Raw genomic sequence first — 144179 nt, 5'->3', positions numbered from 1 at the left:
TATGGCAAGCCTAAATAAGTTCAGGACTAAAAATGTGCTTAACAAGTCACATAATAAGTTGCATGGACTCACTCTATGTGCAGTAGTTATTTTGAATGACTCTGTACCCCACACATACAATTATCTGTAAGGTCCCTCAGTCGAGCAGTGAATTTCAAACACAGATTCAACCACAAAGACCAGGGCGATTTTCATTGGTAAAAGTGTAAAAAACGAAAAAAGAAGCAGACACTGAATATCCCTTTGAGTATGGTGAAGTTATTAATTACACTTTGGATGGTGTATCAATACACCCAGTCACTACAAAGATGCAGGCATCCTTCCTAACTAAGCTGCCGGAGAGGAAGGAAACCACTCAGGGATTTCATCATGAGGCCAATGTTGACTTTAAAACAGTTACCGAGTTTAATGGCTGTGATAGGAGAAAACTAAGGATGGATCAACAACATTGTAGTTATTCCACAATACTAAACCTAACTGACAGAGTGAAAAGAAGGAAGCCTGTACAGAATAAAAAATATTCCAAAACATGTATCCTGTTTGCAACAAGGCACTAAAGTAATACTGCAAAAGAATGTGGCAAAGCAATTAGCTTTTTTTCCTAAATACAAAGTGTTATGTTTGGGGCAAATCCAATACAACACATTACTTAGTACCTCTCCATATTTTCAAGCATAGTGGTGGCTGCATCATGTTATTGGTATGCTTGTAAACGTTAAGGACTGGGGAGTATTTCAGGATAAAAAATAAACAGAATGGAGGTAAGCACAGGCAAAATCATAGAGGAAAACCTGGTTCAGTCTGCTTTCCACCAGACACTTGTAGATTAATTCACCTTTCAGCAGGACAATAACCTAAAACACAAGGCCAAATCTACACTGGAGCTGCTTACCAAGAAGATAGTGAATGTTCCTGTGTGGCCGAGTTACAGTTTTGACTTAAATCTACTTGAAAATCTATGGCAACACCTGAAAATGGTTGTCTAGCAATGATCAACAACCACTTTCACAGAGCTTGAAGAATAATAATAGGCAAATGTTGGAAAGTTCTTAAAATCTTACCCAGAAAGACTTACAGCTGTAATCACTGCCAAAGGAGCTTCTACAAAGTATTGACTCGGGTGTGAATACTTCTGTAAATGTGATATTTCTGTATTTAATTTTCAATACATTTGCAAAAATGTCTAAAGACATGTTTTCACTTTGTCATTATGGGGTATTGTGTGTAGATGAGTGAGCTTTTTTTTTTATTTAATCCATTTTGAATTCAGGCTGTAACACAGCAAAATGTGGAATAAGTCAACGGTCATGAATACTTTCTGAAGGCACTGTATATCACGCTATTCCTCTAAGCCTTTACTGACTCCCATTTAGTCTTGGGGTACTGTACTGTACACCTATTCACATAACAAAGGTTCCCTTTCATAAACGAGCAATGGGTCAATGAACTAGCATCATATTTCGAGGTGTGCAACGAGGCTACTTTCATTTCCTGTTTCTATTTCACTCCTAATGACCTCAGCGCATTGCGAAGGCTAGAAGATGTGACCCCAGGTCTGCTGTGGCCTCCGAAGTCCGACCACGTATTCACCAGGGAGCCAGGGGCCCTTCACGCTTGATGAATATGTGGAGCATATATACATGTACTATGTGTGGCAGACTAAACAGTTCCCCCATTGCTATTTTTACTGATTAGCGGTCATTAATAAGACTATTAATTCTAGCCCCTAAAAATAACAGCACTTTCTTTAACCAAGCCACACGACTCCAGTCCACAGGAGGAGAAGGAGGTAATTTCTACCACAGTCACATTGATATATACCAGGTAATTCCTAATAATATTTTACTGACTTCCATGGTGTTTGTGTTCCATATTTTAATTGACAAGTGTGTTAAGTTATTGATGTGCTTCCGACGCTCTTCCTCGAGCTCAGTTTCATGCCTTGAAATCAGGGACACAATGAGGCAGAGCGAGCGGGTTTAATTTTATTCTCATGTATGGCATTCATTATGCATGAATTTGTGTTTTGCATGGCTGTAACTTCATGGTGAGTGGGTAAATTGGAATGGAGTGCCACTCGCTCTTTCTTTCTTTCTCTCGCTCTGTATTTATCTCACTCCCCTCCCCCTCTGTCTCTCTCTTGGAGGGTAATCTGTTAGCAAACCTGAGAGGGACAAACAAAAATGATTCATTATCCTCTCAAATCGCTTTTATCTCCCAGGCAGAACCATTTGATTATTTTCTATCAATGAGCTTTGCTATCGGCACGGCATCTTTGTGGATGCAAAAGAAGTCTTATTGTGCCATTAAAAATCCACTGTGTTGGAAAGCAATCACTTAACTTAAAACAACTCCCTCTCTCAGGCAGAAACCAATAGGAGGCAAGAGCTTTCAATGTCTAGAAATAGGAAAATAGTGACATTTATATGCAGGATTAATTAGCTATATTTATAGAGATAATCCACAATCAGTAGGAGTTTGGTTTATTTATTCATAGTGATTTAATTAAGATCGCGGCCTGCGGCAACTGACAAAGGGCTTGGGGTTCCTGCCTCTGTGCATGACTGTGTCTGATAAGTCACTAACAGCCAGCTCAACCTTTTTTTCCCCAAGCTTTTGGGGACATTCACAGAAATATCAGCTCTCTTGATGTTTCTGTTTGTGTTTTTTCTCTATTGTGGTGTCTCATGTGGCATATAATAAACAAAAACATTAGCCCTTTGCCTTGAGTCAAATGTAGAAAGGGTTAAAGTGTGTCATCGGCTTAGGGCTAGGCAAAGCATTACAGCTTATAAATCCATACATCCAAAAATCCACTTAAGAGGCACACATTTCCTCTTCAATTACCAGGGTCCAAAAAAGTTAATTTTTCCGGGAAATATTGTTTAGACAATGTAGGCTACAATGCTAAATTGGATCAAAATCCGACACAAATCATTTCCCCGTTATCAGTCTTTGGATGTCCCCTCTAATAACAGGCTTAAAAGTATTTTCTACGGACACCGTGGATGATCCCAACCTTCTATAAACAACAAGGGAATCCATCCTGGTCAAATTACTCCCCCGAACACGCCAGATATGCCAGCTGCTGTTGTGTCGCTATAGGATCAAAGAGCTCTCCAAACCTAACTTTTCCATCTAGTTTATAAAAAAGCGTATAGCAAAGTGAATCAGGACTTGACTGAAGTGTTTCATTTGAAATCAAAGAAAATACTTTGTACTTTGAAATACTGCCATTTTCAGCCTCAGTTTAGCCTATATATTGTCGAGGTTCAGAGGCTGCCCTGTGTGGGCTACAGTAGGGTACAGGATAATAATATGTAGAGGTAGAAGAGCAGTGCAATGAAGCTTGTAGATATTGAGATGAGGTGACGTAAATGGATGTTCATCACTGCTGTGAGCGGGGGCCAGGGATTTGTGCGTAAGTATGTGAGAGGGGGAGGGAGGAGGGAGATTGAGGGTAACCCCCCTCTCACTCTTCCCTTCCAGATGGAGTCCTCTTTACTCTGTGTTTTGGATGACTAGGCCACTAAATTGGGTTTTAAAGCTGAAGAAAACAAACTGTAGCGACCCTTTCAATATTGATTCACTCGTCTTTAATAGTCTGATAATCCCATTGCTTGTTATATCATCCTTGCATGAGTGGCCATCATTTCAATTTTACAAGCCATTTCAAAGCAGATGGAATCAAACAAAATAACTTTGTCAATAAAATGTTAAGGAACTCTATGTAAATAATTTGCACTATTGAATATTTACATTGAATATGAACGAGATTGGAGAGGTGATGATCTGATTTTGAAATGTCTGATTGATTAACTGCCAAGCCACTTCATTTTGCCAGGTAATAATAAGACACGTACTTGTGGGAGACTTTGGCATTGGACAAAGGGATTCAAACAGATTGTAATGTAGAGGTAACTTTTGACCAGCAGTGGAGGAATGTTGTTGCTGTGCTAGGTCAATCCCACTTCCTCCTATTGAAACAGTAGCTACACCCCCCCCCTTAAAAAAACCTTGATCTTCCTGTTGAGAAAATGGAAATCCCTTGGATGGCGCACAGCTGTCCAGCTGAGAACTTTTGTTCCCTCAGATACAGAGCTGATTATTCCAGTGACAGAGAGAGTGTGACACAGTATGTGTCAGTCTGTGTTTGTCCGTGATGGATACATTTCGGCTTACGTGTTTTTGTCTGCATTTGTCTGTGACCGAGTCTGTGTGAGGGTGCACGTGTGTGCGTGCCTGAGTGTACGCATCAGTGTGCAGTTAGACAGCAAACGAGCTAAATGCATATTCTTTAAAGCAAACCACTTCCCACAACAGACAAACATAGCCTACGCTGATAAGCAAAGAGTTGCATCTTTGTTTCTTTTCCCAATCAGAAAGAAAAGGCCGGCTTTGTGGGCTTCCCAGCCCATTGGCCATAGAGGTTATGTTGTAGTAATCAACTGCTAGAGCGCAAATCTGCTCCGTGATTAAACATAGAGAGCAGATAAACCGTTCCCCGTTGTGGCCGCTTCCAGAAGGTTGAAACACAGGACATGAGCTCCCGATTAGTTTGGGTTTGGGAGGAAGCCGAGGCTTGACACTACGGAAATGACTGTCAGGACTGGAGCTCCTTGATTAGGACTGAGCAGATGAGATTACCAGAACTACTGATTTTCAAAATGTGTAATAAGACAACGAGAGGCCTTTGTAGTAAAGCTAGCGAAAACCTCTGATGTAAGGACAGGAAGTGAGTCAGGGCATACATTTTAACAGTACGGCCCTTCACATCATGAAAGTTTGGACATTATGAGTTAAAGGCAGATGTGTGACTAACTACTCTATACTGACAATTCCCTTCTTTACAAAGTCTTCATCTACGGTAGATACAAAGTCCTAAAGGCACACTCCGTATAATGTATGATTTCTGCATCTGATTTCTGATTTAAATGAGCTATGTTGGGAGTAACATATCAATTGAAATATGACAATTATAATATCTGTTGGTTTTATTGGTCCTGTAAATTAAAAATTACAGCATTTGTTTTACAAATGAAGAGCTTTCTCTTGTAGTTACCCATAATGCAGTGCCTGTGCAGTTTGTTTTTGAGAGAAGGTATGAAGGGCAAAGTGCAACACCATGATGAAATCCTATGGCAATTTTAACTCTCTCAAGTCTAAAAACCTGAAGGGAATATATTCTGGGAATTAATGGTTTCCACATGTGAGTCTAAGGAAAGCAACATGAAAGCGTTGCCTAAGTCTATTTTCTCAAACAACTAAGTGGCTTTCTCTTTCATTTTTCCCGAGCATCACTTCAGGTTTCTTCAACTCCACACATCTCGCTATCATAAAAAAACAAGCCAGTGTCTTATTCGTTTGGATTGCTGTTGGTGTTAACAGTGGAGCGCCAGCTTGTTCTTCGTGTTAGAGAAATTGTACCAAAATATAGTGAATTTGTGAATTATATCCTGGTCAAAACACTGAAATAAAATGTTTTATTATAGTACTAGATCGTTAAAGTTGAACTGTCAAGGTAACATGACCTAGATGCCCTTTTTATTTTACACAATTAGACATTTGATGTAATCAATTTCAGTGTTTAAAAACATGGCACTGTACATTGTATTCCTTACTGAATATATCCAATTCCCTATTTCCACTTGACTGTATCTTGTACTTCGCTTTATTTAGAGTGAGCATCCAGCCACCACAGTCTAGCTGAGCTGAATTAACACTGACTGTGTTAGAAGCATTAACATTTTCCAACTTGAATACTTAACCATAATGCAGTGAAGGGGTACGCTTCCACCATGTTGCATAATTTACCATGATCCCCCCCCCCCAAACACCAGATCTAGAGTGCATTGTAGACGCCATCTGTAAGCACTGGAAAGTGAGAGGGGCACAACCCTCTGCACCAGGTTGGTGTCATTTAAATAACCTCTCGCTGGCTGAATTGACCGAGAAGCTTGAATAGTGATGAAAGCCGGGGGCAATCACAGAGTCAAGGTAAAATCAGGGGGAGAGAAAAGAAATCACCCTCTACAAATATCAGCGCAAAAAATAATTCAGAGGGATGTCGGTTCATTGCTTAAAATGTTGAAGTGTGAAAAGTGTTAGAGATGGGAGGGGGAGATGTTTTGATTTGGGATGGGAGGGGGGTTATAAAGTCGGTTCCCTCCCAATCCTAGCCCCAGGCACATTCACATTGAGATCAGTCAGATGAGTTCTTGTAAACTCGACGTCTCCACTCTCTAAGGGGCTATACAGCGTACTGCTGGCCCAAAGCAAATGAACCATGACAAGAACCCTGCTATTTTTAAAGAGCACACTTCACAAGGCATTGACTCTCCTTCACTAGCTGTGATGAACATCAAGGATCACATACCAAGTACTGGACAGGGTTAAACACTGCCTCAACGGTCAAGACAGTCAGTGCGACACAAGCAATAGCTGACCGCTTGAAACAAAAATGACTGCCAAAATGGAAAATGAGAAGAGCATCCAGTAATATCATTAGGTCAAGGCACCGCTACATTCCACTGAGTGTCCTCTGAGTCCTACAGAGTGACTTTTAGTACATTTCCCAGACACCCCTTTTAAGGACAGTTATGAAGAGTATCTGAGTCTCTGCATAGGCTACATGGAAAATCAAGCTTCCTTTCCAAGAACCACCCCTGGTCTGCAAAATGAAGCGTCTCAGTCACACAGCACACCTCTCACTCTGTCACATGCAAGGCCAGTTCAGATCGATGTAAAGTAACACATAGTGTAACATAGTTATAATATGCATGATTAAATATCTACTGCTCTGAGAAGTATGAATATCTGTAATTATGTCTACGGTCTGCATGGCATTTAGGGGGATTTCATTTATTCATTTTGAATTCTTAAGCACAGTTCCTCTCAAGGGAACCCTGTAGACTCCCATGACTATAGCTAATATCTAAACAGCTAAATAGCTATGTGCATAATATCATATCTCTCTCTTTAAGTGCACAGCTCTATATAGTACATATCTACAGAAGAAGCAGATCCCCTCCCTCGCACCAATTACAGCTAGAACCATGACCCCTGCTGTGACAAAGGATGGTGACAAATCTCTCTCTCTCTCTCTCTCTCTCTCTCTCTCTCTCTCTCTCTCTCTCTCTCTCTCTCTCTCTCTCTCTCTCTCTCTCTCTCTCTCTCTCTGCCCTAAGGTATTATCTTAGTTCTTCTGTCAAATAGGCTTGCCCTCTCTTTAAGACTAATCTCACTAAACTGACTGCCTCCCTTCAGATCTACAGGGTGTGTTGCTGAGGGGCTTTGATTTAAAAAAAAATAGCCATACAGCTCCAGTCCAATTCCCCAAATTACTAATGATGCTCAAGGGACAAGCGAGAGAGTACTGGAGAAAGCCCACTCATCTCACTTACCAGCTTAGACAAGATCTCAGAGGCAGATACGCCGCCGTAGCCCTGCAAAAATGTAATACCACCATGTGGGAAATCTCATGGGATTAACGTCTATAACGCGTTTATCATAATCTTTGTCCCATAGGTACGAATAATGAATCTCGTTGCTTTCTCTCCTTCTTTTTGTGTTTTTATCATGGAGGCGAGAGCAGAAATGTAATGCTTCTCACGCCGCTCTGCCCCTCCACGCGCCACAGTCTGCCTGCCTCTTAACATGTGGCTGGTGCTCTCACCGCCGCCTCCAGTCACTTCAGCAGCGACGTGAGGCGCTGTGATACGCGCATCGCATGCCTCCCTCTCCCCCCTCAGCCCAGGCTCTGCTGTTCAGGCTGCAATTAGGAGCTGCTGTTTGTTCTATCTGATTCTCTGTGTCACTCTCCACATCAGGGGCCACAGAGCAGACTCCAACAACAGGAGAGGAAAGGGACTATAACAGGAAACGTGACCAGGGGAACTGGGCTGATCTCTGTGGCCACTGGGCTGGCCTGGAAGTCCTGAGTGCTCCCCTTTGAGAAGAGAATCAGACAGGTCCACAGCCAACAGCTAACAATACTACTGCTCTTACACCTAGGATCTACTTGTGACTTATACGCATTGGACGAGCTAAAAAGGAAGAGATCTGAAAATAATTCATCTCTGGTAAGTCATTCCAGTCATTTATACTGTATGAATAGGTTTGTTTCTATTTGTAAGTTTGGTTATGAATAACTCATTACATTTTATCATGTGTGTGGCTCCGTACAAAATGTATGATTTAAATAGCACATCGATACAATATGGTGTATCTCGTTGCGTCTCAAACTGATATAACCTCTTACCACAATGGACAACAGCGACTGATTTGATAACATTAGCCCTGAGCGCCAGGCTGAACCCTCGAGACAATTTGATACCAGATTGATTATGTTGATGTGCGCTACGCTTATACTCTGTAGCCACGAGGGAGAAATGCATCTGAAGAAAGCCTGAAACCATCTGTGCGTCTCGAGTTACACAATACTGTACAACATATTGAGTCTTGTACTCTGTGATGTAAGTTTAAGGAAACTCATCCTCAGATATCCTTTTCCTTTCAAAAGTAGACAAGAAAATAGCATCGTATTCGTTTACCTATACCGGATTTGTGACAACGTTGAATTGTTTCGATACTGTACACAGATAGAGACACGCAGCTGCTCTAGGACTAATTGTTGACGCTTGAAATGATGACAATGAAGCCGAACATACAGCCAAACACTAGGATAGCAGTTCAACTAGTCAAATAACATCTAATGCCACTGAACTAATCCGTTTGGAGAATCTCATGTAAAAGAACGATGGTAAAAGAGCTCAGGGAAGAGGTGTGATAGATAGACACTGTCTGTCAGACTCAGAGAACAAGTGGCGCCAGAGAGAGAGCAAGTGAGTCCAGTGTGATGGTGTGCGGGTGAAGCAGGGCTGAGGAGACGGCTCAGCCGTGACAGTTTCATAGAAGAGTGAGTAGGCAGACAGATTGTTGAAAGCTGCTCTGTGATTAAAGCTGTTTTAATCTACAGTGGGCAAACACACACACCCACACACACATATTGTACGTCGCTTAATTCTACAGTGTCATCACAGTATTGAGGCTTGCTTGTTCGTTGATCTTGAATAGTCAGAATTCAACATAATGAGTGCTTGCCTTGATAGTACCAAATATTGCTTATTTTTCCACTTATGTTACAGTACAGTATATGATTAGAGATTGCAGGTGCATCAGGTCAGGTTGTAGGAATATATTCATAAACTGATTAATTGATTTGGATATTCCATATAACTTGTGTGCTACTTGGGATTGGAACACAGCACCAATTGTCTCAGGCATACCAACCAGCCTGTGAACTGCGTGAGTCATAGCCTACTAAGATGAATTCAAGCGGGAATAATGTACAGCATATTTCAAAATACAGTACCGTATTCCTCTTTTTTTTTCTACAAGATAAGCTGCCTTATTGAGAACTTCTGAAAAATGTCTATATGGTCATCAAATCTGACATTTGCATAGACAGCATTTAAAATGACACAGACAGAGAAATGGACTTTCAGTTATCATTCAATGGCATTCAAATGAAAGGTCAATGGACTCGCTTTGAGGAGAACAAGAAGCTGACATTCTGGATAGAAGTTGGCCCATCATTTGAAACTTTAAATGGGTTTGCTCCATCTGAACTAGGTATAGCTGAGGCCCTGAACGAAATACTTTACCATTGTCCGATAGCATCCTTCCCAAACCAACTCATTTAACACATTGTTTAAAAATCCCATTGTTGTCTCCTTAACTCTCGCTACTGCTCAAGAAAATTGTCAGAGAAAGAGAGTGCCAGAGAGACTGAGAGAGAGGGAGAGAAAGAGTGAGGGGGAGAAGACTGGGGGGGGGGCAGAAATTGAATTGCAGGAAGGGTGTGAGGCCACAGTAGCATTAGCGTAATGATGACCCTTTATTAGAAAGGGGAATGCTATTTTCCCAAGGGCATTGTGTTTACGCTTCCTCTCCTTGATAAAAGGCCAGACTTCACATCATGACCTCATGTAACAGAACAAGGAGACATCTAAAAACATGTATTTTTGACGGAGTGGGACATCCATGATTACGGAGACGGCTACCAACAGTGACGATTGAGGATGTCTATCTCTAAAGTACCTGGAGTTTTTAAAAAGGTCTCTCTCCTTTACGGGACAAACTTCAGGGCGTGGCAGGAAGGACATCAAATGACGCATAGTTAACACATACGATTAGGAGTAACAAGACAACCATACATTGGAAAGTTTGTTCGACTCTTTACGTTATAGCACAGAGTAAATGTTTTCCAACAAACAATATTTAACTGTTCCGATAAATAGCTGAACACACGATTCAATAAGATATGGAACATCAAAACGTGATGAGATATTTACCTGGTGCCAAGTGCATTACCTCATAGGCCCAGATAAGCCTATTGTCAGTGTGGAGAAGATAAGAGACGTTCTTATCTGTGCTGTATGGGATTGTAACAAAAGTCATTCGATTATAGTCGTTCTTGGACTTTAGAATATGATATTAAGCTATTTGGGAACATTTACGAACCATAATCCACTTCATCTTAATATCCAATGCTAAGGGCTGGCAACAATAAGAGTGGAATAATCCAGACAAAGTATATTATCTGGGGTGGACTGCTTTAATGCTTAGCTATCCTCTAGGCCACAAAGAAAGCGTCCATTTAAAGAAAGTGTCCATTCAACTTTTCTAGTGGAAAACTCCCAAAAGTGCCAAACCTACCCACTGGGCATGACAGCCAAGCTTAATTAAACGTACCTAAAATAATAGCTAAGCAATTGAAAGAAGACAAATAATTTTTGAGCCAGATGTGTTGCCTGAGGGGTGAGTGGTCTCAATGGCCCAAATTTAATTCTCTGCTATTCCTCTGCTTCTCCCTTCCTTCCTTCCTTCAGATGATGAGACAGTCTGCATGGAGGCAGATGACTGGGCCAGAGATGTGGATGGGTCTCTTTGCCTTGGCCCTGACCCTCAGTCTAACCATGGCTGAACATATGGACCAGAGGCCAGCACTCCAAACCAGCCCAGTTCTCCACAGGCACAAGAGAGAGTGGTTGTGGAACAACCTTTACGTAGAGGAGGAAAGGCCAACTGACAAACAATACTATCTTGGAAAGGTATGTCGTTGTTTTACCATGTAGCGGAATACGGTACCTTGGAGGCTCTGGTAGAATGCCAGAGAGTTGAATGAGAATATACAGTAACAATGTATCTGATAGATAGGATGTCTTATCTTAACATTGTCTTCTGTTTTTCTATTTGTAGTTAAAGTCAACTAAATCTGGTGACAGGACACACTATGTCATTGAAGGAGATGGTGCCAACACAATCTTCAAAGTGGATGAAAAAGGACACATCTATGTCGCTGAACGATTGGATCGAGAGGTGAAAAGCAAATACCATCTAAGGGCCAAGTTGTTTGATACCAGCAACAACCTGGTGGAGAAAGTGGAAGAGTTTGTGATCCTGGTTACTGACATCAATGACAACGACCCAGTGTTTACTAAATCGTTCAACGCTTCTATCAAAGAGAGATCCAAAAGAGGTACAGGAGGTCAAATCCTAGACACAAGGATGATTATGCTGGATATTAAAAAGTGCTTTTGCTAAATCACATCTCTTTATTTCTTCCCTGTGTAGGAACTAAAGTGATAGAAGTCACTGCCACTGATGCAGATGATCCAACGACTGCAAATGGAGAACTTGCTTACACATTATTAGAGGGGGGAGATTTCTTCAATATAGACAGCACAACAGGTAGGAGATGTTCATTCATTTGAACTCACACGGCATAAAGTCCATTGTACAGTATCTACATCTCTTTTCAATATTCTTTCCTAATAACCCAATATTCATTTATTGTTGTGTTGAATCAAAGTCATGAATCAAAGACTAAATGAATGTTCTTCATTTCAGGGATTATCACCACCAAGTATGAGAACCTGGACCGTGAGACCCAGAGTAGCTATGTGGTTGTGGTTCAAGCCCAGGATCTGAGAGGACTTAAACAAGGGGGCACTGCCACCACCTCTGTCACCATCGCAGTCAGCGACATCAATGATAACATAGCCACGTTTACCAAAAGTAAGGGCAAAATAGAACATCCCTGACAGCTATATAGAGCACATTGACAATTATTGGTCTTACAGGAGCTAAACCTAAATATGAATGATTGTTATGGAATTTCTAGCAGCAAATGAGGGATTTTTCCATGTTGTCCCTCAAAGTGTTTCTCTTACTAACTTGCAGAGTGTCTTTTTCCCTAGGTTCCTATGTATTTAGTGTAAAAGAGGACATGAAGCGGGGACAGAGAATAGACACCATAGTCCTGGAGGACAGAGATGAGATCCAGAATAAAGACCCAATCGTCACCATAGAACCTCCATCTGACATCTTTGAAATGGAGCGCAGTCAGATCAAAGATGGCAACCTCATGCTGAAAAAGGTATTTCACTCATCCTAAACTGTTACTTTTGTTTATCACAAAAAAATGATCCACATTTGTCTCTATAGTGCAACCAGGTGTAATGCTTTCCTAATGTGTCCTCTACCGTAGATATGAGCATCACAGAGTGATGCATAACACTAAACTATACAGTAGCAGAGACTAAAGAAATAAGACCATGCATTCTTTGAAGCACATATGAAAATGAATGTCCTTGAAAGACTCCTTGAAGGGCATTATATTAAGTTCTGAAAATTAAACTACCTAAAGTATTCTGGGGAAAGAAAAGATCAGTACAGTCTGTATATTATAGATAACGATGTAGGGAACATATATGAGAGGGACACATTTGCTGAAGATTATACGTATAGTCCATGTACTGAGTTTTTTCCTTAACATTCCTTAACTTATTTTCAGGGACTGGATTATGAAACCAAGAGCAGCTACACGTTCTTTGTGCATGTGAAGGAGAACCACTTGCAGTCCCCTGCGGATAATAAGGACAATCCAGTGATCAAGGCCCAGGTGACCATCCAGGTGATAGACGTTGATGAGCAGCCAGAATTCAGCAAGAGCATCTACAACTTTAATGTGATAGAGGAAATGATGGTCAATAATATTGGAGTCGTTTCAGCCAGAGATCCTGATAAAGCCAACAAGGCCATAAGGTATTCAACACGTTCACTAATTGACACATGCTACTGAAGCTAGAATGAACGTAAAACTATTTTCTGAGAGGTGATTTCCACAATGTTTCAATGCCCCCCTCTACAGGTATTCCATTGAGGACAAGAACAGTCCCATTGGTATCAACCCTGTAACTGGACAACTTTTCACAGTGAGGAAGCTGGATCGGGAGCTTGTAGCCAATCACATGTTCCAGGTTAAAGCTAAGGAGGAACCAAACGGTACGACATTAGCCATCATCTTTAATCTTATTAATACACGTTTATTGCGTGAAATGTAATTCATGTCCAAAACATTTCTTATCTTAATAACTAGTAGGGTTTAGGTGTTTCCCAATAATAAAATCATGTTTCCCATCTCCTCTTCAGGACTGGAATCTTTTGTGAATGTCAACATACTGGTCATTGATATCAATGACAACAAACCAGAGCTGTCCATTGAAGAGATATTCGTTTGTGAAAATGATATGGCTGGCATGGTAGGATTTTTTCCAGAGTTCGATGTCATCTAAGCCATCAATCCGTAAACTTTTCTGAAAATTGCATTAAGTCTTTCTTAAAATGTGTTCCCCTCACACAGGTGATTGGGACCATAAGTGCGACAGACAAAGATGATAATTTGCCCGCATTCAGCTTCACATTGGTGAAGCCGAACGGCAACTTTTCAGTCATCGATAACAACGGTGAGAGAGCTGATCATTTCTATGCATGAACATGTGACAAGTGCCACCTTTATTATGTCAGCTTGAGCTGTGCAGGCAGACACATTCTACTAATGCTAAGCTGTTGGTTGGTGTGAGGGGCGGTGAGGTGGGTATAACAGAGACAATGTGGGGGTGAATGGCTGGTTCACATATTGGCTCAGGACAGCACCGTGCTCCCCAGTGGCAGAGGAATCAGCCTGGACAATGCTCCGTTCTAAAGCAATCTGACGTCTGAACGTTCTCCATCTAGTCGGGCGGAAACGAGAACAGCAACAAACCGCCGAGAGCCCCTGAAATATTCATGACGTACAAGCTCTTTAAAACCAGCAGCCCTTCATTACATATTTGGAGAGCAACAGTGACGACCTCAGAGGCACTCTGGCTGGGGAACATTTTCAGCGTAGCACTGGGGTGGCCTGGTCCAGTCTGTGCTGCCTCGTTGGCTGCACTGCATAATGAACTGATGTGACATTTCACCATGTAATGATCAGCCAGGAACACGGAACACTGGGAGTAGGCTGCACATTAGCCCAGTGCAACTAGAGAGAAGGTTATAGCGCCGGAAGACCAGAAGAACAGTGAGAAGTTGTTCTTACTTTAGTGATGACGTGCATGTTAAGGCCATATCTCTAGCTTTGATGTACTGTACGCACTGCAGTACGTCCTTCATAGCTTCTATTTCTGAATGTTTGTATACTGTAATTCTACTTAAATTAGGCCAACCAAATTGAACATATAAAATGAGTATGCCACGTTTCTAGCCACATGTACTGGCACCGAAAGCTCATGGAGATAATCATATCCAATCCACATGGGACTAACCATGTGGAAAAACCTAATTCCTAGATCTAGTTTCAGAGCACATTCAATTATCCTGCTTTAAGGATTCACACCTACTGAGATTTTAGGGATTTTGTTAGTGCGGAAAAGTGTCCCTTACACATAAACAGATTCAACAGTCGGCGTATTATGTAGATGCAAAAGTCTACACCTAAGTAAATTGTAGCTAAGAGCATTCCACCATTGGAACCAATGCACTATCTATGAAGACCCATTTAATGTATAAACATGTCCTCCAAATCTAACCATGGCAAACCTCTGATAACTAACATTGTTTTATGTCCCCCTCTCCTAGACAACACATCTAACATAGTCCTGAAACATGGAGGCTTCAGCCTGGAGGACTCCAGGGATTATGTAATAGAGATTGGGATCAGCGATGGAGGCAGGCCTCCCATGAGCAGTATCACCTCTCTGCCTATCAAAGTGTGCAGGTGTGACAACAAGAGGATCCACACCCAGTGCAAAGCAGCCCAACTCAAAATGGGTGTGGGTGTCTACACCCTGATTCCTATACTGTGCATCCTGACTATTCTGGGTGAGTCAATCTCTCCTCTACTGTAGCCAGTCCTCTCCATTTTAAAACTTCTTAGGGATTTCCCCCTTTATTTCAATTTCCGTCTAAAATGACATACCCTAATCTAATTGCCTGTAGCTCAGGCCCTGTAGCAAGGATATGCATATTCTTAGTACAATTTGAAAGGAAACACTTTGAAGTTTGTGGAAATGTGAATTGAATGTAGGAGAATATAACACAATAAATCTGGTAGAAGAAAATACTAAGAAAAAAACAACGTTTTTTTCCCCCACCATCTTTGAAATGCAACAGAAACTAGCCATCACTTTGGTTGTAATTCCGATGGTGTCCATAAGATGGCAGCAGTATATGTGCAAAGTTTCAGACGGATAACTTGAAGTATGAGCACACTACATGATATTTAGTGTGAAGTCACCCAGGTACATTTGGGCAAATCGTGAAGGAGACATTCACATTCACATTACATTTTTCTGCAAGAATATTGTCAAATCTGTATACTTGGACTTTGATTTAGCTTTTCCGGTATTAGTAGCCATATTATAAGTTCAACATTTGCAAAACACCCAGTTTTCATAACCTTCCATATTCTTATAATTTTTGTCCCAAAGGAAAAGGCTTGCTGTCGCACAAGGATAGCAGCTACATTTTGCGACAGATACGGGTTTCCCGACACTGCCGTAAAGCCCAGCTCATTGGCTATCTAGCTAGCTTGGTTTGACCCCGATTGGTGCTTAGTTGACAAAGTTACAGTCAAATAAGTGAAAACCCGCCTGCGTCATCGGCGTGCCATGAAGGCGTTCTCTGACCAAATATGGTGTCCTATAGGATATATTACACCCCTAATGATATAGTGGAGTCTGGTTACGTTCTAGGATCTCTGAGGAATAAATACAAATGTGATTTGACTGGTGGAAACAACGTTTAGGGTTAGATTTTTACAGATTGCTTTCTTTGCAAATTGAACAAGTGGAAATACAAAATCGATCGTGCATGCTATATGGACATTTTTAGGATATGAAAAATGATTTTATCTAACAAAACAACACTTCATGTTATCTCTGGGACCCTTTGGATGATAAATCAGAGCAGGATTTTAGAATGTAAGTACACATTTCATCTTCAGAGGTGAATTTATCAAACCTATCACGGGTGAAAAAAGTATTTTGTTGTTAGGAGCTCTCCTCAAACAATAGCATGGCACTTTTTCACAGTAATAGCTACTGTAAAATGGACAGTGCAGTTATATTAACAAGAATTTAAGCTTTCAGCCGATATAAGACACTTATATGTACCGACATTTGTTGTTTTTCTAAAATCTGCGATATTGACATAAGGCGCTGCATGATTTACAACTGTCCCGTTAACGGGACGCCTATCTTAACTGGCATTCTACCACACCACTGTCCCTTATTAAGACATATTATAAAATAGAGCAATCATCTAAGAAATAAACAACAGAGATCATTAAACAAGGTACTTCAGCTCAAGGTGTTCTTGGGTAAGATCATGAAGTATTTACGACACAAGTAGAAGGATAGGTTTTTATTAACGATAAATGTGAATAATTCCGATGATGGGGGATGGGCAACTAATTTCAATCTTTTGTTTGTTTATTTTTTTGGGACATAGTTGAAGAGTTTTACCTCAGTATCTGATTGGATAAATAACACTCAAGATTGCAGGACAAGCAAAGTAAATAGTGGAAGGAACGGGAAGCATTGAGCTGAATATTCTCTTTGATACTTTCTCTGCTCTGCTGTCTTGGGAGAAAACCATTTGTCATATTAGAAGAGCCATGTGCCAGAGATGTTTTGTCAAAAGCTCATATCTGAAGCAGAGAGCAATTGCACTGCTGCAGTAGGCTTCTACAAAAGCAGATATGTGGGAAAAACATGAGAAGAATGGGAAGGCTAATGAGAAGATGATCAGTTATTCAGCTGTCTTATTAAGACACAGAATGAAGTGGTGATTAACTATTAAACATTGAAGTCATTATCGTATGAATCCCCCAAAAATATACTGGAGACCCATTCGACAAAGTATTTTCTCACAGCCGATTTCATTTGCCTCATGAAATATATTTATATTTTCCCGCTTCTCTCTTCTTCAGTCCTTATTAAAACCCCAAACTGTGTGACATGGATATTAAACATGTTTTCTTCCTCGTTCCAGTCATAGTGATCCTGATCGCTATGAGAAAGCGTCACCAAAAGGACGCCCTGGTCACTCTGGGTAAGAGTGAGATCCACGAGCAGCTAGTGACGTACGACGAGGAGGGTGGTGGGGAGATGGACACCAACGGCTACGACGTGTCCATCCTGACCTCAGCTCGGAATGACGGCAGCATGAGCGTGAGGCAGGGCCCCAGCCTTTACGCCATGGTGAAGAAACCACCAACTGCGTGCAAGGGAGACATGGCTGTGATGATCGAGGTGAAGAAAGATGAAGCTGACCATGACAGGGACGGGATTCCCTACGATACCCTGCACATCTACGGCTACGAGGGGCCAGAGTCCCTGGCTGGTAGCCTCAGTTCCCTGGATAGTTCATCCACTGGCTCTAGCCTTGACTATGACTTCTTAAACGACTGGGGCCCTCGCTTCAGAACCCTGGCTGAGCTCTACGGGGTAGATGGGTCTGAGGGAAGTGACTCCCTATATTGAGCACACTGAGCCTAAAGACCAGCAGGCAGGACGTCTCTCAGCTCTCTCAACTCTTCCTTTGACTAAAAGCACATCAGGATTAACTTCTTCCACTAATCCGTCCAATCACAGCACACTATGATAGGGTCCACTCAAGCGTGTGGACCCTCAATAATTCTCTCTTCTTCTCGTTCTTTTTCCTCTTCTTCTACCCCCTGTTCCGCCTCCTCTTAGCCTTTTACCTCTCTTTTCTTTTCTTCTTCTTATTATTATATTATTATTTTTAAGAAACTGTATTTTTATTTCCTTTTCTTTCATTTGATTAGTTATTCGTTTTTATCAGATTACACACACAGAAATCTGTATACCTTCATTTTGATTGATTGTGGGTTTTTTTTATGGTTGACTAAACCAACTGTAGCTATGTAGTGAGAGGTGGGTCCTTCAGTGAGTCATAGTGGCATACTGAGTTGTCTTTCAGACAGAATGACCCTTCTCATCAGCAGCTACTATTGCCCAGGGAGCCCGGCAGGAAGCAATGATAACAGAAGCTCTGAAAGAATTAAAGTCTATTCCCAGTTTATTTGACAGGACTCATCAACACATCAATTGTTGTGGATAAAGCCCAAGTCTCTGAGGTCCTCTGTAACAAAAGTAATACAACCAACTCAGGAAATGTGAAGTAGCTCAATAGTCCTTTGGATGACAACAAAGTTATCTGAATTACTTTAACCTTTTATCCTAGAGCTACTGCTTCAACATACTGCTTCAACATACTCCTTCAACATAGTGCTTCAACATACTGCTTCAATATTCTTCTTCAACATACAGCATGTGCTTCTGCTCCATTTACTGAAACAGCTTAATATAATGAGGGCAATCTACACAAGTTCAAGTTTATCATTATCGCTATTGTCCTTCTTGACTGAAGACATAGCAAAAAGAGAGCAAAGGTTTTCTTCTGTTTGAATTATATTTAGAATGTGGACTGTTTGTTGTATACATTTACATTTTTGTCATTTAGCAGACGCTCTTATCCAGAGCGACTTACAGTAGTGAATACATAGATTTCATTTTTTTTTTGTACTGGCCCCCTGTGGGAATTGAACCCACAACCCTGGCGTTGCACACACCATGCTCTACCAACAGAGGCACAGCAAGCTTTGCCTACTTGGGACCACTTCTCATAAACCATGGATACAATGTGTGGAAGCCATCTTACCACTTCCTTGTCTGGATCATATACATGGAGAGCTGGACCCCCATCCTTTTTCAAACACCATAGTCCGCCCCTACACATTGCCCAAACAAAACACTGGAATCAGCTTCCTGCACATATGTGTGTGAGGAAGCCCTCTTCCTGTCCTGTTATCTTTTAAAGTAAAACAACACATTGTGGCTCGCTTCCTGTTTTCCTGCCTGGGAAAAACCTTTGGAAAGGGACAAATAGATGGAGAACAATGTAAGAGCTATGATGACTTTAACAACAGGCAACATTTCATTTCTGTGTCGACCATCTACCAAAGATCAGTATGGTGAAACCTCGGTTTACAATAGTTGCCACTGGTAAACTGTGCTGTAATGTTATGTCTCCAGGTCTTTCTATATAACATACCTGATCTACTTCGTTCCATGCTATTAATGATCTATTCTATTTCACAAGCTCTTACTGTTAGTGGTGCTCTGTATAATTATCTGTAAACCTTATGAACTATTTTTCAATGGCAATAAGTAACTTGGCAATACGGTATTCATGTTATCGAGATTGTGAGTACTGGAAATATAGTTGTCTACACTGTATATAGAAAATGTGCCTGAATATGGACATTGGCCTCACTTCCTTTTGCGTTATTTCAAAATGATTTTACTTGACACTGGTCTTTGTCTGCTGAAAGTGTAAAATATGTAGTTTTTTTTAGACTTGTAGTGTAATTGATGTGTAATTGTGCATTGATTGATACTGTATGTATGTGTGAGTCTACCTGTGTAAATTCACTCCATTGGTTGTCAGTATTGGGCACCAAAATGAGAAGAGAAAACATTCAAATGCATTCCTTTCGTATGCAGCTAGATCATTCTGTAGGGGAGCACTATGTGCCTTGGTTTATGATCATTCTCTCGATGGTGAACACAATATTTTCTATGGTTTGTATCGTGTAAAACAACAACATTTTTATTAAGTACCAATTTTGTATGTGTAAAATAAACGTAGCACTCAAATGAGAAGTACAAAAAGTGAGCTTTATTGTTTCAAAAAAATGCAAGAAGGAACAGAGTAATATTATGCTGAATTGAATTGAACTAACTTCATTAGGATAATATAGCTTTGATACTTGCTTTAAGCCATGGTCCGTTCTAAGTTTTGGTTTCTGTGTTTTGCTGTAAAATAAAGAACAGTATCGTAATGCCTTTATAGCCATCGAAATTGGCCTCTTGTAATTGTAAAGTCATTATTGTATGAGAGGGTCATCTTCAGGTGAGGCTCAGTCTTCAGATCCAACAGCAGCTACAGTCCCTGAGGTCTAGAAAGTATATGGGAGGACTGGGTGTGTGTGTGAGATTGCAAAGATAACACAGAGACTAGGGGAAATGCCTCAGTGATGTCACGCCTCAAACTCCCGGGACTAAAAGCAAACAGCCAGTAGGGAACTTCCTGAAGCTTCATATGTCCTCACATTTTTTTTAAATGACCAGGAAATTTTGGGGCCTCTCAGGACCTCTGATATATGGTGAGTGCCACTGTGAATTTGGGCCTTATGAGTCATTGTTTTAATACTGAGAAAGCTATGTGCTGAAAATACTTTGATTCGTTAGGGTATAGAAGAACAGTTGGGATTTGTATCATGGACCGGAAGAAATATTGCATCACATTTTCCAATGTTCAGCAGCCAAGTGTCCCTTTACTATCCTCATTTGCACTGTGAACTGAGGCCTGAGGACTGTGAACCTTGACTAAAAATCTCTTCATCACAGCACAGGAAAGTGTGTCATTTTGAATGTTTTAAGTGGCCACAATTTGGAACAAAAAACTATTACAATTCAGTTATAACTCAGCTATGGGTCAGTTACACTCTGTGATATGTTTCAACAGAGTGCTGATCTAATAACTGTCAGACAGGTGTAGTTTGCGCAAGTGAACACTAGGGGACAGTAAAACGTTATGAATGCAAGAGGTAACATTTTAGATCAACGCCAATGCTTTCACCGAGAATAGATTCACTCTCTCTATTGTCAGTGGAGAAACAATGTGGCTTTTTTAGCCTGACCACTTGTTGGTTTGCCATCATGTCAGTGTTTGTCATCCCGCATCAAAACATACACAACTCAAATTCAAACAAACAAATTCCCGAGACATACTGCGACGATGTCATGGCTAAATCATAGAACAATGATGAGCCAACTGCCTTCAAACAGTCAATAATAACAAAAGCCAGGAGAATGTGATAAACAATCTCAGGGGATATGCCTTTTTCCTGTCCAGTCCATACTGCTACGGAATGCAACAATACAGAGTTAGTTAGGGTACATCTCCTATTCCTGGCCACCCTGCCCATTCATACCCACGGACTATCTGACCGCTCCACCTGTTTCCTACGTCTCAGACAACCTTTCTGTGGTCGCTGCCTGGCAGACACAAAGATAAATACAACAGCTGTGAAGAAATAGCCTGTTACTGCGGGAAGCAGCCAGGGCACCGATATACACACACACACGCAAGCGCGCACACACACACAGTGACGCTGAGATAAAAACATTGTCTATCCCTATATTCATGGTTTTAATAGTTAGAATGTGTTTATTTGTATTTTTTTGTGCAACGGAGGAATGAGGATAAAGGAACCCAGGTCCTCTTCTCGTTGTCACTACAACTACATAGATAAACATGGTTGAAGATATATCCAATATGGCAGTCCCATTTGTACATGTCTGCATTGTTTTAAAGAGACAGCTGGGTTGCTTAAATTATCCTTCTTCTAATTACCCCTGCAAGTTAAATTCCTCACTTAGAAGCGCGTGCAACATAAACACAGTGACACTGCTGTGGTTCCCGTCAGATTAACGAGACAGGGGTATCAATTATTAAATATCAGGCCCTGACAACATCAGCGCCTCTAAATTTGTTGTCATGTCAGCAACACCCCGGGGGCAATGCCCATACGCCCGACCTGCACCCCAGCCCTTTGGATTGACAGATCAAACAGACGCAGTGTGAACTCAGATGACACCAGCATCTGATCTGAAGATGTGGAGACAAATACCTGAGGGAAGAAGCCCTAGTGCTGCCATACTTGGTTGTTTCAGCCTCAGTGGACTAAAGGAGTTCTAATGTCTGAGATGAGGAACTAGGAGTCTTGGAGAAGTCCCATCACCCATTAAACACCAGCAGGGGGCAATGGACTAGCTAGACCACGCGACCATAACCCATTCCCTCATATTGTACTGTCTAGACCAGTGGTTCCCATACTTTTTATAGTCCCGTACCCCTTAAAACATTCAACCTCCAGCTGAGTACCCCCTCTAGCACCAGGGTCAGCGCACTCTCAAATGTCATTTTTTGCCATCATTGTAAGCCAGCCACACACACTATACGATACATTTATTAAACATAAGAATGAGTGTGAGTTTGTGTCACAACCTGGCTCGTGGGAAGTGACAAAGAGCTCTCATAGGACCAGGGCACAAATAATAACATAATAATAATAATCAATCATTTTGCTCTTTATTTAGCCATCTTACATATAAAACCTTATTTGTTCATCAAAAATTGTGAATAACTCACCACAGGTAAATGAGAAGGGTGTGCTTGAAAGGATGCATATAACTCTGCAATGTTAGGTGTTATTGGAGAATCTCAGTCTTAAATCACTTTCCACACACAGTCTGTGCCTGTATTTAGTTTTCATGCTAGTGAGGGCCGAGAATCCACTCTCACATAGGTACGTGGTCGCAAAGGGCATCAGTGTCTTAACAGCGCAATTTGCCAAGGCAGGATACTCTGAGCGCAGCCCTATCCAGAAATCTGGAAGTGGCTTCTGATTAAATTCCATTTTCACAGAACTGCTTGTTGCAATTTCGGTGAGGCTCACGTGTTCAGATACTGGTAAGTGGAATAGAGGCAGGGCATGAAAGGGATAACCAAATCCAGTTGTTTGTGTCGTCCGTTTCGGGAAAGTACCTGCGTAATTGCGCACCCAGCTCACTCAGGTGCTTCGTTTTATCACATTTGACATTGTCCATAAGCTTGAGTTCATTTGCATACAAAAAATCATACAATGATGGAAAGACCTGTGTTGTCCTTGTTAATGCAGACAGAGAAGAGCTCCAACTTCTTAATCATAGCCTCAATTTTGTCCCGCACATTGAATATAGTTGCGGAAAGTCCCTGTAATCCTAGATTTAGATCATTCAGGCGAGAAAAAACATCACCCAGATAGGCCAGTCTTGTGAGAAACTCATCCTCATACATGCAGTCAGACAAGTGAAAATGATGGTCAGTAAAGAAAACTTTAAGTCCGTCTCTCAATTAAAAAAAAAACGTGTCAATACTTTGCCCCTTGATAACCAGCGCACTTCTGTATGTTGTAAAAGCGTTACATGGTCGCTGCCCATATCATTGCATAATGAAGAACATGTACAAGAGTTCAGGGGCCTTGCTTTAGCAAAGTTAACCATTTTCACTATAGTGTCCAAAACGTCTTGCAAGCTGTCAGGCATTCCCTTGGCAGCAAGAGCCTCTCGATGGATACTGCAGTGTACCCAAGTGGCGTCGGGAGCAACTGCTTGCATGCGCGTTATCACTCCACTACGTCTCCCTGTCATGGCTTTTGCGCCATCAGTACAGATACCAACACATCTTGACCACCAAAGTCCATTTGATGTCACAAAGCTGTCCAGTGTTTAAAAATACCCTCACCTGTTGTCCTGGTTTCCAGTGGTTTGCAGAAGAGGATGTTGACCCCCCCATGAATGTAATGGACATATACCAGGAGCTGTGCCAGGCCCGCCACGTCTGTTGACTCATCCAACTGTAATGCAGAGAATTCACTGGCTTGTATGCGAAGCAGTAATTGTTTCAAAACATCTCCTGCCATGTCACTGATGCGTTGTGAAACAGTGTTGTTTGATGAAGGCATTGTCTAGTTGCAACTAGTTCCACAATACTAATGTGCTCCAATGGTGCCCCAATGTAATAATAATAATTAATTTGTAGAGTGCATTGACCCACGGTCAATGTGCAAATTTCATCACCTATTGGGATTGAGGTTGGTGGAGATACCTTGACAAAGTTACAATTGTTCTCCCTCTGTTTTTAGACAACTAGAATCTGTGGGTTCATTCAAATGTGAGCATAAATGCATCATTAACATATACATGTCATGAGATCAAATATTAATACCATGCACCATGATTGCTGAACAAATTAGCTCAATAAGATAGATAATCAATGCAGATCTCCAGTCCATGTGCAGCATGTTACATTTCCTGCTGGGTGTAACATAATGAAGCTGGACTGAATGGGATCTGAAATGACTGTGCATACACACAGTGCATTTGGAAAGTATTAAGGGTTCCCTTGGCTTTTTCCACATTTTGTTACATTACAGCCTTATTCTAAAATGTTTTTTTTTTATTCCCTCATCAATCTACGTACAATGCCCCATAATGACAAAGCAACATTTTTGCAAATGTATAAAAATATCACATTTACCTAAGTATTCAGACCCTTTACTCAGTACTTTGTTGAAGCACCTTTGGCAGCAATTACAGCCTCGAGTCTTCTTGGGTATGACGCTACAAGCTCGGCACACCTGTATTTGGGGAGTTTCTTCTGTTCTTCTCTCCAGATCCTCTCAAGCTGTCAGGTTGGATGGGGAGCATCACTGCACAGCTATTTTCAGGTCTCTCCATAGATGTTTGATCGTGTTCAAGTTTGGGCTCTAGCTGGGCCACTCAAGGACATTCAGAGACTTGTCCTGAAGCCACTCCTGCGTTGTCTTGGCTGTGTACTTAGGGTCGTTGTCCTGTTGGAAGGTGAACCTATGCCCCAGTCTGAGGTCCTGAGTGCTCTGGAGCAGCTTTTCATCAAGGATATCTCTGTACTTTGCTCTGTTCCTCTTTCCCTCAACCCTGACTAGTCTCCCAGTCCCTGCTGCTGAAAAACATCCCCACAGCATGATGCTGCCACCACCATGCTTCACCATAGGGATGGTGCCAGGTTTATTCGAGACGTGACACTTGGGATTCAGGCCAAAGAGTTCAATCTTGGTTACATCAGACCAGAGAATCTTGTTTCTCATGGTCTAAGAGTCCTTTAGGTGACTTTTGGCAAACTTCAAGCGGGCTGTCATGTGGCTTTTACTGAGGAGTGGCTTCCGTCTGGTCACTCTACCATAAAGGCCTGATTGGTGGAGTGCTGCAGAGATGGTTTTCCTTCTGGAAGGTTCTCCCGTATCCACAGAGGAACTCTGGAGCTCTGTCAGAGTGACCATCAATGACCAAGGCCCTTCTCCCCCAATTTCTCAGTTTGGCCGGGCGGCCAGCTCTAGGAAGAGTCTTGGTGGTTCCAAACTTCTCCCATTTAAGAATGATGGAGGCCACTGTGTTCTTGTGGACCTTCAATGCAGCAGAATTTTTTGGGTACCGTTACCCTGATCTGTGTTTCTACACAATCCTGTCTCAGAGCTCTACGGACAATTCCTACAACCTCATGGCTTGGTTTCTTCTCTGACATGCACTGTCAACTGTGGAACTTTAAATAGACAGATGTATGCCTTTGTAAATCATGTCCAATCAATTGAATGTACCACAGGCTGACTCCAATCAAGTTGTAGAAACATCTTAAGGATGATCAATGGAAACAGGATGCACCTGAGCTCAATTTCGAGTCACATAGCAAAGGGTCTGAATACTTGTGTAAATAAGCTATTTCAGATTTTTGCAAAAATGTAAAAAAAAAAAAATACTGTTTTCTCTTTGTCATTATGGGGTATTGTGTGTAGACTGATGAGGAAAAGACTGTATTTAATCAATTTTAGAATAAGGTTGTAAACACAACAAAATGTGGAAAAGGTCAAGGGGTCTGAATACTTTCCGAATGCACTGTACATGCTGAAGCCATCCCATGTGCATGCATGTGTCATCTGTCTCGATTTATTTAAGGGCTAGCGCTTCCTTACAGAATATGACATGCTTGCAAATGGCTCCTGATGAGAATTGATTTGATTTCATCTCTCCAAGGAGGAGGACTGAAGCAAAATGAAAAGTGAAGGTCATGCAAGCCAAGGAATTTTGTCCCCTTGTTACATCCTCTCTTTGTTTCAGATTTGATCTCCTCAGTACATCTACCTCCTTATCACACATCCTCTCACTCGAAACATGTCATGCTCACCTTTAATCCACAACACAACGGTATTACTTGGAAGATGCTATTTATCTTTCAAATGATGATAGAGCTTTTCCATAGTGGATGGCAGTCCTACATGGGAAGGAGTGTAACATAAACCTTCCCCCCTCTCGCCAACCGGAATGTGTCTTCCACCTCAATGCCTTCCCAGAGTGCAATCAGATAGACTCCTGTTTTCTAGTCTTTCACCTTCTCCTTACTCACAGAGACTCTCATATAGTGTACACGCACAGTGCTAAGACACACACACTCAGTCACTAACTCATCCAAATGTACCAAATCTCCCATGTTACAACTAAGAAATAAATCCTCTGCCTCAAAAATCGTATTTTTTATCTCTCTCACACACACAGTAAAAGCCCTCCTGTACTTTGTGTCATTTTCCAAACATTCTTAATCCATACAAAGTCAACAATGTGATGTTATGACTAAACATAGATTACAGATCAGATGGCCTGTGTGTGCCCTGAGCGGTCTGTGACCTACCTGTCTCTCTCACGTGTCACTCCACAAGGCGTCTGTCCACAGCAGCAGCAGCAGTCCAGCTCCAGGGAGGGCAGGGCATGTCATCGATGGCTGTACTCCTCCGAACATATGGCGCCAGCTCTGAGTCTCTGGGGAGGAAAGAGAGAGTGTGTCTAAGTCCTAAAGCTAAATTCGCATTTTTCGGTATTATGTCAACTGTAGTTGTGGAAAGGTCCCATGGTACGGACCCCTGTAGAACACAGTCTTCATAGTGGGATTAATAAATATGAAGACTGTATGTTATAGGTTATTCGCTGTCCTGGTTTAGGGAATAACAATGTCCTGATATGAGCACAGGCAGCTGAGTTTATTGTGCTGAAATCTGACTAATCCTCCACTTTGTCTGATTTAAAGGGACCTGGTGAATTCTTGTTAAAGCAATAGCTTTTGTTTACGTATATATCCCTGCCTGACACCTCAGTGAATAAATTCTGCCTGCACACATCTACAGTGTACAGCAACACACCATCTGGGTATCTGCTTTGTTCTATATCCCCATCGGTGTGAACGTTCATTGTTGACGTGAAGCAAAGATTCACACGCTCCTCTTTTTCTGCTGACGAAGAACAAAGGAGAGAAAATACACTTTAAAAACACAGATGGGTTGATGATGACTATGACCAGTTGACGTCAACAACTAACTACACAATAGCACATTTCTATGTCAATATAGTAGTCCCATTCCTTTCTTAAAGTACCCTCACTCCTTCTTTCACTTCAGTATACCTCCGTTCTCCTTACTTTTCAAATCTACAACGACATGGCATAATCTCTGATGACATATTCAATGCCAAGTGCACATAGCGCACCTTTTTTGCCTTTACATTGGCATGCTTTGGTGAAAGTATCCTTTCAGTACTAAGTAGGGAGACTTTGCCGGCCTCTAGCAGTAGTTTTACAGGCTGAAATATTTATAGCTGTGTGTGCTTGCTGATGCTGCAGTGCAGATGAAAAAGGACTGGCAATGACTGACCGGCATGGCCATCAAGCCCCCAGTCACCACCTTACAATTCCCTTATCACAGCCCGCTGTTTAGGCTACTGCCTGTCTGTCGCAGCCAAAACTTTGAACAAGGTGACAGTAGTCCCCAGCTAAATGCGAGATCATTACCTTGACCTCCGCCATTGATCCTATCTCCCTGCTCAGAATGTGTCAGCGTTAATTAAAGCTAGTGCAGGCTGTGACACTGTGGCATCCAACACAAAGACGCCGGACCGTTACCTGAACACCACAGGAGGTTGGTGACACCTTAATTGGGGAGGACGGGCTCGTGGCAATGGCTGGAGCGGAATCAGTGGAATGGTATCAAATACATTAAACACATGGTTTCTATTTGTTTGATGCCATTCCATTAACTCTGTTCCAGACATTACTATGAGCTGTCCTCCCCTCACCAGCCTCCACTGCTCAGGAAAAGATGGAAAGAGGCATAGGATATCTATCACTTTAAAGGAAAACTCCACCCAAAAACGTTATTTTGGTATTTGTTTCAGTAGTCCATTGTTGATATAATCCTAAAATGTTTTGCATGTCAGCAATCAGGTTTTCAAGATATATAACTTTCAAAATACAGAAATACATTTTGCATCATATGATGTTATGGGTGGAATTTTCCTTTAAGGTGGCAATCAGCAGTAGAAACAATATTATATGTTCCTATAATGGCTATGTTTGACAATGTTCCGCTGCAGTAGCCTATTGTCACGTCGAAGTCCTAGAATTGACCAGTGGTTCCCAACCTGGGGTAAGGACCCCTGGGGGTACTTGGCCTATCCACAGGGGGCACTTGAGGAGACTCATGATACCATAGGCTTAGGCCTACTAGTAAAATGTACATGAGGGGGTACTTCAGGGATACTCTGGGTAGAGCAAAATTCAGTTGGTGGTAGGCGACAGTAACCAAAAAAAGTTTGGAACCACTGGCCTAGCCCTAGACTCCACCACCCAAACGTGAAACTCCACAACAAATTTGTAACGCTCACAGAGTGCACGCATATTATTGTTTATGCTACTAGTGACATCACAACATCTACACAAAAAAAAACGTATTGGAAGATTGAAACCATTTATTGTATAATATAATTGTTACATTACATTGCCAACCTGTGTTTGATGTTTGCCATCTCCTGTGTTGGCACGTTTTTTAGGGGGTGCGCGCATCATTACTTACTACTTCATCATTAGGCCTATAGGCTATCACGTCAGTGACAGCGGTAATTATTCCATTATGGATAAATGTTGTTACATTGCAATGAATTCCTTTCTGCATAAGTCAGTGACTGCAGTAATTATTATTCATGTCTGATTTGTAAATGTTTGTTTGTCAGTAGCTAGGTTTCTATCCAATTGGTGGCAGATTTGCATGCAAATATTCTAAAATCTGTATAAAAATAATATACACATTTTTCCACCAGAGATGTGTTTCCATCAAGTGGACTTGTTGCGGATACAAGGCTGTGAGGGATGACATAGATGATATAAAAATAACTTTTTGCAGTCAAATTCCCATGTTTCCATCGCATTTTCAACACTACTTATGTTTTATACAAGATTTTTTTTTTTTGGGGGGGGTTATTTAGAGAATATGCCCATTCTGGTCTTGGCACGTGCACTCTGGCCAACAACTCGCAGATACACTGCAGTGGGTATGCCACCTACATGATGAGATTATTATGGACATCGATCATCATGTCACCAGAATAAGACCTTCGATAGGAATTGGAAAGGAGGATCAAGCTCATCAGGTGCACTTTCACCACCCTGTGAAGTTACTCATAATTGGTTTAATTATAGATTAATAAACCAACAGTGTGCAACTGCAAACCACAATTTGGAGCATTCCTGCATGTGGGCATGACTGCATCCCCTCGAACATCCCATTGGTTCTTTCATCAACACCCCCCCATCAAGCATCCCATTGGTTCCTTTATGAACACCCCCCCTCCCCCCTTGAGCACATCATCTTCATGCTTGTGTGACACTTTTGAATGTCAGTCAAAAGGGAAATAAATGTATTATCTGAGTTTTTTAGCCCTCTCCTCCAGTGTCCAGGAGTCCTCCTTGCTAGCCAGTATGGTAGACAGTGTCCTGCTAGTACAGCAGGCGGGAGGCTCGGGCAACATATTGTGCTAGCTAACTTGCTAGTTAGTCGCACCGTGTGCTTGCTTGCTAGTTAGGTAGCTAGCATGGGTGTTGCTCCCACCTCCTGTGTACTCGAGAAAACTGTGCACGACAATCTTTGCTACCGGTGTGTAATAGCTATAGCTAGCTACCGTTTTTCGCCCCGCCTCTTCTTCTTCTGTGGGGTTTATCGGCGGTTGGCATCCAACGTTATGTTCCATTACCACCATCTACTGTACTGAAGCGCCCCTGCCCCCAGCCTATGTACCGGAGTCATAGCTTAAAAATGCACCAATAGAAGTATAAAGAGGGTTCCTGTAGATGCAGGAATTCCCACATGCAGAAACGCCCCGAATTGTGGGCTGCAGTTGCACCCATCTCTAATAAACTGCATGCTTTCCTGAGTCATAGTGGGAGGACCACACAACATATCATCGCGTGACTCCAAGTTTACTTTAATATGATGGTTATTATATTAATATTTGCGGATAAAGGCGTTTCCACCACCGTTTCTCGCATTATTAATTTTACAGACACAAAAAGATCCCACCTTGTCTAGCATATTTTGTTCTGTCGACATTTGGAAAGTTTACCAACCTGTCATGCCATTTTTCATTCGGCATGTACTTTACTTGCATAAAAAAGTTGTATGGAAGCCTGGTTTATTTAGGCTTCTTTATTGTGCCCATTTTGACCAGTCTTTGAAAAACCTAACTGTTTCTGTGTTTATTGTTTAGCCCGTGTTAGGAATGTCTGTTCAGGCTATATACCATCCTCTCGTCATTGTTTACATTTTAGTCATTTAGCAGACGCTCTTATCCAGAGTGACTTAAAGGAGCAAACGGGGTTAAGTGCCTTGCTTAAGGGCACATCAACAGATTGTTCACCCTAGTTGGCTTGGGGATTCAAACCAGAGACCTTTTGGTTACTGGTCCAACACTCTTAACTACTATAGCGCTTGTTATACTCATTGCTCAGGTGTAATACTCATTGCCTTTTTGAGTTCAGTAGATTGGTTTGTATTGTATTTAGCTTCTTGTAAATATCATTGAACATTTTGGACAATCACTTTTTGCACTAGGCCTTTCATCACCGGGCTGCACTCTAAATGAAACCGGCTATATTTGCACCATATTTGTGTTCTCTGGCTTCCCTGTGTTCGCGAACCATCCTAACTGGACTGGCAGATCCCGTTATATGGTAAAACAACGGATATGTTGTCCTCTATCAGACTAACTCTGCCCAGTGTTGGAAAAACTACCCAATTGTAATACTTGAGTAAAAGTACAGAAAATTACTCAAGTAAAAGTGAAAGTCACCCAGTAAAATACTACTTGAGTAAAAGTCGAAAAGTATTTGGTTTTAAATATACTTAAGTATCAAAAGTAAATGTAATAGCTAAAATATACGTAAGTATCAAAAGTAGAAGTATAAATCATTTCACAATCATTATGAATTGGACCATTTTCCTGTCCTGCTAAGCATTCAAAATGTAACGGTGTTTTGGGGGTCAGGGGAAATGTATGGAGTAAAAAGTACATTAATTTCTTTAAGAATGTAGTGGAGTAAAAGTAAAAGTTGTCAAAAATATAAATAGTAATGTTAACTACAGATACCCCAAAAAACGACTTAAGTAGTACTTAAAAATATTTTTACATAAGTACTTTACACCACTGCCTCTGCCAAACTAGCCAAATGGAGACTATGTATTTGACGGTGCTGAACCTGCTACTTTGAATTTGCTTCATCTTCAAGATCACATCCAAGCATCACTTTGTCACAGAGGTTATTGATCCTAACAGATAGGATTTGCTGAAACGTTGACAGGCTCCTGTAGTTATTGATTAAACATGTTTCTGATAGGGCTTGAATTATTGTATAATTTCCAAACATGACTGTTTTTGTTAGTGAATTCATCCTGAGGCCTTCACCAAGTGAGTTCCTAGGCAAATGTTATCATTATAATTCAACTCTTTAACAATACATTACATATTTCATAAGGCCTTATTTTGAGACCTAGCTTTACAGTGGCCTGCCTGAAAGTAGTTTTGCAAAATTCTGGTAACTTTCCCAAAATTAACAGATTTTTTTTAATATCCTGGTTGAAGGATTTCCAGGAATCTTCCAAATGGGATTTCTGGAAAAACCTGGGTAATTTACTAGAATTTTACAACCCTACTTGCAAGTCACATTATTCTGTTTGGCAAAGAGTTGCGTAATTCCTATTGGAATCCAGGCACAGTTACAGTGCCTTGCAAAAGTATTCACCCCTTGGTGTTTTTCCTATTTTGTTGCATTACAACCTGTAATTTAAATAGATTTTTATTTGGATTTCATGTAATGGACATACACAAAATAGTCAAAATTGGTAAAGTGAAATGAAAAAAATGACTTGCTTCAAAAACTTAAACAAAAAAACCCCGGAAAAGTGGTGCGTGCATATGTATTCACCCCCTTTGCTATGAAGCCCCTAAATAAGATTTGGTGCAACCAATTACCTTCAGAAGTCACATAATTTGTTAAATAAAGTCCACCTGTGTGCAATCTAAGTGTCACATGATCTGTCACATGATCTCAGTATATATACACCTGTTCTGAAAGGCCCCAAAGTCTGCGACACCAGTAAGCAAGGGGCACCACCAAGCAAGTGCCACAATGAAAACCAAGGAGCTCTCCAAACAGGTCAGGGACAAAGTTGCGGAGAAGTACAGATCAGGGTTGGGTTATAAAAAAATATCAGAAACTTTGAACATCCCACAGAGCACAATTAAATACATTATCAAAAAATGTAAAGAATATGGCACCACAACAAACCTGCCGAGAGGGCCGCCCACCAAAACTCACAGACCAGGCAAGGAGGGCATCAATCAGAGAGGCAACAAAGAGACCAAAGATAACCCTGAAGGAGCTGCAAAGCTCCACAGCGGAGATTGGAGTATCTGTCCGTAGGACCTTTTTAAGCTGTACACTCCACAGAGCTGGAATTTACAGAAGAGTGGACAGAAAAAAAGCCATTGCTTAAAGAAAAAAATAAGCAAGCACATTTGGTGTTCACCAAAAGGCATGTGGGAGATTCCCCAAACATAGGGAAGAAGGTACTCTGGTCAGATGAGACTAAAATGTAGCTTTTGGGCCATCAAGGAAAACGCTATGTCTGGCGCAACCCTAACACCTCACATCACCCCAAGAATCCCATCCCCACAGTGAAGCATGGTGGTGGCAGCATCATGCTGTGGGGATGTTTTTCTTCGGCAGGGACTGGGAAACTGGTCAGAATTGAAGGAATAATGGATGGCACTGAATACAGGGAAATTCGTGAGGGAAACCTGTTTCAGTCTTCCATAGATTTGAGACTGGGACAGAGGTTCACCTTCCAGCAGGGCAATGACCCTAAGCATACTGCTAAAGCAGTATGAGTGGTTTAAGGGGAAACATTTAAATGTCTTGGAATGGCCTTGTCAAAGCCCAGACCTCAATCCAATTGAGAATCTGCGGTATGACTTAAAGATTGCTGTACACCAGCGTAACCCATCCAACTTGAAGGAGCTGAAGTAGTTTTGCCTTGAAGAATGGGCAGAAATCCCAGTGGCTAGATGTGCCAAGCTTATAGAGACATACCCTAAGAGACTTGCAGCTGTAATTGCTGCAAAAGGTGGCTCTACAAAGTATTGACTTTGGGGGGGGTGAATAGTTATACACGCTCAAGTTTTCAATTTTTTTGTCTTACTTGTTTGTTTCGCAATAATAAATATTTTGCATCTTCAAAGTGGTAGGCATGTTGTGTAAATCAAATGATACAAACCCCCCAAAAATCAATTTTAATTCCAGGTTGTAAAGCAACAAAATAGGAAAAATGCCAAGGGGGTGAATACTTTCGCAAGCCACTGTATATTCAACAGTTGACATTTTAATTCACCCGCAACCTGCATTCATAATGACTGCCAGGATCAGAAACATCAGAGACTACCAAAGCCATTTCATCTGGAAAAACCATTTCGTAACGTTTGCAAAAAAAATCGAACTAAATGATTGGATGAATCAATGTACTTGCAAAAACACAGATATTCAAAACAATTCTAAAGAATCTACCTGCAGTAGAGCATGCTGGGGGGAAAAAAGATAATTTGTTTTCATATCTTAAAAATATATATATATTTGACTTCTCATTTACCTTTGAGTCAATACCACATTTTCATTGACAGTTTCGCTTACAATAAATATTTGGTTAAAAATGCCTTTGGATTTACAGTGCATTCATTTACAAATCCAAATGCTATCAAGTTTATGGTTATGGATACATTGTCCTTATGATGTACACAGAACTAACATTTCCTTCAGCAAACAGACATAAATGGGAAGAATGTTTCATAATATATACCACCAGCAAGCCTTTTTGGCAATGCATTATATCACCAGTAGGGGTAGCCAACACACTTAGCATGGCATATTTGTAATACCCCACATCAACTTCATTAATTGTAATTCATTCAAAAATGGAACACATTCCTAATATTTTGTGTCTTTCCCATTCACCCTCTGAATGGCACACATACACAATCCATGTCTCAATTGTCTCAAGGCTCAAAAACCCTTCTTTATCCTGCCTCCTCCTCTTCATCGACACTGATTGAAGTGGATTTAATAAGTGACATCAATAAGGGATCATAGCATTCACTTGGGTTCACTTTGTCAGTCTATGTCATGGAAAGAGCAAGTGCTCTTGATGTTTTGTATACTCAGTGTATGCCTATTGTCTTTTCGCAAGTTATTATTTCACGTAAAAATGAAAAATGTCCATTATAGTCAATGAAAATTCTTGAATTGGAATTTCCCAATTTGATTCAACTGAAATGGTGTTGACTCCAATCTCCTCTTTTTCAGTATCCTCCTATTTAGTAATACATGAATAAACAGTGAATAAAGTGGATAACAGTCGAAATGTGTGGATGTCTGAAGACAGTTCACATCATAATAGCCTTCGTCTGCTTGAGAAAACGGAAAAAATTAAATAAATAAAAATACTGTAAACTTAACATTAAAAAGACAATTTTGGTGCTCTTGCATCCTGGGACATTGATATTGTATTTCCCCGTTTGTCTGCGATATGGTAACCGTCCAACTGCCCTTATGTCATTTGTAAACAAACGACAGTGTTGGCACATGACTGCCGCTGGCCGCTTGTCATCTAAATTAAATATGGCATTATAATACTGTATGTTGGATAACTGAGCGCTGCAAACGACCTACCTCGTTCGCAGCCACGGTGGGACATAGAAGACGCTCCTTGCTGCAGAATGTTTGATTTCGGCTTTTGAAGGCATTTGGTTTACATGCTCGATGGTTACACCAGGGATATTAGAAAAACTCTAGTATTATCTAGTATCTACTGTGCTAACGGAAGTTTAATGAGTGATATACTTGCTATTTTGGCCAGGTGGGCCATGTCTCGGGTCGGCAGCGCTCGTGTTTGAGTTGGAATTTGGACCAGGGAATGTGTTATGGGGGTTTTCGCACCAGATATAATGTGGCACCGTAAGATATCGTAACCCTTTTAACCACGATGTTTTCTTCGAATTAAACGAGTAATATTTCTGCGGGCATTGGGTAGGTAGGCTATCCGAAATCGAAGGACAAGAAAACACCTGCATCACATGGGGATATTTTTATACCGGTTGGTGGGTACGTACTCTATCACTCTGTCCTCTTGTCCGATAAACTGTTGAATTTTGGTTTATTGACCTGTGATCTGCGTAGACTATTCCAGGTTGAGCAGTTTAGCTTTTTTAGTTATGTTGTGTTGTGGGTACACCTTTAAAAATGTTTTCACCATTGAGATCATGGCATCCATGTACCATGCTTGGGCTTTCATAGAATGTTTCCCAAAAAATAATTGAAGTCATTAATACTTTCTCATTATTACGTTATGAGTTGGTTCTTGTCCAAGGAAGGCCATGAATTGATGACTGACCCAAAATAGGCTAAATTGGGCTGTCAAATAGGGCTAGCCCAAGATTGATGAGCATAGTGTATACAGGCACCAAGTGCTATGCACCTGCCCCTGAGGAGTATGTAGAATTTAGCTAGAGAGCATTGCATTTATCTTCCAAACATCCCCAGAATCTATATGGCATAGTACATGGAGACAGAGCTCTGTGTGGAACTATACTTGTCCCATTTAAAGGGACTAAATGCATTTGAAATGTCCATGTTACTGTACAGTAGGACAGCCAGTTTAGAGGCCCATCTGGTTTCATATCAAATCTAAGTATCTATCCTAGTGCTCTATTAGTAGCTGTAGAGGATGCCAACCCACTGACTATGTTACATAATGTTCATGATAAGTTATTACAATTCCATTGATTGTCCTCATTCCCATCCTCCTTTTTAGGCTCTTTTTCTACATATTGATCTGGGTATCCAGAAACTGTCCGATACCGGGTTGGTTACACAACTAATCAACTTCATTTCTGCCTTTGATAAATACAAAAAAGACGGAGCTCACAGAGCAAAAAGAACTATCGATTTTTCTGTGGGGGATATTAAAGTCTTATCTTGATCTTCACATTTTAGCTTGTCAATAATACGGTCACATCACCATAAAATTTGGGCTTTGATGTTGTGAGATAACTGGCGTGACTGTCCGAATATCTGATCTGCAGTCAGCTCTTGCAGTAGTTTTGCCTCAGATGGTAATGGTCATGGCAGCCTGTTGACCAAAGCCAATATGCATATGTTATTACTGTCTGGCCTAGTCCCACATTCTGCCTTGGACCTGAAATACCAAGCCAAGCCATGGCTTGTCCAATCTCTGCATTAGCCTCATCGGGCCTGGGCAGAAATGCCAAAGAGGCATGATGTGATGTCAGAGCTAGCCAAGAGGGAATAACACCCCAGTCACCATAAAACAAAGTTGACAGGACTACAAAATGAGATTAATGCTTCCTCTCTCTCTGTTTCGCTCCTGCCCTGTACCTCTCCAGCTCTAGCACTGCACGTTCCCCTTGTCCGTGGCACCTCAAACGCAATTGAAGTTGTCAGGAACTACTCCAAAGCCTGTGAGTTTTCTCTGTGTTTTACATGATGTTCCAATGCTCAGTACTGTACTTAACTCTGGCTTCTTATACAAGGAATGCACAGGTTATATCATACATGGATGCGGGTATATGAATGTATGGTGTGCCTAATGTATAATACAGGACTCATGGTCCGTGAACGGAGTGTACTAGATCCTAAGAGATTTTAGCTGCTGCCTGGAAGATGCAGCGTTATGTAAGAGCACTATGCACCTTTGGTTAGTATGACATTACATACTCTGCTTTAAACAGGACTTGAAGCCTAATTCACAATGACAGGGCTTTGTGATGGCAGGCAGTGCAGTCGTCCTTCATCCAGTGTGCACAGAGTAAACGTCTTCATATATGACTCGCCTAATTTGAATATAAAAACACACGTGCACAATACTCAAAGTAATAACACACGTATAATATAGTGCTTGATTCATTTACATATGGATTTTTTTCTAAACTAGAAAAGTAATCATTTCCACCTAGTTACAAATCCAGTCTCCGGACGCCTTAACAGGATACTTCGGGATTTTGACAATGAGGCAATTTATCTACTTCCCCAGAGTCAGATTAACTTGTGGATACCGTTTTTATGCCTCTGTTTCTAGAATGAAGAAAGTTAAAGTCATTTCGTGAGGCAATGCTAACTAGCATTAGCGCAATGACTGGAAGTCTATGGGTATCTGCTAGATGCCCATAGACTTCCAGTCATTGCACTAATTCTAGTTAGCAATTGCGTTAACTGCACGCAGAGCAATAGAAATGGTATCCACGAGTATCATCTGACTCTGGGGAAGTAGATAGATTCATTGCCAAAATCCCAAAGTATCCCTTTAATATTGTTTGCAGAGGGGTCCTGGGATTGATCGGAACACTCAGACCCTGTGGTCATGTACCGGATTGACTAATGAACACAGGGCAGCGTGGGTGGCCCCTTGGCTGCACACCACACACAAATCTGCACACGTACACACATGCATGTGCCTCAGGCTTTATAAACAACAGGGAGCCTGTCACTCACATCACTCTCCTCCCTCTCTCTCTCTCTCTCTCTCTCTGTCTCCTTCTCCCCCCTCACAATCTCCCTCCCTTCTGCCTGCCCTTGCAGATGAGGACATCGCCCTTCTGTGCAGAAGAGAGAAGCTCAAGTTCGGCACCTGCCTCATTAACCGGCTGAAATGTTACTATAAGAAGGACTGCGGAAGGGAGTACATGTTGATGAAATTAATCTGCTCAGGTAAGGGACACATCCTTGCATGTTTACTGCACATTTTCATATTAATTGTCTTAGTTGTTCTTGTCATGGTGTATACTAGACTGATTATCCACACAATATTTAAGCAATACGGCCTGAGGGGGTATGGTATACGGCCAGTATACCACGGCTAAGGGCTGAATCCAGGCACTCCACATCGCGTCGTGCCGAAGAACAGCCCTTAGCCGTCGCATATTGGGATATACCACAAACCCCTGAGGTGCCTTATTGCTATTATAAACTGGTTACCAACATAATTAGAACAGTCAAAATAAATGTTTTGTCGTACCCGTGGTATACGGTCTGATATACCACAGCTTTCAGACAATCAGCATTCAGGGCTCGAACCACCCAGTTTGTAATATATGTATAATGACTAAGAACATGTAACTCTTCTTTTTAGAGAAACAATAATAACCATGGCAATATATGTCTGGGATGTGATTGAGAACATCTGTTTCTGTCTTTAGTTGATTAAATAGTGTAGTTGTAAGCTCCCTCTGGCACTCTTCAGATGATCAGTTTACCTGACAGAAATGCAGACCCCCAGAGCCAATATGCAGAGAACTGAACCACTTAAATAACGACCTAAGGTGTCTTAAATCTATGGTGACTTTCCAAAGTCGTAGCCGTTAGCATTAGTAGTGTTGATTGACATGACTTCATTATATCACTGAACGTTCAGCGTTATGGGAATAGACATGCCATGCTGTCAAAATGACACCCAAAAAATTTTCCTGCTAAAAAATAAACGGATAAAGAAATTGATATTGCGAACACGGGTTGTCATCCATCCTCAAAATGTGATGTTCCAGTCCTAAAACATGGCTTGGAGGCACAAACTGCCGGTGAAAAAACCAGTTACCTCTCTGCCTGGTTGATTTTTAATCAGGGTCTTTTTTTTCATTGACACAAACATGGTTTGTACGTCAGTAGTGACCACGTGTCGCCTTATTGTGTTAAAAATGTGCCTCAGGGAAAGACTGTGCCGTTTTGCCTTTTATATAACACCTCCATCTCTGATATATGATCTATCGGCTGCTAGGTAGCCTCGGTCCTTTATAAGTACCTTTCCAGTGAACAGCTTGTCCCCTCGGCCACGGTGTGTTTACACCCGCCGCTAATGCAGCCTGACCTTTCGCTAAACTGTTTGCAGAGAGAGAAAATTGTGCCCACAAACGGCTGCAGTCAGTCAGTGGAACCTCGGTACGTCATGTGGTCCCTGGCACTCTTCAGAAGAGCTCTAACGAGCCACAGAGGGCTCCTCCACCAGCCACAATATCTATCTCCTGACTGACTATTGGGAGAGGGCTGGGATCAGGGAGGAAATTTGTACCCCGTTAAAGCTGTCCCTTGTGTGATTTTATGGCATCCGTATTCTACATACATAACCATTGAAATCTGAATGAAGTAATATCAAGATGAGAGGAAATGTTTAAACTCTTTTCAAAGTATTTCACATGTTTAGACTGCACACAGACTTTTGTGTTGGTATTCATAAACTAAGCTGTAATGGGAGTTTTCCCAGTGATGAAGGGTGGCTAAACCTATACAGGCTTGGTGGCTGCTCTGCCAATCATAGCTCCTCTCAAAGTAAAACTCACCAATCCCTTCTCTCCCTCTAATCTATAATTCACAGCTCATACCCCCCTCACACCTGAAATGTCACCAGCCCCCTAGGCTGTGGAATGACTTTCGGTGGACGGACTCTCCGCTCTCGGCCAAGCTGTAAAAAATGAATAAGAGAAAATAAATAGATAAAGAGAATGGAAAGGCAGGATCTTTTTAGGTACCTCTATGGACGTGCCACTATGCCCAGCACAGTCCTTTATGTTGACTCTGTAGCTGAAGACTTTCTTTGATATTTTGTTGGGGGATCACCCATCAACATGTGGCTGGCCAAGTGAGTTGCTACTATTTCAGTACCTCAGTGTTAGGTGTAGAACCTCACTGTCCACAAACAGATCACTGAGAATGTCTTCGAGAAATGAATTTGCCATGTTAAAAATGTCTTTGTAATCTGAATGTCGTGATAGCAGATGTTATCTAAGCGATCTTTATTTCCTAATGCCTTTCCTTTTGAGGACCTATAATATAATACACGTGTTAATATTACAATTTGATATACTTTTACATTTAAATACATTCAATTGATGGATCCTCTCATCTTGATAAAATATGTGTGTATTAATTGAATAATGTATTAATTCAGATATTACCTGCTTCATACTGTATGCCCAAGCATACTATTTGCACTGTTTGCAGTGAATAGATAACCTCCAACATCCTGAATCTCCTGTTAACCTTCCATTGGTCACAGTGCAGATATCGGCTTCAGCTCTCAAATGGAGGCACTGGCTCTGTGCTCCCATGTCAAATTAAATAGTAGAGTGGTTTTCATGGATACAGCGCTATCCTCTTCACTTTGGTCTTGTATTAATCTTTGTCATAGTAATTCACTTCCAAGAAATATCGTCACCCCATACTAGTGTGGCAGCGACACTGTATTAAGTTGGTGTTTTGTTTCATCGTTCTGATTGAGAACGGGGCTTCACTGAAGGACAGCTCGCCGAAGGATAAAGGCTACAGATGGGACATCGGCGCTCTATCCTTGAAAAGGACACTTAGCCCAAATTGTTTGTCTAAATATCCAGCTGTAGGAGTGGATGATATGTAAATCTGTCCATCTCCCGGTGGATCAGGGCATCTGCTGAGTGGGTAAATAAATAATGTAAAGAGCAGCAAGTGGCTGACTAATGCTGCCACTTTGTCATCATGCCCCTCTCCCGATTTGACCTTCTCCTCACCGCTGCCAACGCAGACCTAGGGACTGTGACGGTGGCTCTGGATCCCCTGGAGTGGTCCTGCTGTGGCCCTACTCATGCCCTGCTGGCTGTCTGTCAGAGTAGGGTAATACAGGAACAGACAGGCTGTAATCCCCAGACAGGATGCACTCCCCAGACCACATCCATCACCACTGTGTAATGTACCGTTCCTCAACATCCACAACAACCGGCGCTCCTCTACGCCACGAAAACACCAGATCGTGTAATCTGTGTTATCTGGTCTGTGTGTACTGTCATTTGTTTGTGTGTGAATACCTGTTTGCAACTTGTACAATTTCAGAGATGTGCAAACTGGGATGATGATTCTATGGCGAGGGAAGGTTTTAACACAATCAGTTTGAGTTTGTTTGGAAATCCAATGCATGTAAATGTCAATGTACATCACCCAAACTTCAACGTGCAATCACACCAATCATATCATACCTACAATGGGTTTGCCCACAGTATGTAATGCTATGTAAATATACATTTTAGCAACAGCTATTATGAAGCACAGAAAAAGCACAGAAAAAGCACAGAAAAAAAAACATGTATGAAATGTATGCATTCACTACTGTAAGTCGCTCTGGATAAGAGCGTCTGCTAAATGACTAAAATGTAAAATGTAAATGTAAAATGAAGCCTTTTCACAGACAAAAGTTGAGGCATGTCGTCTTTCCAAACCTTATTTTGGTGACTTAATATTTGACAGGGAGATCTATGGCCACTTTAGTTGTTCTCTCCTTAAACACTTAAACATCTGAACGTCAGAATGTATTCAATGATATACAGTACACTGAGTATACAAAATATTAAGAACACCTGCTCTTTCCTTGACATAGACTGACCAGGTGAATCCAGGTGAAATCTAAGATCCCTTATTGATGTCACTTGTTATATCCACTTCAATCAGTGTAGATGAAGGGGAGGAGACAGGTTAAAGAAGGATTTTTAAGAATTAACACAGTTGAGACATGGATTGTGGTGTGCCATTCAGAGGGTGAATTGGAAAAACAAAAAATTTAAGTGCCTTTGAACGGGGTACTGTAGTAGGTGCCAGGTGCTCCGGTTTGTGTCAAGAACTGCAACGCTGCTGGGTTTTTCATGCTCAACAGTTTCACATGTGTATCAAGAATGGGGGGTTCCTAATATTTGGTATACTCAGTGTATTTCCTTTTTGTCTTTTCATCAAAGAGCCAATCCTATTGCATCTTAATGAGTATGATTGTTTACTCCTAGCGAATCATGTCGTCAGAAAAAAGCACCTGTCAGTAAAAAAATGGGACCGGAATTTAAACGGTCTGTTCCAGTTCAGTGCACATGATCTACGAGTACAGTGGTACCCATGATCCTTTCCTTATCCATCAGAAATTAGCGCATTTGCAATTTTTTTTTTGCATTTTCACTTGGTCCAAGTATGACCATCTAAATGCATATTAGGATGTGTGAGATTTTAGAATATGGAGGCTGGGGATAAAATACCAAGATGGTTCCGCTTCAGTTCCCTTGTCACAGTAGAAAAAAAAACTATTAAAAGCGTTGCAGGTGGCCAGATAGTGGTGGCAGATGTCAGGTGAATTCTCCCTGTGCCTTTTGGAAGAAAAGCTTTGTAATTAGTGGCCAAGCTTTCTTAATAGCATCTAATAATTGCAATGGCAAACTGCTGTGGGGTGGAGTGAGTGAGACATGAGGAGGATGGAGATAATTGGTGCTTCATGAGTGCCTTTATCCACATGAATTGCTTTAGACATATTCCTTTAATCTATCACTTTGTCTATTCCTTAGTCTATTGATCCCTCTGTTCACCATTTACAGCAAATGGTTCCATTAACTTAGCTTCACAACTCCAATCCAATATGTCGGAAATTTCGGTCGAAGCATGATGAGACATGATGAGAATGAATGTGTCTGTGTGCACGATGCCTGGAAAATGGCTCCAGAACACTGTCGGCAGAAGATACATGAGGAAGGTTTATTGTGTTCTGGACTTAACACCCCAAGCATACGTTCCTCCACACATTGCAAAAGCAATGGGATTTCTCAAAGCAGGAAATGTGCTTACACATGCCATACCCAATTCACAGCTGTGGATACAATACGCAAAGGTCAGTAGTGCTCTGTGGCAAGCATGCTTCTCCCTATACCCAGCTGTACCTTAGGGCCCAGCTTATAAGTTACCCTTGTATTGTGTCACCCCTGTATGTTTTAAGTTCCCCAGGGTTTCAGATGAAGGCCTGTAGTGTACAGTATGTTAGGTATGGACATCTGTCTCCCCGCCAGTTGAGAAGTCAGGACAGATACAGTAGGAGGGATCGGGGGTTATTACATCAACTAGAAGCAGGGGTTATTGGAGCCGCTATAACCAGATTAAGAGGCTGCACTGTGGCCTCATCCCGTGGGCTCAGTGTGCCAGCCGTGACAGTGAGAGTGGGATCAAAGCAGCCAAATCCCGCTGAAATGGGCCCTGCTATTGGCCCTCCTCACCCACTAAACCTCAGAGGTCTGGATAATGCAGGGCCGGGCCTCGTACCCTCTGTTTGTTTGGGAGGTGTAGCAGCCATGGCCCATACATGCAGGTTTATCCCCGGTACTCCTCTAATCTGGGTTAAATGATATGGGGAGAGCTCTCTTTAAATGGCCCCCCCTCCTCCCAAAGTGTCTAATTATCTTAGAGGGATAAAGTGCAGTGAAGTCATGGGCTGCTTACTGACCTTGACGGTGTTTTAGGACGCTGGGTAAAAGCTGACTATACACACAGACTTTAATAACAGTGAATTTAAAAGATGCTGTAGTCCTAATCAAGAAGCCATGTTGTATCTAATGGACTAATGCAATGTTGAACGTCGTATGACCTTGAGCACTAGCATTGGAGGTCCTTCACTCTGTGAAAGCCTTTCAAAGGGGCCTTTGTGTACCTGGAGTAATCAACTGTTCTTCAGAGCTCACTTGAATCACATGGATAATCATGATAACCAAAACCTGTCCCCCGCCCTGCCCGCTCTGTCTCTAGCATGGCATCACAGTAAACCTGGTCCCCTGAGGAACTCTGTAGAAGTGTAGCTGGCTGGCCGCCACGGGCAATCCAAACTGGTTTGATCCAGAATGAGTGTAGCTCAATTATTCACTCACTCCCTTTCGGGGTTCGGTTGTCTAATTTGTCTTTCCACGGATCCCCCTCAGAAGGATCTCCGTATGAAGTTTCCCACCGGCTGGAGCCTCTGGCAGAGCCTGGATAAGGACAGGATGCCTGTGCTCTCAGACACCTCAAAGTCTAGGCCAATTATGGCGTAGCTGACATCACTTTTGACAGACTTATGCACTTTTCACCATTTCATATCTTCCTGACAGTTTCCACAACAGCTTTGAGTGAAGCAGCTTCCTTTGCCTGAATCCACAGAGGCTGAATAATCCACAATATGAATGGAAATAAAGTCAGAGGCTAACCAAACTCAAGAGGACAGTGCATTTTCTTCTTCTTCAATATCTCCTTGTTCTTGTAAAGCCAGGCACGCTGGAGGGAGGCACAGCAAGTCAATGATTTGATCTCGTAATCTTCTATTGAATTAATAGAATCAAAAGGTATCAACTTTCATTCTGCAAGTTCTTCCCTGGTGGCAGTGTTTTGGTGAGCCAGTACCTGCCACTGTTAGATAACCCACTTATAATGATAACAATTTGTTCTGAATTGAAGTCTTCTATTTTATGATATGACCTAGGTCTTCCTCTACTTTGAGTTAGAATCATTTCCTGTAGCTGTTGTTTCATGCTGCCTGTCCTGTGCTGTTACTGTGGCAAGAGGGACAGACAGTCCCAGACAGGTTTGGCCCTCGATTAGTACAGGAAATGACTCATTCGTACCTAACCCCATTAATCCTCTTTAGGCTGATGGTGTCTGGACTTCTGGGATAGGAGCACTGTCACACTTCCACCTCAACGGGAGATAAACTAATCACATTTAATTTTCTTGTTTTCACCATGGCAGCCTCAAGGGAATGGTCAGACGCTTTATTTTCCACACCGTTAGAGTCTAGATTGGTGAATCATTGGCAGATCTACTGGGCTCTACTGTTTCCATGTCTCAGTGCTCAAAAACGTATTGTCTGTTAAGGGGGATTTTCCCCTTATCAAACACCACTTTTCTGAAAAGTGTCCAGTCCAGCAGAAATGGGGTAGGGATTTTGAGTAATTTCAAACTGCTGCCAGGCAGATGAGCAAAAATATCTATTTTAGGATTCATCATGTATTTAATGTGAAATATGCAAAACCTAATTCCTCTGACTCTAATTCTGTTGCAGTGATGATGAAGGATGGGATTGGGTTAATGGATCTAGAATAGTGAACTATGGTGATGCCACGACATCATACACATGCACGCACGCGCAAAATACACAACAACAGCAACAACAAACCTCCTGGTAAATGAGTACGGTTGGATGTGGAAGAACTCCGGTATAATAATGATTATCTGTGCCGTCCCTTCTGTGGTTTATTAATAGGTGAACCAGAATGCACAGAGACTTAAGCCTCTATGATCCAGTTTGACCCAGATATTCATTCCCCCTCCACGGCTCTGTGACCCACATCCAATCATATCCAACTTCCCTTCATGTATAATATTGTGGCGGTGTTATGCTGTGAAGGAGGCTGCGATAGTAACACTGTCTGATAAAAGGCATTGTGCCCAGATGCAGTATTAGGTAGCAACTCTGAGACAGATACAGTTCATGTATTGTAACATCCAGATGTTACTGTTTTGTATCACTTGTAATCTCAATGAACTCTTTCAATAGAATAAACTGAATAGTTCATGTGTCTTTGCAAAATAGGGGCCACTGCTATCTATCTCATTCATGCATATCAGTTGGGATCACAGGAGGCTGCTGAGGGGAGGACGGCTCATAATAATGACTGGAATGAAGTGAATGTAATGGAAACCATGTGTTTGATGTGTTCAATACCATGCCATTGATTCCTTTCCAGCCATCCCTTCCAGCCATCCCTTCCAGCAATTCCTTTCCACCCATCCTACTCAATTAAGGTGCCACCGGGCTCCTGTGCTTGGGATCTCATCGTGATTGAAGGTGTGACAGGTCCGTTGTGGAAGAGACTGATGTCTATTGGGTTTTTTGCTGTTCTGTGGACGGCTTGCTCTCTTTTTTACACCAGCCTCTGGGTTTTAGAATCAGATCTCTGATTATTTGTCTTACAGCCAGACAAACAGCCAAGACCATGCAGTAGGCAGGAAATGGGTCACACCATGTATTGTGTAAAACATAAAGCACACTGTGGTTGGCTGTCCTTGTCACATTGAATCAAGGGGTTGACGATAAGAGAGCTGGGTACACGTGGGTTTGTTCCTCTTTCTTCATAGCTCTGTTTTTGTGTACTGTTCATTTGTCTGTGGGTCCTATTTGGTTGAATTTGTGTGTGAGCAAGAGAAATATTAGAAATAGAGAGAGAGAGAGAGATAAAAGAGGGGGGAGAAAGAGAGAGAGAGAGATGGGGAGGGAGAGAGATGAGGAAGAGAGTGTGAAGGAGGGGGATAGGGAGAGGGAGAAAGAGAGAGAGAGAGAGCGTGGGGGAGTGTGTGTTCTTAGTATTTGTCCCCGTGGAGCTGTTGCTCGGTACAGTCACAGTGTGCCCCGGCCTGGTCAGCAGCTGTCGTGTCATCCAGACTCCAGCCTGATTCTGATGGCTGTGCTGCAGGATGACCTTGAGCCGCTGAATCAGTCTCATGCGAAATTGATTTGGGAGGGTTGCTGTGGAGATGGCTGCATGGCTGACAGACTGCCCAGAAAACAGCAGTCCCATCCCAAGTCACAGTCAGGGAGCAACAGTGGCATCTCAGCCCTGGAGGCTCCTTTCAACACTGAATGTGAAAGGAGGGAACATCACTGCGACTATCAGATCCATTATAACCCATCCATCAACCAGCCAACCAACAGAGTCTGTCTACCACAGGGTGTGAGAATGACTTCTTACCACCCACTAGTAACATGCAGGCAACTAGTGAAATTCTAAGATATTATCACACACAGAAGCTGTTATATGGGCCTGGCATGGCTTGGCTAATATGTGTGGTATGTTCTTACTGTAGTATGTATAAACAGGTGTAGTACAGATATAGTATCTTCATTTGATCACTCTGTTGTGGCTGAGTATTTTCCTTCAAATTCAAATAAGCCTCATGATAAATATATTCACAGAAAACCAGCAGTTCCCTTTCTTTCTCACTCACTCAAACGCACCAGACAGAATAAATGCCCTACTACTGTAGGTCCTGCTACTACGACATTCAAATGTACTAAAATGTATCTGAAATTCAGCCATATGCATCAACAACCGTAGTTTTATATATTCTGAACAAAAGTATAAACGCAACAATTTCAAAGATTTCACTGCTCATATATGGAAATCAGTCAACTGAAATATATTCATTAGGCCCTAATCTATGGATTTCACATGGCTGGGAATACAGATATGCATCTGTTGTTCACAGATGCCTTAAAAATAAGTTAGGGTCGTGGATCAGAAAACCAGTCAGTATCTGGTGTAACCAGAATGTTGTCCCATTCCTCTTCAATAGCTCTGTGAAGTTGCTGGATATTGGCGGGATCTGGAATGCGCTCTCGTACATGTCGATCCAGAGCATCCCAAACATGCTCAATGGGTGCCATGTCTGATGAGTATGCAGGCCATGGAAGAACTGGGACATTTTCAGCTTCCAGGAATTGTGTACAGATCCTTGTGACATGGGGCCGTGCATTATCATGCTGAAACATGAGGTGATGTTGGCGGATGAATGGCACAACAATGGGCCTCGTCAAGGTATCTCTGTGCATTCATATTGCCATTGATAAAATTTAATTGTATTCGCTGTCCGTAACTTATGCCTTCCCATACCATAACCCCACCGCCACCATAGGGCACTCTGTTCACAACGTTGACATAAGCAAACTGCTCGCCCAAATGACACCATACACGTGGTCTGCGGTTGCGAGGCCGGTTGAACGTACTGTCAAATTCTCTAAAACGAAGTTCGGAGGCGGCTTATTGTAGAGAAATTAACATTAAATTCTCTGACAACATCTCTGGTGGACATTCTTGCAGTCAGTATGCCAATTGTATGCTCCCTCAAAACTTCAGACATCTATGGCATTATGTTGTATGACAAAACTGCACATTTTAGAGTGGCCTTTTATTGTCCCCAGCACAAGGTGCACCTGTGTAATGATTATGCTGTTTAATCAGGTTCTTGATATGCTACACCTGACAGATGGATGGATTATCTTGACAAAAGAGAAATGCTCACTAACAGGGACGCAAACAAATGTGTGCACAGAATTTGAGCGAAATAAGCTTTTTGTGCATATGGAACATTTCTGGTGTCTTTTATTTCAGCTCATGAAACATGCGACCAACACTTTACATGTTGCGTTTATATTTTTGTTCAGTGTAGCTTACTAATAACACAAGATAGATATTGGTCTACGACATAGAAGTGTACCTGAAATGCAGGTGTAGGCTGCACCTAAACTATACCCAATTGTAGCCTATGAAAATAGAATGTTAGAATGTTTTACTTTTTTGAGAATAATCAAATCCTCCTGCAGGATTATTTTACTCCTGTGACGAAACTGGTCAAATTAAGATCCAACATCTGTATGTGAATATGAGAGTTAGTGTGCTTTTGTGAACTGAACTGTGAGTGTGCTTTCCGCTGTAGATACAGTGTCTGGTAATAAGAATTTAACCTTTATTTAACTAGGCAAGTCAGTTAAGAACAAATTATTATTTACAATGACGGGCTACCAAAAGGCAAACGGCCTCCTGCGGGGACAGGGGCTGGGATTAAAAATAAAAATATAGGACAAAACACACATCACAACAAGAGAGACACCACAACACTACATAAAGAGAGACCTAATACAATAACATGACAACACAGCATTGTAGCAACACAACATGGCAGCAGGACAACATGGAAGCAGCACAAAACATGGTACAAACATTATTGGACACAGACAACAGTACAAGGGCAAGAAGGTAGAGACAACAATACATCACGCAAAGCAGCCACGACTGTCAGTAAGAGTGTTCATGATTGAGTCTTTGAATGAAGAGATAAGAGATAAACTGTCCAGTTTGAGTGTTTTTGCAGCTCGTTCCAGTCGCTAGCTGCAGCGAACTGAAAAGAGCAGCGACGCAGGGATGTGTGTGCTTTGGGGACCTTTAACAGAATGTGACTGGCAGAACGGGTGTTGTATGTGGAGGATGAGGGCTGTATTAGGAATCTCAGATAGGGGGAGTGAGGCCTAAGAGGGTTTTAGAAATAAGCATAACCAATGGGTCTTGCGACGGGTATACAGAGATGACCGGTTTACAGAGGAGTATAGAGTGCAGTGATGTGTCCTATAAGGTGCATTGGTGGCAAATCTGTTGGCCAAATGGTAAAGAACATCTAGCCGCTCGAGAGCACCCTTACCTGCTGATCTATAAATTATGTCTCCGTAATCTAGCATGGGTAGGATGGTCATCTGAATCAGGGTTAGTTTGGCAGCTGGGGTGAAGGAGGGCCGATTACAATAGAGGAAACCAAGTCTACATGTATCCTTAGCCTGCAGCTTTGATATTTGCTGAGAGAAGGACAGTGTACCGTCTTGCCATACTCCCAAGTACTTGTATGAGGTGACTACCACAAGCTCTAAACCCTCAGAGGTAGTAATCACACCAGTGGGGAGAGGGTCATTCTTCTTACCAAACCACATTACCTTTGTTTTGGAGGTGTTAAGAACAAGGTTAAGGGTAGAGAAAGCTTGTTGGACACTAAGAAAGCTTTGTTGTAGAGCGTTTTAACACAAAATCCAGGGAGGGGCCAGCTGACTATAAGACTGTATCATCTGCATATAAATGGATGAGAGAGTTTCCTACTGCCGGAGCTATGTTGTTGATGTAAATTGAGAAGAGCACAGTATGGAGGGTGTTATATGTCCAGGAGTTTGGGAACATGTGTGTGATTCCACCTAGTAGAAAAGAGTGATCATATCAGACACACCCCAAACTGCTGTGTCAGTTCAGGTATCAGCAAACACCTCCAGTGTGAGCCTCAGCTCTAACAGGCTCCTGAATTCCTGCTTTCATATGTCAAAGCCGGCAGTGCCCTGCTCATAAATTACCCATGAGCCCCTGTGTGAGTATCATACCCACCTCCTGGCTACCTGGTTTGGCAGTAGGTGAGTGGTAGAGGAGCGAGAGGCTCCGGACATCCTCCCTCACTCCACCGGTGATTTGACATGACTGCTTAATGACTACCTCAGCCAAGGGCCCGGAATGAGACCTGACGTTTGCTCAATACAACCGGAAGCCGCTCTACTTAGCGCCTGCCGACTAAACTGATCTGCTGCAGATAACTCACAAACAGACCAGAGAGACAGAGGCAGTACTACATGTACAGCCCTTCCTTTGTCATCAGCAGAACCACATCCTGAAGAAAAACACTTTGTGGGGAGAAGCATCCATGATGCCGCTTTCGACTGTAACACCAGAGTTACACTAGTCATACACCCTTATGTTATAGTGATGGGGGGGAAAAGAATTGGTACAGTTACATGTTTGGAGATATTCTTTTTGAAGATGTATCGCTTTGACAATATTGCAATATTATTTTTGCGCTAGTTGGCTGCACCAAAACTCTAGTATTTGTCCTTCAAAGCTTGTTCTTCATCTTCTTTTTGAATAGGGAGCCAATTTGTTATCAACACTCCATGACTGATCAAAACTTCTTTTCCCAAGTCTCTCCCTCGTCCATCTGCAGCAGACATATGGTGAGCAATATGTTTGGAACATCGAATCGCAATAAAATCATAGTATCGAATCGCAATATACATCGTATCATCACTTAAGTATCGCGATAATATCGTATCATGAGGTCCCTGGAAATACCAGCCATATTATGTTAAACTAGGGATAATGTGTTTCCATAGCTACGGCTGACAGTAGGACTTGTGAAGAGCAGAATCAACAACCTCTGCATCATCTAAACAGTTGCTTTGTGAGAAGATGTTAAAGTTCACAGTTTGCCATTGTTAAGTAAACGCCAGCTGAAAAGTACCAGTGGCCTGGCTTTGGCCCCAAGTGAGAGCAAGTCCGCCGGAGCCATGGCCCAGTGAGACACAAGTGCCGGCCCACATAGATGGAAACAGAAAAGTCTGAGCCTTTTGGGTAAAACACTGGAGTAAAATCCTTTATGGAAATGCACCATGAGTGAACTGCTATGTCTTTGGTCTAGTTTGTACTTTTCAAAAAGGGCATGGAATGTTACCAGTACACCTGTATTGTGTTTCCAATTATCCCTGGTGCCACTTAGCAACACTTCCAAGGTGTACCAGTGGCACTCCCTTTACTATCGGTTGTTTTGTAAGTAGACTACATGTTGGCTTTTTGAAGCGCGAGCTACTCACTACAATGTGTGTTCTGTGTAGTGTGACTATGATCGATTTCTGCTCAATGAAGCAGGCTCTACCTTACGTTAGAAGAATGGATTGCGGGGAAAAGCATTTCTAAAAGCCTATGGTGCTTTTCCACACAGTGCTGTCCATCCCCCAGATTCGTCATACAGGGCCATTTCTTCCCAGTGTCTGTCTTCATAAGACTTCCCCTCACCCCCTCATGGCATTGAAGGAACACGTTTGTGCTCAGAGGAGAAAAGCTGTCACCCGGCAGAGACAGGGCAATCCTTTCACTCGTCCCCTCCACAGTCCTCTCCTCTTCTCTCACTCTTCTTTATTTGCCTCTTTTTTTCTCCCCTTCTTCTCATATGTTGCAGTCTTTTGGTAAGCGCTGTGGACATCTGACATGTTTTCTTGTTAATAGAAGAGGGAATTGTGGATGTGTCCCTGCCTGTCGCTTCTGTTATCCCCGTACTTAGGGTTACAAAGGGAAGGTATATTACTGCAAACTTTCAAAGTTTACCAGTAAACTACCAGAATTGTGGTATCTTTCAAGGATTTTGTGTAATCTATCGCAAGACTTCAGTGGCCCTTTTGGGTACTTCCGATTTGTACAGGTGTCTGTAATGATCTCTGGCCCTCTGTGTGACCTTATCACATGTAAAATGTATGAAATAATTAAGTAGATTTTTTTTATTGACTGACAGAGCTGTAAAACATTTTCCTAAATATATACCGTCAAGTTAGTGAATATCACTGGTGTTTAATATGAGGTTTTCAGCATGAAATATCCTTTATATTTTTTTTACACTACAATGTCAGTTTGTTGTCACTATTTTGCCTTCAAACTGGTGGCAGTTGTGTCAATTGTTGGAAGAGTTTCATAGTTAATTGAATTAACTCTATTGTTGATCAGATTCTTTTTTCATTGGTTAAGCTATTTTCTCTTGAACATTTACATTTTAGCAGACGCTCTTATCCAGAGCGACTTACAGTAGTGAATGCATACATTTCATGCATTTTTTTTCTCCGTACTGGTCCCCCGTGGGAATTGAACCCACAATCCTGGCATTGCAAACACCATGCTCTACCCACTGAGCCACACGGAACCATTCGTTCAAGCTGCTAGAAACTCATGGACGATATGCATTTAATATTTTTTTTTACTATATATGAATACATTTTTTTAAGTTATTGAAGTATAAATTGCCAAAGTCACGATAGATTGTCATAGATTTTCTGTTAATTACCGAAATTATTGACGATTCTGGTAGCTTTGGTAAACTACCACTATCTTTGCAAACCTACCTGTGCCACACGGGACACACTCAGGAAAATAAGCAAAGAGTTGTGTCACCTATTAATGCAAGTGATAATTCTGTGTGAATGGGAGTCCCATGGTGGATCCTGTGTTGCTTGTAGGAGGTATGAAGGCTTGCATGACGTAAGACATGGAACTGCCATCTAGTGGTAGTCAGTGTTCTGGCCTGGGATATCAGCCTGTCTTCCAGTAGCAGACTTGTTTATGTCCTGCTCAGGGGATACCTTCATCTTTGGAGATGAAGTTGGGATTTTGTTGTTATTGAAGTCTTTGATGGATTGCTGATTTATAATAAGGAAATCTAATATTGAATCCAAGTAAATCAAGAACACTCTCATAGTCCTTTTCATTCGTAAAACCAATACATATTGTTAGAGGTGGATGTAGAGCTAGATCTTTTCTTCTTTTTAATATTGTAATATTTCAGAATTGAAATAAATTAATATAGATATCCTTGAGGTCAGAGCAGAAATCAGCCATCTGCAAAATATCTCTGCTCTTCTCTGGCATACAATGGGTTAATCTTTTAGACGCATGCAAGGTGGACATTTGTTTTCCTCGTCACGTTGAGAGAATGCCCACAACGTCAGGGAGGCCTGTTATCATTGAATGCAGGGAGGAGTCCTTATAGGGCTATCCACATAACCGTGTACCTCTCATACTGGGTAATACACATGCAAACGCAACAGCCTTCATCTTCTCCTCACCTGCACAATGTACTCAGTGGTGGATGCCCCTTATATATATTCATAGCGCAGTCATCTTCAGTACAGTTACCATAAGACATCCAGACATTCTCTTTGCGTCAGGCTGATGTCTCAATGTTGTGCTCCCTCTAGCTTATATAGAGTCTATAGACTTATTTAAAGCAGACCCTGTCATCATCTATCAGTATCATAATAGTCACCTTAGATCCAGTAAGGTTTCACATGGGTAGGCAAGCACACGGCCAATTGATGCACAGGATGTGGCCTTGGTGTGTACCGTACATGTCAGGACAACATGGGCCTAAGCGTGATTATCTTGTATTGAGGTCATACGGGAACGTGCCGTGTGTACTGAATAACTTCCGCTGTTGTTACTGTACTGTATGTTCGTCATGTCCCACCGAATCAGCTCAGCGTCGACGTATTGAAGACGAGGAACCGCATTGGACTTTTTCTCACAAGGTTGTACATTCCAACGCGATATGTGATAGATATGTTGAAAGAGCTACTCGGTGAAGTGTGAATTGGCCTGTGAAGAATTGACAAAAGAATCTGCAAAACACTTCCACGTGCCGTGTGTTAAACATGATCAGCACCTGCTTGGGTTGGTGCTGAAGATGTGTTAATTAGCTGTGGTTCGTCTTCTGTGTTAAAAAATTTTTTAAAATCCCCACGGAATTTACGCTGTGGTTATTATATCTTAAATCTGTCATTTGAGAAAATAATGAACTTCATAAGATTTTCAGAGACTTGTTTGTTTGTGTTATCCCGATCTCTCCTCTGAGAGAGATAGAGATGCTGGTTGTGTGTCATTTTAATATTGTTCGGTTCGTACCCCGCTGTTTTGTATTACGCTCCTAGCGGCGATGCTGTTCAACTCCTCTTTTTTTCTAGCATCTCCTGAGAGTAAAGCCTCTTGAGTTCCTCTGTCTAACCGGAATAATGTGCCAGGAAAGATGCCCTCGCTCGGTTTTCTTCTCCCACTCTCTCTCCAGCTGGGGCCTGCTAACCCCACAGGGCGCACAAACATCACACATACACAATTTATAACAATCACCTCTCCCGCTCTCTCTCGCTCCCTGTGTCCCCCCCCCTCCTCCTCACACACACACACTCTCTTCTCTTTCTCTCTTTTTCTCTCCGTCTGTTCCTCTCTCTCACACAATCACACTCACGCACCACCGTTCATATTTCCGGAGTTATATCATATTGAGGTTGATACCATCGTACAGTGGACAGTTCCACTGTTTGAGAACACCAAAGTCCTCTGAGAAATATATAGTGTGTGGGCGTACTACTTGGCTTCGTCTGGATTGCAAAGCACTTGAGGAGGAACGGAATGATATTGTGAATTTAAATCACAGGGAGCTTTATCGATGGTCCTGTTTAATGTTCAACGGAAAGACGGGGCAGGGGGTGGCAGGATAGGAGTGGAGTCTTATGGGAGCGAACATAAAGACAGTGAGAAATGCGTTCTACTCTTACGAATCTTGACCAGGGAGTACACAACTGTCATATAAACACAAAAGGCACCAAGGGAACAGACTACCACCGTTAGCACTATTATCTGAGCACGAGGAGAGAACATTTGGACTAAATGTGGGCTATAATTATTGTAATCTGTGGTACAAAACTGGAATGAGTCCTGTGTGAGAAAGGGAGGGTGGATGAGAAAGAGAATGGAAAGGGAATGGTGTGTTCAACACCAATGCAAAGTCAAAGAAATGAAGATGAAACGGTAATGATCGAGAAAGTCATAAAAATGTGTTAGTGACGTAGTTATGCCAAATTGAGATTAAGAGAGTGAGGGAGCGAGGGTACATCGATTATATACAGTACACAGCCCTGGTGTTCTGGACTGGTGTGACCCTCTGCATCGAGTGGGCAGGCTGTGCGCTCTCTGTGAGGTCCTGTGTCACGGGCCCAAGGGCAGGTTTGGAGAAGGTCAGCACGATTTACTGCTGCATGGAGGAGCAGCAATCAAACACAATCAAAGTGCTCCAAAGACCCAAGCCCTGACGATATGCCATTCACTCAGCTAAACAGCAGACGCACACGTACGTATACACTTGCTCACTTTCTTTCTTTCTTTCTTTCTTTCTTTCTTTCTTTCTTTCTTTCTTTCTTTCTTTCTTTCTTTCTTTCTTTCTTTCTATTGCTCTCGCTCACTCTCGCTCAATCTCGCCCACTCTCACACACACATACACACAAACCCAGCTTCACCTAAGGCATTCTCTGGAGAAGCCTCCACAACACATCCTGTATCATGCACATGGGCAATATGACGTCCCAGACACGTGTCTCCCAATGTGAAGCACAGCCAGCTGGATGACCCAAGGCATCCATGGTGCATTGGCTACAGCACTGGGCCCTGGAGGCCTGGCCATGTGGCACTCTGCTGCTGCTGGTGCTCTCAGAGATGTCTTTACAGGCACAGCACTACAAAATTCATAACTTCCTGGATAGTAGGACTGAGCCCATACTGCTGAATTCAGCACATACTGTATCAGGACTACTAATCACTACTACCAATTGGTAGGTGCATAGTGTCGACTAGGAGTTTAGCAGGTGTATTAATTAAACAACAAAATATAATCCGACACTTAACTATTTGGCACAGTCATGGCCCTCTCCAGTATGTGAGATTGTGAGCGCAACAGCGGAAATTTGCTCTAATGATGTTTCTAAAAGCCCTCTTAATGACAGAGCAAAGGCTAATGAGCATCTCTGTTTTGGGCAGTGAAGAATCACGCTAAATTAAGAATGATGCTAACCATGCCCAGATGCTTGATACACAACAAGAGTTGTCTTCTTTTCTGAGTGAGGCTTTGACTTGACGCCTTCAGAAATATCAGGCTATATATACAGTTGAAGTCGGAAGTTTACATACACTTAGTTTGGAGTCATTTCAACCACTCCACAAATTTCTTGTTAACAAACTAGAGTTTTGGCAAGTCGGTTAGGACATCTACTTTGTGCATGAGGTATTCACACCCTTTGACTTTTTTCACATTTTATTGTGTTACAGCCTGAATTTAAAACTGATTCAATTTAGATTTTGTGTCACTGGCGTACACACAATACCCCATAATGTCAAAGTGGAATGTTTTTTAAAATTCTTAAAGATGAATTGAAAATGAAATGCTGATATGTCTTGTCAATAAATATTCAACCCGTTTGTTATGGCAAGCCAAAACAAGTTCAGGAGTAAAGAAATTGCTTAACAAGTCACATAATAAGTTGCATGGTGCTTAACATGACTTTTTAATGACTACCTTGTCTCTGTACCCCACACATACAATTATCTGTAAGATCCTTCAGCCGAGCAGTGAATTTCAAACAGATTCAACCACAAAGACCAGAGGTTTTCTAATGCCTCGCAAAGAAGGGCACCTATTGGTAGATGGGTAAAAATGTAAAAAGCAGACACTGAATATCCCTTTGAGGATGTTGAAGTTATTATTCATTCCACTTTGGATGGTATATCGATACACCCTGTCACTTCAAAGATACTTCCTAACTCAGTTGCCAGAGAGGAAGGAAACCGCTCAGGGATTTCACCATGAAGCTAATGGTGTCTTTAAAACCGTTAGAGGCTAGTGGCTGTGGTAGGGAGATCAACAACATTGTGAAATAATCATTGTGAAATTATAAGTGAAATAATATGTCTGTAAACAATTGTTGGAAAAATTACTTGTGTTATGCACAAAGTAGATGTCCTAACCGACTTGCCAAAACTATAGTTTGTTAACAAGAAATTTGTGGAGTGGTTGAAATGACTCCAAACTAAGTGTATGTAAACTTCCAACTTCAACTGTATAGTTTTGGCAAGTCAGTTAGGACATCTACTTCGTGCATGACACAAGTCATTTTTCCAACAATTGTTTACAGACAGATTATTTCACTTATAATTCACTGTATCACAATTCCAGTGGGTGAGAAGTTTACATAGACTAAATTGACTGTGCCTTTAAACAGCAGAAAATGATGTCATGGCTTTAGAAGCTTCTGATATGTTAATTGACATCATTTGAGTCAATTGGAGGTGTACCTGTGAATGTATTTCAAGGCCTACCTTCAAACTCAGTGCCTCTTTGCTTGACATCATGGGAAAATCAAAAGAAATCAGCCAAGACCTCAGAAAATGAATTGTAGACCTCCACAAGTCTGGTTCATCCTTGGGAGCAATTTCCAAACGCCTGAAGGTACTACGTTCATCTGTACAAACAATAGTACGCAAGTATTAACACCATGGGACCACGCAGCCGTCATACCGTTCAGGAAGGAGACACGTTCTGTCTCCTAGAGATGAACGTACTTTGGTGCGAAAAGTGCAAATCAATCCCAGAACAACAGTAAAGGACCATGTGAAGATGCTGGAGGAAACAGGCACAAAAGTATCTATATCCACAGTAAAACGAGTCCTATATCGACATAATCTGAAAGGCCGCTCAGCAAGGAAGAAGCCACTGCTCCAAAACCGCCATGAAAACAGCCAGACTACGGTTTGCAACTGCACATGGGGACAAAGATCGTACTTTTTGGAGAAATGTCCTCTGTTCTGATGAAACAAAAATAGAACTGTTCGGCCATAATAACTATCGTTATGTTTGGAGGAAAAAGGGAGAGGCTTGCAAGCCGAAGAACACCATCCCAACCGTGAAGCACGGGGGTGGCAGCATCATGTTGTGGGAGTGCATTGCTACAGGAGGGACTGGTGCATTTCACAAAATAGATGGCATTATGAGGAAGTAAAATTATGTGGATATATTGAAGCAACATCTCACGACATCAGTCAGGAAGTTAAAGCTTGGCTGCAAATGGGTTTTCCAAATGGACAATGACCCCAGCATACTTCCAAAGTTGTGGAAAAATAGCTGAAGGACAACAAAGTCAAGGTATTGGACTGGCCATCACAAAGCCCTGACCTCAATCCTATAGAAAATGTGTGGGCAGAACTGAAGAAGCGTGTGCGAGCAAGGAGACCTACAAACTTGACTCATTTACACCAGCTCTGTCAGGAGGAATGGGCCAAAATTCACCCAACTTATTGTGGGAAGCTTGTGGAAGGCTACCCGAAATGTTTGACCAAAGTTAAACAATTTAAAGGCAATGCTACCAAATACTAATTGAGTGTATGTAAAGTTCTGTCCCGCTGGGAATGTGATGAAAGAAATAAAAGCTGAAATAAATCATTATCTCTACTATTATTCTGACATTTCACATTCTTAAAATAAAGTGGTGATCCTTTACCTAAAACAGGGAATTTTATGTCAGGAATTATGAAAAACAAGAGTTTAAATGTATTTGGCTAAGGTGTATGTAAATCTCCGACTTCAACTGTATGTATCTCTCTCTCTCTTACCCTCTCTCTCTCAATCAGATATCATATCAAATGATACAGTTATTTTTCAAGGGTGTGCTGTTTCAATTCATCACTGATCTAGTGATTGATTTTGATGTCTCTACTCTCTGCTCATTTATTTTCCCTGCTGCCTTCTTTTAGATGAAATCAATCTTTATAAAGCACCAGCTCGGGGGAAAGAGTCCCGGGAAAGCATTGTGTAAGCAGTCCCGTGAATCATATATAACCATAATGAGTTGCCCTGTAGAATAATCCCATTAACCTACACTGTGATATATGGCCCTTTATTGCCTTCAGACCTTTCTCTGCATTAATACTGACCTCAGACGTGTTACAGATCAGTATTAATGGAAGACTGGACTTTGTTTTGACACGCCACATACACTGTATATGTATTACCGGTAGGATAACTTCACTTCTCCTCTCAATTAGGAGGAGAAACCCTAGGCTGGAATTTCCCCCCAATCAATCAATTTAATATATCTGTTCATTTATGGTGCTGTAGTGTAAGACAGCCTGCAGAATCATTATATTTGCATAGCTAGTTCACTCCCAAAGTTACAGGAGAGGTGCAGCAAGTAGTCCCTTGTTATGATGCCATCGTTGCAGTGATGTCAACGTGCCCGCTAGCCAGTCAGGATGCCCAGCAAACCAAAATTGGTTCTGTGAGTGTTCCCAGAACATTCAATAGGTTTCCCCAAAAATTATAACACAAAGACTATGCAGTTGTGTTGATGTTTATACAGTGTGTGTATAAAACATTCACCTGATGTTGGTAGAACGTTCCCAGAACAAATGTTATTACATTACCTGGAAACCTAATAAGAACCTTGGGGTAATGTTCTGTGGTGGCTGTTACAGATGTTGTGCACAACATTTTAGTGAGTGTTAGAACATTCCAAGGATATTTCATTTAAAAAAAAAAAAAACATTATTTGAATGTTTTTGGGATGTTATCATCCTAATGTTAGATAAAAACCCAAACTAGAACGTAATGGGATATAATGTCGTGGGAATGTTCCGTGTTTGCTGGTTGGGCACTGCAGAGATGCAGGCAGCTACAGTACAATGCCTTCAGAAAGTATTCAGACCCCTTAACTTTTTCCACATTTTGTTACGTTACAGCCTTATTTTAAAATGGATTAAATAAATAAAAACCCTCAGTCTACACATAATACCCCATAATGACAACGGAAAAACAGGTTTAGACATTTTTGAAAATGTATTAAAAATAAACAGAAATACCTTATTTATATAAGTATTCTGACCCTTTGCTGTCGAAATTGAGCTCAGGTGCATCCTGTTTCCATTGATCATCCTTGAGATGTTTCTACAAGTTGATTGGAGACCACCTGTGGTAAATTAAATTGATTGGACATGATTTGTAAAGACACATACCACACACAGTTGACAGTGCATGTCAGAGCAAAAACCAAGCCATGAGGTCGAAGTAATTGTCCGTAGAGCTCCGAAACAGGATTGTGTCAAGGCACAGATCTGGGGAAGGGTACCAAAAAATGTATGAAGCATTGAAGGTCCCAAAGAACACAGTGGCCTCCATCATTCTTAAATGGAAGAAGATTGTGTTAGGTTCTAAATGAGCCATATAAAATATCACAGACGCTTAATAAAGCTCAAACCAAGTTTATTCCCCCATTGGGTCATACAGCTGCATAAGACATAGTCACACAAGCACTGATATTTAACCCTTTCTCCTATGCTGAGTCTCCTCATACACATCTGAACAGCCAATGCATCTCTGTTACTAGACAGAACCTTAGTGATATCTGTTCTTCTTCACTTCATCTGACCTGACCTTTGCCCCAAATTGCTCGCTCCTCCCCAACTCACGGCTGTCATGTTGACTCGTACCAGACTGTGTCTTTTTTCCTCCCATAGGATCCCTGATGGCTAACAATAACATATCTGGACAGGATGTAAACATTATACATTCCCCTCTCTCCCTCAGTGACATGAATAAGTATATTTCATATTTTTAGAACCCAACAATCCCTCCTCTTGAACATTAGCTTCCTACTGACTTAAAAATGAACAAACAATGATAATAAAACATGAACAAAAAATGAAACATGATTAATATTCACAGTGAGGTTAACAAACGCAGAGACTTATGGCCTCTGTTCTATAGTCACACCATGCACACTCCTATTTCCATTTCTCATCGAGCACTGATAATAACATGTCCGCTGGAGCTGTTGACTTCTCCCATTCAAACGTTCTCCTTCTGGTTCCTAAGAGAGTGATAGCACAACACTTGAAAAACAAAAGGAAACACAATACATAGCAGTTTTAATAATGTGTTAAACTATGCACGGTATTGTATGCAAAGAAAAACCAAAAGTTTGATAACATGACAAGTCCTATTCTCTCTTCACCCGCCTATGCCTTCAGGGTACTCTTCTACTGGATTTGGCAAAAATGAAGATCCTAAAAATAAATTAAAAAACTTGTGCTTTCACCCAGTCTTCCCCGTCAGACCACAGGCTCCGAGAGGTGTTCCCAAGCCATTCTCACTTTGCTCCCCGTCTCTTCCTCCTCCATGGCCACCCGATATATACATGCAGTGGCCTTAATCAACTTTACCTCATCTTGAGGTAACTCGGCACTGTATATACGTTTCAACATCAATACCCTGAGAAGATGATATCCCAACAATGCTATTAAAGTAACTCCTGCTACTCCTAACACTGCCCATGATGCATACTTCACAATACCTCTCATTTGCGCCGTAGTCCAGTTCCATGCTGTTACTATAGCATCCTTCGCTACTACTACCTCTCCTTCAGTTATTGTCCCTTCACCGACTGCGGTGAGAATAGTTATGGCATGGAATCTGTCCCCTGCTCTTCTACTGTGTGTGGTTCACAGATAGATCTAGGACTGACCCTTTCATATACTCATACCCGGGCCCCTTGCCACCTATCTCCATTGACCTTATGTGTTCTTCTACAGTCTATACCTCTGGATAATACTATCTTGTTCTGGGGAAGAGATTAATGATGTTGGAATAGTATGCAACCTAACAAAACTTTGAGTCACAGGTTTCTTGAAAGTTGACAGTAATGTCTGATGTGCCGACACTATCTCTGCTACTCTCACCATGATCTGGGTATGTGAAATGTTCAATTTCATAATAGTCTCTTTATTGTGCACAGTTAATTGTCTCCCTCTCCTACGAGCTATCTCCTGTAACAATATACATTGAGTGGCGTCATCCCCAGAGACTATCACCCCAACCTTAATCTATGAGCCCCCACAGATCTCCACCCCGTCACATTCCATCCCATTTAACAACCCGATGTAAACATTCTGTCTCAAACACAGGCCTTGTATGACCCTCACCTCCTGCAACAAATGCATTTGCCCATATCTCATTCCGTCTAACCCATAACACAATAGTCACTACTGCTTTTTAAAAATTTTACCAGGTAAGTTGACTGAGAACACATTCTCATTTACAGCAACAACCTGGGGAATAGTTACAGGGGAGCAGGATGAATGAGCCAATTGGAAGCTAGGGATGATTAGGTGACCATGATAGTACAAGGGACAGCTTGGGAATTTAGCCAGGACACCAGGGTTAACACCCCCTACTCTAACAATAAGTGCCATGGGATCTTTAATGACCTCAGAGAGTCAGGACAACCATTTAACATCCCATCCAAAAGACAGCACCCTACACAGGGTAATGTCCCCAATCACTACACTGCGGCATTGGGATATTTTTTAGACCAGAGGAAAGAGTGCTTCCTGCTGGCCCTCTGACACCACTTAGAGCAGCATGTGGTCTCCCATCCAGGGACTGACCAGGACCAACCCTGCTTAGCTTCAGAAGCAAGCCAGCAGTGGGATGCAGGGTGGTATGCTGCTGGCTACTCCTAATTCACTTCTACAGTTATAAACATACAGTTGAAGTCGGAAGTTTACATACACTTAGGTTGGAGTCATTAAAACTCGTTTTTCAACCACTTAACAAATTTCTTGTTAACAAACTATAGTTTTGACAAGTCAGTTAGGACATGTATTTTGTGCATGACACAAGTAATATTTCCAACACTTGTTTACAGACGGATTATTTCACTTATAATTCACTGTATCACAATTCCAGTGGGTCAGAAGTTTACATACACTAAGTTGACTGTGCCTTTAAACAGCTTGGAAAATTCCAGAAAATGATGTCATGGCTTTAGAAGCTTCTGATAGGCTAATTTACATAATTTGAGTCAATTGGAGGTGTACCTGTGGATGTATTTCAAGGCCTACCTTCAAACTCAGTGCCTCTTTGCTTGACATCATTGGAAAATCAAAATAAATCAGCCAAGACCTCAGAAAATAAATTGGAGACCTCCACAAGTCTGGTTCATCCTTGCGAGTAATTTCCAAACACTGAAGGTACCACATTCATCTGTACAAACAATAGTACGCAAGTATAAACACCATGGGACCACACAGCCGTCATACCGCTCAGGAAGGAGACACTTTGTCTCCTAGAGATGAACGTACTTTGGTGCGAAAAGTGCAAATCAATCCCAGAACAGCAAAGGATCTTGTGAAGATACCTGGAGGAAACATGTACAAAAGTATCTATATCCACATTAAAACGAATCCTATATCGACATAACCTGAAAGGCCGCTCAGCAAGGAAGAAGCCACTGCTCCAAAACCGCCAAGAAAACAGCCAGACTATGGTTTGCAACTGCACGTGGGGACAAAGATCGTACTTTTTGGAGAAATGTCCTCTGGTCTGATGAAACAAAAATAGAACTGTTCGGCTATAATGACCATCGTTATGTTCGGAGGAAAAAGGGAGAGGCTTGCAAGTCAAAGAACACCATCATGTTCTGCGGGTGCTTTGCTGCAGGATGGACTGGTGCACTTCACAAAATAGATAGCATCATGAGGTAGGAAAAGTATGTGGATATATTGAAGCAACATCTCAAGACATCAGTCAGGAAGTTAAAGCTTGGCCGCAAATGGGTCTTCCAAATGGACAATGACCCCAAGCATACTTCAAAATGGCTTAAGGACAACAAAGTCAAGGTATTGGAGTGGCCATCACAAAGCCCTGACCTCAATCCTATAGAAAATGTGTGGGCAGAACTGAAAAAGTGTGTGCGAGCAAGGAGACCTACAAACCTGACTCAGTTACACCTGCTCTGTCAGGAGGAATGGGCCAAAATTCACCCAACTTGTTGTGGGAAGCTTGTGGAAGGCTACCTGAAATGTTTAACCCAAGTTAAACAATTTAAAGACAATGCTACCAAATACACTCAATTAGTATGTAAACTTCTGACCCACTGGGAATGTGAAGAAAGAAAAAAAAAGCTGAAATAAGTCATTCTCTACTATTATTCTGACATTTCACATTCTTAAAATAAAGTGGTGATCCTAACTGACCTAAGACAGGGAATTTTTACTAGGATTAAATGGCAGGAATTGTGAAAAACTGAGTTTAAATGTATTTGGCTAAGGTGTATGTAAACTTCCGACTGTACATTCTCAAATCAATTAGTCAATTTCCACCAATCCCTCATCTGGAACAATGATCACTCGTGTTCCACGACACCTAAAAACAGATTGACTTGAACAAGGAAGAGAGAAAATACATGTTTAATAATTTCTCACCACTCTTGATGCGACTAAGACGGTGGAAAGAACCATCCATCCGTTATGTTCTATGCCCATGGGATGCTAGTCTCCATGCCTGTCTCCTTCATTTTCATCCTTGGGTGTCAACACAAGACACAGACTATGAGCCTTGTATGTAGTTTATTGTACCGTATCATCCAGCAATCCATATGTATTGATATGCTTTAACATTAGGATTATAAAGACATTGTAAAACAAAATCCCCTTCATGGTTGACTCAAGTTATCATCCAATCATGACACAAGGCAAGACCCAGATGCAGACACAGGAGGCAGATGGTTGGAGTCTTACAATGTTTGATCATCCAAAGGGGTAGGCAAGAGAATGGTCGTGGACAGGCAAAAAGGTCAAAACCAGATCAGAGTCCAGGAGGTACAGAGTGGCAGACAGGCTCCGTGGTCAAGGCAAGCAGAATGATCAGGCAGGCGGGTACAAAGTCCAGAAAAAGGCAAAGGTCAAAACCGGGAGGACTAGAAAAAGTAGCTAGCATGTAACTCATGCCTGTCACAGTTGATGGCCCTTGATAATGTCCCGATATCATTATCCACATACATTTAAAAAAATCCAAATACACAAGTCTCTCACCTGTGCCGCCACCACCATTCTGTCTGGTCCATTTTTCCCACCAGTACTCCACGAGCATGAGAGAAGTTTGAACGTGATCTCTCTCCATTCTGACGCCACATGCGCGGTCTCAGGACTCATGACGCACTCCTGCCGCCCGTACCCAGGCTCGGACTCAGGTCACAGATATGAGTGTTAAAAGTCACGGTCGTATTGAACGTCTTTGTCGCTCGTTATTCAGCTGGCTAGGGAGGTTTTTGAGGTTCACACACTGTTCGTGGTCAAATGATCCCTTCCATGTATTAAGACACCATCTGACGCCACCCTTGCTATTACTTGAGAGAGGACGGAGCAAAACAACAGTTTAAGACACTTCTGAATCTGGATATCCAGACCATCCATTCACCGTATGATTAATTATTACATTCCCAATTTTGTTAATACCATTATCTCTAAGACACATGTCAAAGAGCTAAACAACATACTGTTACTGTTGAAACCATTTTCAAAATTGGTTCATACTCCCTTATTTTACTGGCGACCTCTCCGAAGAGTTACCAGATCAGGGAGTTAGAACTCTAAACCATGGGGGAAATACCAACAATCCGGCAGACCCAATCTGGTGAAATTTGTATCGAAACAAAGACAAAAATGAAATCAGCAATACATATCACAATCCATTTGGAGTAACCGTCACCCTTATTAACATATTTTTTTTTCCTTCTATATGCAGACTGAACAAAATACTTTAGTGTATTTACCAAAGGACCGGGCCCCAGGGAACTGGTAATTTCCCCATTGAACACTTAATTCACATTGTGATTCAAAAACACTGCATGTTAACTCAATAAAAAACAAATTAGAATAATCAATCAACTTATAATTACCACTCTTAATAACTCCATAAGGAAATAATGGTATCCCATAAGGAATAAGGTAATGGTAAAATAGACTAGAGACTGATGTCCCTCCTTCATATTCTAATTAAATCCCACCTGTCTCGATCATCTCTAATAAGATTGATCAGGCCTTACCAGAGGGAGCCCCTTTGGATACATTTATACTTAAAAAACTGGAGAATTTCACTAACTGCTCTCCCCAAGACCACAGTCTCTGGAAACATTCCAAAGAGAGATATTGAAACCCCCTCCTCTCCTGGAAAAGAGTGTACATTTCGTTTGCATTCACTATGCTACATCTTAATCAGCAATCCAAAAGTATTAATTACAAGCGAAACATGATAATGGTAAATCCACTGTACTCACTCCAATCATTAAACGTTTGTTTTAATCCACCCCATTGTTTATGTATCCCTTACTTGGCATGTACTACCCTTAGACACTGCGACATTATCTCGCCACTGAGTCTAACGAGTCACTGCTCTCTTTTCCCCATGATTCTCCATAACCACAACACCACAATGCACTTCATGTTCATGAACCTACATGGCATGAACTAAAAAAGTACATTTTAGGTTTGGTAACCCGAATGCTAATTTCCCGTGACCCCTCCTCCCTTTCATCCATTCTATAAATATATTTCAGAATAAGACGACATAAAATGTACATATATTTCCCGAGATTTCTTAGTTTACAAAGAGTGTTTGGCCAGATCATTTTTATTTGTTACTTCTTTAGAATCCATTTCTCCTAGATTCTTCAACCCGGAATACTTCTTCCTGCAGCAATTTAGCCAATTTCTCATCATAAGGAATCCGCAATATTTGATCCCTGGCATCTATTAAAAAGTTGTGTAAGACGTGATCTCATCAGTCTTCCTTCACATAGAAAACGTCATTTCTATGAACCATTATTGATCTAACCCCACTGCTTTCAGGAGTGTTTGCTGCTGTTGTTTTGACAAAGATGCAAATGCTTGAGTTGCACCATCCCCCCCGAATGCAGCGGGTGCAGTAGTCTCCATTACCACGCTAAACTCATTCTTCCAATGACCAATAGCCCCACATCTAAAACAGCGAGCTAACCCCCTGTGCCTTAGCGCAGGCTCGCTAACCTTTCCTCTCTGTTTCTTTGTCCTACCTTGGCCATTGAGACCACAGTTAATGACTTCCACTGGGGCAGCATTAACCACTTGTACATCTGCGGAGTAAACGGAATTAGCTTCCTCTCTCCACGCCGCTTGTACTATTTCATCCCAGTGAGAATGCTGGTCCACCACCCCCACAATTACCGTTTTGATTACAGGTTTCAAACCTGCCATCAAAGCTGACATACAACTTCTATCAATGTACTCACGTACCCAATCTTTCTGCAGCTGAGTACATCTACTAATTCCGGGTTAATCGGTTTGTATTTTTTGTTGATAGAATGCTGATATCAAAACGCTGGTATATTGAGCTTTTGATTCTGGTTTTATGTCAATGTGCCAAGTCAGAATTGCCTCCCTGAATTCTCTATTAGATTGGAATTTTCCATTAGTCGGGAAATGCTGACCAATTGTATCCAGTTTGCAAAAATTTTCCCATATTCGAGCCGAATTGGTAGAATGCTCATGCGCTTTTGTCAGTGCCTCTATGGCTTTATTAAACTTCTCTTCCTCTAGTTCCACTTTACAGGCCTCTATGGCTTTATTAAACTTCTCTTCCTCTAGTTCCGCTTTACTGGGAGCATCGGGTCCACTGGTCACCATTTCAATAGTTATTATTCTGACGCTTCCCTGGACGGCGTCCAAGGTGTTTCGATTTCTTCACTCCCATCTCTAATACACACCTTCTATTAACTATTTTCCAAGGTAGAGCTACCCACATCCCCAGGAGAATAGTTAGGGTATGTGTGCCTATTAATTTGTCACAGCACTTAGTACCTTGTATTAGAACCAATACTATAGCGTCTGCAAATGTATTACTGGAGAATACGGATGACCTAATATCTTATTTCAGTGTTACGCCTCAAATATCACTGTTGTTGATAACACACATTACCAAAATTGTCTTCCTATTTCCACATAATCTGTCATGGTTCCCCGCCCCAATAGGGCATAAACCAACCTCTCTCCTTATTGCTACTGCTAATATACTCAAATCATGTTCAAACAATGTTTGGATATCTTTTTCCTTTTTGAACCATGGATGAGGCTCTCCTCCAGACACTTTATCCATCCCCTGGCACTATACTGCCTCACAGCCACTGTGGCTGAGACCTTCACCCTCTCGTTACAGGTTTAGCAGGGAACCCAACCCACCCGGGTCTTACCCCCTAGGACTTACCCTCTGCAGGTACTAACCTGCTCGGGCTTACCTTCCGGGACTCACCCTATTCTTATAGTACCAACCCGCTCGGGATTTACCCCGTAGGACTTACCCACTGTGACAGGTATTAACCTGCTCGGGCTTACCTTCCTGGACTTACCCTATACTTTATGGTACTAGCAGGAACCAACCCACTCAGGATTTATCCCCAAGGACTTACCCTCTACAGGTACCAACCTGTTCGGGCTTACCTTCCAGGACTTACCATATACCACAAAGCTACGACCGGTCGTAATACAATGGGACTACTGAAAAAGCTCAGGCTTTCTAGGTCCATATCCTATAATTGGTTCAACCTACGACTCTCATCTCCCCAAGATTTCAGAATGAGTGATAACAGGTGTAGGAACTGTGCATACCTTGTTTCTGGTGCCGGCTCCTGTTCACTGATTCGGAATCTCTAGTTTGACTATAAATCGTGGTGAACCCTGCTCACAGCGCTAACGGTTAGGTTCGAAATTAACCGTATAAAATTTCACGGGCGCTTAATAAATCTCAAACCAAGTTTATTCCCCCATTGGGTCATACAGCTGCATAAGATAAAATACATATTCACACAAGCACTGATATTTAACCCTTTCTCCTTTGCTGAGTCTCCTACATATCTGAACAGCCAATGCATCTTTGTGGCAAGACAGAACCTTAGTGATATCTGTTCTTGTTCACTTCATCTGACCTGACTTCTGCCTCAAAGTGCTCACTCCTCCCCAACTCACGGCTGTCATGTTGACTCGTACCAGACTGTGTCTTTTTTCCTCCCATAGGATCCCTGATGGCTAACAATAGCATATCCGGACAGAATGTAAACGTTATACATTCCCCTCTCTCCCTCGGTGACATGAATAAGTATATTTCATATTTTCAGAACCCAACAGCTGGAACCACCAAGACTCTTCCTAGAGCTGGCCGCCCGGCCAAACTGTGTAGTCGGGGGAGAAGGGAGGTGACCAAGAACCCGATGGTCACTCTGACAGAACTATAGAGTTCCTCTGTGGAGATGGGAGAACCTTCCAGAAGGACAACCAGCAGCACTCCACCAATCAGGTCTTTATGGTAGAGTGGCCAGACGGAAGCCACTCCTCAGTAAAAGGCACATGAAAGCCTGCTTGGAGTTTGCCAAAAGGCACCTAAAGACTCTCAGACCATGAGAAACAAGATTATTTGGCCTGAATGCCAAGCGTCCCATCTGGAGGAAACCTGGCACCATCCTTAGAGTGAAGCATGGTGGTGGCAGCATCATCCTGTGGGGATATTTTTCAGAGGCAGGGACTGGGAGACTAGTCAGGATCGAGGGAAAGATTAACAAAGTAAAGTACAGAGAGATCCTTGATGAAAACCTGCTCCAGAGCGCTCGGGACCTCAGACTGGGGCGAAGGTTCACCTTCCAATAGGACAACAACCCTAAGCACACAGTCAAGACAACGCAGGAGTGGCTTTGGGACAAGTGTCTAAATGTCCATGAGTGGCCCAGCCAGAGCCCAGACTTGAACCAGATTGAACAACTCTGAAGAGACCTGAAAATAGCTGTGCAGCAACTCTCCCCATCCAACCTGACAGAGCTTGAGAGGATCTGCAGAGAAGAATGGGAGAAACCTATAGCATCATACCCAAGAAGACTCGAGGCTGTAATCGCTACCAAAGGTGCTTCAACAAAGTACTGAGTAAAGGGTTTGAATAGTTATGTATATGTGACATTTCAGTTTTTATTTTTAATAAATTAGCAAACATTGCTAAAAACCTGTTTTTTCTGTGTCATTATTTGGCATTGTGTGTAGATTGATGAGGGAGAAAAAAACACAATTTAATCAATTTTAGAATAAAGCTGGAACCTAACAAAATGTTGAAAAAGTCAAGGGATCTGAATACTTTCATAAACAGCATGAAGATGTAGACTACTGTGCTAGATCTTCAAATCAACACACAATGCTCACTGTGGATTAAAATATTAACATTGATTATGATCTACACAAATATTTTATAACCTCAATTATGGCAGGAATTCCTCAGCAGGGAAGAGATGAATAGAGACTAATACCATTAGCATTTAGACAACGGCCTCCTCATAAATAAATTGATTTGATTTCTTGTCTCCTGTTGATGCCCCCCCAAAATATTTTCAGAGGCCAAATGTGGCAAAGTTAACACGACAGCTCGTATCATCTCGGGCTGCACATATTGAATCTGTCTGTGTCACTATCTGTGTGGTGTTATTTGAGTACATTTTATTTATGTTGTGTGCGCTTATTTTGGTTTCCCTCTAGTTCTGATGAAAAGGGTGAAGGGGATTTGAGAAGTGCCACTAATGGCTGAAGTTGGGTTTCTGCCTCCTGAGCTGACATGAAAGAGTTCCACCCCGTGTATTTAAAAATTCTAACGGGTTGAGGATTAAATATTAAACACTGCAGACTTGAGAATCTATTCCTCCGCTGAGGAATGAAAATCTTGGGAGTGTTCCTGACCTGCGGTCCACAGAGAGGTATGTGTATGATGAGAAATATCAGCTTACATGTTTCTCTCCGTAGGGTCATGGAGGCAACGTCTAACATTGGCATTGCCACAAAGGATTTGAATTTCTGCTTTTACAACCAACAAAAAAGAATTAACCTGTGTTCTTTTCCTCTCTCTCCACTTTCTCTAATCCTCTCACCACTCTCTATCACCTCCTTCTCTCCCTCCCCTCCCTCTTCCTTCTCTCCACACTGTCCCTCTTTTATTCCATTCTTCCCTGCCTTCTCTTTTCTGTGGCTGTGCCCCACCTGTGGTCTGTGATCTGTGCAGTGAGCTCGAACCAGAGCAGTGCCCATGAGTACCCAGACTGCCGTGATGGGGGCAGCGAGGCCAGCCTGCTGGTATCTCCGCTGGTGGTGGCTGGCATCGTCATCGGCCTGGTGCTCTTCCTGTCCTGCGTTACCATCATCGTGGGCAGCCTGCGCAAAGACAGCCGTCTGCGCAACCCCCACCTGCGGGCCAGCTATGGTGAGTTACAGAGAGTTGTCCATCGATGAGGCCAGTAGGTGTGTAAGAGGTCTGTTCATTCATACGCTTTAGTTTATCGGTTTTCAGTTACAAGCTGTTTCATAGGTCTTGTTTACAAATCCCTGGGACAAAATGTATGGCCATGAATTGTCTATGTTACTTTTCCCAGAGCTGAACCAATAGAAGATATTCAGTTCAGTCTTCCAATGAACACATTTCACCCACATGGCATTAATATGCCACATTTGGCATTCTCCAGAGCTGGCATTTAAACCAACCAGTGCTCTTTTCCTGAAACGTCATATAAAGGAACCACACTCTGCCTGTGGGGTTGATAACGGAATGGGAAAATAACGAAATATTGCGCCAAACTGAATCACACACACACACACAGCCAAAGCCACGTCTGTGGAAGGCCACTTGGCCCCATGGACCGGGTCCCATTGTCAGTTCACACAGAGACAGCACAAAAAGCTCAAAGAGCATCCTTTGTTTGAGGACCCGGCCCCATTCTCCCTCTGCCTGGCCAAAGGCTGATATACCCAGATAGTATCGCACTGGCTTCAATCACAGCCCCTCTATCTTTAAGTAGCCACATGCCCTTAGCATTATGTTTCATAAAAGATTCTGACTGCTCCAATGTAAAAACAGTGCAGATGAGAGAGATAGACTGCAAAAAGAAATATTACCTGTAAATCTGCTTATTCAGTTCAAAGTAGGATCCCTAAACCATGAGATATATAATTCAGTTGAACTGAACACAGAGCATATTTACAATCCTGACTGTGTGCTGTAGTTCACTGAGAAAAAAATCTACTTTGTTTGTTAGTATTGTATTAAACTGCCCTGCCTCTCCACAGCGCCGGATGGCTTTTCGTACGGCGGATCCATCGGGGAGCTGAGGTCGACGTGTATCGAGGAGTTCCCTCCAGCGTTTGACTTTGACTCCTACGTGGAGACTCTATCACAAGTCAATGTGATGTATCCAGACTCCCCGCCTCAGTAAGTCATTTAACTCTACTGTATTACCACCCAAAATGGCATTACGATCATCTTCATTCCTTTGGTCACCGTTATGGCTAGATAAAGGGAGTTCTCTGATGGTCCATTTGCTGTTATCTTCATGCATTATGATAAATGACAGATGAGTAATGAACATGATCACCACTATTCTTCTGGTTGGTTACCTCTGGGTGATCCCCAGGTTTGTGTGTGTGTGTGTGTGTGTGTGTGTGTGTGTGTGTGTGTGTGTGTGTGTGTGTGTGTGTGTGTGTGTGTGAGTGATAGGATCTGGCTATGATAATGAAGCAGGACCATTGTGAAGGGTCAAGGTAATGGAATGGAATGGAGGGATGTGCAGGGGAATGGAGAGCTGTAGTAATGAGTAGATGTGAGAAGTGGTTAAGAGCTCTCTAATCAATCTGAAGATCACAGTATCATCCACCATAGTGGAGAGCCATAGGCTTTCTGTACTTAGTGCACTCTTACGGTTATATGATTGAAATGTAAAGGGTTTTGGAATATATGAAATATGTATTTCATGTGCATTCCAGTTTCCATGCAATAACTGTAGTTCTCTAGCTCAGTTAGTAGAGCACAGCACTTACAATGCCAGGATAGTGTGTTCAATTCCTGGGACCACCTGTATGTCAAATGTATGCATGCATTTTTTTATTTAACTAGGCAAGTCAGTTTAAGAACAAATTCTTATTTACAATTAAGTTCTACCCCGTCCAAACCCGGACGATGCTGGGCCAATTGTGCACCGCCCTATGGGACTCCCAATCACAGCCGGATGTGATTCAGCCTGGATTCGAACCAGGGACTGTAGTGTCCCCTCTTGCGCTGAGATGCAGTGCCGTTGAGCTTCCGAGTGGCACAGCGGTCTAACGCATGACTCAGTCACTTTGGTGGGGGGGTCGCGATTTTAAGGGGTCGTGGGACTTTTGCAAGAATATAAAAAATGTAATACAAAAATATTTTGAAAGGTAACCGCCACACTGAAACTTTTATTTTGAAAGGATACGGTCTCACCGCTTATTGTTGCTGACTTTACATGTGCAGCACATCAGCAGTGTTGAAATGGCTAGCTACGTTTGAACTTGGAGGGTATTCGCGCTGCACACACTCACTGACCCCACACACACACACACACACACACACACACACACACACACTGATCCAATGAAAATATCACTCTGCAACATTGTTTTGTTTTAAATGTGACACGACCAATCAGATAATACAGATCTTCTTATGACAGCAATCTTGATTGATAGCTAAGTATGCAGATGTGTTCTGCAGGCATTGCACATGTGGATAGTTAACTGTCATTTAACTCATGTAGGCTAGCTGTCAGAGTAAAATCACGGACAGGTTTTTAAAACGTGCAGCTCCCTCTTCGTCTACTGCTGCTTCCAATGTCAACAGCAAGGCGGACAACCCGGTCCCTGTCAAGAAGAGAAAATACCACCCGGACTTCATCAATTATTGTTTTACATATATTGAAGACAAGCATGGTGAGTGTAGACGTCCTATGCAACGAGCTGTTAGCTAATGAGAGCATGAAACCCTCCAAAATGAAAAGGGATCTGGACACCAAGCATCCAAGCCACGAAGATAAGACAGCTGACTTTTTTAAAAGAAAATGTCAATATCTGGTGTCCTCACAAGATTCATTAAGAACGTATTCACCAAACAAGAAAAGACACTTTGCGCATCATGCCTTGTGGCCCAGCGCATTGCTAAGTGCAAAAAAACCCACACCAGCGCAGAGGATCTCATACTTCCTGCTGCGATTGATATGTGCACTGAAATATTGGGAGAGTCACCCGCCAACAAACTTAAAACTATAACCCTATCCAATGACACCATTAGGAGGAGAATCCAGGACATGTCTGAGGACATGAGGACATGCAGCTTGATGAATCAGCAGATGTGTCTAACCATACAATTCTAATGGTCTATGTTAGACACGTGTGGGATAGTAACTTTGAGGAGCAGTTCCTTTTTTAGTGCTGATTTTCCCATCACCACCACTGCAGAGGCTGTCTTTAACACAATTGATATGCACCTGTGTGGGACTGGTCTGGGATGGGTGCGTCAGTGTGACAACTGATGGGGCACCTGCCATGACGGGAAAGCACTTCGGGTTAGTAAAGCGGATACTGGAGAGAGCACCGAGTGGGACGTGGAACCACTGCTTCCGACACAGGGAGGCATTGGCAGCGAAGGACATGGTGCCTGATAATGTATTACACCCCACTCCTGAACTGGTCTCCTAATTAAAATGGCTTATTCTCTTGAATGTATTTACACGTTTTCTCAGTTAATATGGCTGTGTATTGGCTTTCTTTAATACCATAATAGAAGACCCGTGAGACAGAGTCTATTTAGCAAGTGAAGCCTGCTCAAGAAGGCAGCTGCAATACAACATTACAAAATGGAATCATCAACAGTCCATCATATTGGGTCGCGACTCAATTGTCGTTGTCAAATTTGGGTCCCCAGTCAAAACCAGTGGAGACCCACTGTGCTGAATGATACTGTATATACTGATACTGATACTCTTAACTTTGCTGTAAGCCATGCTCACCTTATTAGCAGCAAACCGTTGTGGGGACTGGGGATTGTGCTCGAAGATCCTTTTGAAAGCCTTTTTTAGTTTCAACTTGCCAAGATGGCTGTCCTCTACCCTCCTAGTGTAGTCTTTGAAGACATACAGTAAGGAGACAGAAAGAGTAGGAGAGCTAAGAGAAAGAGAGGAAGAGAAAGAGAGGGAAAAGAAGACTCCATTTACACACCAGCCTTACAATTCAGTTCTCCTGCACGCTTGCTGAGTTAGGTCAGGCCTCGGTAACCTCTCTGAGGTTGAGTTGAACCACGCTGTTGTGTCAAGTCGTTCATTAGAGTACTGTTGCACAGCTCAACTCTTTCATGGCTGGGTGCTCCGCCTCACACTCTAAACTCTCCGCCCAGCGCCCAGCCTGCTTCGCTCCCTGAACAAGCCTCTGGTGCTGCTGGTAAATGCCATTGCTTTGCAGTGAAAGACGCCTGGAGTGTTTGATCTAAATGGCAGCCCAGCTAATTGGCGTTTTAATAATTCAGCCGTATTCCTCTCTCTTGCAGTTTGGTCTGCCATCTTTTCTAAAGACTCTTATGAAGTGATGATGCCAGCTGACAACAGAAAGTTGATAAGCTGATAAAAGAAAGTTGATAAGCCAGCTGATGAAGGAAAGTTGATAAGCTGATAAAAGAAAGTTGATAAGCCAGCTGATAAAAGTCTACAATACATTGATTGTAACACATGGTACAATAAACACTGTTTCTCACTACCTCTCTAAATGAGAGGAGAGGATCGCCTTAGGTTTGTGTAACAAAATGGAAACAACCTCTACCTGAGCACCAGTCTTGACAGTTGGTTTAAAAATGACTTGACAGATAGAACTCAATGTGTATCTACTGATGGTGTTAAATCAGGTCCTGTACTCTTTACTATTTACAATCCTAAAATTGTAACCTGCACTTGTATGCTATTGCCCCCACGATTGACCAGGCTCTATCTGAACTACAGTCTGCATTCATTGTATTACATAAACACTTTATTGACCTGAAATTAGTATTGAATGCAGGTAAAACTAAGTAAATGTTGTTATATAGACTGCATAAAAATAACTCTGATGATTTAAACATATGTACACTGCTCGAAAAAATAAAGGGAACACTTAAACAACACAATGTAACTCCAAGTCAATCACACTTCTGTGAAATCAAACTGTCCACTTAGAAAGCAACACTGATTGACAATAAATTTCACATGCTGTTGTGCAAATGGAATAGACAACAGGTGGAAATTATAGGCAATTAGCAAGACACCCCCAATAAAGGAGTGGTTCTGCAGGTGGGGACCACAGACCACTTACATTTACATTACATTTAAGTCATTTAGCAGACGCTCTTATCCAGAGCAACTTACAAATTGGTGGATTCACCTTATGATCTCCAGTGGAACAACCACTTTACAATAGTGCATCTAAATCTGTTAAGGGGGGGGTTAGAAGGATTACTTCATCCTATCCTAGTTATTCCTTAAAAAGGTGGGGTTTCAGGTGTCTCCGGAAGGTGGTGATTGACTCCGCTGTCCTGGCGTCGTGAGGGAGCTTGTTCCACCATTGGGGTGCCAGAGCAGCGAACAGTTTTGACTGGGCTGAGCGGGAACTGTGCTTCCTCAGAGGTAGGGAGGCGAGCAGGCCAGAGGTGGATGAACGCAGTGCCCTTGTTTGGGTGTAGGGCCTGATCAGAGCCTGAAGGTACGGAGGTGCCGTTCCCCTCACAGCTCCGTAGGCAAGCACCATGGTCTTGTAGCGGATGCGAGCTTCAACAGGAAGCCAGTGGAGAGAGCGGAGGAGCGGGGTGACGTGAGAGAACTTGGGAAGGTTGAACACCAGACGGGCTGTGGCGTTCTGGATGAGTTGTAGGGGTTTAATGGCACAGGCAGGGAGCCCAGCCAACAGCGAGTTGCAGTAATCCAGACGGGAGATGACAAGTGCCTGGATTAGGACCTGCACTTCTCAGTTCCTATGCTTCCTGGCTGATGTTTTGGTCACTTTTGAATGCTGGCAGTGCTTTCACTCTAGTGGTAGCATGAGACGGAGTCTACAACCCACACAAGTGGCTCAGGTAGTGCAGCTCATCCAGGATGGCACATCAATGCGAGCTGTGGCAAGAAGGTTTGCTGTGTCTGTCAGCGTAGTGTCCAGAGCATGGAGGCGCTACCAGGAGACAGGCCAGTACATCAGGAGACGTGGAGGAGGCCGTAGGAGGGCAACAACCCAGCAGCAGGACCTCTACCTCCGCCTTTGTGCAAGGAGGAGCAGGAGAAGCACTGCCAGAGCCCTGCAAAATGACCTCCAGCAGGCCACAAATGTACATGTGTCTGCTCAAACGGTCAGAAACAGACTCCATGAGGGTGGTATGAGGGCCCGACGTCCACAGGTGGGGGTTGTGCTTACAGCCCAACACCGTGCAGGACGTTTGGCATTTGCCAGAGAACACCAAGATTGGCAAATTCGCCACTGGCGCCCTGTGCTCTTCACAGATGAAAGCAGGTTCACACTGAGCACATGTGACAGACGTGACAGAGTCTGGAGACGCCGTGGAGAACGTTCTGCTGCCTGCAACATCCTCCAGCATGACCGGTTTGGCGGTGGGTCAGTCATGGTGTGGGGTGGCATTTCTTTTGGGGGCCGCACAGCCCTCCATGTGCTCGCCAGAGGTAGCCTGACTGCCATTAGGTACCGAGATGAGATCCTCAGACCCCTTGTGAGACCATATGCTGGTGCGGTTGGCCCTGGGTTCCTCCTAATGCAAGACAATTCTAGACCTCATGTGGCTGGAGTGTGTCAGCAGTTCCTGCAAGAGGAAGGCATTGATGCTATGGACTGGCCCGCCCATTCCCCAGACCTGAATCCAATTGAGCACATCTGGGACATCATGTCTCGCTCCATCCACCAACGCCACGTTGCACCACAGACTGTCCAGGAGCATGCCCAGGCGTTGTAGGGAGGTCATACAGGCACGTGGAGGCCACACACACTACTGAGCCTCATTTTGACTTGTTTTAAGGACATTACATCAAAGTTGGATCAGCCTGTAGTGTGGTTTTCCACTTTAATTTTGAGTGTGACTCCAAATCCAGACCTCCATGGGTTGATAAATTGGATTTCCATTGATTATTTTTGTGTGATTTTGTTGTCAGCACATTCAACTATGTAAAGAAAAAAGTATTTAATAAGATTATTTCTTTCATTCAGATCTAGGATGTGTTGTTTAAGTGTTCCCTTTATTTTTTTGAGCAGTATAATTTGGATGGTGTCCATATTGATCGTGTCCCGACTTACAAATATCTGGGCATTTGGATAGATGAAAAGCTGTCTTTTAAAAAGCATATTGATGAGTTAGTTAAGAAACTGAGAATAAAAATTAGCTTCTTCTATAAAAAAAAAAAAATAGGTAATTCCTCTCGCTAAATAGTAGAAAGCCGATTATTCAGTCGACATTCCGATCGGTCCTAGACTATGGTGACATCATCTATAAGAACGCAGCTGCCTAACATGATTTCCAGAGATGGTTAACTCTGGAAATTCCTTCGGTCTCTACTGAGTTAGATAAATCAGTTTTTAGTTTTACTTGCACCTTATTTGTGGAACAATCTTCAAAATGTTCTTAAATGTGATGTTTTGGTGCCTCTAGGGCAATTCAGAAAGCTGATTGAGGACCTTATTACTGATTACTTTTCTTTCTTTCTGCTTGCATTTTATATTTATATTTTGATGTGTGTATTTTCTGTCATTTCTGTAATTCAGGGCTCATCTGTAAAAGAGACCTTGGTCTCCCTGATAATATAAAGATAAAATTAAAATAAATAAAAAGTTGTTTCCTCACAGAGCAGTTCTTTATTCCCTGTTTAGGTTCAGTGTGCTAGAGTCTAGTTAATGCACTCTTTCCTCACTGTGATTGGATTACATAGGAGGAGGATGAGACTTAATCCTGACAGTCCTCTAAACCTCCACAGGCTCAATCTGCAGGTCTAGACATCCTGCCAGCCTCCACCATATCATCTCCACTCTGATCCCTGGCTGACACTACACCTGCTTACTGACTACTTGTCTGTGATTACATCCTAGACAGCTCCTGATGATTTCACTATATAGGAATTACCCCATATATTTCATAATGAAGCTAGAAAACTAACCTGAGAGGAAATGCAACCTTTCTGTGACTAGATGACTGACTACTCTGTGGGTTTGGTTTGAAGCCACTCACTTTTCCCTCCCCTCCCTCGGGTATAAAGATGAGATAAGATAATTAGCTGGGTGCTTCCATTTGTCCTATTTCACAATTTGTTTTGCATATCACACTGAGACACCCTCGGAGAGTAGGGTCAGAGCACAGGTTAGTCATTATTGACGGTGACCCTGGAACAATTAGGGTTAAGTGCCTTGCTCAAGGACACGTCGACAGATTTTTCACCTAGTCGGCTCAGGGATTTTACCCAGCGACCTTTCGGTTACTGGCCCAATGCTCTTAACTGCTAGGCTACCTGCCGCCCAGGATTCCAGGGTTGTGTGTGTGTGCGTGCGCGTGCGCGTGTGTGTGTGTGCGTAACGTGCATGCGCACACGCCTGCGTGAGTGCATGCTCGAGCGTGCTTGTTTGTTTATCCGGCTCAATTCTGCCTGCTTGCCCTTCAAGGTTTGTTTCACAGAGTCACAATGTTATTTACATTTATATGACAGTCCATTAGTGCAGTGGCCCCTGTGTAAGGCCCTGTGAGGGGCCTCTAAAGAGGGTGAAATTACCTCTCCCTCCAGAGGAGCCATCTGAAACATCGGGCCCATTCCTGTTCAACAACAAATTATGAAAAATATGGAATATTACTGCCATAGACAGGGCTATTAATGTCACTGAATAGTGTGTAATTCAGTTTGCCGATATATCAATCTGCTCAATTTCTGTATAGATAGTAATGTCCTACCTCATTTATTCACTGGGCCTTTTCCATCAGATAAACCTGTAGGTTACATACAGTATGCAAACGTAGGCTAAAGCCCCATTCATAACTGGTTCTAACATGCGCCTTTTGTCCTGATCTTGTCCACATTCTTATTGTGCCCACATTTCTTTGACAGGTGTAGAAGATTAAAAGACGGATTGTGATCAGGCCTTCCTGACCACCTCCGGAGGTAGCCAGGCCCGCGTTGTGTCTGGATATCTTAGGTGTAGACGGATCCGGACAGTGAAACCATTTAAATCATCACTATCCTGCCTTCTAAAATCATCAGTCATGCGGCAACATTACATTTACATTTTAGTAATTTCGCAGACACTCTTATCCAGAGCAACTTACAGTAGTGAGTGCATACATTTCATAAAAAAAATTCCCGTACTGGTCCCCCGTGGGAATCAAACCCACAACCCTGGCGTTGCAAACACCATGCTCTACCAACTGAGCCACACGGGACACATTGACTTATGATGTCAATATGTGCCTTAAAATCAATAAATAAATCAATATTATGTATCTGTCAAACAATTTGCATACAGGGAGGGACCAAGAAATCTGGTCAGAATGTGGACGCAGTGGATGGATAAGAGACATTTAAATACCATGTGTAGATGCATATCTAAAGATGTGGGCCCAATCAGAATGTGGACAAGGTCAGGACACAGGATGCATGTTAGCGCCAGGTATAAACAAGGCTTACAAGAGAGCGCCTGAGTGGGCACGAGTGAGAGAAAGAGGAGGCTTAGCCAATCGTGTCTCTTAACGTGTCCAGTCGTGTTTCTTAACAGTCTTTGTTCTGCGCAAAATACCAACACCTGATTGTTGATAGTCAGAGCTTGTCCTTTAACGAGACAGACATGCTAATGATCAACAGATTGTCAAAAACGGTGTTGATCTTTGTAGTGTCACGGCTACAGCTAAGAAAGTCTTATGCCAACACAACGCATTATGATGATAAGACCGGACAGGATTACTAGCTTCTAATTGGCAAATTGTCAAGTAGTGCTTGTGTTTTCAAGCCTTTAGAGAGCTGGTGTTATTATCGGTTTGGATGTTAGGCTCCACTGTTAGATGGGGTTAGTGGTGGTGGTGGTGGGCTTGGTTGTTGGTGCTGAACAAGCCACTCTGTCAATGCCTCTGCCTCTCATAGCCTCCATCCATCTCTGCTACGCTGTGGAGGGAGGGAAATCACTCCTCATATTAACAGAGGCACGATTCGTGTCTGAGACCTAATGTGCTTTTATCACTCCCAAACTACGGCTTCTCAAGCTACGTATTCTTCCTTGCTGTTCCAATTAACATGGGAAGAATCAACCACACCACAGGGATGTTTCCTTATGCCTGAATTCAGGCTAAGATGTGTCATAGATTGAGGTAGATTTAGATCAGGAAGAATACCCAGTGCAAAAAAGAAATATCTAAATCTGTTGGCCGAGGACTAGTGCATTGGCGAGGATAAAAGAGAGAGTGTGTTTTGTAGTGTACATTGTGTGCATAGTCAGGGATAGGAGGCAGCAGGGTGGAGTGGATGGATGGAGGGAAAGGCATGTGATGCTGGGCAGTGCTGCCATTGCCACAGATGGCTCAGGGAAACTACAGAGCTTACACCACCTAGATCAGCAGCTCACCTGTGGAGCCTGTGAAGGGCCTTGCTTCCGCAGAGGGAGAACTGGGCACATCCCAGCACAAATACACACGCACACACACATACACCACACTATTATGTTATTTACATACAGTACCAGTCAAAAGTTTGGACACACCTACTCATTCCAGGATTTTTCCTTATTTTTCCTATTTTCTACATTGTAGAATAATCGTGAAGACATCAAAACTAGGAAATAACACATATGGAATGATGTAGTAAGCAAAAAACTGTTAAACAAATAAAAAAAATGTTAGATTTCAGATTCTTCAAGGTAGCCACCCCTTGCCTTGATGACAGCTTTGCACACTTGGCATTCTCTCAACCACCTTCATGAGGTAGTCACCTGGAATGCATTTCAATTAACAGGTGTGCCTTGTTCAAAGTTAATATGCGGAATGTCTTTCCTTCTTATTGCGTTTGAGACAATCAGTTGTATTATGACAAGATAGGGGTGGTATACAGAAGATAGCCCTATTTGGTAAAAGACCAAGTCCATACTAAGGGAAGAACAGCTCAAATAAGCAAAGAGAAATGGCAGTCTATCATTACTTTAATTAAGACATGAAGGTCAGTCAATGAGAAACATTTCAAGAACTTTGAAAATGTCTTCAAGTGCAGTCGCACAAACCATCAAGCGCTATGATGAAACTGGCTCTCATGAGGACCGCCACAGGAAAGGAAGACCCAGAATTACCTCTGCTGCAGAGGATACGCTGTTTAGAGTTACCAGCCTCAGAAATCATCAATTAACTGCACCTCAGATTGCAGCCCAAATAAATACTTCACAGAGTTCAAGTAATAGACACATCTCAACATCAACTGTTCAGAGGAGACTGCGTGAATCAGGCCTTCATGGTCGAATTGCTGTAAAGAAACCACTACTAAAGGACACCAATAAGAAGAAGAGACTTGCTTGGGGCCAAGAAACACGAGCAATGGACATTAGACAGGTGGAAAACTGTCCTTTGGTCTGATGAGTCCAAATGTGAGATTTTTGGTTCCAACGACCGTGTCTTTGTGAGTTGGTGAACAGATGATCTCTGTGTGTGGTTCCCACCGTGAAGCATGGAGGAGGAGGTGTGATGGTTTGGGGGTGCTTTGCTGGTGACACTGTCAGTGATTTATTTAGAATTAAAGGCACACTTAACCAGCATGGCTTCCACAGCATTCTGCAGCGATACGCCATTCTATCTGGTTTGCTTTTAGTGGGACTATCATTTGTTTTTCAACAGAACAATGACCCAAAACAAACCTCTGGGCTATGTAAGGGCTATTGGACCAAAAAGGACTGCTGCATCAGATGACCTGGCCTCCACAATCACCCGACCTCAAACCAATTGTGATGGTTTGGGATGAGTTGGACCGCAGAGTGAAGGAAAAGCAGCCAACAAGTGTTCAGCATATGTGGGAACTCCTTCATGACTGTTGGAAAAGCATTCCAGGTGACTACCTCATGAAGCTGGTTGAGAGAATGCCAAGAGTGTGCAAAGCTGTCATCAAGGCCAATGGTGGCTACTTTGAAGAATCCAAAATATTTGTTTAACATTTTTTTGTTTACTACATGATTCCATATGTGTTATTTCATAGTTTTGATGTCTTCACTATTATTCTACAATGTAGAAAATAGTAAAGATAAAGAAAGACCCTTGAATGAGTAGGTGTGTCCAAACTTTTGACTGGTACTGTATACACTGAGTGTACAAAACATTAAGAACACCTTCCTAATATTGAGTTGCACCTCACACCCCCTTTTGCCCTCAGAACAGCCTCAATTCGTTGGGGCATGGACTCTACAAGGTGTCAAAAGCGTTCCACAGGGTTGCTGGCTCATGTTGACTCCTGTGCTTCCCACAGTTGTGTCAAGTTGGCTAGATGTCCTTTGGATGGTGGACCATTCATGATACACACAGGAAACTGTTTTGCGTGAAAAACCCAGCAGCATTGCAGTTCTCGACACAAACCGGTGTGCCTGGCACATACTACCATACCCCGGTGAAAGGTACTTAAATCCTTTGTCTGGCCCATTCACCCTCTGAGTGGCACACATACACTATCTATGTCTCAATTGTCTCAAGGCTTAAAAATCCTTCTTTAACCAGTCTCCTCCCCTTCATCTATACTGATTGAAGTGTATTTAACAAGTGGCTTCAATAAGGGATCATAGCTTTCACCTGGATTCACCTGGTCAGTCTATGTCATGGAAAGAGCAGGTGTTCTGAATGTTTTGTACACTGAGTGTATACTAATCTAAACAAACACGCTTGCATTCACACACACGCACAAACTCACACTAATATCTACAAGTATATGCACAATAATGTATGCACAGCACATTCATAACCATACACTGTTGCTCTTGTACGTAGCTCTACAGGCATGGGCCTCTGACAGTGCCAGGGAGCTGAAAGGATGAGCTCCCTGTGCCAGCCCCGCAGTGCAGTGGACAGACCGAGCCATATGCTCCAGTCAGTGCTGTCATCTCTCCAGAGCTACAGGCCAGAAGCCAGAGGTCCTCCCTCGAGTGACCCACACCTCTCCTTGGGCTTTGGAGTACATTGTATACCTTTAAAGATTTACAGTATATAGTATTGCGCTTTACTTGCAACTTTAGCGCTTTACTTGCAACATTCTGTGTCATATGCACCACAGGTGTTTCTGGAGAAGTCCCATGGTTCTCCATACTGTAGTTTCATCCTATGACTAATTAAGCCAAGATGACAAATTATACAACTGTGCTCAGGGAAATGAATGTGTATGCAAACATACATTTACCTCATTTAGCAGAGCAACTTACAGGAGCAATTATGGTTAAGTGCCTGGCTCAAGGGCACAACGGCAGATTTTCACTTAGTCAGCTCAGGGATTCAAACCAGTGACCTTTCGATTACTGGGCCAATGCTCTTAACCGCTAGGCTAGGCTACCTACCACCCCATAACGCATGTAGATGAATAAAAACAGCAGTAGACTGCAGGCAGGATTGATTAGACAATCTAAACAGGGCTAGGCTGTAGCGGTGTTATATTTGCCTTTGCTAGCTAATAATTAATCCTTTTTAGGATGCAACACCTTGTGTTAGCATCCTAGGGGACTTATACTTCCGATAAGGGGGGGGCGACTGCAACGTGAAAAATATTCTCACCGGAATCAGAGGGGGGATTCTCAGCTTGGTGAAACACTCATGAAACCCTGGCATGAAAACAGCTAGGCCCGCAGGTGTCCACAGCGCTACCATACCGGCAAACTCTCGACAAATGTCTGCATCAGCGTGTTTATTTAGAGAGAAAAGTCCTATTTTCAATGTTTATGTGGAGCTGGTAGTTTATTGCACCCTTGAAGGGATTAATAACATTGCTGAGCTGTGTGATGAATATCAGACACACACACACACACACACACACACTTCTGTAAACTGAGACTCTCACCCTCTTTCCTGGATCAGCATGGTCATAATTTATTTATGAAAACGAGTAGGGGGAAAAAACTGCTGAAAGTAACCGGGGCAACAGCTGATAACTTGATATTCCTTCTGACTGGAGCTGACTAACAGTATGGGTTAGAAAGGTTAAGAGACATGTGGGTGTTATGTACAGTATTTAGTGCAGCGTTTCCCAAACTAGGGGTCGCGAACTCATGTGGGGTTGCCTGATTTGAAAAGCTGGTAGTCGTTAAATGCGGTTGTAATAAACAGATCGGTTTCTGTTTTCTTCCGACCAATGTCGCTCTATCTTTTGAACGGTTTAAACGACAAAATATTATGACCCCATCACCGAACGATAAGATTATCAGGAACACATACAGGTCTTCTGTTTCCCTCTACGATGCCCACAAGCTACGCAGGTCTCATTAGAACAGAGTGGACAAGACCAGGCACTAAATCAGACTAGGGTGGAAAAAAAACAGAATTAATGGTTATGTTCTTTTCTACACAGAAGGTCATACAAAATGATTGCCTGATGATCTTCTGAACTTCTCAATACATTTTTGATGCATTTTAGTCACTTCGAACTATACTTTCATCAGATTGAAATACTGTCATAAATACTGGCAGACTGATTTATAATAGACTGTCATAGCCCTAATTAAAAAAAAGTTAACATTTGCCGTTGATTCCATCACTTTTTTTACATGGTGGGGTCGCAAAACATTTTTCATGTCAAAATAGGGTCAAAACCCCAAAATGTTTGGGAACTCCTGATTTAGTGCTTTTGAAAGGCCCCAGTGCCCGACAGTGATTACTAGCTAAACAAATCCTTCTCTACCCACAACATCAGGATACTTCAAGTAGTCAGATGACCCCTGGTCAGTTTGTTCTGATACTGCCCAGCTGTCTGCACAGCTATAACCAATGATGCATAAGAGTATGGAACACAACCTACTCAATAACAGCAAGTAACCAGAGAGAATTTGAACTAATTAGATCGTGCGATGTTTACTAATAAGAAGTGGGGCATCATCTTCCTCTTCAACACTTAGAAGAAAGTATTTGAGATAAGAAAATAAAGTAGTTGAGAGATACTGTATGCATCACCACTGACTACCAGTTGTGTCATCACCTCTTAATAGTAAGTCGGCGTTTATGTGCCCACTGCTTTAACGTTGCTGTGTTATGCAGTCATTACATAACAGAGCATGCTACAGTATTGAGCGTTACACGTACAGAGCCAGAGGGAGGAAACGAGTGCATTTTCTGTTTTGTTTCTTTGGTTACACAGTTACAAAGTATCTCTCACCTTTTTATACAAAGTACCTAAGATCACGCTCACCTTTTGACTCAGAATCGTAAAGCAAATCTTTTTCGATGTGTCGATCCAAGTAGAAAAGGAAAAAAAAGGTTTAGAATAAAGTCAATGTTGTCTGTCAGGTTTCGCTCTGGATTTGTACTGCTATATGACAAATTAATGGCCCACTGTAGTCTTGCATAGAAAATGCCCTTATGAACCATTTTTGCACTATAGCACCGGCTAATGGCAAGTCCTGTTTTTGTCTGTAACCCCGGATCATGTGAAATGTCTCTGTCCTGCTGTGTTCTGGGGACATTAAGTCTGTCTGAATGAGCCGGAGTGCGGCTGGAGTCTAAAATAGCTCTGCACGCAGGCATACAGGCAGCACTCTACAGCACAGTGATGGAGGGTGGAGGGAGCAGAGGCCGGGGAGTAAGTCAGCTGCACGGCTCATTTGAAATCAAGCAGTCATTACTGAGGCTCCTGAACAGCATCCTTTACTGTCCCACTGAGCACAGAGCACCACCCGAGGAGAGGACCCGCTACCTGACTCTGTATGAGCCTCTATGAGGAGCAGATACCTGACTCTGTATGAGTCTCTCTGAGGAGCAGATACCTGACTATATGAGTCTCTATGAGGAGCAGATACCTGACTGTATGAGTCTCTCTGAGGAGCAGATACCTGACTGTATGAGTCTCTAAGAGGAGCAGATACCTGACTGTATGAGTCTCTCTGAGGAGCAGATACCTGACTATATGAGTCTCTATGAGGAGCAGATACCTGACTGTATGAGTCTCTCTGAGGAGCAGATACCTGACTGTATGAGTCTCTAAGAGGAGCAGATACCTGACTGTATGAGTCTCTCTGAGGAGCAGATACCTGACTGTATGAGTCTCTCTGAGGAGCAGATACCTGACTGTATGAGTCTCTCTGAGGAGCAAATACCTGACTGTATGAGTCTCTCTGAGGAGCAGATACCTGACTGTATGAGTCTCTATGAGGAGCAGATACCTGACTGTATGAGTCTCTAAGAGGAGCAGATACCTGACTGTATGAGTCTCTCTGAGGAGCAGATACCTGACTGTATGAGTCTCTAAGAGGAGCAGATACCTGACTGTATGAGTCTCTCTGAGGAGCAGATACCTGACTGTATGAGTCTCTATGAGGAGCAGATACATGACTCTGTATGAGTCTCTCTGAGGAGCAGATACCTGACTGTATGAGTCTCTCTGAGGAGCAGATACCTGACTGTATGAGTCTCTATGAGGAGCAGATACCTGACTGTATGAGAGTAGCTCACATACTTTCATTTACCTCAAACCCATTTGAAACCCTCCAGAATAATGTTTAGAACAGAATGGGGTAATGTGATGGCAGAAAATATACACTGAGTGTACAAAACATTAGGAACAGCTTCCTAATATTGAGTTGCACCCCCTTTTGCCCTCAGAACAGCCTCAATTTGTCTGGGCATGGACTCTATAAGGTGTCGAAAGTGTTCCACAGGGATGCTGGCCCATGTTGAGTCCAATGCTTCTGACAGTTGTGTCAAGTTGGCTGTATGTCCTTTGGGTGGTGGACCATTCTTGATACACACGGGAAACTGTTGACTATTAAAAACCCAGCAGCATTGCAGTTCTTGACACACTCAAACCGGTGCACCTGGCACCTACTACCATACCCCGTTCAAAGGCACTTAAATCTTTTGTCTTGCCCATTCACTCTCTGAATGGCACACATACACAATCCATGTCTCAATTGTCTCACAGCTTAAAAATCCTTCTTTAACCTGTCCTCCCCTTCATCTACACTGATTGAAGTAGATTTAACAGGTGACATCAATAAGGGATCATAGTTTTCACCTAGATTCACCTGGTCAGTCTATATCATGGCAAGAGCTGTTGTTCCTAATGTTTTGTACACTCAGTGTATACATAATACAGTTTATAGCTGGACTCATCTGATATATGAGAGCAATTGTGAATGTTCCTACTGTTCAGTTTAGCTAAACTTGTTACTGAAAATATTGTTTTCCCAGCCCTGTGCAGAGGAAGTGGAACTCTCATCCAGTCTATCATTAATAAAGATCTCATTTACTCCGGCTCCCAATGCCTTCTCTCCTCATTAAATCTCTCAGTGTATCGCCCGGCCCAGCCCGGAGGTGACAGGCTTAAGTAATCCACAGCCACAGTGCCATTTGCCTTGCTTCCCCACACCCGCTCTCTGAGAGAGTGATACTGTTTACAATTCCACCGATTCAATTATCCCGCTGTATTTTCTCTATTCCCAGATATCCCCTGCGGCCGGGGTGGTAGAGAGCGATTTAGCGGGTGGTTTACACATATGACGATGGTCCGTGGCAAATGTATCTCAAGCCAGTCGGCCTGACTGACACCATTTTCGCCTCTCTTTCTCTCTCCGCTTATTCTCTTTGTGTTACAGGGCCTCTATAAAGCCCAGCAGCTCTAGTAGCGTAGCTGTAAGTGCTAGACAGACTTCTAACAGGCCTGTTTCACCGTTCAAATGTCTATTATGTTTAGTCACCAGACAGCCAGGACAGCAGTCATGTCATATTCATTTTCTCTTATGCTAAACATTTCATTTGTGTTCATGTTGCTAACTACAAACATAGAATCCAGGTCCATCGGCATAGGCTAAATTGTTTGACCTACCACTGTTTGAAGGTTGGAGATATCCTTAGGCCTTTTAAAACCTATTTTAAAATGTCAAACTTATTTTACCTGATATACTCTTCTTTATTTCAGCTATGATGAATGTGTGGGACCAGGTGCGACACAGATATACGTCCCCACAGATGACCCCCCTCCGTACTCCCTCACGGACCCCTGTCAGCGGGGCCACCAGCAGGCCACCTACACCAGCCTGGAGATGGAGGAGCCGTCCGCTGGAGCTGGAGCCTCTTGGGTGTCCGCCAGCAGCGCCGCCGCCTCCCACTACCCAATCGGACTGCATGAGCTCCGGCAGCAGCCTATATCCTCCATCTCCCAGTCAGCGTTCCCCCTGGAGGAGGCGCCCCCATACGAGGTGGTGGTGAGCAGGCAGAACCAGCCCATCCCTCTGATGCCCATGGACCTGCTCAAACACCCCTCGGAGGACAGCCATAGTCCCCAGAGAGCCCGGGCTGTCGCACACAGAATCCTGTAGAGCCGACTGGGCTAGTCCACTCCAATGCTCTTCGTGCGGACAGCCACCCCCCCTCCCAGTCTTAGTAGGACAGCCTGAATCTCTCTTCTGCTTCTTCCAGTGTCCCGTTGTGCATGACAGGCAGTATCAAAAGAGGTGGACTTTCTGGACTGAAGTGGAAGCTTTGGGTTGAACCTGAACTCAGTCTGCACCTTCCTTTCCTTCCCCCTACCTCTTGGATAAGCTGTGTCCCCCGACTCTCAAGATGTTACCCGCACCACTCCTCACTCTCTCTCCCTTTACTACTGGGGCACTGCCATGAAAGCACAGGGCTACTACTAGTTACCCGGGGCTGGGAGTATGGTCTTTCTGTCCAGAGGGAATTCACTTCATACTGTACAATGGTCTCAGTTTAGGAGGCATTCACGCATTTAGGAAGCATTATCAAAGTCTGTTTTTAGCACACACAAAATACACTAGCGGTAACCTGAAGTGGTTTCAGATAGATATTCTGTATGTACTGTTGGTTCTTGTTGTGTTGAAATGGAATCGCTCTTGATAAAAAAAAAACACTATAGAAAGAATGCCTAATTTCACATTCCATCACATATCCATATGGTTTTATTAATATTTTCTACATGCAAATAATATTTGATTTATATTTAGTTGACTTTAGGACTCCGACTGTCTGTAAAATGTCCAGTAATTTCAACTGATAAATATACCCCAGTGTTATACACTCTTATTAAAAAAGGTTCTATCTCGAACTTAAAAGGGTTCTTCGGCTGTTCCCGTAGAACCTTTTCCACAGAAGGTTCTACATGGAACCCGAAAGGGTTCTACCTAGAACCAAACAGGGTTCTCCTATGGATACAGCCGATGAATCCTTTTAGAACACTTTTTTCTAAGAGTGTAGGTATTTTTTTGCACTATTATTTGAAATAAATTATTTTTGTGGTATATGGTTTTATATGGTTTCTGGATATAAACACGTTCATATGAGCTGGAAATACTGTCTATTCTCTATAATTAGGTTTCCCCTCTGGGGGCTGAGGCCTATTTAGATCCTAACTGTTCTGTTTCAGTCTCTAAACGTGCACCGCCACACATTCCTCTTCTCTCTCTCTCTCACTACTTCTCTTTTTGTGAAGAGCTTTTTTAGGTGTTCACGAGCGAAATTACTATGAGCTCGACCCATTCGCCAGCTAACATCAAAGTACAATATACCTTGTAGCAGAGATACAATGGTATTTGACAATTGGTGAGAAGGACAAATAATATTAGCACGCAGTTTACTGTGATGAGGGATTTACTATACTTTAGTACTGTCATCTTTGATATGATAAATAAACAATTCATTTTTACAAAATATTATTCAGTCTAGACACATTGTATTTTTCAATATGCTGGAATCTTTTTAATGGTTCCAAATTATTATTCAGTATTTTGTTTTTGGTTGTGAGTATTCATTGTACAGATAAACTGTCTTCAGTTGAACTGTTTTTACATGTCTGTTATCCATGTATAAATGGTATAAAAATGACTGTGCCTGCCAAGCACTAAGTCTAAGACTGTTAGACTGCTTAACATTGTAGCCATAGTAACTTGAAACACTGATTAACAAATCAAGAGCTTTCCTTTTCCAAATAGCTTGTTATTTTTCAAGGCTTGTGTTACTTTGTTAAGTTATTCAGATAAGTCTATGTTCATCATTGAAACCCCAGAAAAAGTACTCTCAGCAGAAAATGTGACATAATGTCCATATTTTGTGTATAAAACCGTATTTGTGGAGTCAATGACCCCCTGTCACCTTTGCATTTGGCCCCAGAACTTGGGTATCTGTGTTCCAGCCCCCCTCTCTTTCTCATTGTCTCCCTCATTTATCTTACCAAATCCCTTCTTGTGAAGTGATATATATCCTCACTGATGAACCCTTAAAGAATACTTTATAAATGAATTAGTCGCATGATTGCATTGCTGGAATTGTGGATAAAAGTTATAAAGAGATGAGTATTTATTTAGAGTAGCTTTATCAATAATGTGTATAACTGTGGAAAGACTACTATTAAATAGTTGTTGTGAGATTCACCAGAATGTAGATGTACTACAGCACAGATGCTTCGCACTAGACAGAAACGTCGAAAGATTCAAGATCAACGGGTTATTTTTCTCGCGTTACATTCTTGTGCCAATCATCATCAAATGGATTTGACTTTGAAGAGCGTTTGTTAAATGGCTTTTAAAAAACCAAATGCTGTTCTCATCACTTGTTAATACATATTCTATTTGTGGTCAGAATTGTCATGTCACGCCCTATAACTAAAGCAATGTTTGGGCTGAAAATGATGTGTTAATAATTTGACAACGAGCATATTTATGCTTATTATTATGTAGCTGCTGCAAATCTAGCGATGCTATACAATAATAATGATGGTCTTGTGTTTCATCAACTGAAATCTAAAAGTGCAATGCAGTGAATAGGACAACGTGTTAGATTGTGTGCATCGTGACACACTCAGTCATCTAGAAATGCAACTTTACAAGTCAGTAGAAATGCACTGTAACTGTGTTGGAAGACCTAGTCCAATACCTGTTGAGGTAAAACTGCAATGCGGTTCACTCTGGTCTTACATGCTGTTTTTGTCTTTGTCGTTTACTTCATTTTGGTAGCACAATAGGTACATGTCCAACATAAATGTGAAATAATGTGTAATACTGTACGTGTACACTTCCAATGTATAGTTTCCCTGTAAGTCCCACTGTTGTACACAACTGTCCTGTGTGACAAAGATTCTTGTTTCCTATAATCACAGTCATCAACGTATATCCATGTTTTGTATTAAAGCTTTTATTAATTTCTTATATTGGGGAAATTAAATACATTTGACCTCTATGATTTGAGTCGGTGTGACTGTTCGTTCTGGTTTTGCGACTATGGGCATTGAAAACGCCTTTCTGTTTTACATGTAGGCTACACCTAGGAGTAGTAGCTGTAACATAAATAGGAGGAGGACCATTACTATTAATAAACATAGGCATAATAGAGGAGGGAGCTGGGGATGAGGAGTGTTTGTATAGCATCCAAAAAGTGCAGAAACAGTGTAGTGCAATTATCTACATTGGCTAAATGTTTCCCTAAACGTTTAACCAATCGAATCCTGCTATGTATAATGCATGGGAATATGTTGTGACATCCTGTCCGTTGACAGCCATTCATTCCCCTCTGATCTGCTCTGAATGTTGTGTTTGGGTGGTGGGCTAGCTAGCTAATGTAAATCAGACTGAGCAGATGGTCTGTGCCGTTGCTCTGCTCCTAATTACCCTCGTTGCCCAGTGCAAGGCTCCTATTAGGGTGTGCCAGCAGAAAGCTAATTTCATCTAGTGCCACTGCACTCGAGATAATAAGTCCACAGCGTCCATTATGAGGCTTTGTGAATACTGCACTCACCCAGATCTTATTGACTTAGGAGGGGAATCATTTAAACTGTGTTTTCCTTCCTGATGTGACTGACAAAGCAGAAGAGAGCTCTCTGGAGCTGCTCTGGCCTCTGTAGCGAGTTAGAGGTGACCATAGGTCAGACACAACCTCATAGATGTGTCTTACAGCGATGTCTCCAAGGTGTCCAATCACCTAAATGCCTGAACAATCACCATGCCATTGAGAAATTGTTTTAACATGATCACTATTCAACTGAAACATTCTCTAAATCAGGCTACTGCAGCTATGCATTCATAATTCAAGGGTTTATCATCATTCTCTATCTCATTGTTTTTGGTGGGACATGTACTGTAACATCTATCACCTGTAGCAGCACAGAAAAACAACCTGGAGGAGAGCGATACACTGGAAGTTGATTAATTAACATTGCAGAGAAGAGCCGCTCCAGCCTTTTCAGCGTCATCTCAGGTTTGTGGCATGACTAGAACAAAATATTTTTTTTGTCTTTCCTGTAGCGCCATCTGTTGGAAGAAGCATGTCTTCAGTCTAGAACGGCTATGTTATATTTTGTCCTCTAGATGTCAGTCGTGCTATGCAACACAAAGCCGATACTGAAGGAGAAACTTCATTGACACATGGGCAAGTCTAATGTCACCGTAGCCTAGATGTAGCGAAACAGCCATGCTTCCGCATTTTTTCCCTACTTGACTAACCTGTCAGATCAATAGCAATGGTGTGCCGTCTCTTTCACTTCCACTCTTGTCATACTTCCTTGTTCCTATGTCATTTCTAAATCCGATAAGAAGCGTGTAGCCTAACTGAACAGTATTTTTCAACAACAAAAAAACATGAAGGATGGTGTCGGTGACCAAACGCCTGTAGCGCGTAAAGAGGCTTTCGACAATTACCTAAATTACTATGATCAGATATGGAGTAAGGGTGGCCTGCAACTATGCCAAGAGAAACAGGTTACCGTGGGAGCTAGACGATTTTTGCTGTTAGAGACAGACCCCGGAGAAAGATTTTCTAATTTTGACTTTTACCTTACTGCATCCGAATGCGTAAAATCCGGCTTTAAAGATTGTCAGACATTCTTCAGTACGCTCATCAAAGCCACAGAGGTGTTGGAGATGTTCTGTGTAAATCTGTTTCTTTACCCATGGAAGAAGGAAATCAAGATGCTCAAGGTAAAAAATATAATTGGCATGGTATTCATAGTTCGATTTCGACAATTAGCTCTAGGCTGCTTTTATCTTGCGCAATGCACCCAAGCAAATGGGGTGCGGAGGAGTTGTCTAGACTCAGGCTAGGATAGCCTAATGCACATGTACACATTATTATCAGAGTAAGAAATAGAGGGATAATATATGACTATGGTTTTACATTGAATCGCCATCTCTAATCAGATGCCACATATTCAAATGTGAAGCTGTCATATCAGGAAGTGAAAGTAAACTGTATAGGCTAAATTATTTGCCAGGCTTGTGAAATGTCAAAAAGTGAAGCATGAGTTGAAACGGGAGAGGATTAAAAGTACAGATGTTCTCTATACTGTAGTGATCATTTTCTTAAGTTTCATTAAGTTGTTGTTGTGATAATTAAAACTTCTCCCCCACTCAGACTTTCACTGGCCCCTTTGTCTACTGCATCCAGCCGGTCCTGACAAAGAGTGCCACGAAAAGTATCCTTGAAACAATAGGGTATCATCTGGAGACTGACACAGAGTACCGACTCACAGACAACGCAGACCCTGAAACATCCATGAAGATGGGTTTTGAGCTTTTCCTGGCCCGAACAGAGTGTGAGTACCTGTTGGAGCTCATGGGTCAGCAGTCACAGCCTGAGTGTCTGGAGATTCTACAGAGGAGAGCTGCACCACTACATAACACCCAGAGGGCTGCCGAGGAGACAGCAAAGGACACTGAAACAGAGCCCTTACAAATGCAAAAACAAGAGGCGAATGAAGATAAGGGTCTATCTAATGGTTGTTCCCTGGTAGACCCAGGACCGGTGGAGACAGATGAGCCAGACTTAACTGAGGAGAACCGGGTCACTGCTAGCACACCAGGCCGGCAACAGGATGATGGACAGATAACCCTCAACCTGGAGGTTCAGTCCATTGAGACGACACACTCTCCAGGAATCAGACCACCCAGGGCATTCTTGAACGATGACAGGTCTATCCTGGAGATGCAGCAGAATTACCCAGACCTTGCCATAAGGCAGAAGCCAATATTCAGTAAGCCACTGGGTGGACCTCCTGTAGTGCGGAGGCGACTTATCAAAGAGAACACACCTGAGGAAGGTTGCAGTCCAGCCAATTTAGCTGGCAGTGATGTAAGTGGTCTCCAGTTCATCTCCTTTCACACCACAGCAGCACCAAAACCCCATCTTACAGAAGCAGTCCCAAAACTCCAGCCTCCAGAAGATAAGGCCTACAAGACTACTGCCACGATCCATGGACCAACTCCTCCACAGGTAGAAGTGACCAGAGAGGGTCAGGAGGCAGATGATGCAGACGAGCTGAGCAAGCTGGCTGAGAGGATTGGCCAACTGCATGTCCATGAGCATAAGGTGGAGGAGAACCTGAAATACCCTGTAGAAGAGACAGCACTGCCGCATGCCAGTTGCCATGATGGGTCCCCTCACCAGGATTCTGCAGGGTACCAGAGCCAGCCTCTAATGTGCCATCCCTCTCTGGTGCCGGTCTGTAACATCCCAGGCTGTAGCAGCAGTGAACTAGCAGACAGTCCCCACAAACACATTCCTGGTAGGGACACCATCAAAGAGCCACCTCACTCCATCTATGTCCCAACCAACCACCTGGACCCCCCAGTGCTGGACCCTACTGCTGCTGACCACCAGCCCTCCGCAGGCCCTCAGCACCAGGACATGGAGGGCCCCATCCCTCAGCCCTCAGAGGACGAGCTGCTTCAGACATATGTCATGGTGGACGAGCCTTAGAGGAAGTAAGGTCATGATTGAATGCTGGTGCTCCTGGACCATCAGAACACACAGAGAGAAATTGATTGACATGCCTGTTCAGGTCTAAAACATTACTTGCCACTGTTGTTTTGGTCTGGGGCGATTCAATCAGTGGACGCTGCTGATGGGAGAACGGCTCATAATAATGGCTGTAACGGAGCAAATGGAATGGCATCAAACCATGTTTGATGTATTTGATACCATTCCACTCTTTCTGCTCCAGCCATTACCACGAGCCCGTCCTCCCCAATTAAGTTGCAACCAACCTCCTGTGGATTCAATGTATGAAGGTGACAGAAATAATTACTTCCTTGAATTGAATTCCTCTTCAGTATTTTCTGGTCTTTGCTTTGTACTCTTTCTCAGGAGATAGACTTTTAATACAATGTTAATTATGCTTGACCTAATTTATGAGGTGGAGGTAATATTTCCACTGTGTCCTTTTTACAGTGACAGTGCCTTACTGAAATTAATTCTATGCCAATCCTGCACTTACTTTCCTTGCTCATTGTCATTGGGACTACTGAATGCTTTGTAATGTTTATGAAAATGTACATCCAATTGTATTCAGAATGTTATGACTTTTTTAACAAAAATAAAAAATGTGAAAACTTTCGTGGTCTTCAGAAGTTCAAATGGATCATACAAAATAGACTGTTACACTAACTTTAATCGGCAATATAGCATACATTAACATATGTTATTATACAAAATCCCTTTTAAGCATTTATTAAAACAATCTCAGCGAAAGAGTACAAGATTTAGCACAATAACTGTTGGTCCTGTTCACAACTAAGTGCAATTCCATCCTGACATGTTCCTCTATATATTAGCAGTAAATAAAATAAGAACAAAACACATAGCTATGTTAGTCAGCAGCCCTCTAAAATATATGCTTTGCATTACAGAGGTGATACCGCTATGACCCAGCAGTTGTAAAATGGAGGTATTATTTTAGGGCTGACACCACGTGACCAACATTAAGAAACCAACAATGCATCATGTTCCCGTATAGAGATAATCCGTCATGGTCAGTGAAGTCAAGGATCGGCAGGATAGTCAGTTTTACGAGGGTATGTTTGGCGGCATGAGTGAAAGAGGCTTTGTTGCGAAATAGGAAGCCGATCTAGATTTACTTTTGGATTGGAGATGCTTAAAGTGAGTCTGGAAGGAGAGTTTACAGTCTAACCAGACACCTAGGTATTTGTAGTTGTCCACATATTCTAAGTCAGAACCGTCCAGAGTAGTGATGCTAGTCAGGTGGGAGGGTGCGGGCAGCAATCGGTTGAAGAGCACTTAGTTTTACTAGCATTTAAAAGCAGTTGGAGGCCACAGAAGGAGTGTTGTATGCCGTTGAAGCTCGTTTGGAGGTTTGTTAGCAGTGTCCAAAGGTCCAGATGTATACAGAATGGTGTCGTCTGCGTAGAGGTGGATCAGAGAATCACCAGCAGCAAGAGCAACATCATTGATATATACAGAGAAAAGAGTCATCCAGAGAACTGAGCCCTGTGGCACCCCGATAGAGCTGCCAGAGGTCCGGACAACAGGCCCTCCAATTTGACACACTGAACTCTGTCTGAGAAGTAGTTGGTGAACCAGGCGAGGCAGTCATTTGAGAAGCCAAGGCTATTGAGTCTGCAGATAAGAATGCGATGATTGACAGAGTCGAAAGCCTTGGCCAGGTCAATGAAGACGGCTGCACAGTACTGTCTTTTATCGATGGCGGTTATGATATCGTTTAGGACCTTGAGCGTGGCTGAGGTGCACCCATGACCAGCTCGGAAACCAGATTGCATAGAGGAGAAAGTACGATGGAATTCAAAATGGTCGGTGATCTGTTTGTTAACTTGGCTTTCGAAGATTTAAAAAAAGGCAGGGCAGGATGGATATAGGTCTATAACAGTTTGGGTCTAAGGGGTCTCCCCCTTTGAAGAGGGGGATTGACCGCGGCAGCGTTCCAATCTTTGGAGATCTCAGACGATACGAAAGAGAGGTTGAACAGGCTAGTAATAGGGGTTGCAACAATTTTGGCGGATAATTTTAGAAAGAGAGGGTCCAGATTGTCTAGCCCAGCTGATTTGTAGGGATCCAGCTTTTGCAGCTCTTTTAGAACATCAACTGCTTGGATTTGGGTGAAGGAGAAGTGTGGGGGGGTTTGGACAAGATGCTGCATGGGGTGCTGAGGTGTTGGCCGGGGTAGTGGTAGCCAGGTGGAAAGCATGGCCAGCCGTAGAAAAATGCTTATTGAAATGATCGATTATCATAGATTTATCGGTGGTGACAGTGTTTCCTATCCTCAGTGCAGTGGGCAGCTGGGAGGAGGTGCTCTTATTCTCATGGTGCCACTTGCTTAGTGGTGTTGCAGACTCTGGGACTCTTTCAGAACAGGTGTATATATACTGAGACCATGTGACACTTAGATTGTACACAGGTGGACTTTAACTAATTATGTGACTTCTGAAGGTAATTGATTGCATCAGATCTTATTTAGGGACTTCATAGCAAAAAGGGTGAATAATGTTTTGAAGCAAGTTATTTTTTTCATTTCACTTCACCAATTTGGACTATTTTATGTAATTCAATTACATGAAATCCAAATAAAATGAATTTAAATTACATGTTGTAATGCAACAAAATTCAAAGAATGCCAAGGGGGATGAATACTTTTGCAAGGCACTGTAAGGTCCCACAGTTGACAGTGCATATCTGAGCAAAAACCAAGCCATGAGGTCGAAGGAATTGTCCGTAGAGCTCCGAGACAGGATTGTGTCGAGGCACAGAACTGGGGAAGGGTACCAAAACATTTCTGCAGCATTGAAGGTCCCCAAGAACACAGTGGCCTACATCATTCTTAAATGGAAGAAGTTTGGAACCACAAAGACTCTTCCTAGAGCTGGCCGCCCAGCCAAACTGAGCAATCGGGGGAGAAGGGTCTTGGTCTGAGAGGTGATCAAGAATCCGGTCGTTGCTCTGACAGAGCTCTAGATTCCTTCTGTGGAGATGGTTGTCCTTCTGGAAGGTTCTGCCATCTCTGCAGCACTCCACCAATCAGTCCTTTATGGTAGAGTGACGAGACGGAAGCCACTCTTCAGTAAAAAGCACATGACAGCCCACTTGGAGTTTGCCAAAAAGCACCTAAAGACTCTCAGACCATGATAAACAAGAGTTTCTGGTCTGATGAAACCAAGGTTGAACTCTTTGGCCTGAATGCCAAACGTCACGTCTGGAGGAAACCTGGCACCATTCCTACGGTGAAGCATGGTGGTGGCAGAATTATGCTGTGGGGATGTTTTTTAGAGGCAGGGATTGGGAGACTAGTCAGGATCGAGGGAAAGATGAACGAAGCAATGTACAGAGAGATCCTTCATGAAAACCTGCTTCAGAGCGCTCAGGACCTCAGACCGGAGTGAAGGTTCGCCTTCCAACAGGACAACGGCCCTAAGCACACAGCCAAGACAACACAGGAGTGGCTTCAGGGACAAGTCTTTGAATGTCCTTTAGTGGCCCAGCCAGAGCCCGGATTTGAACCCGATCAAACATCTCTGGAGACCTGAAAATAGCTGTGCAGCAACACTTCCCATCCAATATGACAGAGCTTGAGAGGATCTGCAGAGAAGAATGGGAGGAACTCCCCAAATACAGGTGTGCCAAGCTTGTAGCGTCATACCCAAGAAAACTCAAGGCTGTAATCGCAGCCAACGGTGCTTCAACAAAGTTCAATTAGCAAACATTTCTAAAAACCCGTTTTTGCTTTGTCATTATGGGGTATTGTGAGTCGATTGATGAGGGGAATTTTTTTTAAATCAATTTTAGAATAAGGCTGTAACCTAACAAAATGTGGAAAAAGTCTAGGGGTCTGAATACTTTTCAAAGGCACTGTACTTCAGTCACACATTTCTCCCTGATAAAATCTTCTCTCTGTTCTCCTCAAACTGGTGGATCATCTTCTGCAGGTCATCGTCTGCCGAAATGACCTGAAAATATAGAAATACAAATACACTGAATATACCAAACATTATGAACACTTTCCTAATATTGAGTTGCACCCCTCCCCCTTTGCCCTCAGAACAGACTCAATTCGTCGGAGCATGGAGTCTTCAAAGTGTCGAAGGCATTCCACATGGATGCTGGCCCATGTTGACTCCAATGCTTCCCACAATTGTGTCAAGTTGGCTGGATGTCCTTTGGGTGGTGGACCATTCTTGATACACACGGGAAACTGTTGAGCGTGAAAAACCCGGCAGCGTTGCAGTTCTTGACACAAACAGGTGCACCTTGCACCTACTACCATACCCCATTCAAAGGCACTTAAATATTTTGTCCTGCCCATTCACCCTCAATGGCACACATACACAATCCATCTCTCAATTCTCAAGGCTTAAAAATCCTTCTTTAACCTGTCTCCTCCCCTTCATCTACACTGATTGAAGTAGATTTAACAGGTGACATCAATAAGAGATCAGAACTTTCATCTGGTTTTGTATACTCCGTGTATATATCATTAAATGTTGTGAAACTGCCTTTACAGATTATAGTAATGTGATACAAAAACAGAGCTGTGTTTAACAATCACTTACCTGCATGCCTGCCTTTCTATTGAACAATTGACTATTTCCCAACAATGAAAAACAAGGAATCCTTGACATAGATGACCAATACTCTGGTGCTTATCACAGGAGACACTAGAACATATAAACAATGTTCCTCATTTAATTGACCACTGTCCTCCAAACGCATGCCTGAAAATGATTGATCACTCACAAGGACTGGAGCAGGAATATTGAAGGACGTCTTCTTTATCAGCCAGTCTTCATACAGCTGATGGATTGCCTCTAAATATTCCTTTAAAAAAAAAAGTGAGAAAGCTAGTGGGACGAGAGAGTAGGGCAAGAGACGAGTCTTACAACTCCTCTGAAGTGAGACCAAGAACAGCATTGAGAGTTTGTCATTCTTCTACCCCTCACCAAAGGAATGATCTTCTCCTCCTCCCTGCACCTCTCTTTCAGCCTCTCATGGCAGATCTGTGGAGAGGACTGGAGGTAAACTGAAACAGAGGAGGAACTAAGTGAACAAGGTTCTACCAAGGACCCAACATCATCAGAATGAAGTTGAAAGCTTGTGTTTCTGCACAGCTTACCGATAAGATCCACAGGAATGGCAATGTTCTGTGTGATCCACTCAAACCACTCACTAAGAACAGCAAAGTCCACCTCGGGCATCTTCCCACTGCAGAGAGCAAAATATTGTGAAGTACATAAAATGAACTAGATTGGGCACAAATGAAAACCAGCTATAAAGTGGTGTGAAATATACCATGTGTATTACCTTCTGTAAAGATTTTCCACAAAGATGTACTTGGCACCGTAGATGGACCTTTCCATCATTCTAATTGGGGCTGACTGGAATCAACAAAACACAAAACAGACCATGTTAATTATGCAATGTAAAATACAAGTCGTTGTACTTGGTGAAAGAGAAATCTGTACTATTGATAGAACACATGCAACTGTAGTGAACCAGTAGGATATCAGTGCAAACTGTTCTGTGCAATGTTTTAGAGTACCTACTGTTGTTGAGAGGTGTTGGTCCAGCATGGTTAGCTGAATATAGGTCTGTAGAGTGATGCCCCATCGAGTAGGGTCCTGGTACATTAACCCCTGCAGGATGGGAGTAGATCTAACATCAGCATACAATATGTCATTATCAAAATGAACCATCTTGTATAGAATGGTCACGTACCAGGGGGTTGTGACCTCGAACATTCCTCCATTTGGAAACTGGCTCAGTCAGCACCTGAGAATTCATAACTAAAATTGTGATTTCATTTTACACACAGTGCAGCACAAGGATGAAAGGAAAATGAAGGAATGCAAAATGTTGAACAGGCTTGATGAATGTTTGTTTTTTTACCTCAATGTTACTGGTTTTGCTGAAATACTCTAGGCATGTTGTCTTCCCACTAGCAATATTCCCCTCTATACAGATCTAAAGAAAAATAAAAAGATACGTGTTGACTTCACCCTCAGGTATATAGGCTTCAAATGTCTTAGTTTCAAGGATTTAAAAATGACAGTGTACCAAGTACATACCACTAACTTATTCTTCTCCCCATTCCGCACCAGCTTTCCTTGGGAGGAGTAAGACTGCATTGTGAGATATCCTGACTTCTTGGTTTCAGCTTAAGTCAGTACCTATGGTCAAGCCAAACAGATAAGGATGTTAATATGGGTGATGTAAGCAGGGCGATAGATTTCTGCCCTGGTTTGGTTAGAGAAAATTGATGAGCAAGTAGCCTCACTGAGAGTAGTGGTAGATAATAGCAGTGCTCATGGATGAGTCTGACAGGAATGGCCATGTCTAATTAGCATTTATTTTACATTTGCATCAAATTTAAATTCTTTACAGAATTTATTGGTGGTAGCTATAGTGAGCTCAAAATATAAAAGTGTATTGTTTCTAAACATTGTCTGTCACATTATATTAGAAAATTGGCCATTCAAATTGTAACAGTATGAGCAGGCCTATGTTGTTGATATATTCTGTTGTTCTGATGCAACATTGTAACTCACATCATTTGTAACATGACATTGTAACATTAGTCTACAGGGTGTTTCATTGTTTCACTCTGTGCCCGAAACAATGTTTCAGACCAGCGAATAAATCAACCTTGTGCAAGGGCACCTACTTGAGACGTGCTGTGTATTGTTGCTATGGCCTCTCGTCTGGCAGAGCTCACCGCGCGTATCACCAAAGACTTTGCAGGGAATAGCCACAAATCGCGCTGACATCACAGCAGTGTGAGAATATAGCCGTGTAGCAGATCTCCACAAATTGTTAATACAAATAGATGTAAAGGAAATCTCGCATACTTATCGTAAACACACAGCGCTCGACCGTGAATTGGCACTCCAGTTCCGTGTGTCAAATAACCTCTTCCTGGTTCATGATATGGAGATGTAGTTTTTTTTCTATTGGTTGAAGCGCTTTATTTGTTCTGAGACCTGCATTCCCTCCACCAACTGCCATCACCATTGAGGGCAAAAAAAGATAGAAACTGATCCTCTTTCAGTGAGGGACTCGTGTATAGGTAACTACTGTTACCGTTATTTATGCCTGACTGTCAGTACAGCAAAGATGAGGATCATTAAAATATATAGGGCTGCTCATAACGTTTTTACCCCTCTATGTCTGTAGGCCTATATGAGAAAGTCAATCAAATATTTTCTGATTGTAATATTCTATAGAGATTGATTGACATTTTTAGATCATGGTTAGTTTGTTTAGTGGCATGCAAGCAGTATGATAAGGCCTAGTGTGTTTAGCAGTGATGGGTGTTAAAACACTGCAACGGACTGTCATTTCCTGCAACTGAAAGGAAATTGCTTGTTCAGGAAACACAGACTCTGAGCTGGTTCTTTTGAAACTTAACAGGACAGGCGACTGTTCCAAAACAACCAGTAACATCCCTTCATTACCCATGGAGGTTGATACTGCTTTTCTCAGATCCTTGAGGGGTGTTCTTAAATTAGCAGAAATGGTGAGACATTTTTCATACTTTGATAAACCACTGGGTTTTGGAAAGACTTATCACCACAGATAAAGCCATATATCTGGCGTAAACTTGATTTAAAAAAAAAACAGCAACAATGTATTGCACAGTATTGTTACAGGATATTACAATTGCTTACTCTTACAGAGAGATTATATTGATTTACATTATTTCCTAAATATGTTGTCTATGAGAAAGCAGAAGTAGAAGTGAATGCCAGAGCTGTAGTTCCTGTGAACTGTACAAATGTTAAACCTTGTAGTTGATGGTGACGTTAAACAAGATATTGCATGCCCTCTAGTGGACATTACATTTTAATCAATGAAAACGACCATCATGTTCACAGCTTTTGGTGTGAAACAACCATTTCAATTTGTAGGATTAGACTATTCTTAAATATCTTTGAATGGAAACAATCAATTAGCATTTCCTATAATTTCCTAATTGCCAATGCTCTCTGTTTCAGGGGACTATGTTTGTAGCATTTGTGTGTTTTGCTGTAGCATCCAGGCCCAAATACATTGCAGCTACATGCATGGAGTTTGTGATCACATTCTCCCTGCTTCTGCTGTACACACTGAAGTTGAACAAGAAGCTGACTCTGTTCTTCTGGCCTCTCGTTGTAAGGAACCTATTCAATTACAGTACATTGTTGTAGGTCTTTTACATTGATTAACTGCTGTGAAAATGACAGGCAGTCAAGCTTTCTGACTAACTTCCATTGTCTTTTCTTCTTCAGGATTTGTTCAACTCATTGTTCGCAGCAGTCTTCATACTTATCCTGAGTCTGATAGCAGTGTCGACTTACACGGTGACAGGGACCCTGGCTGGAGGGGTGAGATAAAAACACATGTATTCCTTGTTGACCTTCTAATTTGGGGGCCTTATAGAACTGGGTTTCTGGGTGAAGCCTCATCTTACACACCATCCTGTCAATAAGGAACTGCCCGAAGGCATTACAATCCTTATGAACATTTCCACTAACATGAATATATACTGTAATCTCACATTTGGCACCCAGTACAACGAATGAATGAACTATTACAAAAATGTCAGCTATAATTCTATCTTGTAGCCTATATCTGATATTAACACTAAGTCTTGTATATTTTCCCTATCCAGATAGTGGGTTTCGTAGCAACAGGCCTGTGGTGTGTGGATGGTTGCATGCTTTTCAAGAGGGTCACATTCAATCAACCAAGAACAGCAGCAACTGGCACTGTGAAGTGAAGACACCACAATTGTCTCTTCACATGCTCACTCTCAGAGTTCCTCTGTCCAGTGTCTGTGTTCTTTCACCCATCTTAATCTTTTTTTGTGCACCGGGGCCTCCCACTCCTCTTTCTACTCTGGTTAGAGCCTGTTTGCACTGTTCTGTGAAGGAAGTAGTACACATCTTCAGTTTCTTGGAAATTTCTCGCATGGAATAGCCTTCATTTCTCAGAACAAGAATAGACTGACGAGTTTCAGAAGAAAGTTATTTGTTTCTGGCCATTTTGAGCCTGTAATCGAACCCACAAATGCTGATGCTCCAGATACTCAACTAGTCTAAAGAAGGCCAGTTTTATTGCTTCTTTAATCAGGACAACAGTTTTCAGCTGTGCTAACATAATTGCAAAAGGGTTTTCTAATGAGCAATTAGCCTTTTCAAATGATAAACTAACACAACGTGCCATTGGAACACAGGAGTGATGGTTGCTGATAATGGGCCTCTGTATGTCTATGTAGATATTCCATTAAAAATCAGCTGTTTCCAGCTACAATAGTCATTTACAACATTAACAATGTCTACACTGTATTTCTGATCAATTTGATGTTATTTTAATGGACAAAAAATGTGCTTTTCTTTCAAAAACAAGGACATTTTTAAGTGACCCCAAACTTCTGAACTGTAGTGTATGTGTAGGTTTAAAGGGGCAATCAGCATTTGAAACAATAACAAAGCTTGGCCCTGGCCCATTTTGGTAAAAACCTGAAGGATATGGGGCTGGAGAAATGTAACCACTCTGAAATTCATAGACAGAGCTATGTATGCAAGGACTGACCATCAATGATATCAACATTGCAGTTTTAACCATGTTTCGAGGCTATATAGTGTTTGTTTACACTTAATTTGTTTACAATTATTGGAGTAAAACAAGCTTATATTTTGGGTTCTGATGGGGTACGGCAGTAGAACTAAGCTCATGAGGCATTCATATATGAGTACATATATCATTCATTTCTAAATCCCCGAAATTGATGTATCAACTGCAGATTGCCCATTTGTTTGTATAGCCTAATCAATGCAACAACACAATTATCATGTATAAAAATAAATACACCTTTGAAACCTAGGCCTGTATAATTTTTGAAACAATGTCAGATTACATGTAGGGCGAGTCCATTTCTACCTTATTCTTAAGTAATGTTTCTATTGCATTTTGAGCTGTTATGACGTTCCCATAAAGTTGGACCATAGGCCTATAAGGTTAAAACAGATTATTTATAAAACTCGAGGGATACATCACAACAATTTTAACAAATACATTACAGTATTTTAGTTTTGATGCATGCACATAGCCCACTCAACTAACATCTCTGGAATGCAGATGTTGCGCCTTTGTGAACTACGTTTTCGCACTGTCATTATTTCCGTTTCCACTTCAAGAAGCAACACTCTTTTTCGGGGCTTTGCATTTTCCACTCTCAACTCTTCCAGGCCGCTGGATTTGTAACCATTACTGAAGTCAAACGTTATCTTTGAAATGGGGGACATCGAAGCTCCCGGTACGACTGGACCGCGCCAAAGCGTCCTTCAAACGATTTTCCCAATCGCAAAAGAATTCGCATCTTCACGGAAAGGACAACTTCTTATTGCAGAAGTGGTAACGTAGCATTTCAAAGAAGATATGAGTGTCTTTATTTCCATTGTTTCTTCCGAATACTTTTCTTCGAAGCTGCCAAGACAAACAGATGCGTAGAAGTTTAGTTGGCGGGGGCGGGGTACACTCGATTTAACGGGTTTGTTAAACGCTCAAAAGTAGGTTTTTGTTAGGATTAATTTATCCTATCCTAACCAAGTCTTCAAACAGCTGTTTAGGTAAACTATATGGAAAACACATCCATTGAATTCTGCCCACATCTATTGAAGTCAATGTGTCCATCACACGGTTCTCATTTAGGCTAGGGAGAATTTTGTTTTCGTCAAAGGCGCTAAAAAATGATTTATGAATTAGTTAGCCACATATTTTTTTTTTTACTTTGGAAGAAGGTTTTAAGTTTACGACCGACTACCTTTTAATTCAGGTGAGAACTTTGATTTATGCCAGTTAAACGAAAGACATAATGCACATGGATAATTTTGGAGACATGTAGCCTGTAAACTATCATTCAACTACCATAGCCTAGTGTAGGCTAATTAATGTTTACACAAGAAAGCAATAGACCTTACATACAACAGTAATGTGTTCTATACTTCATGTGGTCAGTCTACTGTCGCAGCTCTGCTGTGTATTACTGTAATACTGGATAACTACTAATAGGTTTTGACATGATGTGCAGTAGCCTATTGTAGGACACATGCAATTAAACCAAAATGGTCATGGTAAAAATAAAATTTTAAAAGAGATAGTTTGCTAAAATTAGAAACAAATGAACTCCATTCATTCGTCAATGATTATTGATTAGTTCAAACATCAGATACCAGGAAGTGAAACAAGAGAGTGTGTCTGCTTAGACATCTACACTGTGAAAGGGGTCATCGCCAAGGATTTGAACAGATTGAACACATATGTTATTATCATGGACTCTCCTGTGTCTGTCATGTGAGATTCAGTTCCTGGATGTGCTGCGTAAAACAATGATCAACCCACTCAGTCTCTACTTAACTGACTCTGCTGGAGGGCATGTAGCCCAAAAGCTATACTGTATAGAATAGAGGGCTTTATTAGAGGGCTCTGGCTGACTGGCCCTATAAGGTAAAGGAATCAGTCTCCAAGAACAATGCAGCCTCTTTACACACACTTGGAATATGGTCCTCTCCCTTGTTTGTGCTAGAAACCACATTGGGTGCTACTATGACTTTAACCATTGGAAAACAATGGGAAAACTCACAATAAAATATGAAATATCCTGATTTTAGTAGTGGCTCAAGACAGCTGGAAAACATATGCATGGAGTTTTTCATGATCGTTAATAGCTGGAATGGCAATAATGCTGCTTAAGTCATTTAGTTTGTCGCTCGTAGCATCCAATTTACAAGGAATGTGTTGTGTCAGAATTCTCAGAAGCCAGTTTTAGATTCCAAGATTCCTAGAGAATTTACCTTGTTGCTTTACTATCCAAGGACATATTTGGTAAGAACTGTTCCTGCTATGCAGAAACATAGCAGTGGGTGTCTGAGATGAGAAACGTTAGCCATGTCAAGGTCAGACAAAAGGTCTGATAAGCAGTTCTGCTGCGCGTTATGAAGATATTCAACGTTATTCGGCGACGAAACACATTCTCAGTGTAAGATAGATGAACAGTGTGCTCAGGGTTGTATCTATGAAAGTAGCAGTCTGTGTTGCATTTCGGGGAGTTCCCACCCCAAGGTGAGCCTTGTCTATGGTTTTGATGACCCAGTGTAACAAATACAAGATGGCTCTGTGTAGATAACAGTGCCTGGGCTTGTCTTGTCCGATGATGTTGGCCGGGGAAACTCAGGACAAGGGGATGTAGGAAACAAGCACGATCACCAGAAATGCTTTACAAAGAAAACACAAACTTGTGATTCGTCGAGAGACCGCATGCTGATATTAAAGACTTATGGGGATCTTTGAAATGACACAGACAGTTGCATCTTTCAGGGTTTGTGCTCAACCAGACAAACATGTTTCATGATTAGCAAAAGTGAACAATTACGTTAACATATTTGTGTATAAACAAGCAAAAACGTTTGAACTCACGTACAGTGTAGGCTTAAAGTGTGTCTGTGAATGTCTGTGTAGGCCTGTGTATATTATTTGTCATTCAACAGCTGCATCTCCTTACAGCTTGAGACGGGAAATGTAATGGCTTCGGGTGACTGCAACATTTCTTGAAAGGGAGATTTTGGACCAAAGTAACTATAGTACGCCTTGCATTCTATTAGTCACTTTCTCTATCTCTCCCTCCCTCTGTCTTCTCCGTCAGGTTCTGTCCCTCATCGCGTTCATCTGTTTTGTGGCGTCCACGGCAGCAGCCTTTGTCACAGCACCCCTCATTGAGTTCCTGGCTGCCCTCTTCCTCCTTTTTGCCTATTCCACCAAATTCAATGAGCGATTTAAGGGATTCCACTTCCCCCTCATGGTGAGTATACACTGAGTGTACAAAACATGAAGAACACCTTACTAATATTGATTTGCACCCCCCTTTTCCCTCAGAACTGCCTCAATTCGTTGGGGCATGGACTCTACAAGGTGTCGAAAGCGTTCCACAGGGTTGCTGGCCCATGTTGACTCTGCCGCTTCCCACAGTTGTGTCATGTTGGCTGGATATCCTTTGGGTGGTGGACCATTCTTGACACATGCAGGAAACTGTTGAGCGTGAAAAAAAAAACATTTCTACCACCATACACCATTCAAAGGCACTTAAATATTGTCTTACCCATTCACCCTCTGAATGACACACATACACAATCCATGTCTCAATACATTTTGGCTTAATAAGGCTTAAAAATATTTTTACCTGTCTCCTCCCCTTCATTTAAACATTTTTTTTTACCTTAATTTAACTAGGCAAGTCAGTTAAGAACAAATTCTTATTTACAATGACATCTACCCCGACCAAACCTGGACGACCCTGGGCCAATTGTGTGCCGCCCTATGGGACTCCCAATCACGGCCGGATGTGATACAGCCTGGATTCAAACCAGGGACTGTAGTGACCCCTCTTACACTGAGATGCAGTGCCTTAGACCGCTGCGCCACTCGGGAGCAAGAGTGGATTGATTGAAGTGATTGAAGTGGATTTAATGAGTGACATCAATAAGGGATCATAGCTTTCACCTGGTCAGTCTATGTCATGGAAAGAGCAGGTGTTCATAATGTTTTGTACACTCAGTATATTTATAGTCCACTTGGGTACAGTAGGGATGGTAGCCACTGCTGACAAATTTAAAACAAATGTGAAACTACTTTTTCATTTGTATTATCTCTCTTTTAGGATTTTCTGCGCTGTGTCAGTGCGTCCATCATCTTTTTTATCATCTCCATAATATCAGTTTCAAAGTTCACAGACGGGGCCTCTAAAGCAGCAGGGGTAAGAAAAGCTCTTTGACACTATCCACACATCTCTCATCAAGCCTATGCCATGATCAGAGTTGTATCTCCTCAGCATTTACAGCACAGGTGTCAAACTCATTCCACCGAGGGCTGAGCGTTTGCAGGTTTTCGCTCCTCCCTTGTCCTTGATTGATGAATTTAGGTCACTAATTAATAACGAACTCCCCACACCTGGTTGTCTTAATTGAAAGGAAAAAAACAAAAACCTGCAGACACTAGGCTTCCCATGGAATGACTTTGACACCCCTGATGTACAGTATACACATTGAACTCAGAAGTTGTGTCTGGTTACTTCGCTGCATTACTTCATTGTGTCTGGATATCATATTACAGCTAGCTTCTGTCAGACAATTCACCCCCTTCTGGATTTACTAGCTGTTTCACGTTGATATCAAAGGTTCTCTTTTCTTCCACCCCCTCTAGGTGTTTGGGTTCATTGCCACCATTGTTTTTGCTCTAGATTTTTACTTCATCTTTAATGACCTGGCTAATTTCCTCAAACAAGGAGGGGACTCAGGTGACGAGCCACCAAGAACCTCAGGTAAAGCGTTCTTTCAAATAATGTCTAGTATATAGTATGATGTGAATCTACATTTTGTCCCCAATGCTACACACTGTAGCTGCCACAGTACCCCTCAGAAACATTCAGTCCTTTCCTGTTCTTCCCAGAAAATGGATACAGGAAATATAAAAAATGAAAAAATAGTGCTGACCCTCCATTCAGGGTTTTTTGTTTTTGTCAGTTCTAAGGACATCTGTTTGGACAGTTTAGGAAAACAAATAAACTTGCAGTTTTCTGATACAAATCATAAGCCACGTTGTGGACCACATGGCTCAAGTTTACTCAGCCAAGGGTCCCATAGGTCAGTGGGAGTGAATACTCATGGAGTGTGTTTGTGGAGTCAGCACGTCGTCTGTGAAAACCTGTGCAGATCGTTGGCTTCGTTCTGACCATGCTGAGTAGCTAGTCTATTCAATAAACAAAACATGGTGACATCTGAATTCTGATTTCTCATTTGCCATGAAACTGAATCTGAGCACAACCTAGTTGTTACTATGTTAATAACATTTATATTAACTCTTCAATCATCAATGTTGTATGTGTTTTTACCGATCGTGATTAGCTTCCACGATTATATAGACTTTATATTCATCTCTAACTTTAATTCCTAATCATTGCATGAGGATGTCAGAGACCACAGGCCTTCACTTCCCTCTTTGAAAGGGATAGGCAGAGGGGACGTGTCATTCACAGACAGACAAAGACATGCATTGCTTATACCCTCACTGTAAAAGTTTTTTTTCTGTGTTATAGAGTACAATGACTCAGACTCTGACTCAGACTGAAGAGGTTCTAGCCCAGGGACCATGTACGTGTGTGTCGTCCACCATGCCTGGCAGGAAGACATCCATTCTGCAGACGTCAACGGCATCCTGAAGGATTCACATTTCATTTTTAACTGACGTGAAAACAGGTTTCCAATCTCAGTCTTTAGCGTTTTGTAATGTTGGCACATACAATGATCATTTACGGTTACAGTATTATTTTCCAAATGTTCTAAAATTGCCCAAACTCTGAAATACATTTCTGAAGCTGTGAATGGACTGTGGTATTTTTAGTGATGGCTATTGGTTTACAGTTGCTCAGCCTCCATAATACCAAGAGGAGCATGGGGAACAAAGGCAGATGGCACTACATTTTTACATTATTGAAAAGATTGGCAGCTGGTTGGCTGGTTACACCATCTGTCCAATCATCATACTTGCTTTGCTTGATTTTTCATTTTCTGGTGTCCTTTATTGAAAATGTTGCTGTATCCGATGTGATATCCTAGCATTAAAATCATTTTGTGACAGATCCATGTTCACTGAGCTGAGAAGACTGACTGTGCATGGCACTTAGCTACCGCCTAAATGGCCACTTCCTGTTTGAATTTGATTTGTCAGCATAATGTTTGTCTCTTTTCTTCCAATTCCGAAAACTTTTAATCATGGAAAAGCACTAGGAGACTTTTGTGATTGTGTTTGAAATGTAAACTGCAAATGTGGTAGGACTGCATTCAATTACCGAAAATGGTACACCAAAATGTTTTCCTATTTAGAAGGGTTTTCTTACCAGGTTTGTACATCAAACATTTGTCAATTTACAGGTCATGTAAAGAAAAGAAGAAAGAAATGAGTTGATTTTCAGCCATTTGTAAGCTTTAATTTGTTTAATAAAAAATTAAGACATGTTCAACAGTATTTCCAAACCCATTTATTTTGAGACAAGGTTGTCACCATAAACTATAGTTTTGTTAAATCTACAGAAAATTCTTTACATACAACAATACAGATTTTAATACTGCTTCCTAGAGTACAATAAATACTTGTATCAGTTACAGAGCATTTAAGAAAATCAAGGTCAAACTTTAAAAAGATAAGAGCGGAGTGGTTCAAAACCTTGACACAAGCCATAACCTCTGCACGAAGCACTGTTGGTAAAGTTGTTTTAAGGACTTTACAAGAAACTGTAATATAAATACACCCAGCTCAAAATATTAGGTTATATTTACAGAGTGCTCTAGATTGTTAAGGACTTCACGAAGCATTAACTTGTATTGTTCCACTATAGTCACATCATTTCACTACTAGTTAAAGCAAGGATTACATATGCACTCACATGGCCTATTACTGTATGTTAGAGCATAATGTATTGCTAGATAAAGGAGATGGATCGACTACTGTGAAGTCAAGGCATAATATACGACTTAAAACAATCAACCCAGTCCTGAATAGAGAGACATAAATACACACATTTGATTGTCTATTCTTCACACAGTTTCAATCACAATCAACAGTTATTACGGTCAATTCATTCAAATTAAATCTGCAATTTGAGATTTGCAATGTCCCTGCCCTCACCTACAAAGTCATTAATTTAGTTAGGCCTTAAGATTGTTCCCACTGTCCTCACAAAGAATATTGGTTCATCAACTCTTAAAAACACAAAATATGATCACTTTGACAAAGATGGCATCTTTTAAAACATTTGTAAGATGTCCCACAACCAGGAGTGGGTGCACTTCAGTACATATAAAGCATCCACCGTGAGCAGTTCCTCTGGGGGTATCCTTACCCTAATCCACATATACATACAGTATTACCAGCAGGGTCAGTGGGATACAGAACACCCGGAATCACAATGTTGTGTAGATGTAAAACACGCAATACTATTTAGAACAAAAAAATACAAAGACCAGAACACATGTCAACATTTCTAAAAGTCCTTCATCCTAGACACATTCAGTACAAACTTGCACATATGAACAGGCTACATCTCCATAAATGTGATCTCAATGTTCCTTGCTCTGTTCGTCTGTACCAGAACAAAAAAATACAGGAAGTTAAATTGACTGCGAGGGTGTTTTATGAAATAAGATATATGATAGCGTATGCTAGATAAGATGAACAAGATCACACATTCAACTGAGATACATTGGTGCGCCATTCTGTGAATGAGTGTGCAGTGGACCCAATTATTAAGGCGGCAACATCTTTTGACAAATGTGTTGCCACATTTAAGTTTCAAACAGACAATAGAACATAAATGATGAGTCAGCCAATACCTGAGATGTGCTATGGACGCTGACCTCGACCAGCACCCGTTTTTCAGTATTTCGTTCAATTATCAAAACGTACCACCATGTTAGTAACGTACCACTGTGCAATTTGTCTGTCACTCACAAGGCCAGATATACTAGAAGTACAACACCTATAAACGTCGCATTCATACTCTTTAACCGTTCACAAATAGCACCCACACCAACTACATTGCCTTCAGAAAGTATTCACACCCCTTGACCTTTTCCACATTTAGTTGTGTTACAGCCTGAATTTCAATAAATTAGCAAAGAAAAATGTAAAAACACGTTTTCACTTTGTTATTATGGGGTATTGTGTGTAGATGGGTGAGACATAATCTATTTAATCCATTTTGAATTCAGACTGTAACAACAAAATGTGGAATTTGTCAAGAGGTATGAATATTTTCTGAAGAAACTGTAAATCAAAAGTCCTTCAATAAAAAAAAAAATAGTAAAAAACAAATACCTTCAATCTTCATTCAAAAGTCCATGTGGTTCGGTGTTGTGTATTAGTGAGATACACTGAGGATGGTTACTTTACATATTCTACGGGCGAGAGAGACAACTGAACTTTAATGACATTGTGGAACTGAACTGTGTTGGGAATGTGTTTCAGGAGTATCTGAGTTCATAAACGTAATAACCGGTTGACCTGCAGTAACGAATAAGCCTAAGCTTTTGGTCCTTTTTCTTTCAAGTTCATGTTAAAAAAAAGATCAATCAATTGAATTTATTAAATTGTTGTTCTCTTTGTGTGTCAGATCTGTAGTGTTAAAAAAAAAAAAATCCATATCTAAACAGACAGTGCTACCTGTACGTATTGCAAATAAAACACCCACCAAACCCTGTACAGTATGTGCTGGTGGCCACAGATACCAAGTCACACAGTCAAGAGCATTTACCAAACACGGGTGCAAGATTTCAAACCACGCTGAATTCAAAACCAGAAAAACACTTCATTAATATCAAATCAATGCTCTTGATGACTGTCGACAGAGGTAGATCTCTGAGCCAGTCTGTGTATTGGTACACTCAGGGGGATAGGGCTCTGGGTCCAGGCCTTGAGGGACTCTCGCCAAGGGAGACCCACAAGTAAAGAGGCTGCAGTGCTCATCCGTGGAGTGGGTACAGTGATTGGTTATGTCACTAGGGGGTAGTCGGAGAGAGGGTATGGTAAGATAGAAGCCCTAAATGTCAGTCTTGGTCTCAGAATGTCACCTCCATCAGGCCAGGTCAGGCCGTGCCTCCATCTCTCCCCGGGAGGCAGTGCGGGCTCGCATGTACTCACTGGTCTGGACCGCCACTGAGCGCCCGTCACCCATACGCCATCTCTTCACCGCCAGGAAGGTGTTCACAGCGTACACACACGTCACCAGGAAGCCAAAGACCTGCACAGGAAGTGACAGAAACATGATTCAACACAACAGAATTTCTGTTACTATAACCTTAAAATAAATGTAAGTTTCCAAGTGGTACAGGAGGAAATGACACCTCCCTCCAGTCCTTCCTAATACTCTCACTAGTAAATGCATCTCAAATAGGGACTACTGTATAATTACAGCAAGATATTTAGCTGATTAAACAGTAACACACAAAGTGTCTAATCCCTCTCCAAATCGCAGCCCTTTATACAGTCTACGCGCCTAAAGAAATAGACAAGAGTGGAATTTAACAAATACACACCTCCCACGACTCCCTCCATCCCTCCCCAGCAGGAGAGCCCAGGGATTTAACTGGCCCCTTCCAGGCCTGAAAAAGCCCAGGATATTAAATAGAAACTTCCTGCTGAGAACATCTGTACCATATACGACTCAGCACAAATCCCCAGGCCACCGGCCGGGCGCCCGTAGTACACAGTTCTGCTGATCCAGCCTCATGCACAACCACAGGAATCAAGGGACCAGCAGTACGTGCGAGGGCGTGCATGCTTTCTTATGTGTAAGGAAACGAGCAAGCCTTGCTAGACAATTCACATAATCTGAAAGAGATCATGGAGCGAGCGGTGCAGAGAATGAAAGGGAGAGACGTCAAAAATGGGTTGAGGGTTACAAAGAGGGTTAATAGTCAAAAGAGAAAGAGACCGAGAGAAAGAGAACGGTAGAGCAAAAAAAAGAATTAAACAGAGAGCGAAACGAGAGAGAAACCAATGAGGTGTGACCTCTCTCTCTCTCCTCTCTCCAATGAGGGGATTGGGGCTGAACTCCAGGGTAAACATCCATGTCACAGCTCAGAGCTGACAAGACAGGAATCAGAAATCAGCTCATAACCTCCAGGGAGGGACTGAGACAGTAAATAGTGTGGATGTGGCAGCAGCAGGGTGGCCAATGGAGCCATGAACATTCACTGTGGCTCTGCTCACACATCAAGCTCCCAGCACTTCCCTAAACATGAACACTTTGCACCTGGGCTGGCCAATTACTGCCTGGCCAACTGATCCTCAAACCTCTCACACTGTCAAGCAGCTTGATGTAGCAGCAATTCTATTTTGGATTTATTATACCGTAGGTGGGGAGGAAATGCCATATGGACTTGGTGTAATGCAGTTCAGGCTACCTTCCACAGGGAGGCAGCAGTTAACAGGAAATGCAGTATAACGTGAACAGACAAAGAAAAGAAAATCAACAGAAAAACTTCAGGGAGGCTTGTAGCTAATAGCTAAATGTCTTGCATTCGATTTGATTATTGAACATATCTCTGAACATTACATTTTATAGTAAAGGTCTCTGATGTATATTTTAGATACATATAGGCAACTCTTCAAACAACAGAAATCCAGTGGGTCATGTAACACCAGCCACTGTTCTTTGCGTAGCACAATAATGGATCAAAGAACTCTTTCACAGAGACGGGAGTAGGGAAGGGAGGATGAGGGGGTGAAAGGAGAAAGACCAGACCTCAGCCTATGTTTCAGTGGTATACATCTGAGACAGACTAATGAACAGGGTGGTCACTCCTGAGAAGGCCCAGGTCAGGGGTCACAGGGAGTGACCAGGATGAGGATGCAGTGGGGCGGGACGGGGAACCCACCACTGCTGCGATCTCGGCTCCGGACTTGTGGTTGAGAGCAGCCAGGACCACAGAAGCCAGGAAGAAGAAGAAGGTGCTGGCTGCTGTGTTGACCAGGTCCTGTGGCGACAGACAGACAGACCACGCATATTAATTAACAGGTCATGTTTAGACTGATAGTTACTGTACATATTGTATGTAGCAAGGAGTTAGTACTAGTTTATCTCACCATGTTGTGCAGAGACAACGTTGAGTAATGTTTTAGGGTCATATGATTTAACAACTTTAAAAACCATCCCCACCCTAAAAGAAAACAAAAAAACAGCACTATTTCTCAAAGGAACCTCAGATCACTCATCCAGCAATTATTTACAATGAATGTCAATGCGTAAAATGGCTTCGGTATACCACCCCTGCCTTGTCACAACACAACTGATTGGCTCAAATGCATTAAGAAGGAAAGAAATTCCACAAATTAACAAGGCACACATTAATTAAAATGCATTCCAGGTGACTACCTCATGTAGCTGGTTGAGAAAATACCAAGAGTGTGCAAAGCTCTCATCAAGGCAAAGGGTGGCTATTTTGAAGAATCTCAAATATAAAATATATTTTTATTTGTTTAACACTTTCTTGGTTACTACATGATTCCATGTGTGCTATTTCATAGTTTTGATGTCTTCACTGTTATTCTACAATGTAGAAAATAGTAAAAATAAAGAAAAACCCTGGAATGAGTAGGTGTGTTCACACTTTTCACTGGTACGGTATGCTCATGCTGTATTTCAGAATTGTAATATTTAAGTAACATATAAAGATATAATTTTTTGAGTTTCTGTCATATCAAAGTTGCATATTTAGAGTCTCTGTAACCCACATCATTGTCATACTTGTCAATCCATCAGCTATCTACATTTTTGGAATTGTTTGTGCTGTTCTCTGTTGATAGTAATTGGCGCTGAAGCCAATCACTGAAGGTCCTTGTACAAGGAACTTATTATTCACATGAACATAGGACACTGTGTCTCCGTGAGCTTTCAAGATGTGTTGTTCTGGCTGGCTGACCAGTCCTTCAGTGTATGCTTAATAAATGTTTCAGCATGACTGGGGCAAGGCCTCCCATGTGAATTGTTGTGATGGGAGTCATAACCCACATCGTCTCACATGACACCAACTCTCTCCCACAGACTCACTGGAGAACCAGACTCAAGACTGAACACTAGCCAAGCGAGACCCTCAAAACCAGAACACTGGCCAAACCAGACTCAAGTCTCCATTTTTTGCACCAACACACATGTACAGCTCAGACCACCAAACCACACATATACTGGAATCAATCAGAGACAAATCAAGCCTGAGTCTCACACTTGGCTTCAGATGTAGGGCAAATCCGTTCTAATGCCTCACTCCCTGTATGTGTGGCAGGTATAGAGAGTGTGTCTGAGTGTGATCTGTTCGGCAAGATGTGTGAAGAGAAAGCAAACGGTGCTCATTGGGATGTAAAACTGTGAAAAGTGCTGTTTTTCCTGGGGTTTAATCTGTCTGATGTGTTTCTACAGCGGCGCTAGGCTATCTCCCACTGGACACACCGCCATCACCAACACAATAGTAACAGCACAGCATACACTGGTCCAACTGGAGTTACTGGACTGATTTATCAGCGTCAATACTGCCATGCTCCCTCTACTACACACACCAGATCCAGCTCACCCTAGATCCAGCTCACCCCAGATCCAGCTCACCCTAGATCCATCTCACCCCAGATCCAGCTCACCCTAGATCCATCTCACCCCAGATCCATCTCACCCTAGATCCATCTCACCCTAGATCCATCTCACCCAGATCCAGCTCACCCTAGATCCATCTCACCCTAGATCCAGCTCACCCCAGATCCAGCTCACCCCAGATCCAGCTCACCCTAGATCCAGCTCACCCCAGATCCAGCTCACCCCAGATCCAGCTCACACTAGATCCAGCTCACCCTAGATCCAGCTCACCCTAGATCCAGCTCACCCTAGATCCAGCTCACCCCAGATCCAGCTCACCCCAGATCCAGCTCACCCTAGATCCAGCTCACCCTAGATCCAGCTCACCCTAGATCCATCTCACCCAGATCCAGCCCACCCCAGATCCAGCTCACCCCAGATCCAGCTCACCCTAGATCCAGCTCACCCTAGATCCAGCTCACCCCAGATCCAGCTCAGCCTAGATCCAGCTCACCCTAGATCCAGCTCACCCCAGCACAATACTCTCTGGGAGAAACCATTCCCACATTCCACATGCACAGCAGCGGTTTGTAAAGCAGTAGCAAAAGATGGAGCGCCTGCCTTTAAATACCCCAGTCAAACCGCTGCCTCTCGCTTTCTCTCTCTCTCTCTCTCTCTCTCTCTCTGCAGAGTGACACACTTCTCCAACCCCTCCTTCAACCTCAGCCCCGAGGCAGAGAGGCAGGCAGGCAGGCCGCTTAGACTTACTGGCTTCTCTGGGAGACGGGGAGATGTCAGCAAGCTCAGCATTTGGCAGAGCAGGCCGGGACTCTCTGGAAGCCAGAAAGTGTGAGTGTGTTAGGAGTGGTCTTTCGATGAGGAGGGCTGTCGAGGCTCTAGTAGCTATATCCCCTTCAAATGGCTCTACCAAATGTTTTCAGCTGCGTGTTTATGCTGATTTAGACAAGGATTAAGGCAACAGGAAGCACGCATATCCAGACAAACTCTCTGAAGTGGGGGTAGACTTCATGGAAGAAGAGTTACCAAAAACACATTGCAGAATACATTCAGTTCAACACTCTTTTCGGGGGGGGGTGTAAAATCGATAAAAAGAGAAGCATAATTATTGCACGTCTTCTGCTTGGGTGGCAAAATACAGGGCTAAAACAACTGCAGTGAAAAACTTTTCATGGAACACCCTCTGAGATAACTGAGTGAAAATAATTTGAATGTAAGAGAGGAGGTTAATCACAATAGCAATGACTGGACCCTGCTAGGTAAAACAGCACGGGGCCTGACAGAGACGTGCCTTGGCACAGACAGCAGAAACTACTAATGCACACACAGACAGGACGGCATTGCACACTATTTCAACAGATGCCAAGATTCAAGGAAAATAAACCATACAGCTACATATTCAAGAGGAATGCACGGTTTAATCAGTAGTCAAGCAAAGTAAATAAATAATACGTTGTTTGTGATTTGCCACAGGTTCATCCATCAAAACAGAAACCTTCGCTCCACACAAGCCAACACACTGCCTGATTTCCATAAAGAGCTGGCGCAGCAGGATCTGCAGTAAAGTGAGAAAGGGATAACCTGCAAACCAGATCAGCATACAGTATGCTCTCACACTCAAAGGGAGACTCTACTTGGCACATGGTCAAAGATCCAGTCAAGAGGCCACTTCAGGTTCTTCCACAGGCTGCTATTCCACTCGTGCATGTACTGAGATTTCTGTTCCCAGCCTCCTCATTTCTGAGCAAAAACTTTCCCAGCATTCATTGGGCCAGCACTCACCCACATTGAAAACTGGCAGTGTGTGTGGTCACCCTTCTCTGTGCTGTCTCTCCCTGGCATGACAGTTGGTCATTTGAAAGTCTTTGTGTGGAGAGACAACAGAGCAAGCCAGCTGAGACAATGCATGGCCGTTGTGGCAACGCCACAAAAAGAGAGCCAGTCTCTGCCTAGCACAAGACAGACCAACGCCACCCAATCCAGAGACACGGCGTCACACAGATCACCGAGGGGGCAGGGAGAGAAAAAGAACACTAATAATACTGAACTCACTCCCCTCAGCTAGAGCCAACAATGTATCGGAATAATCAAATGACCTCTAACCAAATGTGACATTTCCAGGAGCCTTCACTCACCAACTCTTTCGTAAAGGTTACCTCAGAGAGCTTTATTTAGAGCATTACCAAACATACCACCGAACACAGGTTTGAGATGACAGGGTCAAATAGCACATCGTTAGAATGAGATATGGACATATTGAATTATGGAGATACAAAGATGTTGTGTTGACATGGTGCAGCGTTCCCATCTTTTTCGAGGGTCCTGCATACCCACCACTGACATTTGCTATGACCGCATTTTTTTGGACTCATTTGTCACCCACATTTTATAGGCAAGTGCACTTTAAGCAAATTCAGTTTACCCTCAGTTCAACTGATCAACTTTTATTTGATCAAACGTCATGTCAAGTTGCTATTGTACCTATATAATAGCACTGTATTTAAACTAGTCACAAAACTTTAGTCTCAAAACAAAGAGACCAACCCTTATCGACATCTAAACCAGACTCTTGCCTCCAGTAAGAGGATGTGATTGGTCGGTGTGCGTTGGTGGTATACACACCGTCAGGCTCCAGTTGACGTGGGGCACTTTGGTGTGCAGACTCAGGCTGAAGACGAGGAGGAGGACGCCGGTGACTACAAAGGCACTGCAGCTCACAAACTCAAAGAAGTAGACCCCTCCGCAGGGTAGGCACAGCATGATGGTCTCTATGCAGATGAAGGCTATGAGGGCCAAGGCCTGCAGAGAGGGAGGAGGAAGAGGGACAGGTCAAGAACAGCCTTAAAATAAAACTATAAACATACAGTCCTACTGTAGAGTGGGTAGAGTGTGTGTCGTTATGATACTACCCACATCAACCCATACAAATCCATTCAGTCAGAAGGAGTATAGCCAACGTTCGTGAAAACCACAATTGACACAGGACCGCTTGCGTTTCTATATTGTCAATTCGTCATTTGAGGCATGCCAGGGGTTAGCCATTTAGTCACGATAACTATAGATCAACTAGTGACACTAACCACGTTTCCTTCACCGTACACCAACATTTCCAGAACTTTGATGAGACTGAGGTGACTGGTGCTGATGGAGTGGCATTGCCTTGGGAAGTGAGTGAGAGGAGCCCACAACCTCACTGCGAACAGTTAACTGATATATTTACCCTCCCATTCATCACTCCACCACAGTGATGGGGGAGAACTCGGAGGTTAATGTGTTATTTAGGGTCTCCGTTGCAATCAGCCGGACTCTCCACAAACCTCAGACCAGCAGATTGCAGGTTGGTCCGCGTGAGCCTGGGGGGAAATAGAACCACCGCCATCACCACGCATACACATTCCAGGCTTTGTCCCATCTGGGCCGGGCTCAGACCGGATCTAGTTGCCTGACAGATCTAAATAAAGAATCTGTTCCTTCTGGGATAATGGGCCCAGTCCAGCTTGTATCATCAAAAAATGTATGAGCTCTGTGACAGGAAGTCTGAGAATTACAGGCATGCTAATGCACACACTTAGCACCCTTGACATGTATACATTCACACCACCTTGAGAAAGCTAACAGGTGGGTAATGGACCATTCCCTAGTCACATCACTCAGTGCCTGAGGAAGAGAGAGAGATACAACTATTTTGGTATCATCATCAAAAGTGACATCACACACACACACACACATACACACGGAATCTCTTTCCTTTCTTTCTCCCTCTCCTCCCACCACTTTTCAAAAGGCCCGTTCCTAAGGGGAGCCTTCAGGTGTCTTATGCAGATGCTTGGTTTCACAGCTTTGACAGGGAAGTCACATGACTTCACGACAGTCTACGGCTCCCCACATGGGACTTGGGACAGCCAAACGTCTGAGGATCTGCTTACAGGCCAGAACTCTGAAAGCACCAAGTCTGGGATTTAACCTAAAGAATCCATCCCTAACGAACCTTATCAAGAAGCCATGAGACACACAGATTTGCACACGCGTACACTTCATGCTGTTTCTATAATGTCCTGCTCAGATTTCTTGTCTGTTTTCCATGCTCTTTTGAAATGCAGATTGAGCCAGGCCTCTCTGTGAAGAGCCAGCTCCTGTTTTGTACTGGTTAAATGGAAAGGGTGATTGACAGACAACGATTTCCATGGCAACAGTGGGACTTGAATATGCAGATTCGCCTCCCTTTTTAGCCGTGATATTATCTTTAGACAGAGCAAAACATCTCACCTCTGTACAATTATCTGTAATGGCGTTGGAGACAATATGAATCCTATGATTTATGTGTAAAAAATTACCATAATTATGAAGTTGGACAAAAGACCAATCCGTCTGTAATATTAAAAATGTTAATGGGGCAGTGTCAAGGCCCAATCCATCCTGTCTTTTTCTGGGTCAAACACACTGCTGATCAGAAGCCACTCTTTTCCCTCTCCATCCAAGTCATATATTATCCTGAAGAACAAGTTTGTGATACCTTAAGGATGAGTTAGTTATCCATCTGACAATGACAGTTTTCTACAGAATAGAAACCGTTTCCGATTCTGTCCACGTCCGAATTTGCTGCAAAACTGGCATCTTAGTTGCCTGAGATAGGAGACAACGGACATGAGAAGTGAAGGGAGTAAATAAACCAACCAGTATATTGGACCAGATGCTGATGGGAGCAGCAGGGAGCCATCTGGTCGTGTTTCTTCTGACCAGCTCCCCTCCTTTCCTCACCTCTCCTCCCCAGCCCCGGGCTGTGTCTTAAACCTGCCAGCCCGGTGAATGAACAGAACAGGGGACGGTAACAGGGCTTCTCATCACAACACTCCTCTGTTTCTGACACATAGAGTTGTTGAGGCAGGAGAGCACTTCGGCTACACTCCTGACAGGTTCTCTGGCTAACCACCCTTCACACGTTACACATCTGCTGCAATTACAGCCTTGCGAAGGCCAAACACTGCACTCAATCTCACGCGGACACACAAGCATGCACACAGTCACGTGCATGCAAACGTATTATTATTTCAGAGCGGCAAATCTTTGTCAAGGTCACACTTACAGTAGGTACCTCTGCGAGGAATTCATTCGGGCCTGTGTCTTTCTCTGTGGCAGCCAATTGAAACCGCATTAGAGCTGTGTTTGTCTGGGTACACACAGCGTGACATTACAACATGGACGTGTCCAGACTGGGGGTGGATGAAGTCATCGCTGAGTCGTGATAAAAGCAGCCCTTCCCGGGCTCAGTGTGGAGCAGGTGTCAGACAGGGAGGGGGGAGGGGATGGGGTTACTATGCATGCTGGGTAAGCGTGTAACTAATGATTATATGTCAACCTCCCCCCACCCTTCTCCAAATTCTCCCATTCTTCATCTCAGGGATTAGGTACATTGAGAGTTGCTTGCAATGGCCACTTGGGAGTCAGATTCCAGTCTTGTTCACCATCTGTTGTGGCCAGAAAATGAATGGAGAGAAACAGAGGAGTGCAAAAATAACCGTTTTTCTACTGTTTCTTGACGCCAGAGATGTCTGCAGAGCCAGAAACTCCGCCTGTCATGTGTGTTTGTTAAAGACCAGTCTGAGAGAAACACTAGAACAGAACACACAGTCTCTCCAGAATGGGGAAGTTCAAGCTGACACGGCGCAGCATCTGGTAAATTCATTTAGCTCCATACACAGCCTACAAAAAAGGGCCTTCAATAATATTTAACTTTCCCTTGTTAAAGCACCACAAAAAGATATCTACATTACAAGGTCCATTGACACAAGTGAATAGCTATGTAACAACTTAATCCAAACGGCAACACTCTACAAAAGAGATGAAAAGGGAGTTTTATTTTGGTATTATAAAGGCCACAGTGTAAATTACATTATGAACTGTCAAAATCTGATTGGTAAGAGCTGATTGGGTTAGAGCTGACTGGGTAAGAGCTGATTGGGTTAGAGCTGACTGGGTAAGAGCTGATTGGGTTAGAGCTGACTGGGTAAGAGCTGATTGGGTTAGATGACTTCAGCTCTGTGGAAATGCTTAGAGGAGATGAGATCCACAAAAAGCCTGTTGTCACGAGACTTTTCACACCCGTGTAAAGTTTCATCATAGACTGACACAAAGAAAGGTTCTCTGAAAGTGATAGCACCAGTATCCTGGGACTACTGCTTCTCCCAGTAACACCAAGTCAACCTTCAGAGTGTTTATGTTACAACATCCTCTACGGGACCAGAGACCAAGAGGGTGTGGCTGTAGGAACAGTTCCCATAGTAAAGTCCTCAGGTTGAGGTAAACATGCTGACGGGAGGAGGGTTTCACCTCAACTTAACTAATGTGACATATACTATTACACACAACCCTCCTGATTTGACCAGCAAGGTTAGCACCCGAACATTCCTCTTTACTAGCCCACAAAGTATGCTTTTTGATTTATAGCTGAAATCGGATGTGATTTTATGTAACTGAATAGCCAATTAGGGAAGGATAACTTTTCATCATCAAACTTCCCTTTAAACTAGGCTTAAGTCCATTATCACTAGTTTAATTTAATTCAACAATATCAATCATCAACTCTGCACTAATGCGGATTGAACTGGGATGATCCATTAACATTGAGAGTGCTTTTGTTCAGGGAAAAACTGGGCACATTTGCAGATGAGTTACAATGAGCGGTGTTTTGAGGCCCTTCAAGTCAGTCAATCATTGTCCAGCGGCAGTGGAAAAGGCTGTGGCATAAATACACTCCAAGGTCAACTGACAGTCAAACCGAGCCTAAACATGTGAGCTCTGCTATTGTAAAACTATCATGGTCAACCTTGAGCATATTTCCTCATTGAGCTGCCGTGAGTAAATGTAAGGAATGTGTTATCAACTCCTCTGTACTATCGTTCAAATGAAACCCCCTTACATAGGAAGCATAGCATAGCAAATCAAATCGTATGTCACATGCACCGAATACAACAGGTGTAGACCTTACAGTGAAATGCTTACTTACAAGCCCTTAACCAACAATGCAGTTTCAAAAAAATCCCTAAAAAAAGTAAGAGATAAGAATAACAAATAATTAAAGAGCAGCAGTAAATAACAATAGCGGGGCTATATACAGTGGGTACTGGTACAGAGTCAATGTGCGGGGGGCACCGGTGTCGAGGTAATTGAGGTAATTATGTACATGTCGGTAGCAGCAGCGTAGGGTAACCATTTGTGGGTAGCCATTTGATTAGCTTTTCAGGAGTCTTACGGCTTGAGGGTAGAAGCTGTTTAGAAGCCTCTTGGACCTAGACTTGGCGCTCCGGTACCGTTTGCTGTGCGGTAGCAGAGAGAACAGTCTATGACTAGGGTGGCTGGAGTCTTTGTCAATTTGTAGGGCCTTCCTCTGACACCGCCTGGTATAGAGGTCCTGGATGGCAGGAAGCTTGGCCCCAGTGATGTTCTGGGCTGTACGCACTACCCTCTGTAGTGCCTTGTGGTCGGAGGCCGAGCAGTTTCCATACCAGGCGGTGATGCAACCCATCAGGATGCTCTCGATGGTGCAGCTGTAAAAACCTTTTGAGGATCTAAGGACCCATGCCAAATCTTTTCAGTCTCCTGAGGGGGAATAGGATTTGTCGTGCCCTCTTCACGACTGTCTTGGTGTGCTTGGACCATGTTAGTTTGTTGGTGATGTGGACGCCAAGGAACTTAAAGCTAGGGCTGTGTGATATGGCCTAAAAGTAATATCTACATTTTTTCAGAGGTTTGGACGATTCACGATATATATCTTGATTTCTTGTTTTTCTCTAAACAAATAAAAAAAGCCCAAGACCTTTTATTAAAATAAAAGAATATACAAGGCCTCAAGGGCTATTTGTGCAAAACAAATGAACAACACAAATGAACAACACAAATGAACAACACACACCCACACGTCTATTCTATTGTTTAGGAATGTCTGACCAATAGCTGTTTGAATATGTAATTTATATCATCATTTTGATTGAAAATGTATTAATTTAGTTAATTTGTTATAATTAAAACAGCCTGTGGATATTTGCTATTGGATTGGCAGAATGACACAACTACTAACACAGCCTACAGCTGGCCTGAACATAACTTTTTGAATGCACTTGGATTATCCAATGTCACACTTACCGATGGCGAGGTGAAGCCTGTGCCCAAAGCACTGCAGGCGGGTCCAGTTGTTCAAGAGCAATGCTTTTATCATGTTACTCCTGCTGTCAGTTGTCACGCACACCTGTCGGTCTTCGCTCATCTTCCACGATGCCAGAGAGTCTTTGAGACCCTGGGCTATTACTTCACCCGTATGATCATCGGGGAAGTAAGACTTCTGGAGGCAGACATTTAGCAATGTCCAGTCTTCATTTATGTAGTGGATTGTCAAACTTAGGTATAGCGCTGATGTTCTGCTTGACCATAGATTGGCTGTGGTGGAAAAATATGAAACACTAGCCAGCTTCTCTGCTACTCTTTCGCGGGTAGCAGTGTATAATCGCGGCAGGGCTTCTTCCGTGAAACATAAGACCTCTTAAACCCGAACCACTTCCATATTACTGAAAAAACATTGCTGCCCTTTTTGGGTATGATTTCATCCTCATGAGAGGCTGAGCTGGCTTCCTCACTTTCCATTTTGGTGGAACTCTTACCGCCGCTACATTTCTCCGGCGTGGTTACAATTTGTGACAGGCTGTCTAGGGTTGTGATTGGTGGATAACCTCTGTGCACGTGTTGTCACGTAATTGGGACATGATTCGACAATGGGCTGACAGAGAAGAGACAGTGAGATGCTGCATTTGTATAACGTTACAACATTATAACAGAACCTTGCTTCTTTGCGATAGACATTTTCCATATCGCGCTAAAACATAAAGTCGAATATATCGAGAAAAAAAACACTTGATATATCGCCCCGCCCTACTTGAAGCTCTCAACCTGCTCCACTACAGCCCCGTCGATGAGAATGGGGGCGTGCTCAGTCCTCCTTTTCCTGTAGTCCACAATCATCTCCTTTGTCTTGATCACGTTGAGGGAGAGGTTGTTGTCCTTGTACCACACGGTCAGTCTCTGACCTCCTCCCTATAGGCTGTCTCATCGTTGTCGGTGATCAGCCCTACCACTGCTGTGTCATCAGCAAACTTAATGATGGTGTTGGAGTCGTGCCTGGCCGTGCAGTCATGAGTGAACAGGGACTGAGCACGCAACCCTGAGGGGCCCCCATGTTGAGGATCAGCGGGGCGGATGTGTTGTTACCTACTCATACCACCTGGGGGCGGCCCATCAGGAAGTCCAGGATCCAGTTGCAGAGGGAGGTGTTTAGTCCCAGGGTCCTTAGCTTAGTGATGAGCTTTGAGGGCACTATGGTGTTGAATACTGAGTTGTAGTCAATGAATAGCATTCTCACATAGGTGTTCCTTTTGTCCAGGTGGGAAAGAGCAGTGTGGAGTGCGATTGAGATTGCGTCATCTGTGGATCTGTTGGTGCAGTATGCAAATTGGAGTGGATCTAGGGTTTCTGGGATAATGGTGTTGATGTGAGCCATGACCAGCCTTTCAAAGCATTTCATGGCTACAGACGTGAGTGCTACGGGTCGGTAGTCATGTAGGCAGGTTACCTTAGTGTTCTTGGGCACAGGGACTATGGTGGTCTGCTTGAAACATGTTGGTATTAGAGACTCAGTCAGGGAGAGGTTGAAAATGTCAGTGAAGACACTTGCCAGTTGGTCAGCGCATGCTCGGTGTACACGTCCTGGTAATCCGTCTGGCCCAGCGGCCTTGTGAATGTTGACCTGTTTAAAGGTCTTACTCACATCGGCTGTGGAAAGCGTGATCACACATTCGTCCGGAACAGCTGGTACTCTCACGCATGTTTCAGTATTACTTGCCTCGAAACGAGCATAGAAGTTATTTAGCTCATCTGGAAGGCATCTCTCGGCTGTGAAAGCTAGACTAATAAAGTTATACAGTGGCTAGGTCCATGAAGCCAACAGGGCTTGGTTGGCAGACATGATGAAGGTGAGATAAGGTGAGATAATAACATTCAGACGTCCTGCCCAGTGCAGGTAGACTGGCATGAATAGGAAAGATTGGAAAGACCTGTCGCATTCACACATGTAATTTTTTAAGAACAAATTGTCATTTACAATGACGGCCTAGGAACAGTGGGTTAACTGCCTTGTTCAGGGGCAGAACGACAGATTTTTACCTTGTCATCTCGGGGATTCAATCTAGCAACCTTTCGGTTACTACAATGCTCTAACCACTAGGCTACCTGCCATAATGTCACTGGGAGTTGTGCCGTCTCCACTGCACATTTACATTTGCCCTGGGTAATGGTGGTGAAAGACATGACTTCCTGTTTGACCTCAGTGTTTTGTTTGTTTTTATGTAACCTCTAGTTGGTCAGCTTCCTCCAACTATGACATTGTAATTACAGGCTTATTTTTGTCAGTATCATCTGACTGAGAAGTAAACATCCACCTGAGCATAGAGAGTTGCTCTCAGCACAGACTTTTACACGCAGGCTACAGATGTCTTTCTCAAAGACATATCGCCCCGGTGTGTGTGATTCTCTAGGTACACCTCTCCCACCGTTCTCCTTGTCAGACTGGTACTGTGCCTTTTCTGGCTTTGAATCCTCTGAACATCAAAACTCTTCGTACAATGAGTTCACTTAAAGAGTCTGTGTGTGTGTGTTGACCGCTGTACAGCACAACAGAAGCCAAATTACGTTCTATAAGCGCTAATGAAGCAATATTCAAACATGGCATCTTCTGAGTAGGGGGCTTAAGTTGTTTCCCTTCTCACTGTATGCACTTAATTACTTCCTTGGTTCCACTGGTTTGTGCAGACAGTGGAACCAAGTGCGAACCCCACTGTGCATACAGTGCTTCATCTGTAGGCTATGTGAGAGCACCATCTCTGACTGAGCAGTTTCGCACCAATAGATGGGACAAAACTCTGGCTGAGACGTTTCCTCTTGCAGCTGAATTATCATAGCTTTGGGAGCCATCATCTTCCTTGTTGTTGTTGTTGTTTTCTCCCTCCTAGACATCTGGTTTTAGGTGTACTGGCTCAAACCCCACATTGAACTATGCCGTTTCCCCTTCCTGTAAACTGCTTAGAGAAATGTTGCTGATTTCTTGAAAAGAAACTATAGTCATACAATTGTTATAACTGGTGTTGATATGGAATTCTTTCTAGTAGAGGAATTTGTCATTATTTGGGCTACTTCCATTGCAATATTATGTACTGCCTTCATGTACATATCAACCTCATACCTCGTTAACTGATATGGTACTGTTACTCCCTGTATATAGCGCCCTTGTGTATTTTATTTTTAAACTCTGCATTGTTGGGAAGATCTCGGCAGCAAGCATTTCACGGTAAAGTCTTAAACCAGTTGTATTCGGCACGTGAGACAACATTTGATTTGAAAACATTTGAAAGTGTAGCATAGTGGACTGTGGGTGAGCCACATGCAAACTGGGTTACTATTATGTCACTGTGGCTAAAGAACCAGGCCATCTCTCAAAAACAGACAAGCACAGGCTACACGCGTACAAACGCAAACAGTGTAGGTTACATCGCACATCATTTAAGTTTTTATATGCACATCTTTAACACGTCAGTCGCCTAGTCATGCAGTCTGTTGAATGATTTGACTTAATTATTTAACTTACCACTTCAACGGCCTTTAATATGCCAAAGTGTGACTTCAGGTACTCAAAGTCACACCTAATGCCACCCAAAACATTCCTTGAGTGTACGGGCTCGGTGGTGGGCTGGTATGGGCTACTTGCTCCGGAGATCATGGAAGTGTTGGAGGCCTCGCCATGAAACCCCTCCGCCTCCTCACTGTTCCTCATGATTTCACTGTACGCTCCTACACGCACCGGAACTTTTAGTACAGTAGCCCAGTGGATTCCTCACCGTTTGGCTTTGAAAACAAAAAAAACACTTTATGCAATACGCGAAAGGGAAAAAATAAAAACTCACTTTTGATGCGACGATCGCACAAGCTACTTTGTTGTGGCGAACATTTTTTTTACCGGGTAACAATGCTTATTCCGCGAATATTCCTCGTTGATCAAATGCTGCTTCCATAAAGAATGTGATACAAATTGCCTTACAGTTGCGCACTAGTGTAAGGGACGATTCTGGTTTGTTCTGCACGCACCGAAAACACCTATTCATGGAGTTGGAGAAACAGGCGAGCTACATTCCGCTCCTTTGTGATACTTTTATGTAAATATCAAAATCCATCATGGCCAGAAGAAACGAGACATGTCGTTTTTACACCATGGCGTGTGTAGCCAAAAGTTCTGAGCTGAAATACAAATTATGTTACGGTTGCTGTAAATGTAAAGTCTTCGCCCCCAAAAAACGGCACATTCCTGTATGCACACGCTTTAAAACGTATTTAAATGCTTGAAGACGCCCATCGGATATAGTAACTTATGGTAGTTTTGGGCCCGGGGGCAGTCTTTACTATCCCCGTTGATCGAATTGTAAATAGTGAAGAGCTTTCCCGATGTGTGTATCATCGTTCGTTGATAGATACTGCGTAGGTTTGCCCAGCAGGGCGCGGAGAGTGGTGGTCTATGATCGTGACGTGTACACAGGTGTACACTGATGATGCTTTGGCAGGTAGGCCCCATCATCTCTATGGCTTGGCCTACTGTATAGTGTTTGCAATAGTAGCCCGATTACTGTAACATATTACAGTATTCTGTTCATCCACTATGCAGTGGTCGTTTGGAGTGGACAACATATACCACTAGGCTACAAATCTCCAAACAGGCCAATCAACATACATGAAACAGAACAGGCAAAAAAAATATGCTCCGACTTTTTAAAAAGGAATAAGTCCGAAAATAACCATTGGCTACATTAGTTACTCTGACCATCAGAGTAAGTCATGTCTACCAAAAGTGATGACAGACATTTAAAAATAAAACAAATAAAGACTGATCACTATCATCTGTTCAGCTCCAACGTTTACTTTGTGTGGGTTTGGATATAGGGCAAGAACAAATGAATTCCACTTAAGTGTCCTACTGTCCTTGTGTCTGGAAAAACACCGCACTGCCATCTCATGGTCAAGGGCAATTTGAAAACCTAAGTACTAAAGAGTACTGACCCTGAAAATCACTTGTGGGACAATTTAGCAGGGTTACACTCTTATTGCACTTCCACTTACAGTCCATTCACAACCAGTAGGTTGAGGGGTTTGATAAAATGACTAACCAATATGTACCCAATGGTGTCACTTCTAGAATTCACACTGAATACCAGTAAATTACAACAGCGAAACAGAGCAATATTCACCATGGATTTGACTTGCCTTCTAGACACACGTTATCATGATTTGAGACAAAGGGATACAAAAAGGTAACAAAAGTCTGGATTTTTTGTTTTATTGAAGCCAGGGCTGACACACTTTTCCTTATCTTTGTCGGCACAAAAAGCGAGATACCACATGGCCGCATCACGTTAAAGCCATACGATCACACTGAATATGTCCAGGGCACAAACACAGTACTCCATGTGGTTAAAAGGTGTTTATATCCTGAATAAAAAGGATTGGAAGCAAAAGCTTTTAAATCTCCTATAGGTGTATATTTTCAAGGGCTGAAGGCATAGCACTAAGATGATGTATAGAGCAGTGGCTTTTAACTTAACCTTGACAAATAATGATATCCAATCATCAAAAACTTGCAATTTGGAAATCAAGCAGCGTGATGTACTAGCCAAACATATTAATTTCTGTTCAGCTAATGCAGATGTATAGTAACTAACTATGTGGAGACAAACATCAGAGGAGTGAACTAGTTCATGAATTTCTAAGGAGATGCGCTGCAATGGACAGGTGTACCAGAAATGCACATGAAAAACTAAGCAACATTGACATGCATTTTAGTTTATTTGGATATTTTCTCCAAAAAGGTCTAGCTTTAAAAGTCTGGAGCAGATTTGACTGCCAGGGACATGTTCGTTATACCACTAATCCCAAAAATATGAATGCAATATTAAGTACATCATACTTGTAATTCATCAATACACATTCTAAGCAGGCAGGTAGAAGAGTTGCATTCTCTACTTCAAACAATAACATCCGGGGGTTCAGTACAACTCTCCCAATGAAAGTGATTATTTCAACATAAGATTAATACTCCTGGCTGTCACAATATTGTGCTTGAATTTCAGCAACAGATCTTAGATGCAAATTTCTGCCCAATGAAGATAAAAAGAAAAATGGAATCAAAATCCAGCCGGTTCTTATTCTTACAACAGATTAGTTAACGCAAAATAAAGTAGACTGCACACCTCTAGGTCTTGCGGTTTTTTCCCTTACAGAGCAAAAAAATAAGTTAGCCTGGCAACTCAAGTAGGGGTTAAGTATACGGACCACCTTAGAATGTACTTTGGAATGATAGGCGTTCCACGCAGGGCCAGGGGAGATGGTCACCTGGGAATCAAATCAGACTATTCTACACAAACAGAACACACTGATTGCTGCATCTTTGGTACCAGGTTCCAATTCTATGTAGTTTCCATTGTTGTTATAGGTGGTTTCAAAAGCCAAGTAGCTTCTCTTACAGTTTATTAAACCAATGTTACAATTGCTGATCTGCAAATTAACCATAGCTAGACTGTAGGTAGATTTGAGGGTGATCTAGTTATTTGTGATTAATCAAATAATCTTACGATTTTTACAAATTATTTGATATGGTACAGTAGAGTGGATGTAATTAACAAAAACATTGGCAGAACTAGGACAATTAAAAAACCTAGTAAGGACACACGCAAAGGCTGATAATATTGACTAAGATCTACCCTGAGTGAAGGCAGGGTGCACAGATGGACAAATTGTGAACTCTATGTACACTGAAGGCAAAAAGTCAACATTGCAAATGGGCACTGACGATCACACAAAAGATCTGTGGACATTGCAATTTCCTACTGGGCCACGATTTTTTACACCTACATCGTAGAAATCGGGAATGTTTAACCTGACCTGCCATACAGCTTGTATAAAAACATTTGAAACTGAAAAAGAACAGAGCTAAACTTCCTTTTTAAGGATAACCCATTTCATTAAAACCGTAGTATTTGATTTCCATATGATTTGGCCACACAAGTGAGTGGTTTAAACCATGCAAGTGTTCACCTGGGGGACACAAATACTCGAAACTTGTGGTTGCTTCTAAAAATCTGCATCTAGATACCTTTACAGTTTATAAAATGAAAGGCATTCTCATTATTGCTCAAGCGAACAATGTCATCTAGGCCACGGAAGTAAGCTACATTTATGAAATCTTATGCAAAGACCACAGACTTGTTATACAAAAAAATTGAACAAAATAAATTACTTGAAATGACCAAATGGACAACAACTTTTTGCCGTTGGTGGTACAGTGCATCTCCTCTTTAAGTAGACAAGCAGCTCCACTATGACAAACAGTTACTGTGCCAGGCACTTGGGAGTTATAGTAGGAAAGATGCTGCCCCCAAAACACCTCTAGCCAAAAGAGTGTTCCTTGCTAACTCTACACTTGCCAATCCCAACATTGCTCATTTTATCCCAGACATTTCTTCATAATCTTGTGAAAGAATTGCATTTTTGTACAAAATAAGACCAAAAGCTTGAATTGCAATTTCGTTGATATTTACAGAATCCTTAGATGACTAGTTGGACCTGCCATTTTATGGGCAGGCCACTGTTTGCTATCAGCTATCTGTATTTGTCACATTAGTGTCATGACATCAGTGGAGTTTAACATGTTATGAGATTAGCTATCTAAACCCTTTTTTAAATCGCAAACAGTGCAGAAAAAATAGAAAATAAAGATTTTTTTAAAATATATAAATACACCAGTATCATATCTCTAACCTTTTCCTTTTTTTTGTACATACTACATACGCTTGCAAGTATTTCATTTTTTTAAATGAATATATTTAGGGTTTAATTGTTCTTATCACAACCGCTTTCCTTCTATAAGATTAGCTGAACAAGAGGCCGCAGCACTTTTCCACTCTTTAAGCTTGTGAGGGAGGGTGTATCCCCTAGCTAACGGAGGGCTCGCTGACCAGGGGATTTGGCTGCCCCCCAAGGAGTGTGCACACATTACTTAACCGGACATCCCTTGCAAAAAAAAAATACACATTACAATTGAAGTAATAAGGATAGATACAGCCAAGTCCTCAACTTCCTCCTTCTCCTCCAAACCTCCACCTTTCGTTCTTTCCCCCATCTTACCAAAATAACCAATATATCTGGTAGCATCTCAAATTCATTTGGCAAAACTACTGTCTGCTGACTGATATACACATTGGGAATTTGGTCATATTTCATTTATGCTTGTGTGTGTGTTTGTTTTCCAGAGTATTTGCAGTGGACAATGCTGTTGTTGCGTTCACGCTTCGTTCTCTGTCGGTGTGTTGTTAGCTGTAACCATGGAGTCCGGTTTGCGAGTCATTCTATCCAACTCTGCCTGGACGTCAGTCAAAACCGGCTTCTGCCCTTGGAAAATAAAAGAGAGAAGAGAAAGTAATATCCTGTAGCTTCTGTGCCTGTACTAGAAATACGACATTGACTGTTATGGCCAGGCCAGCAAGCAGATGGAAACTGATGAGATGTGGCCCCATGTTACATTACTTCAGTTGCATCACGTGACAGGTGCACACATGCAAAAAACAATCATAAGACACTAAAAAAAAACATTCCATGCATATTCTTTCAGTTTTACGTCATTGGCTGAATGAGGCCAGTAGGACACAAGGCTACGCAAGTATGCTGGGACAATGGGCTAATTACAACTTCATACGGAATGGACGAACAAAAATGAGAGATAAGCAGTGAGCCATGGTACGTGCTTGGTGTCATTTAGGGTGGTTTTGTGCCATTTTGCAGCCAGAGAATGACACATTGTTAACAACTGTTGTCCCATGCATACAGGCCTTTCACCAGTTCCTCCAGTGGAAGAGGAGTCGAGTGGAACACTTCCCCTCCTCTAGGACCTGCCAAGAACTCCCTTTTCACCCTCTCTTTCTCTCAGGTTCTAGGGGTAAACTTCCAGACAACAGCATGGTCCAAAGGCAACAACATGAGGCAGTTAAACCACAGAGAAGCCAGTGACACCCTGGAGGGCCAGGCCAGAGGAGACCGTACCTGTTTTCTTGACAGATCCTGGAGATCCTGCTCCTGCAGCTCCGGTGCCTGGACTCCCAGGGGACCCAGTCTTTTTACTCAAAAGGCTGTTAAAGAAGTTGGCCAGCACTCCCTCGTTTGCTGCTGCTCCTGAGACACAAACACATGAGACGAGCATCCCTTAGGATCAGAACCATGAGATTTAAAAGATCTATTTCTTCCATACAATTCAGGCACGCAACAGTTATTACTGTATGATCATGGTATTCATAATTTCATTATTAAAAAAACATCAGTGCACACAGGATCATACTTTAACTGGAACACGATTTACATAATTCAATTCAATGCAGATGCATTCTTAGAGGATTAACTGTCCGTTTTCATATAGCGTATCCAATTCATGTCCTTGCCAACAGCAACCAACTACAGGGTAGGGGTTACAGGTCTCAATTAAATTTGGTTTAATTTAAGCGGATCTATTCACAGTGGTATGCACAGCTCCACCACTGAGCTTAATGGAGAAAATGTCAATATTTCTCCCCAAGCAAGGCCAGCGGAGGGAGGACTGCAGGAATCCATTGTTTATGGAATTATTTCAATAGCTACCTCAGGGGGGCAGTGGTTACACAGCAGTCACACACTTCCAACACCCAAAAGAAGTGTTGCCCAAATGACTGCCAGTTCTCATACAACAGTTTCCATGATGCTCTGTAAAAATACAAAGAAAGGGTGGGCAGTAAGTTCCAGTGGTCCAACTTACCCTTCATGTTGGGGTCAGGTTTCTTGACCGCGGTCATTGGCGAGACGCTGGCCACATTGGTAGGGCCTGTACGGCCAGTGGGTCGAGGCGAGCCAGAAGCAGTCCGTCCAGGAGATTCCTGAAACACAGACAGAAGACAGAGAGCGGAGTACAGTTGAGGCAATTCAAATTAATCATGGCTCCAATTGATGAAATGATTGTCATCCAACACTCATTTGTCAAGAAAAAGTGGTAATGAAAAAAAAAAATGAAAAAAAAAAAAAAAAGTGTGGTTGATGTTATCACACTTACTGTCGATCCTCTTGTTGGTGTGGCCGGCTGCTTGGCCAGCAAAGACTTCAGAACAGACAAAAAGAAAAATGGTGTGACAGTTCTATTTTCACTGAAATAATTGGGCCCATAAAATTCTGCATTTTTATATTTTATTTTCCAACCCTTGTAACATTCCCAGAAACACTTTCTTCCACCACAGATTATGGGCATAGTAGAAAGACATTGCATGGATGGATACTGTTAGCTTGATCTAACAGGGACTGACTGAAGCCCAGTACAAAGAGGAAGCGCTCTTCGCCCTAAGGCAACCACGTGATCTCTCAGAAACAAGACCCTTTCAACCAATTAGGCTAAAGCCCTGGGAGTTCTCAGGCTCCTGATTGGCCCGTGAGGAAGTACAGAATAGGAACCTCAGTCTTTGAAGTCCGCGAAAGGCTAATAAAATGAAACTGGCTCCACTATCCACAATCATAGCTTTGAAGAAAACCAATCATTTTTTTTCTCAGCTCACTACCATCTAGTGTGCATCTTTAGAAGAGGAGATAACATGGAATTGCAACCATGAAAGGCAACCCAGAACTGTGTGTTCTAGAATGTAAACAAACATACCTGTTGCTTCATAAGGAACACCTGCTCGTCCTCCGCGTTGACCTCCTTATCATGAACCAGCTGGAGAGAGAAGGCATGAATGTCCAAACAAGGGAGATGCATAAGGAAAATTTGTCAAATGCCAAATGTCCAAGTCATGTCTCTTATCCGTAGAAGTCTCATGATCCTACCTTCCGTACTGGAGGCTTCATGATGAAGTCTTCAAAGGGGTCTTCAGGTCTCACTGTTGTGAAATTTTCATGCAGAATTGCAATCTTCTTCTCATTGTCCCATCCAGATGGACTAGGAAAAGAAAACCGTTTTGTTTGGTACTCGAGCACTGACCAATAGTTTGTTACAATAACCATCAATGACAATACAGTACATGTTCATATAACTTCAGAACTCTCCACCAGTCATATCTTGTGAGGGCAAGTATCCTAATGTTTAAGAGCGTTGGGCCAGTAACCGAAAGTTAGCTGGTTTTAATCCCAGAGCCAACTAGGTGAAAAATCGATGTGCCCTTGAGCAAGGCACTTAATCCCAATTGCTCCTGTTAGTCACTCTGGATAAGCATGTGTGCTAAATCAGTGGTTCCGAAACTGTGGAGGGTGCGAGGAGGTCGGCAGGGGGACACACACAGGGGTTCCCCCCCCAAAAAATGTTTACATTTATAAAATGTTCAAAAAAATGTGAAACTCAGTCCAGCTCAAAGCTTACTCTTGAAAGTTGTAATAGTAGAATGCACAAGGTGCAATTTCACAATTGGGAAGTGCATTATCAGTTCCTCTTGTCATGTTAGTCATTTCATACCTTAGAGAGCTATTTATAACTTGTCAGAAATGTCCAGATCAACTAGCCCATGTCAGCTAACATTCTTTAACTTAGTTTCTTTTAGCCCATAGATATTGTAATTTTTTAGTCACTCAAATACATTAGACATGGCAAAACATATAGAATTGCATTTTTTTTTCAATTTAAAACAGCAAAATGTTCTTTGCACCACATAACAAAATGTGTAGAACAGTAGAAAAGTCTGTGTCAAGAACAGTAATTGTGCCCATAGAAATAGACGTGGGGCGCGCACAGGGAGAGCGTGGGATGTTCCCCAATGCAGGAAGGGGGCGTTAGTACATTACATTTGAATGGATTCTTGCAGTCTCTGGCATTGTGTTGCCCCTTTGTACATTGAAATGTTCCGTTTCTTTTGTTTGAGGCAACCAAAAGGCCAAATCACAAGATGAAAAATAATTTCCTCAATACGTGGGCACCTAACAGAGCATAACTGAGCATTCACTTACATCAAAATAGCATCCTTCTCCACCACTAAGGCAGGCGTGGTGAACTGGAAGTCGTATATTTTGTGCACTATGTATTTATATAGGAGGTCCAAGTTCTTCTCCTCTTTGACAGAGGTGTAAATCAATGCAGCTCCATCTGTCAGGTGGGGTTAAGGAACATGCAGACATGATAGGGCACAAAATTAAATAAAACACTTACAGTTGAAGTCAGAAGTTTACATACACTTAGGTTGGAGTCATTAAAACTCGTTTTTCAACCACTCCACAAATTTCTTGTTAACAAACAATAGTTTTGGCAAATCGGTTAGGACATCTACTTTGTGCAAGACACGTCATTTTCCCAACAATTGTTTAGACAGATTATTTAACTTATAATTCCCTGTATCACAATTCCAGTGGGTCAGAGGTTTACATATACTAAGTTGACTGTGCCTTTAAACAGCTTGGAAAATTCCAGAAAATGATCATGACTTTAGAAGCTTCTGATAAGCTAATTGACATCATTTGAGTCAATTGGAGGTGTACCTGTGGATGTATTTCAAGGCCTACCTTCAAACTCAGTCCCTCTTTGCTTGACATTATTGGAAAATCAAAAGAAATCAGCCAAGACCTCAGAAAAAAAATTGTAGACCTCCACAATTGTGGTTCATCCTTGGGAGCAATTTCTAAACGCCTGAAGGTACCACGTTCATCTGTACAAACAATAATATGCAAGTATAAACACCATGGGACCACGCAGCTGTCATATCGCTCAGGAAGGAGACGCGTTCTGTCTCCTAGAGATGAACGTACTTTGGTGCGAAAAGTGCTAATCAATCGCAGAGCAGCAAAAGACCTTTGCTGGAGGAAACGGGTACAAAAGTATCTATATCCACAGTAAAACGAGTGCTATATCGAAATAACCTGAAAGGCCGCTCAGCACAGAAGAAGCCACTGCTCCAAAACCGCCATAAAAAAGCCAGACTACGGTTTGCAACTGCACATGGGGACAAAGATCGCACTTTTTGGAGAAATGTCCTCTGGTCTGATGAAACAAAAATACAACTGTTTGGCCATAATGACCATTGTTATGTTTGGAGGAAAAAGGGGGAGGCTTGCAAGCCGAAGAACACCATCCCAACCGTGAAGCACAGGGGTGGCAGCATCATGTTGTGGGGGTGCTCTGCTGCAGGAGGGACTGGTGCACTTCACAAAATAGATGGCATCATGAGGAAGGAAGATTATGTGGATATATTGAAGAAACATCTCAAGACATCAGTCAGGAAGTTAAAGCTTTGTCGCAAATGGGTCTTCCAAATGGACAATGACCCCAAGCATACTTCCAAAGTTGTGCCAAAATGGCTTAAGGACAACAAATTCAAGGTATTGGAGTGGCCATCACAAAGCCCTGACCTCAATCCTATGGACAATTTGAAAAAGCGTGTGCGAGCAAGGAGGCCTACTCAGTTATACCAAATCTGTCAGGAGGAATGGGCCAAAATTCATCCAACTTATTGTGGGAAGCTTGTGGAAGGCTACCCGAAACATTTGACCCAAGTTAAACAATTTAAAGGCAATGCTACCAAATACTAATTGAGTGTATGTAAACTTCTGACCCAATGGAAATGTGATGAAAGAAATAAAAGCTGAAATAAATCGTTCTCTACTATTATTCTGACATTTCACATTCTTAAAATAAAGTGGTGATCCTAACTGACCTAAGACAGGGAATGTTTACTAGGATTAAAATGTCAGGAATTGTGAAAAATCGAGTTTAAATGTATTTGGCTAAGGTGTATGTACATTTCCGACTTCAACTGTATAATATTATATCTATGGTGGGGCCTGTCATTCTAAGAAAGGAGAGTTGTGTTTGAGTGGAAAGGATACACTGTAAGCAGAATTGTCGGATGTGGGACTGGATGAAGTCGAAGTGCTCCTCTCTGAAGTCGTGTTCCTTCTCTAAAACACTGACTGCATCACACTGTGGAGAGAAAGACATCATTATAACACTGTACATAGCCATAATGACATTTGAAGTGTCTCTATTCCTTTTAAACTTGTGAGTAACGTTTACTGTTAGTTTATTTCACTTTTGTTTATCTATTTCACTTGCTTTGGCAATGTAAACATGTTACCCATGCCAATTAAGCCCTTTGAATTTAACTGACAGAGAGAGCGAGACAGCAAAGTAGACGGCAATTAGGCTACAACTGGAGCAAGTAAACCATACCATCCTGAGGGATATAAAAATGGCTCGCATTAGCTCAAGCTTAGCTCACTTCGCCATGCCTCCCTTTCAGTCTCAGCCCTGACCCTCCCTCACTTCCGCTCTCCTCCCCTCGCTTGCAAGTTCCCCTCCTCACTCCCTCCGGGAAGGAGCAGTAAGACCCTGCAGGCAGGCCCCACCCTGTCTCTCACACACATATACACTTCCCCACAGTGACCACAAGATGGTAACCTTGACAACAAGGCTGACTGGCTGAGCATGACTCAGGGAATGCCAGACGAGCTACTTCCTGAAATAAAAAAATGGTAGTAGCAAAGACAGCAGGCCTGGTTAAATATGCAGGAGCCCATCATTAAATATACATACCCAAGTGCCACACTCAGTGGGACTTAAAGGTATATTTTGCAATTTGAGCAGAGGTTCTTTATCTACTTCCCCAGAGTCAGATGAATTTGTGGATACCATTTTTATGTCTCTGTGTCCAGTATGAAGGAAGTTAGAGGTAGCTTTGAGAGCCAATGCAAACTAGCGTTTGTACAATGACTGGAAGTATATGGTATCTGCTAACATGCTTAATCATTTAAGGTCCTAATCCAGGCACTTGTCATCTCCCGTCTGGATTATTGCAACTCGCTGTTGGCTGGGCTCCCTGCCTGTGCCATTAAACCCCTACAACTCATCCAGAACGCCGCAGCCCGTCTGGTGTTCAACCTTCCCAAGTTCTCTCACGTCACCCCGCTCCTCCGCTCTCTCCACTGGCTTCCAGTCGAAGCTCGCATCCGCTACAAGACCATGGTGCTTGCCTACGGAGCTGTGAGGGGAACGGCACCTCCGTACCTTCAGGCTCTGATCAGGCCCTACACCCAAACGAGGGCACTCCGTTCATCCACCTCTGGCCTGCTCGCCTCCCTACCTCTGAGGAAGCACAGTTCCCGCTCAGCCCAGTCAAAACTGTTCGCTGCTCTGGCACCCCAATGGTGGAACAAGCTCCCTCACGACGCCAGGACAGCGGAGTCAATCACCACCTTCCGGAGACACCTGAAACCCCACCTCTTCAAGGAATACCTGGGATAGGATAAAGTAATCCTTCTAACCCCCCCCTTAAAATATTTAGATGCACTATTGTAAAGTGGTTGTTCCACTGGATATTATAAGGTGAATGCACCAATTTGTAAGTCGCTCTGGATAAGAGCGTCTGCTAAATGACTAAAATGTAAATGTAATTTAACCTGTGTATCTGTGTCAGCGAGTAAACTGGCATTCACATTCCTTATAGCTCTGTAAACGGCAGCAGGTGGTGCAATGTAGTTCTCACTCAATTATCAAACTCAATGACATAATGAATTTAGAAAATACAGCAAATGGCCTTCCGAGTGGCGCAGCGGTCTAAGGCACTGCATGGCAGTGTTGTGGTGTCACTACAGCCTGGGGTTCGACCGGCTGTGTCACAACCTGCCGTGAACAGGAGTCCCATAGGGTGGCGCACAATTGGCCCAGCGTCATCCGGGTTAGGAGAGGGTTTGGCCAGAGGGGCTTTACTTGGCTCATCGCGCTCTAGCGACTCTTTGTGACGGGCCGGGCACCTGCAGGCTGACCTCAGTCGACAGTTGAACGGTGTTTCCTCCAACACACTGGTGCGGCTGGCTTTTGGGTTAAGCGAGCGGATGTTATTAAGGGCGGTTTTGCGGGTCATGTTCCCGGAGGACGCATGACTCGACCTTCACCTCTCCTGAGCCCGTTGAGGAGTTGCAGCGGAGACAAGATAGTAATATCACTAAATTGGCGAGAAAAAGGGGGTAAAATTGCAAAAACAAAACAAATTAAATAAAATACAGCAAATAGTCTGAAAATATGGAACGCTTAATGAAAGCAGACTAAGACATACCACACTTCAAATCCACAAAAATGAATATGAATAGTGCCTGAAGAGAGGACACTTCACTAATGCTCTGAGAGTATATTCAACAAACTTTACTAAAGACCAAGATGAATTCCCCAGGAGTGAAATAAGCCTTTCTTCCCTAAAGGCAGAAGAGAAATAGAAAAACAGTGAGCAGTGAAAAGAATACATTCACTCGTCCTCGTCATGACTAGCATGTGAAGTACTGATGACTGACAACATTGTGTTCTTTTAAAGCAGCCATTTGCCAGAAGCTCATGGACATGGAATAATGTGGTGCTTTCATGGGCTGAAGATGCTGCCTCACGGGCAACACTAAAAACCAGCAACTCAAGACGGGGGATGATCAGGCACCAACCGTGAAATGGACTGCCAGAGTGGAGCGTCAATGGTGTACTAGTTAGTTGTGGGCCCATGAAGAATCTGAGGATCAGTGTTATTTAAAATCTTTCAGTACAAAAACTGGTGCCTAAAAATGGCAGGCTACTTCTTTCAGGTACCTACAGTACCAGTCAAAAGTTTGGGCACAAACTCATTCAAGGGTTTTTATTTTGACTATTTTCTACATTGTAAAATAATAGTGAAGACATCTACTATTATTAACTATTAAATAACACATATGGAATCATTTGGTAACCCCCAAAAAGTTTTAAACAAATCTAAATATAATTGAGATTGTTCAAAGTAGCCACCCTTTGCCTTGACAGCTTTGCACACTCTTGGCATTCTCTCAACCAGCTTCACCTGGAATGCTTTTCCAACAGTGTTGAAGGAGTTCCCACATATGCTGAGTACTTGGCTGCTTTTTCTTCACCTCTGTGGTCCAACTCATCCCAAACCATCTCAATTGGGTTGAGATCAGGTGATTGTGGAGCCCAGGTCATCTGAAGCAGCACTCCATCACTCTCCTTCTTGGTCAAATAGCCCTTACACAGCCTGGAGATGTGTTTTGGGTCATTGTCCTGTTGAAAAACAAAATGACAGTCCCACTAAGCGCAAACCAGATGTGATGGCGAACCAAGCCAGATGTATCGCTGCAGAATGCTGTGGTAGCGATGCTGGTTAAGTGTGCCCTGAATTCTAAATAAATCACTGACAGCATCACCAGCAAAGCACCGCCACCCCATCAGAACTCGTCATCGATGCTTCACGGTGGGAACGACACATGCAGAGATCATCCGTTCACCTACTCTGCGTCTCACAAAGACACAGCGGTTGGAACCAAAAATCTAATTTGGATTTATCAGACCAAAGGATTGCTGCAAAGAACCATGAAGGCCTGATTCACGCAGTGTCCTCTGAACAGTTGATGTTGAGATGTGTCGGTTACTTGAACTCTGTGAAGCATTTATTTGGGCTGCAATCTGAGGTGCAGTTAACTCTAATGAACTTATCCTCTGCAGCAGAGGCAACTCTGGGTCTTCCTTTCCTGTGGCGGTCCTCATGGAGGTTTTTTCGACTGCACTTGGAAGAAACTTGCAAAGTTCTTAATTTTCCAGACTGACCGACCATGTCTTAAAGTAATGGACTGTCGTTTCTCTTTGCTTATTTGAGCTGTTCTTGCCATAATATGGACTTGGTCTTCTACCAAATAGGGCTATCTTCTGTATACCACCCCTACATTGTCACAACACAACTGATTGGCTCAACTGCATTAAGGAAAGAAATTCCACAAATTAAATTATAACAAGGCACACCTGTTAATTAAAATGCATTCCAGGTGACTACCTCATGAAGCTGGTTGAGAGAATGCCAAGACTGTGCAAAGCTGTCATCAAAGCAAATGGTAGCCATTTGAAGAATCTCAAATATAATTTGATTTGTTAAACACTTTTTTGGTTACTACATGGATTCCATGTGTTATTTCTTAGTTTTGATGTCTTCACTACTATTCTACAATGTAGAAAATAGTACAAATAAAGAAAAACCCTTGA

At 42.4% G+C, this 144179-nt stretch overlaps 8 protein-coding genes across 13 annotated transcripts in view; 5 read left to right on the top strand and 3 right to left on the bottom strand.

Moving 5' to 3' along the window:
- Window positions 1–7440: 7440 nt before the first annotated feature.
- LOC106561987 (cadherin-5) lies at window positions 7441–20261 on the top strand. The gene is made up of 12 exons (XM_014126496.2): window positions 7441–8081; window positions 10893–11114; window positions 11263–11542; window positions 11638–11754; window positions 11914–12081; window positions 12264–12442; window positions 12860–13110; window positions 13217–13350; window positions 13498–13607; window positions 13709–13811; window positions 14968–15210; window positions 17383–20261. Exons 2-12 carry the CDS (start codon window positions 10893–10895, stop codon window positions 17871–17873), a joined length of 2298 nt encoding a protein of 765 aa, XP_013981971.1. The 5' UTR covers window positions 7441–8081; the 3' UTR covers window positions 17874–20261.
- A 14786-nt stretch (window positions 20262–35047) lies between these two features.
- LOC106561986 (protein BEAN1) lies at window positions 35048–92337 on the top strand. Of its 3 annotated transcripts, none has more exons than XM_014126492.2 (6): window positions 35049–35580; window positions 36882–36956; window positions 38074–38202; window positions 71167–71364; window positions 72225–72366; window positions 89066–92337. In XM_014126492.2, exons 1-6 carry the CDS (start codon window positions 35553–35555, stop codon window positions 89463–89465), a joined length of 972 nt encoding a protein of 323 aa, XP_013981967.1. In that variant the 5' UTR covers window positions 35049–35552; the 3' UTR covers window positions 89466–92337. The 3 variants fall into 3 exon arrangements, with proteins under 3 accessions (XP_013981968.1, XP_013981967.1, XP_013981969.1); XM_014126494.2 differs by lacking the exon at window positions 35049–35580 and adding an exon at window positions 70650–70864; XM_014126493.2 differs by lacking the exon at window positions 36882–36956 and having other exon boundaries at window positions 35048–35580.
- Window positions 92338–93650: 1313 nt separating this feature from the next.
- Window positions 93651–96483, top strand: spat2 (Spermatogenesis-associated protein 2). The gene is given in 2 exon segments (NM_001140371.1): window positions 93651–94070; window positions 94504–96483. Coding segments are annotated over 2 exon segments (1683 nt in total). The 5' UTR covers window positions 93651–93731; the 3' UTR covers window positions 95848–96483.
- A 3133-nt stretch (window positions 96484–99616) lies between these two features.
- On the bottom strand, window positions 99617–102898 carry tk2 (thymidine kinase 2). Of its 2 annotated transcripts, none has more exons than XM_014126488.2 (10): window positions 102738–102898; window positions 101958–102059; window positions 101779–101853; window positions 101608–101661; window positions 101436–101525; window positions 101194–101267; window positions 101006–101094; window positions 100833–100912; window positions 100630–100710; window positions 99617–99842 (listed from the first exon to the last, which is right to left on the bottom strand). In XM_014126488.2, exons 2-10 carry the CDS (start codon window positions 102015–102017, stop codon window positions 99756–99758), a joined length of 690 nt encoding a protein of 229 aa, XP_013981963.1. In that variant the 5' UTR covers window positions 102018–102059; window positions 102738–102898; the 3' UTR covers window positions 99617–99755. The 2 variants fall into 2 exon arrangements, with proteins under 2 accessions (XP_013981963.1, XP_013981961.1); XM_014126486.2 differs by having other exon boundaries at window positions 102554–102837.
- A 32-nt stretch (window positions 102899–102930) lies between these two features.
- Window positions 102931–105753, top strand: LOC106561985 (chemokine-like factor). Its single transcript, XM_014126491.2, has 5 exons — window positions 102931–102955; window positions 103300–103405; window positions 103884–104039; window positions 104157–104252; window positions 104540–105753. Exons 2-5 carry the CDS (start codon window positions 103346–103348, stop codon window positions 104645–104647), a joined length of 420 nt encoding a protein of 139 aa, XP_013981966.1. The 5' UTR covers window positions 102931–102955; window positions 103300–103345; the 3' UTR covers window positions 104648–105753.
- Window positions 105754–105997: 244 nt separating this feature from the next.
- LOC106561983 (CKLF-like MARVEL transmembrane domain-containing protein 3) lies at window positions 105998–111940 on the top strand. The gene is made up of 5 exons (XM_014126485.2): window positions 105998–106284; window positions 108572–108727; window positions 109583–109678; window positions 110125–110242; window positions 111017–111940. Exons 1-5 carry the CDS (start codon window positions 106165–106167, stop codon window positions 111046–111048), a joined length of 522 nt encoding a protein of 173 aa, XP_013981960.1. The 5' UTR covers window positions 105998–106164; the 3' UTR covers window positions 111049–111940.
- LOC106561981 (CKLF-like MARVEL transmembrane domain-containing protein 4) lies at window positions 111882–130636 on the bottom strand. The gene is made up of 4 exons (XM_014126483.2): window positions 129741–130636; window positions 120680–120856; window positions 116355–116453; window positions 111882–114715 (listed from the first exon to the last, which is right to left on the bottom strand). The coding sequence occupies exons 1-4, from the start codon at window positions 129924–129926 to the stop codon at window positions 114551–114553; spliced, it is 627 nt and encodes a 208-aa protein (XP_013981958.1). The 5' UTR covers window positions 129927–130636; the 3' UTR covers window positions 111882–114550.
- An 825-nt stretch (window positions 130637–131461) lies between these two features.
- LOC106561980 (cytoplasmic dynein 1 light intermediate chain 2-like) overlaps window positions 131462–144179 on the bottom strand; it is a 17572-nt gene continuing 4854 nt past the window's right edge. Inside the window, exons 6-13 of one of the 3 annotated variants that reach the window (XM_014126480.2) lie at window positions 140006–140099; window positions 138137–138272; window positions 137027–137138; window positions 136857–136916; window positions 136266–136310; window positions 135975–136092; window positions 135233–135361; window positions 131462–134584 (exon numbers count right to left, since the gene is read on the bottom strand). In XM_014126480.2, coding sequence (XP_013981955.1) covers window positions 134478–134584; window positions 135233–135361; window positions 135975–136092; window positions 136266–136310; window positions 136857–136916; window positions 137027–137138; window positions 138137–138272; window positions 140006–140099 — 801 coding nt within the window. In that variant the 3' untranslated portion in view covers window positions 131462–134477. The remainder of the gene's footprint in view (window positions 134585–135232; window positions 135362–135974; window positions 136093–136265; window positions 136311–136856; window positions 136917–137026; window positions 137139–138136; window positions 138273–140005; window positions 140100–144179) is intronic. The other 2 variants (XM_014126482.2, XM_014126481.2) reach the window with 2 other exon arrangements.

The sequence above is a fragment of the Salmo salar genome, chromosome ssa11, assembly GCF_905237065.1.
Source record: "Salmo salar chromosome ssa11, Ssal_v3.1, whole genome shotgun sequence".
NCBI classification, from domain to species: Eukaryota; Metazoa; Chordata; class Actinopteri; order Salmoniformes; family Salmonidae; genus Salmo; species Salmo salar.
Note: the sequence above shows the minus strand (reverse complement) of the source record. Positions and strands in the feature narration are given on the sequence as shown.

Bases quoted from the DNA above. Each gene is read 5' to 3' on its own strand.
- LOC106561987 (XM_014126496.2), top strand. From the start codon at position 10,893: ATGATGAGACAGTCTGCATGGAGGCAGATGACTGGGCCAGAGATGTGG. The intron at 11,543-11,637 runs GTACAGGAGGTC...TTCCCTGTGTAG, and splicing joins CAAAGAGAGATCCAAAAGAG to GAACTAAAGTGATAGAAGTC. The intron at 11,755-11,913 runs GTAGGAGATGTT...TCTTCATTTCAG, and splicing joins CAATATAGACAGCACAACAG to GGATTATCACCACCAAGTAT.
- LOC106561986 (XM_014126492.2), top strand. From the start codon at position 35,553: ATGGGGATATTTTTATACCGGTTGGTGG. The intron at 36,957-38,073 runs GTGAGTTTTCTC...CTGCCCTTGCAG, and splicing joins CAGGAACTACTCCAAAGCCT to ATGAGGACATCGCCCTTCTG. The intron at 38,203-71,166 runs GTAAGGGACACA...TGATCTGTGCAG, and splicing joins GATGAAATTAATCTGCTCAG to TGAGCTCGAACCAGAGCAGT.
- tk2 (XM_014126488.2), bottom strand. From the start codon at position 102,017: ATGCAGTCTTACTCCTCCCAAGGAAAGCTGGTGCGGAATGGGGAGAAG. The intron at 101,095-101,193 runs GTAATACACATG...TGCTCTCTGCAG, and splicing joins GTGGAAAATCTTTACAGAAG to TGGGAAGATGCCCGAGGTGG. The intron at 99,843-100,629 runs GTGAGTGATCAA...CTATATTTTCAG, and splicing joins ATATTCCTGCTCCAGTCCTT to GTCATTTCGGCAGACGATGA.
- LOC106561985 (XM_014126491.2), top strand. From the start codon at position 103,346: ATGGAGGTTGATACTGCTTTTCTCAGATCCTTGAGGGGTGTTCTTAAA. The intron at 103,406-103,883 runs GTGAGACATTTT...TCTCTGTTTCAG, and splicing joins TTCTTAAATTAGCAGAAATG to GGGACTATGTTTGTAGCATT. The intron at 104,040-104,156 runs GTAAGGAACCTA...TTTCTTCTTCAG, and splicing joins TGTTCTTCTGGCCTCTCGTT to GATTTGTTCAACTCATTGTT.
- LOC106561983 (XM_014126485.2), top strand. From the start codon at position 106,165: ATGGGGGACATCGAAGCTCCCGGTACGACTGGACCGCGCCAAAGCGTC. The intron at 108,728-109,582 runs GTGAGTATACAC...TCTCTCTTTTAG, and splicing joins GATTCCACTTCCCCCTCATG to GATTTTCTGCGCTGTGTCAG. The intron at 109,679-110,124 runs GTAAGAAAAGCT...CACCCCCTCTAG, and splicing joins GGGCCTCTAAAGCAGCAGGG to GTGTTTGGGTTCATTGCCAC.
- LOC106561981 (XM_014126483.2), bottom strand. From the start codon at position 129,926: ATGAGGAACAGTGAGGAGGCGGAGGGGTTTCATGGCGAGGCCTCCAAC. The intron at 120,857-129,740 runs GTAAGTTAAATA...CCCTCTCTGCAG, and splicing joins TATTAAAGGCCGTTGAAGTG to GCCTTGGCCCTCATAGCCTT. The intron at 116,454-120,679 runs GTGTGTATACCA...CTGTCGCCACAG, and splicing joins ACGTCAACTGGAGCCTGACG to GACCTGGTCAACACAGCAGC.